At 34.9% G+C, this 144,179-nt stretch overlaps 8 protein-coding genes, 2 non-coding genes and 1 pseudogene across 17 annotated transcripts; 4 read left to right on the plus strand and 7 right to left on the minus strand.

The window, feature by feature from the left end:
• Positions 1 to 21,747: 21,747 nt before the first annotated feature.
• LOC121245070 (transcription factor MYBS1-like) lies at positions 21,748 to 23,525 on the plus strand. The gene is made up of 3 exons (XM_041143349.1): positions 21,748 to 22,513; positions 22,784 to 23,259; positions 23,328 to 23,525. The coding sequence occupies exons 1-2, from the start codon at positions 22,101 to 22,103 to the stop codon at positions 23,256 to 23,258; spliced, it is 888 nt and encodes a 295-aa protein (XP_040999283.1). The 5' UTR covers positions 21,748 to 22,100; the 3' UTR covers position 23,259; positions 23,328 to 23,525.
• Positions 23,526 to 28,362: 4,837 nt separating this feature from the next.
• LOC121245071 lies at positions 28,363 to 28,942 on the minus strand. Its single transcript, XM_041143350.1, has 2 exons — positions 28,704 to 28,942; positions 28,363 to 28,551 (listed from the first exon to the last, which is right to left on the minus strand). Exons 1-2 carry the CDS (start codon positions 28,812 to 28,814, stop codon positions 28,468 to 28,470), a joined length of 195 nt encoding a protein of 64 aa, XP_040999284.1. The 5' UTR covers positions 28,815 to 28,942; the 3' UTR covers positions 28,363 to 28,467.
• A 572-nt stretch (positions 28,943 to 29,514) lies between these two features.
• LOC121245072 (gastric triacylglycerol lipase-like) lies at positions 29,515 to 38,000 on the minus strand. 4 transcript variants are annotated; one of them, XM_041143354.1, is made up of 10 exons: positions 37,634 to 38,000; positions 36,099 to 36,272; positions 33,437 to 33,836; positions 33,026 to 33,309; positions 32,863 to 32,931; positions 32,731 to 32,787; positions 31,105 to 31,157; positions 30,940 to 31,015; positions 30,565 to 30,747; positions 29,515 to 30,387 (listed from the first exon to the last, which is right to left on the minus strand). In XM_041143354.1, the coding sequence occupies exons 1-10, from the start codon at positions 37,675 to 37,677 to the stop codon at positions 29,820 to 29,822; spliced, it is 1,908 nt and encodes a 635-aa protein (XP_040999288.1). In that variant the 5' UTR covers positions 37,678 to 38,000; the 3' UTR covers positions 29,515 to 29,819. The 4 variants fall into 4 exon arrangements, with proteins under 4 accessions (XP_040999288.1, XP_040999286.1, XP_040999285.1 ...); XM_041143352.1 differs by having other exon boundaries at positions 29,515 to 30,747; positions 33,437 to 33,563; positions 33,675 to 33,836; positions 37,634 to 37,989; XM_041143351.1 differs by having other exon boundaries at positions 29,515 to 30,747; positions 37,634 to 37,988.
• A 1,491-nt stretch (positions 38,001 to 39,491) lies between these two features.
• LOC121245073 (carbon catabolite repressor protein 4 homolog 3) lies at positions 39,492 to 46,832 on the minus strand. Of its 2 annotated transcripts, none has more exons than XM_041143356.1 (13): positions 46,381 to 46,830; positions 45,851 to 46,014; positions 45,453 to 45,518; positions 44,966 to 45,018; positions 44,799 to 44,880; positions 44,621 to 44,707; positions 43,876 to 43,968; positions 43,762 to 43,794; positions 43,493 to 43,605; positions 42,621 to 42,732; positions 42,363 to 42,448; positions 42,188 to 42,272; positions 39,492 to 39,947 (listed from the first exon to the last, which is right to left on the minus strand). In XM_041143356.1, exons 1-13 carry the CDS (start codon positions 46,673 to 46,675, stop codon positions 39,819 to 39,821), a joined length of 1,398 nt encoding a protein of 465 aa, XP_040999290.1. In that variant the 5' UTR covers positions 46,676 to 46,830; the 3' UTR covers positions 39,492 to 39,818. The 2 variants fall into 2 exon arrangements, with proteins under 2 accessions (XP_040999290.1, XP_040999291.1); XM_041143357.1 differs by lacking the exon at positions 39,492 to 39,947 and adding an exon at positions 40,175 to 41,384 and having other exon boundaries at positions 42,124 to 42,272; positions 46,381 to 46,832.
• A 3,841-nt stretch (positions 46,833 to 50,673) lies between these two features.
• On the plus strand, positions 50,674 to 54,448 carry LOC121245075 (ATP-dependent Clp protease adapter protein CLPS1, chloroplastic-like). The gene is made up of 3 exons (XM_041143362.1): positions 50,674 to 50,849; positions 51,062 to 51,209; positions 54,006 to 54,448. The coding sequence occupies exons 1-3, from the start codon at positions 50,783 to 50,785 to the stop codon at positions 54,268 to 54,270; spliced, it is 480 nt and encodes a 159-aa protein (XP_040999296.1). The 5' UTR covers positions 50,674 to 50,782; the 3' UTR covers positions 54,271 to 54,448.
• An 800-nt stretch (positions 54,449 to 55,248) lies between these two features.
• On the minus strand, positions 55,249 to 75,142 carry LOC121245074 (actin-related protein 4-like). 4 transcript variants are annotated; one of them, XM_041143361.1, is made up of 21 exons: positions 74,979 to 75,140; positions 74,783 to 74,874; positions 72,862 to 73,035; positions 72,685 to 72,758; positions 71,681 to 71,761; positions 70,522 to 70,582; positions 70,341 to 70,390; positions 68,787 to 68,841; positions 67,203 to 67,280; positions 67,039 to 67,092; positions 66,359 to 66,412; positions 66,186 to 66,246; positions 65,212 to 65,263; positions 65,060 to 65,126; positions 63,863 to 63,925; positions 63,704 to 63,766; positions 60,322 to 60,384; positions 59,531 to 59,595; positions 56,021 to 56,089; positions 55,732 to 55,812; positions 55,249 to 55,423 (listed from the first exon to the last, which is right to left on the minus strand). In XM_041143361.1, the coding sequence occupies exons 1-20, from the start codon at positions 74,989 to 74,991 to the stop codon at positions 55,767 to 55,769; spliced, it is 1,335 nt and encodes a 444-aa protein (XP_040999295.1). In that variant the 5' UTR covers positions 74,992 to 75,140; the 3' UTR covers positions 55,249 to 55,423; positions 55,732 to 55,766. The 4 variants fall into 4 exon arrangements, 3 of the variants coding, with proteins under 3 accessions (XP_040999295.1, XP_040999294.1, XP_040999293.1); XM_041143360.1 differs by having other exon boundaries at positions 55,249 to 55,587; positions 74,979 to 75,139; XM_041143359.1 differs by having other exon boundaries at positions 55,249 to 55,619; positions 74,979 to 75,139.
• Positions 68,957 to 69,084, plus strand: LOC121245152. The gene has a single exon (XR_005936562.1). It is a non-coding gene; the product is annotated as a U6atac minor spliceosomal RNA (small nuclear RNA).
• A 7,224-nt stretch (positions 75,143 to 82,366) lies between the features above and the next one.
• Positions 82,367 to 84,247, plus strand: LOC121245077 (protein ASPARTIC PROTEASE IN GUARD CELL 1-like). Its single transcript, XM_041143363.1, has one exon. The coding sequence runs from the start codon at positions 82,591 to 82,593 to the stop codon at positions 84,085 to 84,087; it is 1,497 nt and encodes a 498-aa protein (XP_040999297.1). The 5' UTR covers positions 82,367 to 82,590; the 3' UTR covers positions 84,088 to 84,247.
• Positions 84,248 to 89,220: 4,973 nt separating this feature from the next.
• On the minus strand, positions 89,221 to 89,292 carry TRNAP-UGG. The gene has a single exon. It is a non-coding gene; the product is annotated as a tRNA-Pro (tRNA).
• A 25,495-nt stretch (positions 89,293 to 114,787) lies between these two features.
• On the minus strand, positions 114,788 to 115,991 carry LOC121245078 (cell number regulator 2-like). The gene is made up of 4 exons (XM_041143364.1): positions 115,809 to 115,991; positions 115,645 to 115,716; positions 115,067 to 115,276; positions 114,788 to 114,938 (listed from the first exon to the last, which is right to left on the minus strand). Exons 1-4 carry the CDS (start codon positions 115,933 to 115,935, stop codon positions 114,862 to 114,864), a joined length of 486 nt encoding a protein of 161 aa, XP_040999298.1. The 5' UTR covers positions 115,936 to 115,991; the 3' UTR covers positions 114,788 to 114,861.
• Positions 115,992 to 122,152: 6,161 nt separating this feature from the next.
• On the minus strand, positions 122,153 to 130,691 carry LOC121245079 (annotated as a pseudogene).
• Positions 130,692 to 144,179: the final 13,488 nt, after the last annotated feature.

Consider the following 144,179-nt stretch of genomic DNA (forward strand, 5'->3'; position numbering starts at 1 on the left):
TTCCATTGAAAGTTCTTTGTCGCCCCTGGTACACACAACCTCTACACCCATCAACCCCTATCTTACTAGTAGGAATACTACAGATTAGTTGTGCTTTTTGCCTTTCAAAATTCGCATTTCTCAAAACTTCATTCTTGCTTCTAGTCTCTTCACCTATTAACTCATTGACTCTTGCTTAAGGACCTAGAGTTGTTATAGTAGATTGAACATAATAGGATGATGGCTTAGGCAGCCATTTGTTTTCCCAAATTTTAATCTTTTTACCATTCTCAACTCTCCATATGAACCATTGTCTCAACAATTGCAGACTACACACTCCTCCAAATTTGAGATGGTGAAGTACTGCCAAAGAGTGTGGATCTTGCAAAAACCTCTAGATTTGTTTAGCCAACATTGCCAAGTTGAAACTTTCTATATCTAGAAATCTCAAACCTCCATTATCCTTTGGACCACCCATCTTACTCCAAAATTTTCATTGAATTCAATCCCACTTTTGGTTATTTTCCCATCAGAATTTAGCCAACATTGTTGAGATATCATTACACAATCTCTTTCGAGATTTTGAAAACACTCATGTTGTAGGCAGGGATAGCTTGCAACACTGCCTTGATAAGGACATCTTTTCCAGCCTTTGATAGGAAGACGTTATTCCAGCTATTGATCTTATTCCAAACTCTATCATTGATACACTTGAAAGTATTATATTTGGATATACCCTCCAAGGCTGGTAGGTCGAAGTATTTTTCATAGCTTCCACAAGTTACAGCTCTCACCTCCTTAATTATCAATTCTCTGGTGCGTGCTCTTGTATTTGAATTGAAGAAAATAAAAATTATTTATCTATTAAGCCAGATGCTTTCTCATACAGAGTGAGGATAGACTACAGTTTAGTCCACTCTGAATGCCTTGCTTTACAAAAAATACACAATCATCTGCAAAAAGCAGATGATTTATTCTAGGACCCTCTTCTAACAACTGCCACACCTTTTATTTCCACTTCCTTTCTGATTGATGGATCAATGAGCTCAATCTTTCTACACACAAGATGAACAAGTAGGGATATAGTGAATCTCCTTGCCTTAACCCTCTAGTTCGGTAGATTTGCTCTCATGGTTTTCCATTAACCAACATAGAGTAACTGACTGTGCAAACACATAAGCCACTCTTATGTTGTCAGGTATTAACCGACTAAGAATAAACGCATTTTGAGTGCTGGAGATGATGGCTAAAAGGACCTTCTTTATCCTGTTGGCTAAAACCTTTGATATTATCTTATACAAAATATTACAAATGCTTATTGGTCTAAAATCATTTACTAACAAAGACATTACGAATCAAAGCAAGTAAGTCAAATTCAGAGATGGAAACATAATCTCATTATTTAAAAAATCAAGGGCAACATTGTAAACCTCTTCTCCCACTATGCTCCAGTGATGCTAGTAGAAGCTTACACCAAATCTATCAGAACCTGGGGACTTTAGAGGAGACATGATTGAGAGTTTCTTCTATTTCTTCACTGGTGAATTCTTGTCCAAAGTTCTGCATTCATTACCCTTGTAACTCTAGCCTCCACATAATGCAAACATGTTATATCTTCTAGTGAAGGAGAAGATGAAGTAAAGATCTCCTTAAAATGTTTCTTGAATGCACTATCAATCTTTATTGTCTCTCTCAGTGTTCTATTTTGGGAATCTCTTATTTGTTTAATGAAGCTTTTCCTTCTTCTCCGATTAGTATATGCATGAAAGAATTTTATGTTTTTATCCTCTTGCTGATACTAATGTCTCTTAGCTCCCTACCTCCACTTTAAATCTTCTTATTCTAACATTAAGCATAGTTCCTTTTGAATTCTCTTTGCTTCTTCAATTTTATCAGGCACCTCCACCTTTTGCATTTGTTTCAACAGTTTAGTTTTCTCCTTGATTTCCATATCTCTCTTCCTAAAAACCAATTTACTCCATTTACTCAATGCAGCACCACAGAACCTTAGCCTATCTTGCACCCTTAACAAGGGTTCTTTGCTTAAAGTAGTCTTCTTCCACTCTACACCAATCATCATTCCATAGTCTTCCTCAAGTGCCCAACTGACTTCGTACTTAAGGTTATTCTTTCGAAAACCTAATCTTGCTTTCCCCTTGTTGAAATGTATAATAAGAGGTTTGTGGTAAGAGCTTTTGCCAACCAACCCTTCCACCCAGACTTCTCTATGCACCTCAAACCATCTTTGGGTTAGCAACAACCCTATCTAGACTCTCTTTAGTGAAATCTTCATCACTATGTTTGTTATATTATGTGAACATGTCCTCAATCCACCCAAGTCATATAAATTGTTTCTTTCTAAAGCCAACCAGAAGTTTTCCATCAATACTTCACTTCTTGCTCTCCCCCTTGTTTTTCTTTTTGGGTTAAAATCTCATTGAAGTCCCTTATCACACACTAGTCTTTATTTTCTAGAGGCCTGAGTGAGACCGACAAATCTCATGCATCCTTCCTTTTGCTAGCTTCTAGATGTTCATAAAATCTAGTTAGCATCCATTTTAGTCCATCTTTCTCATCAATCACCCAAGCATTAATATGCCTCTGTGAATAGTTGGCAATATCAATGTTCGTCTCCTGTCTCCAAAGTAAAATCAAACATCCAGTTCTTCCTATTGGATCCACTATAAAACACCATTCAAACCCCATATTATTCTTCAAATAGATTGCCCTACCAACCTTTAACTTAGGGCTGATTTGGTTACATAAAACTAAATTATCTTATCTCATCTTATCTTTCATAATCATTACAACTTTTTTAAATTTTCACACAAAATATAATAAACAATTCAACATTTTCAAATCTCAAAACAAAAATAATATTAAAAAATAATATTATATCAATATTTTATTCAACTTTCAATATTTCATCTCATCTGAATTGCATAACCAAACTAGGCCTTAGTCTCCATCAAGAAAACTAAGTTGGGTTTCTTTTCCTTCACTATCAACCAAAGGTCTTCAGCTGTCTAAGAGTTTCCAAGCCCCTGATAATTACAGCTTAAGATTTTCATTGTGTTTGGTGGGGCTGCCTAGCAGCCTCTGCCAACACATTTGCAATTTTTGCAATTCTCACATCTTTTCCAAGTATAAACTTCTTGGACATTGTCAGTTGTGATTCTATAATATCCTCATCAATTAAAACCATTTTCTTTGCATTACTACTACTTAAAGGGTCAGATCTCATACATTTTTCTCTTGCCCTTCTCTTCCAGTTGCCTCTTGCCTAATCCTTTCTTGTCAGTAGCTGCTTATGGGAGCCTTGAACTCCATCCCTGACCACCTCGACTTGCTCTGCTAAAACATCTTGGCTTTCCTTATTAATTGTCAGCCCATCTACTAGCGACCTTATGTTCGTGAGCCCTTTAAAAACCTGGCCTGGCCAGCTATTTTTACCAAAAGTTAGATTAGTCATTTTTTCTTTACTTATTACGCAATCACCCCTAATCCTCTCCCCTAAATCCATCTGTAAATTATTTGTTAATTTAACCAACTCTTTATTTTGAAATCCTCCCTCCAATACCTCCTTAATCTTCATTTTTTCTCTTCTACTCTCTCTTCTCCTCCAAAATTTTCTCATTTTTCCTTACTCTTTCAAAAATAGTGTTCTGGTTCATTGCTCATCGCCACCGTTAAACTCAAGCCGGAATTGTGAAAACCCCTTCCTTTCCCCCCCCCCCCCTTTTCTACTACACTGAAGTCGTTTTTGGCTTGTTTGTATAGTTTGTAGAATATCGACGTCTCACGTAGAGCTTTGCTCGAAGCCACGATCCAAATTGATTTGCAAACTAGATTGTCGTGTCTCTCTGCTTATCCTTTTGCTAACAATCTTGGGTATCATGTAAGATCCATACACAATTGAAGCATAATCTGGGTAATTTTTCGTATTTCAGTGAAACCCATACTCTGGTGCCATTTACATTGATTGTTCGACCTTTAGCAATTGGCAATATTAAATCAATCTCTATTTTAACGAGGAGAAAATTCCCCCACCCCACTTCATCATCTTCCATATGCACCTCTACTACTTCACCAATTGTATGTCCCATCTGCTCCCTACTATCTTGGTGCATGCATACTAGAGGCAAATTATGGAATTGTACCCATAACGAGTCATGGTCAAATCTCGTCTTTCTTGCATGTACCCATCGAACGGTTTAATGATAAATAAGCTATTATCAAATAGTCATGACCTACCTTCCTCTACTCTGTGTTTATCCATGTGTTGCAAAGGTAATAATAAACACATTTAGCCCGACCTCCTAGAAAGTAGCCGATATGCTCAACCTCCACAATTTTGCCATTGTGCATGATATGATCTATTTGCCAATTGAGAGTTCTATGCACACCTTACCACCCAAGCATCTTTCTTCTTTCTTCTACACATCGTCCATTACCCCTCCCTCTAACTCTATCATTAAGTTCTCTTCTTCTGTTAACCTCTATTGACCATATAGTTCTTCTATACCATCCATGTCTTGCTCTTGTTACCCTCGCCTAAGTAGTGACATGAAACCCTCTTACTCTAATTGGAGACTCTAAAGAGATACACACACATCTCTTTTATTCTCTTCGGAGATAAAATAGAGAAAAGACTCTTATAAACATTTTTAAATTGTTGAAGGGACCAAGAAAATGTCTTATTATTACTTAAAGGAAAAATTTAATTGTAAACGATTCTACGCACTAATATGCGCACCCATTCAATATGATTGGTCAGAAAGTAAATTTTATTGAAAACAGTGCTAATTTAAATTTAGAATATGAAGGCAACAATATTAATACGCAGATTGGTACGCAAATTTACTTGTACATAGTAAAACTCTTACTTAAAAGAGCAAGGGAAACTGGAGAGATCTGAAATTATGTTTGCAAAAGTATGGGAGGACATACAATAATATTTATCCTTTTTTGAAAAACAAAATAAATTCGAAGGTTGAAGAATATATTCTATTATTTTTTTGAAAAGTACAAGGAAAAAGTGATTTGAAAAGTATAAAAAATAAAGTAAATATGTGTTTGTATCTCTTTATTAATATTTTGTATATTTTATTTGTTATTTATTTCATAAATGAGTATCTAAATATCATATCAACACCCAACTTAACATCGTGAACATTCAACCGAATTATTGGACTCTCGCCACGTAAGAAAAGTGCATCAACAAATATCTTTTTTAAAAAATAAAAAAGTCAAGAATATATCCAATTATTTTTGGGTCTTGCTACCGGTACCAATAAATGGTAATATTTTTTTTTTACATATTTTTTAAACATTTTTAAACATATTTTCCATTTTTTTTTAAATTACAAGGAAAAGGGGATTTAACAAAAAGAAAAATGCTAATTGAATCTATAAAAGTGACTGATAAAAGTGATCAATTGACTTTTTATTTTATTTTACTTAATGGTTAAGAAAGTGAATATTAATAAATTAATATTTTTTTTATATTTTTTAAAAATATTTAAAGATATAGAAAAAATTATTAAAAAATAGAAAAAAAAAGTACATTTCCTCGGTTCTATTCTTCAATTGAATTATCGGTTCTAGTAACACTTTAGAAAAATGGTGGGAGTGAGACAAATCTGAAAAGGAACTTGCTAGGTATAAACAGTTTGGCTCACCAAACTGCATACCAATACTTACATTACTTTTTTATTAAAAAAATAAAAAAATAGAGAAAAATAAAATCTTCTGTCTTATAAAAATTATTTTTATCTTTAATTTATATTATTTTATTAAACGGATAACTTACAATATATACAATTTAGTGTTCAATATTATCTGCAAATAGACTTTTCCATCTAAAATTGTGGCTGCAAAAGTATGGGAGGGAGGCGGCATTGCTCTTTATCAATTATTTAATTTTCCTCGGAGAAAGGGAATCATCATAAGAATATGCGTTACTGTTGACTCTTCCCTTGTTGTTGTTGTAATCTTAAACAATAATACTACACTTACTAATACTAATGGTTTCTATCGCTTGTTTTTATTGCTGTGATTTTTTTATTTTTTTTGTTTTTTTTACTTAATGATTAAGTAAGTACTTTCTAATAATATTATAATTTTTTTTTATTTTTTAAAAATATTTAAATATGTAAAAAGAATACATTTAAAAAAAATATAAAAAAAAAAACTCAAAACTACTAACGGTAACTCACAGCAGTAGCTGGGAGCGGTGGCCGTAGTGCCTCTCGAACAGAAATAATCCTGATTCCTTCTACGCACGCACAGGCTTTCTTTAAGAGTGGCACGAACAGAAATAATCAGAAATAATCCAGATTTCTGTTCATGTCGCTTATTGGAAACCTGCAAAATCTATTTTTGTAATATATTATTATTACTTACTGCATGTAGTTGATTGGAGATTCCGAAGCAGTCTGTGTGTTGCCACGTCTGTGGTTTTGGACTCATTTTCTTATTATTATTATTTTTTTTTAAATTAGGACTTTATAAATCGTTGACAGTAAGGTATACCAATCAGCAATTGATCACATGACACTGACATATATCAACTTTAATAAAGAAATCATTTCTATATTTGAGTTTGTGAAAGTTGGTATGCAAGTTTGAAAAGTTGTATGAATAAGATTTTTGTTATGAATTGTTGTTTCATTTTTTATTTAAATGATATTGGATTGAAGATGAAAAATTTTTTATTTAAATGATTTGTTGATAGATCCCATGCCTAAAATGAGTTGAAGCCTAGGAAAACTCATTTTAATTAGTGATTGTTAATTCAATTTTCTCGTCTGTCAAAGTCTCCCTCTCTTCAGCCGGTAGATGCCTGGCAAAAGAGATGAAATCAAAACATGGCCGACAGAAGACAACTTTGATGCTTAAGTTAGAGATGAGTTAAAAATAAGTTTGAGGCCGGCAGAAAATTATATCATCTTACCCGACAGAAAATGAGTTTGATGCTTAAGTTAGAGATGAGTTACCATTTGCCTTTAATATTTTTGCATCTGTCAATCTGAATTTGTATTATGGACTTCTCACTTAATTTAATGAACGTCAGGTGTCACTTTTAATCATGGAGAAATGATATTTGCACTCGCTTGAACTACTTGTTTTATACTCTAGCTCGACTGACAAATCTTGCCTTTGAAACTCAGTCCTCCCATTGGACGCCTCCCAACAATGATATTTCCTACGAGGAATTTGAGTTCAACTTAAGTAGTTATTCCGAGATTTTTCCATGCAAATAAGTTTTTTCTATGAAGGTTGATTACATGCAATGAGCCTTATATAAAGTAAAAATATATGCACAAAATAGCCATAACTATTAGACAAAAATTATAAAACTTCACAGCAAATAAAATAAGATATATCAAAAAAATTACATATATTTTAACATGATTGTAAAAAAATTACATACAAATTGTAACATGATTGTGTCGTGTTGGGCCAATGGATTATTCCTAACAGACATCATTAATTAATGACAACTAATTGATATTACCAAACTATATTGTCTTGGCTTCAATAATTTGGTGGTTGATGAACAGATATTACAAAACTTTATATTAAATAAAATATAATTATAAAATTATAAAAACAAATACATGTTTGCAAATCCCATTAACCAAAGGGTATAGCTACAAATACATGTTTAATTAGTGATCATTAGTTTGTAAATTTATTTTTATGTAATTATTTTGTGATTAAAATATTTTTTGAATTAGTTATAGATAAAAAAAAATACATGTTAAAAATTTGAATTTTATGCAAATTGTAACATGCGTGATTGTCTCGTGTTGGGCCAATTAATAGATCATTAATCCTAACAGACATAATTAATGAATGTCTTGTCTTTTCAATACAAAACTTTCATATTAAATAAAATATAAAAACTATACAAACAAATTCATGTTTACAAGTCCCAATAAAAAAGTCAGCATAATGTAAAAAAAAAAATAATAATAATAACTTTATGTCAAATATAACATGTTTGTGCGTATTGCATGCATGGGTGCATGGGCCATTAATAATATTATTATAATTTCCAATCACGACTTCATCATTCATGCATTCACATGATAAGGGCATGCATGCAGCCAAGAGAATCAAGGCAAGATCATATATATGATCTCAAATTTAATTATATGATTTAACCAAATTATAATATTAACAAATTCATTCTTAAATATCAGTATTTAATTTAAGGCACGACGTTGATGGAATGATCATTTTTAGATTTGAATGATAAATAAAAACTTTAAATTAATATATATAGTACGTACTCTGGTTGTTGGGGGAAAAATTATAAAAATCTACAGTAAATAAATAGATGTTTACAAATACCGATATAAACAAGTAATTAAGGATAATTAATGAAAGAGAAACAAGATTAATTATTATTATTATTATTATTTTATAAATTGTAACGTGCATGGTTGCATGCAATTGGCTGGCAACCGCATGCAAGCTGCTTAACAAGCTGACACGACATATCTCAAATTTAATACGATTAAAAAATAAATAAATTATCAATATTATTATAATGATTCCTTTAAAATATCGATATTCAAGATACGACATAACATTAATACTGTTATAGCTATATTATTTTATATAAACTGTAACATGGTCTAGATCGTGGACCGATTTAATGATAAATAAAAACTTTGATGTTACTTTATAATAATTTGGTTATTGCTAGAACGATCGAGGTCAAGAGTACTGGGGATGAGAGTTCCTAATTAATCAGGCCCCATGCAAAGTTATGAAAACTCAGTTTTTGGCAAATTCGAGATAAATCAATTTGATAAAAATAATAATAATTAATGAGAAAAGAAAAACTATAAAACATTAAAAAACAAATATTTGAATTTGTATTTTTTTAAAAAAATAAAGGATAATTAATCTAATATTAAAACCAACTGCTTTGTGTACGTATATATTTTTCCCAAAAGATTGACATTATTGTCTAGGATGTTACCATATATGTCAAATGTTCTATATATTTTCAGTACTCCGGATCGAGTATCCTATGCAAACAACATACTCACAAACATTAACCAAGCCGAAGGCATAGACGAACCAAGGGGCCAGGTCCGGCCCGCCCGGTAGGTGGTCGGGGCCGTACCTTGGTCTTAAATCGATGTTTTAATTAATTAGGTCTGAAATTTTTAATTTAACCTAATTAAAACTAGGTTTTGCCAAAACTTAACTCAAATTACTCATTTATTTTTAAGACTTGCACAGTTAATTTAAATAACCAAAAGGAGTATAAGCAACAATTGACAAGGTTTGGTTCATGAATGCATTTTCCTGTCGATGTTTTGGCCCCATCTTATAAAAGACACAAAAGAAACTCAAAGTATCTGTCCTCGTATACAATTGTGTCTGTCTGCTCAAATTTATCACCATTTCCAAATGTGTAGTACTCTATGCTAATCGATCCAAATAGAAAAGTCTAGAAAAAAAAAAAAAAAAAAAAAAAAAAACTTCGAAAAAAGGACCAACTTTCTTCTCTTTTTTTTTTTCTCAGCTCATCATGATCAAATAGAAACATCAAAAGATAAAGTAATAGATATAGATCAGCAGTGTAAATGTAGCAAATTAATGTTCAATCCCAATAAAAGTACAAATATTTCAACATTCCATCAAAGTATCATATGTAGTAAAGTTAATCATTCAAGATATATATAATATTTGGCTCCTTCCAGTTCAACTGTAATAGGATTCTATTTGCCTTTTATGCACACTTAGCAAGAACTAGAAGAGGAAATAACATATGCATGGGACTGTCACTGCCCCCTTTAAAGGGGAAAATTAAAAAAAAAACAAAAAAAAAAAAAAAAAGAAGAAGAAGAAGCCAATCTCTATGAGGCAAATACAGTTAATTATCTCTATATTCTTTGCAGCACCAGAGAGACGCGCTAAGCTTTAAGAGGAAAAGACACGTAGTAGGTAGAATCCATGCTTTCGTTTCTAGAAAGAGAAGCTTCTCCTTCTTGATCTCACAATCACCAGCGCGTGGTCTCCATGCACTACCACATGTGCACGTGAAGAAACTTGGCTGGCAGCAGTCCAGTCCATCCGATGTCGCCCTTCCTACTATGTTTCTGTTTTGCCGATGATATTGAGGAAGGGAATATAGGTCTCTTAAAAAACGTCTCAAGACAACAAACTGCAGTGTACCTCCATCGTCTCCAACAGTGGCTTTAGCTGTGAGAACTGCAAAAAACAACACCCCCCTCTTTGCAGGGTATGGGTGGGGACTTTTTCACTTTTGCATTGTGGTTGTTGTAACGGAGTGTTTGTTGCGAAACCTCATCCCCTCCTCATGTATCTTATTTTCCTTATTTGAATGATATATTTGTTTGCTTAAAAAAAAAAAAAAAAAGGCTTTAAGAGGATAAACGAAGTCTTGGCATGTCTTCCCCACTCAGTGAAGAGCTACTGTTGTGGAGACTTTTAAAAGCATGAATATATGAATATATATATATATATATATATATATATATATATATATGTGTGTGTGTGTATGTGTGTGTGTGTGGGGGGTATTACGAGCATGCATGTGTGACGTAGGATTATATATATGGATGTAACTTTTTGTATATAAATTAAAAGCCGTTAATTGAGACTTTTAGAATGATGAATGCTACGTTGATTTTTTATGGCATTAGAATAATGTTATTTTGGCAGTAATATGTGAATGGAGCGCATGAATACGATGGGGAAATGACATCTGATCTACCATAAGTCAGGCTTTGACGTTATGTGATCAATAACTCATGAAACTTATGTGGCAATTTTCGTGTGCTTATTTTGATAATTGGGAAATGTCAATTTTTGAGAAGTAATAACGTTATATGATGGAGTTGAGTTGATCTCAGTTCAGTCTTATTTAAATGTTGAGTTGAATTGAGATGAGTTGAGTTGAGTTGAGTTGAGTTTTTTATGAATAATAGTGAGTTGAAATAGTGGAATGAGTTTTGTGAGACCCACCTAAAATGAGTTTGGATGTGCTTGAACGTTAAGATTAGTTTAGATGTATAGGAAATTAAAAAAGATTATGGGTTCCAAGTATAAAGAGGTTTTGAGTTAAGTGATCTCAGTTCAATCCAGTCCAAATTCCAAATGGAGCTATCTTAGAAAATGCAAGTCTCGCTCATTTCCTTTGAAAAAAAGTAGAATCGATCAATTAAAAAAGTATCAAATTTACTTTCTTTTTTTTCAATGTACGAGAGTTGCTCAGACTAAAAAGACAAATATCATTTCTCAATAATTTATGAGCTGAACTTAGGTTAAGAGTTGGTACAAAATGAATGGGATAATTTGGGACGTTATAAGTGCAAACTCGTGAGACCCATGTGTACAGGCTGGGTTATACATGGTCTCATGGCAGTGACCTAGGCGTACGGACTTGGCCACACATGGGCCCATGGCCCAGAGGTTGTGCAACACATATAGGCCCATGTGTATTGGCTAGGGTATACTTTCTGGATCATATTTTATTGTGAGGATCATATCTTGGGTAATCTATTGAAATGATTTCTTGAGTAATGTTGTTGTGATAATTTTAAGAGTAATGAAAAGGAGATTGATATACATACATATATATATATATATATATATGGTGGTGCTACATCGGTACTGAAAGGTGTACCGATCAGTGTTATTTTTTTTTTAATAATTTGTGTTTTTTTTTTTTTTAAATACTGATGAGTACTCGTATACTTTAGAAAAATGATTTACACACAATATTTTTCACAAGACTTTCTACAACTATGTTTTAAATTAAGGGTATTTTTGTAAAACATCTTATAAAAATAATATCATTTTATAAAAATATCTTTATTTTATAACATTATTGTGCAATGTGTTGTACAACAATGTACTAAGCATCTTCATTGATATATTTTTATGGGATCATGAGAGGGTTGTATGTGCTTAGAATATGTAATGGTCTATGGATTAAATATTAGATGACTTTGAAATTGAGGAGTTTGAGATTGTACTTGCATCGGTACTATTACAGCAACCTCGTCACACATTGGTTATAGTTTTTGTATTGGGAAATTATATTCTTACCGACGAATATAATCGATAAAAGTCACCGATTTTTATTTTATTTTTTTTTATATATTTTTTTAATTAATTGTTAAGGAAGTATTTTTAAATGAGTTTGTGAATTTTTTTTTTTAAAAAAATGTTTAAAGAGATTTAAAAAATGTTTGAAAAAAATACAAAATAAAAAAGTGCATTGTACTTGCCGGTAGAGTCCACGGGAGTCACTCTCGATGGCTCTAGCAGACCCTTTTGTATTTACTGAACTTCTCACAAAACTCACCCTTCTCTTTCTCTCCTTAACATATGGTGAGCACTCTCAATGGATTAGCCAAAATTAAACTCTCAACAAAACTCTATTGTTGAATGTAAACACCAACACTTGCTTAATATTGCTCGTACTCATAGATTCCAATCCAATTTGCCTCTATCCTTTTGGGATGACCGTGTGTTAACAACAACTTATCTCATTAACAGACTACATTCTCCTCTTTTAGACCATAAAATACTTTATGAACTTATTTTCAACCAAACACATTCTTATACCATTTACATGTGTTTGGAGGTCTTTACTTTGCCTCAACTTTAATTTCTCGCATTCCAAATTTGATTCAAAAACTTGATATTGTGTTTTCATGGTTACTCTTGGGAGAATAAAGGTTATAAACTTCTCGACTTAGACACTCTTACCGTCTTCATTTCTCGTGACTTTCATGAACATATTTTTCCATTTCATTCTTTCTCAGATCATCAATATTTTTCTCCTATTAAATTTTCTAATGTACTTTTACCTCATATTATTATTGATCATGGCCTTAATGAGCCCTCTTCATCTATTACTACACCTGTTGCAATATCTACATAAACACAACTTCATTCTATTGATCTATAACCTTCTAATAACCCGCAACCTCCTACTAAAACCATACGTACATTATGTAGATAATCTTATCCTAAAACATCCTCTAGTTACTTGCATGTCTATAATTGTCATTTAGTCTCTTCTTCTATGCCTATGCTTATATCTATATAGTCTTCTCACATGTATGATCCAGGTAAACATTATGGCATTTCTCATCATCTTTTCTATTCACAATTATCATTCATCCATAAAAACTTTGCTCTAGTTGTTTCTACTCATTTTGAACATATATTTTTCCATCAAGCCATCAAATATCCTCATTGGTGTGAGGCTATGGCGACTGAAATAGTACTCTTGGAGAAAAATAACACTTGAATGTTAATGAATCTGCTTGCTTGTAAGTATGCCATTGGATGTAAATGGGTGTATCGTATCAAGTATAAATCTGATGGGGTCATTAAACTATACAAAGCCTGATTAGTTGCTAAAAGGTACATGTAACAAGATGGCTTAGATTATTTGGAGACTTTTTCGCCAGTTGCCAAAATGGTTACAGTTCGATGTTTACTGCTCCTAGTTACTATTCATGGCTGGTGCTTAATTTAATTAGATGTTAATAATACTTTTCTACATGGGGAGCTTACTGAAGAAGTGTATATGACTTTACTCCTGAATTTGATGCTAAGGGGGAGTCTCGGGTCTGTAGATTAGAAAAATCATTGTATGGCTTAAAGAAAGCCTCCAGACAATGGTTTTCTAAGTACTCTTCATCTCTACTTAAGCATGGTTTCACCCAATCAAAATCTAATTACTCTCTTTTTACTAGACTGAAAGGGGAGTCTTTTATTGTTTTATTAGTATATGTTGATGACATATTAAGTAGAGATGACATGTTAATGATATATTCAATTTCTGCATTTAAAACTATTGCGACATAATGAGTTTTAGCCTAAAGATCTTGGCCCTTCAAATTTTTTTCTTGGACTAGAAGTGGCTTGATCTGCAAAGGGTATTTCCATGTACCAAAGGAAATATGCCTTAGACATCTTAGCTGATACTAATTTTTTGAGTGCCAAGCCCGTGTCATTCCCCATGGAGTAGCACTTAAAACTTAGCAAAACCGAAGACTCTTTACTTTCTAACCCATCTGCCTACAAACGTTTGATAGCCCACCTGCTCTACTTCACACTTAAACGTCCAAATCTTACATTTTCTATATACATGCTCTTAGTCAATATCTAGAAGCACCTCGTGAGCCTCATCTTCATGCAAACCATTGTGTTCTTCAGTATATAAAAGCTATTTCTGGACAGTTTTTTTTTTCCTTGCTACATTTACTCTTCATCTTAAAGCTTTTGTCGATGCTAATTGCGTCTCTCGTCCCGACATTCGCCGATCTGTCATTGGGCTTTGTGTCTTCTTAGGAGACTCTCATTTCCTGGAAATATAAGAAACAAAAAACACTTTCTCATTTATCTGTCAAAGCGGAGTATTGATCAATGACTGTTGTCATTTGTGAGTTCACCTAGATACGCCACTTACTTCAAGATCTCTGCATTCCACATTCTCAAGCAGTTTTACTCTTCTGTGACAATAAAGTTGCACTTTACATTGTCAACAACCAATCTTCCACGAACGTACAAAGCATATTGAAATTGACTGTCATCTTGTTTATGGTTAACTCCACACTAGTCTCGTTCTTACTTTGCATGTTGCTTCTGCTCATCAACTTTCAAATCTTCTTAACAAACCTCTGAGACATGTTTCTTTCTCTGCATTATGTCGCAAGATGGGTCTTATAAACATCTATTCTCCATCTTAAGGGGGAGCATTAACTGTAGAATAATGTATATTGCGTTAACAATAGAGTAATTAGTTAGATAATTATAAACACTTTCCCGCTTTCTGTCCTATGTTCTTTATATATAAAACAGAGCCCCATATAGGGTTGAGCAAAAATCTAAAAATCCGACTGTGAATGTGACTCCGCTCTAACTTCGACAACACGGATTCGGAGCTTTATTTTTTTAAAATTTTTCAGTTGAAGTCAGAAGTGTCACCGCACCGACTCTGACTCTGATCCGATCCAACTCTAGACTTTTTGCTCTGACTCCAATATTGTACATATGTTAAAAAAGTATGTATTTATCTATATATTGATCATATATACTAGTATAATTATATAACTAGAACTTATATAATTAAATTTAATAATATACTAGTATACGTTAATTATTATAAAATAATATACTTATCAATAATAGTTTAATATATGTGAACATCATAGTATTACTATCATACATAATCAAGTACAGAAATAAGTTAGACACTGGCATTTAAATAAGTCTATTATAATAAGTTAGTGACACATAATACTAATTTACTAAAGTATAATAATATGTAATTAGACACTAGAAAATCTAGTATATAATTAAGTTAGAAATAAGTTAGACAATAGTATAATAACATGTAATTAAACATTATAGTATAAGTATCTTATATAAATAAATTAGACACTAGTATAAAATAGCTAATAAGTTAATAATATATAATACTAATTTACTAATTTACTAAAATATAATAACATTTAATTAGATACTAGAAATAAGTATAGTGTAATAAGTTAATAACACATAAATTATAATACTATAGTATACTAATATATAATTAGACTCTAGTGAATTAATATTTATTAATAATCAATACTAACAATTATAAAAAGTCCAAAAAAAAATATTGTTTAAAAATAGGCTAAATATGAAACTAAAAAAAAACCCAACAAAAGCCCAAGTCCAACTCCACTCCGACAAGTCGGAGTTGGAGTCGGAGTTTGGATTTCAACTTTGAAAAAGTCATAGTCGGAGTCAGATTTAGGGGATTCCAACTCCGACTGGGTCGATGCTCACCCCTAATCTCATGTAATCTAAACTTCATTCAATTCAATACAATTTTTTCCCGAACTCTTCTTTCACATAATCCTACTTGTGTGTGTGTGCACGCACACAAAATATAAATTTCTAGATGTATATCAATTAAAACAGATCATTAATATTGAGTATCATTGAGGAGAAGTAGTAATTGTTAACAAGATAATGAAATAAGCAACTGTCAAAGTGTTATATAGTTTTTTTTATCAATTATCTATAATAAAAGTTAATCCGATACTAGTAAAGGTAGCAAAACAAGAAGGGTTAAGTAGGCCGATCAAAACATGGTTTAAGCTGAGATACATATATGCTACCGTTGTAAAATATAGGAGATGTACATAACACTAAATACATCCCTAACACAATAAGGAATATCTCTAGCACGCCACCATCTTAAGAAGAAACCAACTTGTTCATATTCTAAATATATCATAAGAAAGAGTGGATTTTCATTAGAAGGAAATAGTGGGATTTCCTTCTCAATGAGACCCCATCTTCTTGAGTTGATGGAATAATTCCTATGTTTGCATTGATGAAAATATATAGAAGTTTACATGAAAAGTTGATAAATACAACACAAAATATATATTCTATGGTTAGTTACAAACTCCACTCTATACAATCTCTAATGATCTCTATCTACAAGTTCCTGTATTTACTAAGTTGATGAACACTCCTAGATTTTTTCATGTGCCAAGTGTTAAACCAGATCTTATTGTTGTCATTATAAGTCTTGGAGTCTTAGAGATTTGGGCCCTGTTTAGATCTTGAGATGGTCTCAACCCATCTTAACCCATTTCATCACATCATATATCATCTGATCTCAACATACATATACACAACTGAAAAACAAACACTTTTCAATTTCAGATTTTTAACTATTTTATCTAATCATTTCCAAACTTCCAAATTAAACACAAAAATAATTCAATTTTTTCAAATCTTAAAACAAAAATAATATTAAAAAATAATATTCTATAATATTTTAGTTTTATAATTTTTTATCCAATTTTTTCTCTCTCATTTCTCAAAATCTCATAAAACATTTTAAGTCAAACCATTTCTTTATTATTCACATATTATTTCTTATTTCACTACTATTAATAAATTTCTCATCTTATCTCAACATTCAAATAAGGCCTTAGAGTAATGTAGATGCACCGGTGCCTTGGAGACTTGGAGTTTATCCTTAACATGCCCCTTCAAGCTCATAGGAGGTGCAACAACCATGAGCTTGTCTCTAAGAGCAAGGAACCTACCAATAGTAAGGCCCTTGGTGAATATATCTGCATAACTATGCGATATAACTATGATACATGGCATGCCACGTCAAGCAGTCACTTTGAGCGGACAGAGTAGCTTTATTCTTTGTGCAATATTCATGCTTCTCTGCTCCCATCTTATTTCTTTAATCTTCTCATATGTTTCTCTGATAAAGAGGGTTATAACTAGAAAAAAAAATGACAGCAAATGATTAAGGTTTATTAAATTTTATGATGAAAATATTTACGACTAATGATAAATCTCATAGGATGTAATTTAATATCATGTAATATTTCAAACAAAATCATAGTATTTGGATTAAAAACAACACTGAATTTGAGGACAACAATAATGTCTACATTCATAAAAGTACTACATGTTCTTTACACGTTTTTCAGAGGGTACACGTACCAGCTGGATTGTAGTTTGGCCACATCCACTTCTTTTCTATATAATTTCTTTGCAACAATAAAACTTTGACACTTGTTTTTTTACATATTGATTCATTTAATCTGCTCATGAATGGGTATCTATTTTAGGAGTCCACATCCAAAACCTGTTAGATTTTGAACTCTATTTATTAGAAATAATGTTATTACTAATATCACAAATTGACATGACTTTATCTGATTCATTAGATCTACTTTAGAATAAAAATAATTTTACAATTTGATAAATCACATCAAAGCACGTCAATTTATTAAATTACTTTTATGTAATGATTTTATGGTTAGAATATTTCTCTTTTTTTTTTTCATCACTTGCAGATATTGGTGTGTCTAATCAAATCAATTAATTATTTATATTTTTTTATTAACTAATTAATTTCCTCATTTATAACTAATTAGTCAATAATAGTCGGACGTCATTTTGGAAAATTTTGGTGACATTTTGGTCTTCCATGAAATATGCATGCTGATTTTTGTGGCAAATTTCTTTGTCCTTTTACACGTTTTTCTGCTAGAGTTAGCTAAAGAAAAAGATGTAGACCAGAAAAAAGATTGTTCACCAAGATATTCATACCAGGGCTTTCATCCCTGATGAGAGAGAAAATAAAAAGAAAAAAGAAAAAAGATTGTAGGTTTTGAACAGGACCACATCAACATGCAATCTTATCTCTACCATAAATTATTAAAACCTTGCCAAGTGAGACAATTTTTTGCTTAAGGTGACAATTTTTTGTTAGAGTGATGCTTAAGGACAATCCTAGAATGTGTAAGTTACGCGTATTTTATTTAAAAAAAAATGAAATCTATTGTTAAAAAAATAAATTTTTCATGTGAATCTTAGATTTATCTACTTTTTTTAAAGAGAAATGCTAGTATGTCACCTCATTTTGACCGCTCATATATTTAGTTTTTTTAATAGTTAAGGAAGTGATTATTAATGTATTGACATTTTTTTATTTTTTAAAAATACTTAAATATGTTTAAAAAATATTTGAAAAAAAAAGTAAAAAAAAAAAAAGAAAACAAACAAAGTGCAAATTGCACTATGCGGCACACAAAGTGGGCATGCCTAGGTGGCAGAGTAGTAACACTCTTTTTCAAATGAAGTGTGCAATACTTATACATCTTAGAACTGTAAATATCATTTTTTTTAAATGTTAAATCTTTGGATATATATATATATATATATATTATAATGTTAAGAAAAATTATACATATACAACTCTTTTTGCAACAATTTACACAATTATGTTTTAAACGAGTGAATTTTTATAAAAGTAACTTATAAAAGTAATATTATTTTATAGAAATACCCTCAATTTAAATCATGATTATATAAAATAACTCATAAAAGTAATATCATTCATAATTACAACTGGATTCATGATAAAATATTTTATTATCAATATCCAAACCAATAATATATATATAAATTAATATTTTCATAAAATAAAATTACATGCTAACAAAAAAAGTCTAATAGTTTGAGATATTAAGTAGTAAAATACTAATATTAATATTACATCCCAACAATAAAAAAACATAAAACTAAACATTTATAAAATTTGAAAATAAAATTTATTCATATTATACATGTTGATTGCGGATTTCACAAGTTGACTAGCAATTAATCCGTTAATTAATCTTGTCTTATTGAGTCAATCTGTTTTGATTCAAATCTATTTATATAAAATAAACCTGCTTATTTCGTATCGAATTCATGAATCGTATCATATATTGACACCCACATCTTTTTATTTATCACTATTAATATATAGAATTTGTATAGAATTTGAAAAAAAAAATGATTCTTAGAGCTATTTGGTAGTCCTTTCAGCCACTCATGTATCATTTCAATTGCTGTGCTTTTGTATCCACAAACTCTCCACTAAAAGAGCAAATTTCGAAGTATCATTCCAAATATATAGTACCCTCTACTTTATAGTTTCGACATCGACATCATGATTTCTTTTATGAACAGTTTAGTTTTCTTTTTAAGAAGAAAAGAAAGCTAAATGACACTGCCTTTATTTGTGGCATATTTTTTAGTCAAAAACTAGAAAAGGAGAATCGGCCACGTCTTGCATAGAGAAAGAGAGAGAGATCAAAACAAAAGTTGCCATTCCCCTATGTTCCCAAGAGCGCGTTGCAAGCACTAGCATTCCATTCTTAGTAGGGTCGGCCTTGTGGTTTTCAACATCAGACATGTCCTCTCTAAAACATTTTTCTCTTTTTCTTTTTTTATTAATAATGTTACCTATAGTTTTAGGAAGTGTTAAGTATTCTATATATATATATATATATATATATATATATATTTTAAAAAAGTAAGATCTATCATTAAAAAATAATTTTTTTTATGTGAATCCTAAATTTACCTAATTTTTTCAAATAAATCTCCGAGACTTACACATCTTAGAATTATAAATATCATTTTTCTTTTTCATTTTTATCTCTCATCAAGTATGAGGTGGTCTAAGGGTGGAGTACTGCCCAACAAAAGCTCTTAGTACAATTATTATAAAGAGTACTACTAGGATGCCGCCCAGCAGTGACGACTAGTCGTGCTCTTAGGTAAAATTCACATTTTTTTTTTCTTATTCATATTTTTTAAAAATATAAAAACCTACCAATATATTAATAGTCACTTTTTTAATCAGTAAGTAAAAGAAAAAAATGTGAAAAAAATTAAATACATGAACAGTTAAAATGAGATGACAAAATGAGACGGTATGGTAGTATTAAAAAGTCAATAAATTAGAAAAAAAATAGGAAAATGGAATAGGTTAATGTTCAGTCCTGGTTTTCCTTTGTTGGTCAGGTGCCAAAGAACGATTGATTTAGCAGTCCAAAATGTTGTGGACCACTTCGCTTTTCCTATAGCCGATGGGGTTTACGAGGCTAGAAGTTGCGTTTTATAGGTTGCTCTTAAATTAGCATCGAAGAAATCCACTTTCTAATTTGCCAGAGTAAGATAGACATATATGGATAATCATTCAAATCAAAGCTTTGCTGATCATGTCCTCTAAGAACGAAAGATACCAATGCATGAGACTCATGCGTTAATTATGAAAGAGTATGGTTGATTAAGTCTTGAAGATTAGAGGCCGAAGAAGTTAATGAAGTGGAACATCTGGTACTAGGGGGCTTGAAAATGGGTGACACATGAGGCTCATGTGCTATTTTGGGAGGTCCGTGAGACTTACGCGCATATCCTACTAATGAATGGCTTTACTGAAAGTTGGTATGTGGTGCTTGAAGATGTCTGAAAGGAGATAGTCCCGGATTTCTATCATATGAAAAAGAAATTGAAAAGTGAATTTCCATCTTGGGAGGGGAGAGGAGAGGATAGGAGGGAGGAACCACGGCTCCTCCCACTCAAATTCGCACAAAGTGGGGTGGTTGGTATGGGTTGAGAGAGAGAGAGAGAGAGAGGAGTAATCTGGACGTCTTAGATTTGCTCGACATGACTCTTCAAAGCAAATGATTGAAAGAGAAGCTGCAAAACCCATTGAAGATCAGTTCCAAAACTACTTTGAGGCTTTTCTATGATAATAATCATGTTGTGGTGATTGACAAAAGTAAAAATAGAATCTACTACAATGACAGTTCTCTCTATTTTAACTCAAACCTTTTATGGGTATCTAGTACATGTTTGGACGCTATAAGGGTTTTTAAAATTCTCAAAATTTCTTATACTTTCATTAACAAATATCACTCAAATATAAAATATTTTTTAATTTCAAATTTTTAACTTTTTCATTTAATCATTACAACTTTTATAAAATTTAAAACAAAAATTGTAGAATTCTATTACATACAATCACTTTTGCGTATTCTTTGCACATTTCACTGATATGATTAGCCAAAACAGTTATTTTATATTAAAAAAAAAGCTAGGCAACCAATGGCTTTGGTAGTGTTAGCAAAAAGTACGCAAAAGTGACTGCACATAAAATTTTTATTTTCAAAATATGGGACGTAAACAGTATATAATGCTCTTTTTACCAGATGTAAGATTTTGATTATAAAGACCATTAGAATGCATATGTGGTGGTAGGATAATTAGGATGGGTTTTTTTCAAAGGCATTTGCATTGGGGGCGTGACTCAAAATTATAGCATAGAAGAGCGTGGTTAAGAGCACATTTGACAATTGTAGTTTGGAAGATTCTCTGGGCCTCCTCTCTCTGATTTACATACTCCATGATTGCAGATTTATCTCACCTGCAGACGAAAGAGATGGCAGTCACGAGATTTTTATTTTTTATTTTTTTAAATATTTTTTCTTTTAAAGTCTTGTGAGCATCGATATGAATGAACTTGACAAAGAACCCATCCCTTCGATTCCCAAGTGGTCCTCCTAAATTGATAGTTTGATACCCACCTCACTCCTCATCCTACACACACATTCTGTTCGACTTCCTCTTATCCAACGAACCTTCGCTTCCTTTTCTTGCCAAATATTACAAATAATGAATTGAACCCATTTAACTTTTCAACAGTTTTTCAGTCTGAGTTGGAAAAATTGCCAAGCTAAACCATGACAAGTGAAGTAGTTTGGAGCAAAGAAGAAGAGAAAGCTTTTGAAAATGCTATTGCAATGCATTGGGTGGATGAGGACTCCAAAGAGCATTGGGAGACGATTGCTTCAATGGTTCCCAGCAAGAGTATGGAAGAATTGAAGCAACACTACCAAGTGTTAGTGGAAGATGTGCGTGCAATAGAGGCAGGACATATACCACTTCCCAACTACTTAGGAGAGGAAGCATCATCTTCAAACAAAGACTGTCATGGCTCTTCTGGGGCTACGGCTTCGGATAAGAGGTCAAATTGTGGTTATGGAAGTGGGTTTTCAGGATTAGGACATGACTCAACCGGGCATGGAGGGAAGGGAGGGTCGAGGTCGGAACAAGAACGGCGAAAAGGAATTCCATGGACAGAAGAAGAGCATAGGTATTGTTCAAATGACTTTGAATTCATGTTGAGCTCTGCTACTGACTTGTATTTGCAGTGTTAAGCTGCCTCTCCAGTTGGTGATTTTGGAACATGGTGTATTAGCATGAATTATATTAGGCTTAAATCTGTCATATTAGATCCTAGACATATATCTGACTAGAGGAAGTGATTAAAGATGTATAATTTGGGAAATCATATGTGAAATCTGGATAAAGAAGCTGATTATGAATGGAAAACTTTGGAACTGACTTAATTTTGATTCTACAGGCTGTTTTTACTTGGATTAGACAAGTTTGGCAAGGGGGATTGGAGAAGTATTTCAAGAAACTTTGTCATTTCCAGGACTCCCACACAAGTGGCTAGCCATGCTCAAAAGTACTTCATTCGCTTGAACTCCATGAATAGAGATAGAAGAAGATCTAGTATCCATGACATTACAAGTGTGAACAATGGAGATGTCACTTCTCATCAAGCACCAATTACAGGCCAACAGATACACATGAACCTGTCAAGTGTAGCCGCTATAAGACCGCCAGCAAAGCATAGAGCTCCACCGCATATGCCTGGTTTAGGCATGTATGGAATGCCGGTAGGGCATCCGGTTGCTGCTCCACCAGGGCATATGGCATCGGCAGTTGGAACTCCTGTCATGCTTCCTCCCGGACCCCATCCCCATCCCCATCCCCACCCATATGTTGTCCCAGTTGCTTACCCTATGGCACCTCCCCCAATGCACCAATAACATTCCTATCTTCAGTAACCAAAGTTTTTCAAGTTAGCATTCAGAGGAAGTGGTTTGTGCAATGATAACATTCCTATCTTCTGTAACCAAAGTTTTCCAAGTTAGCATTCAGAGGAAGTGGTTTGTGCAATGAAAAATCACATTGCATCAGAAACTCAGTTATGGACAGATCACAGCTCTGTTGTATCTAATTTGGATCATTCCAACTTGTTGGTTGCTTTAAAAGATAACATGTTCTTGCATTGAATGAATAACGTCCATTTTCAACTGAAATGATACACTTTTTTTTTGTGTTTTATATGTATATATTTATATATATTTTCAACAGCTCAATACATGTCAACAGGCAACAACCTTTAATGTATATAATTCACAAGTCTAGCACCTTCATGTATGAAGGAAAAAAAAATATATTGGAATGCAAAGACATTTTTATGTCCAAAACAGACAACTGCAGCCTCATTTCTTTATCATCCATCAACAAGAACAACACTATAGGCAATTAAGTCGCACTTGCATTTAATTCATGGGCAACAGGTATTTTGTCCAGTGGACCGCTACTCTCATAAAGCATAACCGGTCTTGCTGAATTTGTTACTTGCATGTTTCTTTCCTTTATTCTGAACAACCTAACTTTTTTCCACAGACGGAGAGAGAGAGAGAGAGAGAGAGAGAGAGATGTGCGGATATTTAAAATAAGAGATAATGACGTGGCTCAACGTTTGTTCCTATTTTGAAAAGTTTACATGTCATAGAGTGCATTATTAACAAATGGGGGAAGAGAGTAAAGAGGGAAATCTGTACCGAGATTAATGCCACAAGTATACGTACAATACCCTTAAAACAATATGGGCATGCAGTAAAGATATCATCCTGAAACTGGCTGGCATACAAGGAAAAGGGTGCCATGTATATTTGATCTACAAAATCAATCAGCACCCCTTTGATTTTACATGAAGATGCCCCTTTAGTAGATGATACAATAAACGTTTCTGTCCCCATTTCCACCATAATGGTTCCACAGCCCCTCATCTCCTTTTGTTCTGTTTCTCTGCCCTCCAACAACTACTCAGGCTCCACAAGGCGCAGAGAGAGAGGGGGGGAAGGAGAGGAAGTTTTGCCTCCCATCAAGTTTGGACCATGACACTTGGAATGCATTAAGGGAAAGGGACACAGAGATCCTCACTTCTGTTTTTCCAATGTGACAGCAAACTTGAATACTTGAACCCAGAGCAGGCCAGAAAGTTCATCTGAATTTTAAGCACTTCCAGAACGGATTGCACACCAGCTTTGGAAGGTAAAATTGTATCCAAATTGCATCGAGGAATTTCACCCAGCAATACCTTTTTCAAAAGAATGCCAAGTCAGAAATTACATCATATTAAATAAAAGAATTATTATAACAATGATATTGACACTTCAGTAATATAAAAAACCACCTCAAATACTGCAACTATATTACTTCTTTTTTTTTTATCGGTACTGCAACTATATTACTTCTAATCACCTCATACAAATATCAGAACAAGTTTTACTTGATAATAAATATTAAACAGATTCAACCAAAAGCAGATTGGTGGGCATCAAGGAAGTAAAATGTTTGTACTGCTCAAGTGAAGATCTTCCCACTCCTAACAAATTTGTACAATTAAGCTTCATACCGTATAACTTTATTCTAAGTTTCCATTTGGTCCCCGACCATTGAATTTCACAATGTCATCCCAAAACTTTGAAGATTGTTGCAATGTTAAACTTTATGTGGTCTGTGTCACCATGATTATGTTCAAATGCACGAGACCACATGCTCCCACTAAAACAGACATGGCCCTCACATGTTTCCGGCCAAGCTAGTTGCCATTTCCAATCTGAAACACCGACAAGTCATGCACATGTCCATTGTGCTTTATAGGCAGGAATTGCAAGTAGGGTTGGTCTGAAACATGTGAAGCTCGTGCCTATGTTTGATTGGCTCAGATGTTGATAATTTGTCTCCTGTAGTAATAGAAGGTTAACATATGCAGCAATCTCCAAAGTAACAGCTTACATTACTGTAATAAGAAGATTGACAAATAAAAACTAACAGAAGTTGGATGGTGTAAAATGTAGTTAGGCCAGAGAAATAGGTGATACATACAACATGTTGGGGAAAAAATTATATTCACCTTAATCACTGCAGTAGCAGAAGACAATATTGAACGAAGATAATAGCTGCAAACAAATACATTAAAAGTTAACTCAGATGAAATGAAAGGGATGCTAATTATAAAACCAAGAACAATAGTAGCAACAACACCGCCCTCAAGAATAACAAGCATCTTTCTAACATAAAGGGCATTCAACATGTGTGTCCTCTGTAAATAGCCTGCAGGAGTAACCTATATAGACAAAGTTAATTTGCGATGAAAGATCACAAGAAGGCAGAATCCTTTGAATTTGCTTCTAGGAAGTAAATCCTGGGTGCAAGATCCCACCCCTCATAACTGTGTATCAACTAATCTAGAAGAATCCCTAAAACAAAATTGAGCCCAAGATGTCTACGTCTAGTACTCATCCCAAGCCTACTCTTTGACCAGTAGATTGCACCTTAGCAGCATAAACATTATGTCAGAGGTCAGGAGAAATTCTCCTTGAAGCTTCACATTACATGGAAAAATGACAGACAAGCATAACCAAACTTCTCGGTTCTAAGAACGAAAGCTTCTAATGCCTGTTCTATAAAACCATTTAATGAAACCTCATCTCCAAGAACAAGGGATACACAATTGCCGAAGGGCTAAAGCATTCAACAATTTTGGCAGCAAACTACTGCAAAAATATATCGAAAAAAGATAATGGAATGTAAAGGATAGGTTGAGGAATACGGTAATAGATTCTTCGGTAATTATAAATACACTAGTTGTAAACCTCTGTAATGCATATGAACAATTAAATTTATTAAATGAAACATTCTTTATTTGACCAAGTTAGCATGTCTTAACCCATAATAATAAATAGAAAATTTAAAAAAAAATTAAATGTCACCATTTAGATCTTCAAAATTTTCATTGAACTCAATCAAACCTCATGAGTCATGAACTTTGCTCGAGTAAAAACTGACCAACAAAAAACTGAAAAGAGGGATAATATGGATGAAACTGGAGACAAGCATGACTGGTATTAACATAACTACTGTTACCATTCAGAAGAAGGATCATTTCAGAAGTAAAGCACATAAATTTACATGAATACAACCAAAATGTATGTAAAGGCAACAGTGGCTCGATAGTTCAACTAGTTTCATTAGTGAATCAATGAAGTGGTCAAGTTAAACAAATAGCATGCTAAGTAATCCATAGTGGCTCTTTCCCTGCATGAAAATTCTTACTTCATCATAAATATTGTCAATTAAGACAGCCATGCTGCAAATAGGCACAAGTTCGGTCGTAAAACATGCCCACGACAGGCAAGGGACAAAGAGAAAGAAACACCACACAAACACTGTATCCAGAAGTAAATAAATTCAAAGCTGTTGGCACAACTAGCAAATAAATTCAATTTGTACGAATTATTTTTTTTTTAATTTCTGCACAATGTTGGCAAGAAGATTGATAAGAAATAAAGTGTTAATTCACCAGTATTGTATAAAAATGATGATCACAAAAGACAGTTCATCCTAAAAGGTGTGCAACTTCAAGCAGATAAGGATGAACTCTCCTTGCTATGATGGGATTCCATCTTGACGATTCCGGACAATAGGACAAGTTGATCATGAAAAGGGAACAGTCCAACCCTCTCAAATAATTGAAATTCCTAAAATAAATTCATCTTTTTTCACTTCTGAGGGACCCTCTATTGCTCATGCACTTGAATTGCCAAGAAAATACACAGCACAGCTCAACTTCCTCTTCTCAAGAGATAAGCTACTAAACCAGAAGAATTCACATCCGCTTGAATTACATACACAACTCAACTTCCGTTCTCAAGAGATAATCTTCTAATCTACAAGAATTTAATGTTTCAACAATTGTATCAAACTCCCCAGGGAGAAAATCTCAAAGAGAAGCATATTAAGAAAGAATACAGCAAAAATCTCCATCAAACCAAAGATCCTAAAAACTTTTCTACCAAAAGCATGCAAACTATCACTAGGATATAATATCTCCTGATAATCTCCCCCTCTTCATACACTTCTTCTAAAGCATTGCTTTCTCATGAAAAACTTATACAAATGAAGGTTTTGAGGTATTCACTTCTAATTAGAGGACTAGTATGTAAATGGAATCTAGATCGCTTTGGACAAATGGAAACCCTGATAGGAAAAATACCAAAAAGGTGCAAATTAGGCACAAGCCAAGTATATGCGATGTATGCAAAGACCAACGAACATTTCTATTCAAAGAAGAAATCGGTGCCCTAGCACACCCGGAAAAAGCACCACCAGTATTCTAAGGGCATACTCCTTGGTACTGCCATTCTAATGAAAGGGCTAATAACCATGAAGGTATATAAAAAGCAAATGCGTACATAAATTCAACTACAGGTACACAAATTTAAACCCAGTGATCAACCACCAGCTTAATTTTCTTGTCATTCTAGAAACACACTACATATAACGAATAGGCTGGTTAGGCAGCAGGCTGACAGAAAGCTTTATGTTTACAATACAACCTTCTTTTTCCTGTTTTCCTTCGTTTTTGGACAAGTGAGACTGTGTGGAACTAACCCCGCTTCTATTTGATTATTTTCTGATACAATAACAGTAAAGCACATTCTAGAAACACACTGAAGTATCCAAAAAGCTAAATTGAACCATCTAAAACCACTACGTTTGAATTCAGCCCTTAATCCAGAAGAAACTAAGCAAAAGAGAATTGTTCACCTTTTGGTTTACGCTCTGTTGGAATTGCATCAATGCAGCAACATATTTTGATATAGCAAGCCCTCTTGTGCCCCTACTTACAAAAAAAATAAAAATTCAAGAGACAAAACAACACACACAAAGCTGCTCCTTTTGGTCCTCTACAAGAAAAGCCCCAAAAGGAAAACCTCCACTTAAAATGGAACCCAATATAATACTAAGCTAGTTCACTAGTTTTGGTGAGCAAACAAGTTAACAACATAAACATATAAGTCAAAATTTCATTTATTTCGCTTTTCCCGAAAATTCTCTGTAACCTTACACTACCAGGAAAACAAAATTAACAACAAAAATCTCGTTAAGCCTCCAAATTTACAGGGACTCCTCGAGCTCATTCATCTTCTCTCTCTTCTTCAATTCGGCTTCATACTTTTTCAGTCTCTCATTCATTTTCTCCTGCGTTAACAATTAATGAAAATAATTACAAACGTCTTTCATAAAAATGGTAAATTAAGAATTCAAATTTTCTTTTCTATTTTTTATCTGCAACCAAACGGACGGTTCAGAGACTAGTAAAGTTGGGAGCGGGGGATGGAAAGCAAGCTGACCTTGTAGCTAATTTCGACGCGGTGCATGACGTAGAAGCCGAGAACACCACCAAGAATAGTGCCGGTGATGATCCGAACGTAGCCCCATTTCCGAGAAGCAGCCGCCACCATATTTTTTTCTCGCACTTTCTCTAGCTTTCTTTCCTCGATTTTCTTTGGGAAAGATACGGCTTGGATGCTCTAAGCGGCGTCAGAGTCTGAGACTCAGAAGCCTGCCCACCGTTTGTTCGAACTTTGAACCGCCCCCACACATTTGTTTTTTGTTTTTTTTTTTAATTTCTATAAATATATTTTTTTATATTCAAGTATTTAACAAATGAATATTATTCAAATTTAACATTTCATCAAATTTTAGAACAATGATTAGAATTTCATATTTAATAATATGATATATACACCATTTTAAGGTAAAAAATAATGTGATAAATAGAATTTGAAAGAAAAATAATATATACACAACTATTTTATAATTTTTTTATATAAATTTACAAATTTCTTAAAAAATATATTATTTTTTTAGATTCAAAGCCATCAAAGTCATACAAAGTTTCAATTAAACTTAAAAAATAATTAAATTTTATTAAAGACTTGCACAAAAATTGTAAAATATTTATCTACCAAAAAAAAGTGTAAAAAAAAATTCTTCTCATCAGTTACTATTCACCACCCCACACCCTATGAAAAAACACCCTCACTCTATGAAAAAAAAAAAAAAAAAAAAAAAAAAAACCTTATAGGTGTGGAGTATATGAATGAATAGTAACTGATACATAACATTCTTCGAGTATAAAATTGTACATATGCAAAACATTACACAAACCATTCTGCAGTATGAGATAATCACATATGGCACATGCCATTAATTCAGTCATCCTATTACAAAGTAATACAACCTTTTGAGGACAGACCTACCACAAGCAGATCATTTCCCTTGATAAAACTAGTGGGAAAGATGCTAAAACACATACAGACTGATATTACTAAGGTGATCGATATGAATCTACTCAATCATCTACAACTGTAAAGCGCCTCTTACAGATAAACAACATGCAGAAACCTGAATAAATAAGGATGAAATCGTGGGATATAGTGTAGTGTAATCCATGCACTAACTGTTTACTGTCCTTTTTTCTTCAACCTCTCAGCCCTTGGACTAGATGATGACAGTTTTTGAGTATGATCCACGAGCCGTAAGCGCGACATGACATATGCCAGGAGTTCTTCATGGTGGGAGAATGTGAAGTCCAAGTGGGCATACTCAAACTCGTTGTATGATACATTCACACCCGATTCCTTCATTAACTTGTAGTGCTTTCTCACCATTGACGGCCGGATTACCTTGTCCTTCCGCCCGGCAACCAGATTAACTGGAATATCAATGAGCCAATAGTATTCACCCAAGTCCAATGGCTCGGAAGATCCATACACCTCCATGTTGGCAGATGCACTCCCATAATCAAACATCTGGAACTTCCCAGAGTGCTTCATCTGTGCAAGGTGGAGAGCCACATGAAATGAAACTCCTGGCATGTCATTCATATTGTAGTGCGGTAAACCTAACACACCAACCCAATTTGAGCTGTCTCCACCGACAACGTAACTCATTAGGGTTTGAACTAGCCCTCCAACTGCAGGATAGTTATGGAAATCCCTAGCCAACTTGTTGAGTAGCATACGGAAGAATCTGGTTGGTATATAAAAGCTAGTCACAAATGGTGACAAAATGGGGGCCAACACAAGGAAAAGATGTTCCACGATGGTGAAAACGAAATTAGAATCATCATGGAAGCCAGCAGGAGATAATAAAACCAATCTAGATAATCTGTGAGGCTTTTCTTCCACCCGGCGTGTTATAACATACATCAACATAGCAGCTCCTCCCAAGCTATGGCAAACTGCACAAAGTTTGTAAAGCTGATCATCAGTTTCCAGCTCAAGCTCAGGTTGACCAAGCTTCAATTCTGAAGTTTTCACTTGGTGAATTTTCTCTATCATTGCAGGAATATCCTCAGTCCCATGCTCATTGATGGAATATCGCCAGTACCTGCATCGATGCTCACATTTAGGTACAGCATTGATGTATTATAATGACACGACATCACAGAAGAGTTTATGGAAGAAATAGCATTGTCCTATTGTTCCCGTCCACAAGCTTTCTTGGATGCAAATGAATCAAAGGTATAACTCCATTCAAAACAGAAAGGAAAAAAAAACCAATGAACTCATGCAAACTCACTGTCGTGAGGAAATGTTCTTGTCAACATGTTCCCTAGAAACCAGGCCTCGAAGATTCCCAAGGAAAACATCATATCCTGAAGCAAGCAAGCAATAACATATCTGTAGTTCAATATATTGAGAAATTCTGAAAATCATGCATACTTCTAAAGCAAATATAACAAACCTTGATCAAAGGCTGCAAAAGCAGGAGAACCAACAACCCCATTGGACACCCAGCTGGAAAACAAAATAAACTTATTAGAAAGCATAGATAAGCAATACAATTGATTACTAATAATTTAATAATTTTGGAAATAGAAGAAAACAAAAGGAAGTTGTCTGTCACCTAATAGATCAAACTTGTACAACTTAACTTGCATTATCATAAACATACCAACTCCATATATATTATAAAATTTTTCATAAATACTGCTAAGCACAAAGTCAACCTCCTTATAAAGGTTTGACATTTATTTAAAGGAAAGTGGATCCAGAAGACTATGTACAACAAATAGAAATCTTATGTTTTAGGATTTTCAATGTTCTAAGTAAAAATGATACAGTGTAGGAAGTTAAAAGAAAGAAAGAACGGACGATACATCATGCAGAGTGCCAGTGTACAACCTTCAACAAACATTAATGACAGTGCACTGTAATGCCCAAGCCATTAACCAACTAAATATAGCTCTGTAAGTTAGGGGTGGGCGGAGGGGGCCCTGCCATCTGTCCCCCGCCCCACCAGCTGGGTGCCCCCGGCCGTCAGATGCCAAGGTGTGGCTCCCGCCTGCACCTGAGCAGCCACGCAGGGACGGCGGCCCAGGCTTGCCAGCATTAGGCCCCGTCCGCCCACACACACACACACACACACACACACACATATATATATATATATATATATTACCAAAACAACTATTTCTTAGGTGTTTGGCGGAGTACTATATAAAGAGAAAACCCTAGTTTGCTCTCCAAACTCCTTCCTCTCTTCTCTCTCTCTCCCTCCGCCGTTCTCTTCAGTCTACTCTTCTCTTCTTCTTCTCCTCCGCCATTCTCCCCTCTCCTCTTCTTATCCTCCTCCTCCTCTTCTTCTCCACTTTTTCTTCTCGAAGGCTGAATCTTGTGACTGTGAGACAAGGTGTCTCAAACACCCACGGCCCACGGTCCACTGTGTGGTCGTGGTTCTTTGCTCAGACTCACAGCCAAGTGATGGAGATGCCAGAAGGGCTATCCGCAATGCCACTAGGAAGGCTAGGCGTGCCGAGGCGAGGAGGGTGGCTTTGGGGTGCTTGCATGGCGCGGAGGGTGAGGCTGAGTGAGGCTTCCATCACCAAGCCGTGGTTTGGCTAGAGTAGAAAGTTGCGATCTTTTTTTTTTAAGTTTATTTTTTCAATCTGTGTTTGTTATTGTTGGATGATGGATCTATGAGTTTCAGGGTTGCATTAGTTAATTTGTTGTTTTTTTCAGTTGGTTTTGGATTTTTTTTTGTTTTCCGGTTGTTTTTCCAGTTTTGGTTTTGGATTTGTGATTCTGTGGACTTTTCCGCTGTGAGTGGGTGGTGGGCAGGGTGGGGCGGATGGTCGTGGGGGCCACGGGGGGGTGCCAGGGTGGGACAATCCCCTGCCGCCCCCGGGGGGGCGGCTACACCCCTACTGTAAGTCACCCTAATAGACCCTTGGATCAGGTTTGGCAAAGGGTAGAACGACCCATAGACTTCCCACCCCTTTTTCTTCTTTCTACGTGATAGGAAACATGTGTCATATATAAGCAAGGAGTAGACAAAATTTTTGTATCTAAGAAAGAAAAACTAACTCACCCCATAGATGAGTCCATAATTCCATGCTGAAGATAAACTGCTTTCCTTGCATCACGTCTGCAAGATCACACTGCAGGCGTAAGGCACAATATAATTACATAAACTTACAATTTGACAAGAAAAAGTTTATACCGAGGGATTCTTTCCAGAAGAAGAACATATCCATCTGCAGTGACCACATGGATAGCTTCATATGGGTACCTAACACAATGAGAAAAGTACGAAATTTGTAGAAAATATGAGTAACTTGAGAAAGAAACATATCTTGAAAAAAGTTAGCACAGACGGCTCTTACCCAAGCTCCGTTATGACATCTTGACATGTCCGAGCATCTGTATTTAGAGACTGATGAAAAGTATTATTTCGTTCAGTAGGAGCAGGATCATTTTCCCCAAGTGTAGCTGTAGTGAAAGAGGCTTCCAAAACACTTCCATCATTCTCTCTAGTACCCCCATTGTGAGATGAGATCCATCTTGATAGTTTTCTGAAAGCCTCTAATGGGGAAATAATAACATGAGCTGCCTTATGAACAATATCGAAAATGGCTTCTATGTAGATCTCGATTGCTAGATGAAGATCCTGGTTAACATCCAAGATAAAATAAGCCAAAAAGAAATCATAGATCTCAATCTTTCCATAAGAGGATAAAACCAAACAACAAACCACAATTCCAAGAGTGATGACTGATAGCAGACTTTGCACATACCTCTATGACTCCACGTCTCCGGTCAGTGGCACGGTGAACAATGTGGTCCCTGAGGGTTAGCACTTTTTTAATCGAACGTAAATTTGAAGACTGGTGGTTTTCAGAGATGGCAGGGACTTTTAATCCCCTATTATAAAGAAAATGACAAAGATAAACCGGGATTCCCAGGAGCAATTTGGCAGGCAACAGAATCCAAAAGAATATGCATCTGATCCATCCTCTATAATGCCTATCATACTTGGTAAAAGTAGTAGCCCCAGAGGCTCGTGAACTCTGAGAAGATGGTGATGCAGGATATATGTTTAGGTCACTATCTTCTTCAGCAGATGAGTAATCTACACTTGATGTATCAGAATCCACAGAAAGCTCATGAATGAGCTGGTTGAAAGAAGACACTCCACTGTAGCATCAAGAAAAAAGCAGAAATGTTAAAAACTAAAGCAAAGATGCAGGATATGGCGAAAAAAGTCACCACATAAGTTCTTTAGCTGCTATTCTTGGGTGAAAAAAATAAAAGCTGTTTAGACTAGACAAGTTTGTAATCACAAGTGACAAGTGACAAAACATACATCCCAATCAACATGATTACAATCAGTTCATATCCAGAAAGAAAGAAAAAAAAAAAGAAAGAAAGAAAAAAAGAAGAAAGAAGAAAGAGTTTACAACCAGGTTTATGATAAAACATGAACCATCATTTCACAACATGTAAAACCCATTTCAAAATGGCATCCAAAGGGGATAGGAAATCTCATACTGTGTACCATCACCACAGAATTCTTCTATATGATGATTTATTAGATAAAACAAGAGCATTGTAGAAGATACTGAAAGTGCAATAATTGACAAGGATACGTTTGGATGGTAAGAGTATCTCAGATCATCTATGAATAGTAGTGAAATAGTTTATGAATAGTAGTCTACTGTTTGTGAATAGTAGTGTAGTCTGAGATGGTCTCAGCAGCCAAACATAGCCTTAATTGTTTATCAGAATAAACTGAATCTTGTTTGCAAGGTAGAGAAAGTGATTATATCTTTTTTTGTTGATATGTACAGTGATTAAAGATTCTTTTTCGAATGCAGGTCGAGAAAAAACCAAGAAATATATATTTACACCATAATTAGATTCAATCTTCTATCAAAGGAATGTAAGCTATTACAAGACCTGTTTAAAATCTTAAACTCAAAGCAGTGACTCCTAGCATGCATGAGCTTGTTTTGTGAAGATTAATAAAGGAGATAAGCATCCAACTGCACGATAACACCTAACATCTCCATTTTCATATATACATCAAATCCAAGTTCTAGAAAATGGGTGTATTAGCTACCTTGTGATGCAGGGTTGATAAGAAACCTGCCTACAAATGGCTTACCTATTGGGAAAGTGGTTATGGGGATACCAATAAAAAGTGCTTTGTGGAGGGCCATTATACAAACAAAATATGGTGGGCCTCAGGGTGGATGGTGTTCAAACGAGGTTGAGCGAGCCACAAGAGGTGGGGCTTTGGAAGCATATAAGAAGAGGATGGGATAATTTCTCCAAATATACCCGCTTTGGGGTGGGTGACAGCTCCAAAATCAAATTTTGGCTTGATGTGTGGTTTGGTGATATGGCCCTCAAGGAAGTCTATCCAGAGATCCACGGAATTGCATGGATTCAAGAAGGCTCAATTGCAAATCTTGTGAAAATATCTACTTGCACTCCGTTGAGGAATGCCACCTTCATTAGAGCTACACGATTGGGAAATTGATGCATTCATAAAGTTCTACAATCTAGTATACTCTGTGAGGGGGGAGATGCAAATAAGATTTTCTGGAGTCCTTCTAAGAAAGGGAGGTTCTGTTCATTCTATAAGTCTCTCATTATGCAGAAGAGTGTGAATCCATTCCCATGGAAAAAACTTGGAAGACCAGGCTCCCCTTAAAGTGGATTTCTTCGTATGGACAGCTTCCTTAGAGAATATTCTCACCTTAGAAAGCTAAGGAAACTCCGTATCATCGTAACAGATTGGTGTTGTATGTATAAAACGAACAGGGAGTATGTTGATAATTTACTACTTAATCGTGAGATTGCCATGACCCGATAGAATGAATTTTTCGCTAAAGTGGGGTTAGCTTAGTTGATGCCGAGAACAGTGATTGACTTCCCATCAAATTGGAGAGGCCATCATGGTGGTCAAACAGTTCACAACAATCTAGAAGATGGTCCCGATATGCCTATGGTGGTGTCTTCGGAGGGAGAGGAATTAAAAGAATTTTCAAAGACCATTAGCGATCAATGGATGAGCTTAAAATGTTCTTTCTTAACACTTTGCCCCATTGGTCAATTGTAATAGATTTTAATGGTTTGAGCTTTCATGACTTTCTTGTATCACTAAACCATCATGCATAGGTGTTGCTTCTGTATATGTCCAGTATATTATTTCAATAAAATTTCTTATGCACACGCACGCGCGCCCACACACAGTTTCTCAAATTTCTCAACAAGTTCAGTTTCTCAAATTTCTGTTTAAAAACTACATTTCCAAAATAATTTTCTCCATTCTGTATTCTTGGGTAAGCCCCTACTTTACGGTCAACAATGAACAATCTACTTCCCATACAAGTTTTGGATGCAGAATGTCTTCATAAAAAAAAAGTTACCACCAAAATAATTAATACTTACTTTTCCATCCAACGAGGAAATCGAGGACCACGAAAGGTTGGTCTGAGCTCCCAGCCATGGATACCTTCAAGGATAGTAGCCTTTCCTGGTAAAATAGTCAACAAAAGTGCTGACACTCCATTTATCAGCCTCACAATATTGTTCAGAGATTCATAAGTGAATGTCTTCACAGACCTGCACTAAAAAGATAAAAACCAAATGCAAGGGAAATTGCTCATGTCATGACCAAAAATATCTCTAAAAAAGACGCTCTCAAGGGAACTATCCCAAGTCACTGGTAGGCACCTAAAGATGGATAAAAAAAAAGTCCTAACACAGCATGGGAAATTATAAGCCATAGTGGTATCCAAATGATCCATAACAGCTAAAATGAATCAACCAAAAAACAACCACTGTTATCAGCAATACCAAAGAGAGCATATGGAAATTATAGATGCTTTGGCAGAGAGCATAGGCTGGAAGCCTCCTTCATGGGAAAAGCTACAAATTGATTTACGTTTAAAAAAGAAATCAAAATGTGCAGAACGCATGACTACAGGGTGATTAAATAAGGGGCATAGAAAATTTATCTAATCAAACAAGGATGAACAAAGAATGAACGGGCATTTCCAGCTTGCTACAAACACATGAAATTGGCCAAACCATTTATTTGTTTGTTTCCAAACTCCTAAAAGTTTGACCAAGCCTACTCCTGAGTGGATGTCTGAAACGCACATCACAGACTATTCTTTTATATGTTTTCATGACCAAAGAATCATTTTTATACATCACTCTAAAAATGGCTAACAACAATATGTGTAACACTTCCCTCAATCTCAGAAATATATGGCGATACAGTAAGCCTAAGTGACTTCAAACCCATTAAACTACCTAAGATTGGTGCCAGAGTTCAACTTCACAGAACCAAGCAAGTCACAGACGCTTCCTGATTGTTAGTGTAACCACACAAAAAAAAGGCACATTTAAAATGCAATTTTCATCGCTAGCAATGAAAGGCACAAAAAGCAAACAAGCCTATCGTAACGACTCGAAGTTGTACTGAGAAAGTCTCTCATGGATTTGAATGGTGCTGAATTTCGTACTTCCTAGTAACAAAAAGGAGTTAAAAATTAACCCAGATTGATTAATTTAACTAACCCAGTTCGTCTAATCATCAAACCGTTCCATACTTCCATATATACAACAAATCAACCCTTAGTTTTATATGTAAAAAAAACCTTCATAATTATAAATGTCCCCGCCTAGCATATCTAGTTTCACGAATCAATTCAAGATCAATCCATACGCAACACATAAAGCTGCAAAAAAAAAACTCATTTTATAAATAATCCGATGATTAAAATTTCCCAGACTACCATTTCTAGTTTCACGGATGAAATCAAGATTAAAACTTATACAAAACATAAAGCTGATTAGAAAGACCCCCTTTTTACATAATCCCATAGTTCAAATTGCAATAAAAGTACTCATATGCATACTCAAATAACAATAATATTCTGGGAAACAGAAAGAAGAAGAAAAAAAAGGGCGCTGACTCTTTGGTGACGGCGAGGACATTGTCAACGAACCGCTGCAACATCTAATTCGGTGTGTTTGATTGTTCCTATAAAGCCCGCAACAGAAAGGTGAAAAAAAAACAAACAAAATTTCTGGGAGCCGAAGATCGGAAGCGCCGAGATAGAGAGAGATGGCAGGGAAGCGAATGCGTGTAGAGAGGGTCCCCACCGAAAGATATGTTTTGCAGCGACGATTGCTGCCTTACGGAGCACGCAAAACTCGGTTGTTTAAAAGGGAGTAAACGTGGTGGAGTCTGATTAAGGCGGCACTGTATATGTGTCGCTTGGCCAACTCGACATTATGTCCACGTGCAGTTAGCATTCTCCAGATCGTTTGCGATGGCGGACGGTTAGGATGTAAACAACGATAAAGCTTAAGTGAAATCGATAACGATAACACGCAATGCCGAGCAATGCATGGCTGCAGAGTCTCCACTCGTTTTGATCACCTAACCTTTTTCTCTTCTGCTAATTTTTGTAGTTTTTGTGTTCGGCTCCTAAAAAAATATCTTACAATTACAAGATATGAGAAGAGAGAAGAAAGCTCCACAAAAATAACCTTAGGTTCCGTTTGGGTATAAAAATATTTTTAATTTATTTTATTTTATTATTATAATTTTTTTAAATTTTTATATAAAATATAATAAATAATTTAATTTTTCAAATCTTAAAATGATAATAATATTTTATTCAACTGATCTAAAATCATCTCATCTCATCTCATCTCATTTCATCATCTAAACAAAACCCTTAAATATGAAATCAGTTATTGAATTTTCTTGATTTAAAGATCGAAGTCACGGTTTTTCACTTTTGCAATATTGGTATCTGAAAATAAGAAAACTTGCAATTAAATACATTTATCAACCTTCTGATAAATAACTAGCGAAAGGATTACCACGTGGTATACTAATACCTCGTGTCGTGTCAGTCTTTGATTGGTTTACGCATAGCATTATTATGCCACATGACAATCGTTTTATTAGCTTTTTCTAACAGTAGATTAATGTAAGTATCTTGATTGTGAGCTTTTCATATGTCAATGTTGAGAAAGTTGTAAACTGTGATATCGATTTTTGAAAGGAAAATTTTTTACACCACGCTAACATCTTATTATGTAAGATATGATATATTTATTATTTTTAAATAATTTTTTATTAGATAATTATTTATAATTCAATGATGATAAAATGTTGTATAAAATATTGTTATAATATAAATTTTTAATATTATTTTTATTTTGAGATTTGAAAAAATTAAAATTATTTATTATATTTTGTGTGAAAATTTAAAAAAATTATAATAATTATATGAGATGAAATGAGATAAGACGATTTGGTTTTGCGTTACCAAACTAGTCTTTAGAGTGACATAGTGATCCTAAAGCGAGTTATATAAGGTGTCGTTTGAATAATAAATTGAGATGAGATGAGATAATTTTAGATAAGTTAAATAAAATATTGTTAAAATATTATTTTTTGATATTATTATTATTTTAAAATTTAAAAAAATTGAATTGTTTATTATAGTTTATTTAGAAATTTGAAAAAGTTGTAATGACGAGATAAGATGAATTGAGATCACTACTCAATCCAAACGGCCTTTAAATTAAAAGTAATGGGTTCAGAACTTTACATTCATACTCTTGGGGCTATTAAGACAGAATTTTTTATCTGATATAAATCTCTTAGTCCCAAAATTGGTTAAGACTTTATTCTGGACATCCAGTGACAATAACAAATAAAGGTTTGCTTCCATTCCATACCTATGAATTTCTCCAAGAAAAAAAACAATGACAGCCTTTGTAGTATCCTACTTTAAACGCAAACCCACTTTGATATCAGAATCTACACAAATTTATAATAAGATGGAAGAAAAGCAATTTGTACAAGCCTGTCCAATAGTAGGGAAAAAACTGAACTGTATACATGCCCACATTGATGGCATCAAAATCTGTATAAGAGAGAGGGGAGAGAGAGATGGAATACTGTAATGCATTGGTAAACAATCTAAATTATTTTGCCTTTTAATTGCTACTTAAGCTGTAAAATGTTGTGTATAGAAGCTGTCCATGATCTGCAGAGAACGAATCATATATAGGTTTCTTTCTTGGTTGATTGCAGTTGACTTTTAAATGGCACAACATGAGTCCATCACCAACAAATCATTTTGTTCTTTCAGAAGCTGGGGCAGCCATGCCTGAGAATGCTGCTGTGGTAGTCTTGTTGCCTTCTTCTGTTTTTGATGTGAAGGCAAACTCAGAAACCAAGGCCAGGTGATCGCTACCTATATTCTGCACAACGATACATTTTTAATGTCAGACTGGGATAGAAATGTATCTAAGCCTAGATATTTAATCACAACGATAGATACAATCCAAAACCGATTATAAGCGACGTGGAAAACTGTGTTTCAGTATAACAAAATGAGGATTTCTGTGAATAAAATTTTTATAAGAATCCAGTGTCTATGATCCATTTGGATGTTGAGAGTATCTCAGATCATCTGTGAATAGTAGTAAAATAGTTTATGAATAGTAGTGAAATAGTCTGAAAATGTTTGAGAATAGTTGTGTTCCCAAACTTCCCAGCTTTGAAAGACATCGGTGTTATGATACTAAACTTGGGCAAACATACAGCCAAGGTTAATTAAAGAAAAGGACCCTGTGGATTAAAGAACTTGTGAATAAACCCAACCAAATCTGTGATGAAAAAATATTCAGTACTTGCAAAATGATGTCAAAAGTAGAGGATAACTGACTATAAATTTTTCAAAAAGGTTCTTTTCGATCCCAGCTAAACAGGGTGATATTGTGCAGCATCAACCAACTAACAACTTGTTTGCTTACAAAATTGGCATCGACCACAACAGGTTTGAGAAGAACATTGAGACCTGTAACTTCTACCTATAGTTTGGAGGATAGAAATTTGACATAGAAAGGGGTAGAGTTGATGGAGCCCCAAACTGTAAATAAAATAGCCTACAGTTTGTATGGTCTTTTGCATTGATTTATATAGTGTTTACAGAAATCAAAAGTTGGCATTTACAGCTCTGCTTCTAGCTGTATAGAAGCTATACAAGGAAAGACAGCTGCTATCTAACAGAGACAATATTTACGTATAAAAATATAATCATGCATCATTGTAATCTCGTAGAAGTATTTTAGCAATAAATCACAGACTTGTCTCTTCACAAACAAGATGTCCGAAAAGCAACATCCATGCCGAGACTAAAAAGTTATCATTATAAAGGTGTTGGAACTCTCAGCTTTGGGAGCATAGCAAATGTTTCGAATTTTTTTTTTTTTTCAAAAATTTTTTCAACTTCAATCCAAATTATCTTTAAACCCCAAAAAAGTTGTATTGCTCAAAAACCGTTTTCATCTAAACATTTGCCTAGGTTTCCATGAAAAGAAAACAAACAACTTTCACATTTGAAAAGAAAACACAAACACGAGTTTTATCAAAAAAAACTTCTCAAATTCACTTTCCCACTCTCACAAACTACAATACAAAACATATCTTAAAAAATTTATCCAAAAAACTTATTTTTCCTATCCGCTTTCGCAAAATGCAATAAAAAACACACCTCAGAATTCTTTTCAAGAATCCTCAAAATTTTCATTATCCAAACATGCGCATACCCTCTTGATTAATTTCCTAACATGACTCAAAGCTAGACATAAAAGAAACCTCCATAATCCCTGCAATGCAAATGTATATCACCGTATTTAGGGCTGGGCTCCGACTCCGACGGAGTCGGAGTGATCGTTTCCGACCTCCGACTCCGACAAGAGTCGGAGCCAAATTGGAGCTCCGACTCCGACTCCGAATTGGAGTCGGAGTCCGACTCCGATCGGAGGTCGGAGCTCCGACATCCTATCGGAGCTCCGACCTCCTATAGGAGCTCCGACATAAGATCGGAGCTCAACGTGCGCTCGACGTGGAGCTCGAGCGGAACTCTTTCAGAGAGGTTCGCTCGACTTCCGCTCGACATGTCGCTCGAGCGAACCTCTCTGGAAGAGGTTTGCTCGACTTCCGCTCGACATGTCGCTCGAGCAGAACTCTTCCAGAGAGGTTCGCTCGATTTCCGCTCGACATATCGCTCGAGCGAACCTCTCTGTAAGAGGTTTGCTCGACTTCCGCTCGACATGTCGCTCGAGCAGAACTCTTCCAGAGAGGTTCGCTCGACTTCCGCTCGACATGTCGCTCGAGCCAATGTTCAATACAACGTGTGCTCGACTTGCGCTCGACACCTCGCTCGAGCGCAAGTGTACAGTAAAAAAAATTTCGGAGTCGGAATCGGAGCTTCTTGGAGCTCCGACTCCGACTCCGACTCCGAATACATATTCGGAGCTACTCCGAATTCCGACTCAGAATTCCGATGACTCCGACAAAGTCGGAGTCGGAGTCGGAGCGGAAGTCGGACGGAGTCGGAATTTTCGGAATTTTGCACACCCCTAACCGTATTCATTGAATTGCTTTTAAATTTTTATCAAATTGCATCAAATGGCAGAACTCTGAGTGTTCCTACCTTGCACGGGAGACTGCCTGTACTGTGGAGAGAATCAAATGGAATAATATCCAGAACTTTTGTGGGTACAAGGCCATCAGAGTACCTGTATCCATATAAGAAATTTAATATTGACTGTATTATTGGCCACCATTGGAATCATCATCGTAACTTTCAGGAAAAGAAAGTGATTTACCATAAATAGTCAACAGTTCCAAGAAACTTTGAGTGGTAGGATGTAGCCAAAGGTTCACCATTAGATCCCCTCGTTTTTCGAGAACCCTAAAATTATATAGATGAACATACAGGAAAATATATTTTTTTTTTTTTTTTTTATAAGTATACAGGAAAATAGATATAAGTAATTTAACGTAGAAGATAGGATATCAAACAACCAAGCAAGGAAGAAGGGGAAGAACAAAATCTTAACTAGAAATGTTGAGTGTCTAATTACCTTCACTGTAGCATAGGAGCTGGAAAGCTTCAAGGGATGCACAAGTACATGGCACCCAGCATCACCAGTAGCAACTTCTACCTCTTCCTCCGTCCAACAATTTTCAAGTAATCTGAAATTAAGTTTTCAAGTATATGAAGTTCAATGGTCAGCACTAAAAAAATAATATAGATTTGCGATACTCAAAGTAAGAAATAAAAAACAAAGTCAAGATATTCTACTGAACCTAAACCAAAGCATATGCCTCTAGGTGTGATATCAACAACTCCTATCCTTTTTCATCCAGCAGAGAGAGAGAGAGTGATACGATTAGATGAAATCAAGTAGATAGCCCAAAATATAATAGAAAAGAAGCTGGTAGACTAGTACTATAGGAATGGATTTTAACTGATAAAATCACAGCACCTGCAGTTTTAAGATATAGTACTAGATTCTGGCATCTAATTGGATTGAGTCCATATAAATAAGATGAAAATCGCACCGACAAAAGCATTCACAATGCTTTGCTGTGTCAGGAATTTGGAGAGAGAGGCCTCTATACATATATGATTGAGAAACAGAATTTGTGTTTAATTTTTCAAGAGATAAAAAGCCAGAACACTGAAGAAATAAAAAAAAAAAAAAGAACTCTATAACATGGATTACCAGATGCTTTTCATGAGAACTGATCGTAAAGGTACACAAAACCATCTATATAAGGAACCTGGGCCAGGTCCAAGCACAAGTGTGCTGCTGTGGCCAGAGTTCTTAACCAAGACACACACACACACACACACACACACACACACACACACACATATATATATACACATTCTTATTTATTGATCATACAAAAAATAACTTGTGGCAACTACAAAAGAGAAATAGAGTACCCGTTCATTATGATGAATGGACTGCTCACTTCTTTCTTCAACCCCAAAACTTGGGCAGGATGACAACTTCTCTGCCCAGATAAGTTTCTTCTATCATAGAATAAGATATTTAGCTGGAAAATTGAAGCCAGAATAATTTCTTTCAGTACCTTGGCCATGAAAGTTGTATTTTAGTTCATGAATGACCAGAGTCAGTATTAATATGTAGTGAATGGACTTCTATAACAATATAATGTTAATGAGGTTATCAACTTAAAAAGGTGATTCACCTTGGAGGATGAAAGGAACTTGTATATAGCACTCTGTCAACAAGAAGGGGAAGAATTAAACTTTATCAGTGCAAAAAAGTAAACTCAAGGCAAATATACTCTAAAATACCACACCTGAGGAGTGCTATTGAAATCACCAGCAAGGACGAGAGGGGCATCACCCCATTTTGCTGAGAGGATCTGTGCCCTCAACAAGAGAAAGCGTATCTGAAAAGTAAAGTTATTCAATATCAAAGCACATCCACAAATTGATGCCATAGATTGAAAAAACTGTTGAAATTCTTAATTTATAAAAATAAAATGCAAACCAAAGTTTTTTTTCGTTTATATTTTATACACAGAACACTTGCATCAAAAGTTATTCAATAAATTAATAATTATCCAAAAATTCATTAAAGGTCCATAGTGAATGAAACAGTGACAACAAGAAGTATTATTTGTACATGGGCTTGTTGAAAGAAAAATTGCATTAAACTGCATCCATCGAAAAAAGAGAGGAGGAGGGCCTGCCGGCTGGGGTTCAGAGTGGAGGGCAAAGATAACCAAAGCACTCATCACCAAGAATGTTGATAATTACCCTCTTTTATATCATTCTTCTTCTGTTTTTGCTCCCCTATGAACAAATTTTAATTTTGCTGGTAATAAAGATTCTGTACTACATGTCACAATTATTTTGACACAGTTATTGCCCAATCAATTGTGCAAAAATGCTATGAGATACATAAGATACTTCACATCTGACAAAGATCATTGCTAGAGGATTAGAAGTAAATATGTTACAATCATGAATAATAATATAAGACGTTAAGGTACTCAAAAAAAAAAAAATAATATAAGACGTCAAGGTAAATTCACTTACTTGACCTAATTTAACATCCCCACGGCTTGGGTTATAAAGGACATGGATGTTACCAACCAGTAGTCTTCTGGATTCATCTTTTCGCATCTTCCTGTATCGGCACGAAGTCAGCCTTCAAAGCAATAAAATATTTGTCATAATACCACTAAAAACTCAGTAGATGCATATGAATGGGTACCTCAAAAACAGAAAGCTGAGCAACATTATCACGAAGACCAAACTCCTTGAATTCAATACTCTGTCCCTCTAATAACCGGAACCTAATAGAAATGAATTAAAATTATTCATATATCTCAACAAACCAGTCTCAGAAACATAATGCAAAATTGAACATAAATTTCTTACTCATCAGCTTTCCAAAACATAGCACAGCCATCAGCAGCATCTCCAGTGCGTCTCTACAAATGCAAACAACTTAGGAATTTTTAAGTTCAATTTGAAGAAAGCTGTAATTTAATACAATTACTTGACACACATACAGCTCCATTTGCACGGGTTGCCAGGTTCCAGACTTCATTTATCAAGTGAAATACCACCATATGATGGCCTATTAATCAGATGAAGCATACCACAAATTGGCTCACTTTCATAACATTAGCTTCCCACAGATGTCAAATTTTATCAAACATTTCTTAACATCGAAAATTTTTCTATTTTTTTTTGTTAGAAAAAAATTTAAAATCATTTGGTTTAAGAAGATTTTCACTAAACAGCATATCAAGCATGAATTTTCAAATCATAACTGACTGGAACTGTATGAAGGTCAAGTAAAATTCCATGTGTCTGAAAATACTAACTTCATAGATAAAATTAGCTCAAAGTTGAAAATTACCTTATATGACCCAGCATATCCTGCTTTCACCAATATGTCTGATAGTTCATAATACCTGTCAACTTCCTAACAAGATCGCCAATGCCCAATGTAAGTTCTGCCACAAACTCATTGAAAGTTTTAAATAATTTTTGTTTTTATAATGGCAACAAATCCCAAAGACCGTCCAAACACAACATGTCTTTTACTCAGTTAAATCTATGACCCGTATAATGCGCCCACATCCCACAAATCAAGAACATCATTGTCTTTTCACTAATGGGACGTGGCCTCTGCAAATTATTTGCACCCAAGGTTGGAAACCTTAAACCTGGGGAAGCAAAGCTCCCAGAACCAAGGCCCTTACCGCTTCCTAGGGGTTATCTTAAATAAATGAATAGACAACAAATGAACCTTACTTGCAAACAGATTATATCAGGATTCCATCCCATGAGTTCTTTGCAAATGACCTTCTTACGGCGCTCCCAGTTCATGTAAAAAGGAGGAACATTTGAGTATAGATCTCTGTGTTTCGAAGCATTTCTGTCCCCCAATATGTTATACGACACAATTGTAAGTCTGTCTGGCACATACAAAACCCACAAACCACAAGAACTTTATGCATTGCTCAATCAATGTGCTAGAGATATACGGTGTTATTCAAACTCTTCAACAAGAGCCAGTATAAGTCATACGAATTACATGCGAGAAAACAGTAGAGTTCTCTATGGAGAAAAATTAATCAAGAAACTCAAATACTAGTGCGCCATTTGAGTGCTGAGAAAATGCTAAACTATAATCTTTGAGAATAAAACGTCCTTTTTCTTCATTTTCTTTTCATCCCGTTTTCTCGGCAACCAAGCCAAAAGTGCATGAAAACCATATGTCATCAACATATATGCAGGCCACATGAAGAAGAATATTCCAGGGAGACCTTTATTACATATACCTGGAGACGCAAGTGGTTGATCAGCTTCGACCCAGTCACGAACATCATCCACATCCTGATCCAATGGTCTACGACTGATGGGAGTACTGCACCATCGACGGCTGTATGAATGAGAATTAGACAAGGAAGACGACGACAATGGAGAAGACTCTGCGGAACCAGAGGTGCAGCAAGAGATGGTGGGCTTGAGGAATGAGAAGAAAAGAGGGTGGCGCTTCGGCGAGGCCGAGTTCAGGACAGTCATGGCCGCTACGGGGGGGCGCGCGCGGAGCCAAGCGGAGACTTCGAAGCCCATTCTCGAGGTGTCTTTTTGGCAGAGTTCAGCGCCACAGTTTGTGGAGATGAGGATTCTATCCAAACAGAGCACAGCACAGGTTCACCACGCTCTGACCGCTTGGTTTATATCAAGCCAAGTCGAGCAAATCAACGTATACGGTGCAAGCTGTTCGGTCGGAGTGGGAAAACTTTAAAAAAATAAATGACATATAAATAATTTTAGAGTATTTATTATCAATTCCTCTCAATTCATCTCAACTTATTATTATAATTTTTTTTAAATTTCAATACAAAATATAATAAATAATTCAACTTTTTTAAATTCTAAAATAATAATAATATTAAAAAATAATATTTTAACAATATTTTATTATCTCAATTCAATTTATTTCAATATCTAAACGTAACCTAAGACTTCGTTTGAAAAATAAATCCATCTCATCTCATCATTATAATTTTTTTAAATCTCAATATAAAATATAATAAATAATTTAACTTTTTCAAATCTTAAAATAATAATAATAATAATAATAAATAATATTTTAATAATATTTTATCATCTCAACTCAGCTCAATTTAATATCCAAACACTTGATCAGTTTCGGCGAAGACCCAAACGGAGAATTCCTTGAAAAATAGTAGGTGCTGCTTTCGCTAAATGTAGAGCCTTTGGAATCTCTACTTTCTTTCCTTGTAACGTAAGTTTCTTCGGTACCCAAAATCTGCAAAACAATCTCGTTTGTTCCTTTCTTCTCCGCCACACCTTTTCCTCCTTCCATGGAAAGAGTTTTCTCTGCTCGGCACTGTTCCAAGTTCTAATATTTTTATTCCCGGAATTCCAGTCCCTAAGCTTCTTTCTTTCAATTTTCCCGAAGATAAAGGCAATTTTCCTTTCCCCGAATACAACAAAACAAAAAAGGGGGAAAAATGTCTCAAATCCAGGACTACTAGAAGTTAGAGGAAGCATAATGGTCTAGATGGCTTGGGTAGCTGAAAAGAGGAGCAAACTTGTTTATGGAGTCAACAGCTTCACGTGCCCCCTAAGATAACCAACATCGAGACGAGGTGACAAATATCCATGCGTTCCACCCAGCCCATGTACGATCACCCCTATTTCACCACACAAAAACAGAGCAAGCACCTCCACCGCGTAAGGCTCCTTCGCAAGCTGTCCAACCACCATGAGGGTTGCATCGTTCAGCCACTGCTACCATTGCCTCGAGCCGCTGCTACAACCATGTAAACCAAGACTCCCTTGTCGCCCCAGCTACTGCCAATGTTCCTCCGTGTCGCACGATGTAAGTTTCTCTCTCGCTCACGTTAGTTTCTCTTCTCCCAACGTCAAACTCTCTCTCTCTCTCTCTCTCTCTCTCTCCTCTAAAGCCCCTCCCTAACTCTCGTCCTCTCCGTCTAGTTCACGTAACTCTCTCTCTACCCATGTTTCTCTCCCTCTCTCTCTGCGCATTATTTTTCACCTCGTCTCGATGTTGTCCAGGACTCCCAACGCAGTGTCATGTAACTTATAATATAAAAGAACAGAATGAAAGAAAATGTGGGCTGAGTTTGGCGCCCGGAAAACGGGTCAGTGATGTCCCCTTTTTTTTTTTAAATGACCAGGTTGCGGATAACCGGGTCATAGAACCAGATCTATAATTGGATTCGGATTTTTCTCATCTGCCTGATATAGTTCGGGCGGGTAACCACCCAGTTGTACAGGATTTTTGAGTTCCAAACTAGACTGAAAAAAAAAACCGATCCGGTTGCACACTCCTAATTTTTTTATACTTTTTTAAGGTGAGATTTTTTTTATTTACAAAGTCTTGCGTAAAACTTGTCTATTTAAAATTTATACAAATCATTTCTCTCTTTATATTATTAGAACTTCATTTTTTGGAATTTAGATATGTTAGAGTTTCTAACCGATTTTTAAAATTTAAATAAGAGAGATAGATATATAAAATGGATCTTACAATATTTATGATTGACTAAATAGATTTATGAGAGAACATTATAATCTCAATAAATATTAAGACCTATTTTGAATGTTGATGTATCTTTTTACTCTAAATACTAAAGTTTGAACACAAACCCTTTAGACATATAAGTCGCCTTCCATCTAATGAGCTGGTATTACTTTTTATGTGTATAGATCCCACAGCCCCTACATAAGACAAGTTTTATTGTAGTATAAGCATTGTTTTATCTTCACTAATCCAAGAGCAACAAAATAATACAATTATATCCAAAATTAAAGAAATTAAAGAAGAGCCTTTTATGCAAGAAAAAAATTCTACTTAGCAGTCAAACATCGCAAATCTGCTTTTATTTTTTATCTTTTTATTGTTTTTTCTCTTAACATATGTGTAGTGTAAGGCTGCTGAATAGAATAACTCGTCATAGAGCATTGGCTAAAGATTATGTATTTTTCTTTATAAAAGGAAAAAATCTTAATTTTACCGACATGTTAACTATTTTAGTTAACTTAGTTCAAACGCATACCATATTGAATTAGTATTTCATTATTTTCCATATCAGTAGTTGTACTTTTAAAATTCAATATTCATATGTTTTGTTTTATGTAACGACCATTTTTATCTAACTATCATTTATATCTAACCTTTTTATTTTATTTGATCTAATGGTCTTTTTTTTTTTTTTTTTTTTTTTTTATCTAACTTACAAATCACCATTTTCTTAAAATAACCATGAATAATTACATTTCATGTCTCTATTTTCATTTGGACCTCACATGACTAAGCAAATGCAGGACGGTTTTTAGTCAATTTCAGTTAAAATTGAGCTACCTATGTTTTAGGAGTCAAGTTCAATAGAACTTGTTGCTACAATCCATGAATGATCATTAATCCACATTTCTTTTTAGAGACAAAAAACTTCCTTGCACTATTGGGGATGGAAGAGGTTGTTATGGGTCTCTTGAGCATATGAGTAGTGATCAAATTCAAGAAAGTATTATTTGCATGATAAATGTTTCAGTCATAAAAAAATCTCATATAAGTAAACCTATAAATTAATGTGACTTATATTGTAAAACTATTTTTTTATTATAAAATAAATCTAATACATCATATGAAATTATATTAATTTATAAATTTATTTTTATGAAATTTTTTTGTAACTGTAACACTTCTATGTGTGCATATACACAAGGAACACATGAGAATTTCGTAGATACTACGAAAATAAAAGAAAAAACAGTTTTATTCTAAAGAGGTTCATAAGTTGTAAATGTTTTGCAAAAAACTTCCTAAATTTTCATTTTATCAATTTACACATTAAACTCGATCACCATTATTAATAAACTCTTTTTTTCCACATTTTGTTAATTAACAACAAGTCTTTACATTCCTAAAAAAAGGAAAAAAAAAAAAAAAAACAAGAAGTCTTTACATCATGTCATAACCAATGAGCACATGACACTTGACTAGTCACACTGTATGAAGAATATTTACAAATAAATAGAAGGTTTAAATATCAAATTGTTTATTTTTATTTTAAAAAATACTTTAGATACAAATGGATTATATAAAAATAAATTCATAAACTTGTGTGATTTAATGTAATATATCAGATTATAAATATATTTTTATTGTAAAATAAATCTAACAGATTTTATGAAATTACAGCAATTTATAAGTTTATTTTATATAATTTCTTTATGTATGTTACAATTCTCTTTTATTTTTAATTACTCTTAACTTCCCATGATTTTAAAATTAATAATTTGGGATGATTGTAAATTGATAAATTATAATTATAATTATAATTAATAATTAAATGGTATATTTTGAAGGAAAAAAAAAACTGAAAAAAATCTCTAAAATGGGGCCCAAAGTGGAATATGTGTGTAGAATGATTCTTTTGAATTGATTACAAAATTTCAAGGGCAGAAATAGAATCAAAACAGATCCACCCCTGATTAGGTGACGTGTCAACAAACTAGCTTCTTAAATTAAAGTGGTGTGCTTTCACGCGCGCACACAGTCCGCTCTCTTCCCCCCACCGAAATATTTCCTTAAAATTTATAATTTTTCAGAATGCTAAAATAGTAGGAGGTAGTGGTGGAAAGTGAGAGAGCGAGAGAGAGAGAGAGAGAGAGCGAGCGGCCATGGAAACTGCGATATGCGGTCGAGTTCCTCTTTCACCTAGCCATGTCTTTAACCCTACCAAACTCGGTACCTCTCTCTACCTCGCTTGTTCTTCTTTTTTTTTGGCTTCAGTTTTTATTTGTAAATGAAGAATTATTCGTAATTTCATCGTCGTAGCTCTGTCAAATCCTCCTGCTAAAATTTTCAAGACCGTTTATAATTTGGGTTCATTTCTACTATGTAAAGATTTTAAATTTTCTTCCATTTTTGTTAAAAGAATCGTATCGGATTAATTGCAGGGGACAAGTATTCCAGTTATAAGCAATGCCCGAACCGGACCATTTTGATGACAGTATCGGCCGCTGGGCCTGGGAAAGGTGGCGGGTTATTGGAGAAGCCTACCATTGAGAAGACGACGCCTGGCCGTGAATCCGAGTTCGACTTGAGGTATAGCCCACCCACACACACAGTGACTTGCCATTATTCTCATACCGAGCTTGCCTTGAATAGAGCATCTTTGTCAAGTCCCAAATGATTAATAGTCGGGAACTTTGTTAACTCACAAATTACTCAGAAAGGTTTAACTAGTAGGAAAGGGAGTAGTTTTAATTATCCAATTAATACTCTTTTACACAACTCTATCACACCTGGTGTGAAACGCCGTCTTAATAATTTGGGGCAACAAAATGGAATTTCGATTGAAACAAGGTAAAACAAGGTAAAGAAGAGATGCCATGGTAAATACCATTATTCCTAAAAGTTTAAGTTTATAGGAAATGGTGAACGTTTAATTCGTACTTTTAAGGGCAAAGCGCCAAGGCCAAAGTGCTTTTACAAAAGCATACGTTAAGCATGCTGTTTGACGCGTTTTTTAGTGAGCTACAATCGTTTTTTTTAGAAGAGTGACCTTAATGTGTTAAAAGTGCCATTTTTGTTGTTTTTTTTTTTTTTAAAAAAAAAATTATATTGTAACAGTTTTAACTATTACTGTTTGTCTGTAATATTAATTTAGATGAAGTAGATGAGAACAATGAGCTTATTAAGACAATGATGGCTGCCCTATGCTTAATGATGGGTATGATTATTTACTTTAGGATTGCACTGTATTACTTATGAAAACAAATATTGCTTATGTTAGCATAGAAGTCAATATTAATGATTCTTTTACTTTTTTGGTCATTGCCTTTTGGATATATCTTGATTACATTCTCTTGATATGGCTATGAATATCATGGATATGTTCTAAAGCACAAGAGAATTATATCAATTGCTAGGTTCAAATTTTATGTAATTGCTTGATCACTTGATTGTCATGTTGCATGATATTCACTAATTGAGTTTATAGGTTAAACATATTACTATCTTGCTTTCTTTATTGTATTTTATGAACAAATTTGTTATTATACATATATATATATATTTATATTCTTTTTTTAAAAATATGTGCTTTGCTTCAATCAAGGGCTTTGTGCTTAAGTGCGCCTGACTTTCACCAACAGTGATGCCTAATTACTTGCAATCTTTTGGAATCTCTCACTCTTTCCAGCTTTGACATGTAACCAACATTTCAATAGAAAAGAATAACCATAAAAAACCAATAGAAATCTGTAAGTTAGAGGTGAGCAATGTGCTTTTTTGAGCCTTCCAAAATCCAACATATATGTCGTTTGGACACTTGTCCTGCAGTTCAGAACAATGCCCTGAACCGTTGATCTATGAATACAACATTTAATTCTCCATCTATACAATTCTTGCAGAGTCTTGGAATGGTTGGATTCCAAGGCAGTTTCAGAATGTGGTCGGAAAGAGTAATGTGTTATTTTGTCTTTAACTTGCATCGTCATTTCCTTGTTATCTGTAAGATCTGAACATTAAGTTCAGTGTATTCTTACAGATGCCTTCGTGTATCAGCACAGGCTATGGTCGGATTTCTTGTCCGGATCGTGTAGGGATGAAAATTTGAAGATAGATATGTACTACAAAACATCTTGGATAGGGTTTAAATGACACTCTGCTATTTAGGTTTAAACTATTGGAGGAATCTATGGCGTTTCAGTTTCTGCATTATTATAGATTCGACAACCAGTGGTTTTGTATTCATTGATTTGTCAGAGTTGAAGAGTGAAGTTCTTTAATCAACAAGGCATATCTATGATCAAGTTAAATACCAAATAGGGGCCATCTTATTACTGTGCCTCACTGAAAACATTTTGATTTGTGATATTTTGTTGATGTTATTGCCTGGGAACTTGAATCGAGCGCCCGAGTATTTGCCAGGCATGGCTGTGTTTTTCAACTTTTTGCTTTATTATTTTATTGTTTCACATTTTTTTATTTTGGACTATTTAAAATTATTTCTCTATTTTTATTTATTTTTATTTTTTAAAAATGATTTTAGTTTGTACATGAATTGAAGGTTTGAAATTTTTATTAGTTTTTAGCCATGTGTCCACATGTGGCATGCTACGCCAGACTTTCGTTGAATGTTTTAATTGAAGTATGATGGAGGGGAAAAAAATCCGAGCGAAATGATAAAACTGAAAACTTGACGAGCGAAAAGATAGTACTGCAAAATCCAAGAGTGTTTTTGTACTTGACCCTTCAAAATAAAAGAAAAAGGGTAAGCGCTTTCTTATTTTTTGCATCACATTTTGGTACCTCGATCAAATTCATCTTTTGTCCTGCTATGTTAATGTAATAATTCTCCAAGTCAATCTCTTCTGTACATTCCACAGTTAGACATCTTATATATACATTTTTTAAAAGTTTATTAGTTATTACAATGCATGTACTAGATGAATTGGATATACTCAAACCAATACAAAATCGAGTTAATTTGGTTTTCAAAACTGATGCAAAGCCGAACTGAACTAGTTTTTTTGGTTTGTCAATACATTGCTAACGTGTACATCTTGATTTTGGTTGTCTTGTTGTCTTTCTATTTATGCATCCATGAACTAATTTCATGACTTCTCCACTGTGTCTGCCTATCTTCTCTTAATTGAATGCTATTTTTCTTGTGAGCTCAACTTCTGCCAGTTGCTCTGTGTTCTTCCTTGTATTGCTGTAGGCCAAGAGCATACCATCAATTTAGGTACAGGAATAGAAAGAAGGGAACATTCTTTTTTTATTTGTTCTTTTTTGGTCGGGCCTTCCAGGTTGTTGATTAAAGATATATATCGATAATCCCTTTCTTTAAATCATAAGAGGGGATTCAATTACGTTAATTGCTTTGAATTTCAGAAAATCGAGGAAAATGGCGCCACCTTACCGCGTTTTGCTGCACAATGACAACTACAACAAGCGGGAGTATGTTGTCCAAGTTCTAATGAAGGTCATCCCGGGAATGACCCTTGACAATGCAGTTAACATCATGCAAGAGGCACATCATAATGGCCTGGCGGTGGTAATCATATGCGCACAGGCTGATGCTGAAGAACATTGCATGCAACTGAGAGGTAATGGCCTTTTGAGTTCAATTGAGCCTGCCAGTGGTGGGTGTGAATAGCGGCATATCATCACAAAAATGCATGCCTGAGGCAACGCCTATAATTTGTTTCTAGTGTTAGAATTCTGTTCATATGTACATAAACCCCAAAAGTCCATATTAAGATGAACCTTTATTATCATGTTTGCCGAGTTATAAGACGTATCTACTGCTATACATCAGTGCTGGTTCAAATGGATTTTTATCTTCTGTTTGTGGTTGTCAGTTAGGGATTTGGCTCTGGTCCTGGAACTGAACCACTCACCTGTCCCTTGCACTTGTCATGAAACACATCTATCCCATCTAATTGTTGGAACTGGACCCAAGGCAAACCCATCAATTAATCTGTATTGTATTGAAATTTGAATGGTATTGCTTCAGATACTTCAAATTTTGGAGAATATTATAGCATACGTGAAGACCGAATTCTCAATTTATTTTACTTTCTCTATTTTCTAAATGAAATGATATTAAATTCACCAGGCTGGGTTCCAGAAATTAGAGTTGGACTTGTTTCTAGGCTGTACTCTGAGAAGGGTCCAAATCCAGCTACATTCCGCCTTCCTACGATGGGAGCGAAGTTGAAGATCATTAAGGAACAAAAAAAACATCAAATCCACCACGAAAACAAGGGTTCTATTAATTTAGGAGTGGCAATTTGTGTTTGTGGATTGTGTTCATATCATGTTAAAACATTAGTATTAAATTATATAAATCAACCCAAACAGATCCATTTTTAACTAAACGTCCTAAAATCTTAACACGACGCATAACAAGTGACACAACACAATCTGCTTAATCTGTTTAATAATTAATTCGAAACTGAGTTGAGAGAGATCAGAGAGTGGGAATAAGAAGGGAATGAAGCCAACAGAAACTTTTGCTTTCTAGTTCTTCGCAAGGGCATAGGCTGATATTTGATAATTTACCCAAAAACAGCCACCTTTTCGAGCTGAAGGAACCCGATTACTACAATAATAACCTTGCGCTCGAAAGATATAAAGCCATACAAGTTGAGCTAATATAGTTTTCAAGATCAATTCAAATCCAAACCAAATAATTTAGTTTGCAGACACCACCTAATACAAAGTGATAGGGATTGGAAGGGAACAAGAGAGACCATGAGATTTGAAAGCATCTTTGTAGTGTCTGCAACTATTATCTGATATAGCAACTGTGCATTTGAACGATATGCAAAGTATTTCGTTAAATCGGAATGAATGAATGGGCATATAACAGCCGCAAACAGTAAGCCATGGAAAACGATAATAGAGCAAGACATATTAGACACAGGCTTTGAAGCTTTTACAGGCCCGACAAAAGTGAAGTGTGATGAATCTAGCAAGGATAAAGGATCAAGAAGTTGATACCTAAGCATAAGATATGAAATATAGCAAATCAATGGCTTGAAAGAGTAAAGATATACAATATTAAGAATGATGCAATGGAATCATCTACCCAACGATGGAGAGGGAAACAAACCTCTGATACTGCCCATTGTCGAGAAAGATGGCTTCTCAAGGGCATTTTCTTTGAATATAAGATGCCCCATGCTCTTCATACCTGTGGATTGCACACGGAAGAAAAAGAAATGAACTAATCCATAAAATTTAAAATATTTTATTCCTGTTCAACACTGATTTTTGCAAGCACGACTACAATTTTTCTTTCCAATAAAAAGGTAAAACAAAACAGAAGGGTTAAGATGTTCCTTTAAACTCTCCTATGCTTAAATACACTGTTCTAAGTGTAATCTTGAGGTGAAACTTACTCAGACTTGGAGAACCACATCTGCTGGAATGAACCGAGAGAAGCTAATATACTCCCTCCAATCCAAACACTGCAAGAATACTCATCACCTAAGTTAGACAAAGCACCAGTACATGAATGTTGTATACAAACAAGAGAACAATTGAAGAAAGAAGACAAAGTGTATGGATCTTTAAAATTCCCAATTGTGCAATATTATATATATTGTATTATATTTATTAATCTATAGGTAGAGTATGTCTTGTGTGACTTGGGTATACAGAGTCATCAAGCAATTAAATTACTTGACATGACCGGCTTTTAAACTTATACAATTGGTCATTTACCGCAGGAATGGATGACACAGCTCAGCAGGACCAAAACTTTTGTTTTGAGAATTATATATGTTAGATGGTCAAAACTTCAAAGGCTGACTTCATCTGGGGCTTGACGTAGATGAAAGTAACATTAAGTGAATAATTGATAGTGATTAATTGAGGTTGAAAGGTAATGGATTCAACCTTACCACTGTATGTAGGTTGCCCTAGTCACAATGTACCTTGTAAAACAAGTTCAAACATTTCTATATGGATTGGAGATCACAAACACAGGGTGAATCACTCAAGAAACACAAATAGTCCTCATGGAAGAATCAAAGTTAATAAATTTATCTGACAAAGCATCAGACATGTTGAGTAGATATTGTAATATATGATATTGTAAGTCATTTCAGTTCTTGATTACAAAAAGCTCACAGTAAGAAGCGTCTATTTTTCACTTCTAACAAGTGTGATTGACCAAGTTCTGGACCATCTTCTGGAATCTTAACTGTCAACATTGACTGCTCATCAGTTTTGGCCAATTGAGTGGGACACTGGGATGTACTTTAATCCCTCATATGCTACACACTATTCATTTCGATATGATGAAGCTTTTCAATCAATAAAAGCTATGGGGAAATGGTGAACAAACAATTACTAGGAATTTAAACTGCAAGCGAAGTTACAGTCGTTGAATTCATTATATCTTACATTCTGCCCATATTATAAGCTATGTTAGCCAGAGATAGATTAGACCCTCTTCCACGTATGCTCACAAAGCTATACTATCTTTCCTGCTGCAACTTAACCCCATTTTCACCAGCCCACAAGAAAGGGTGTGATGATGTCTTTCTCTTTTCCCCTTTTCATCAAAGGGTTACTTTTTTATATAGGTAAGCAATCATTTTATTCATGAAGGCAAGGCATGGCCCAAGTACAAGGGTCATATGCAAGAGAACACCTAGCTAGGAGTATAAACCGTAAATGTCCATTAAAATCTATTGCATAAACCCAAAGAAAAAAAAAAGTGTTAAAAAAGGAGTTTCAAACTTCATTCGTAGTCCTCAGATGATTCTCAAATGGAACCATCTTCCATATTGCTGCAACTTGAATTACCATATAGACCTCACCAAGATGCAATCAGATCCACTACGCTTCTTGGCATGACCCAAGCTTAGTCATTTCAGATAGCTCAAACAATCCAACAGTGAAGTAATAGATCATCTACATTTTCCCCGTTCTTTTATATATACAACACCAATCCACCACAATGATCTAACATTTGCTAAGGTTATCCATGGTAAGGATTTTCATTAAAGAAACTGTCTGGATAAAAAATGCTGTTTTAAGGGTGCCTTAAGTCTTCCAAATATTTCTAATTTACTTGAAAAAAAAAAAAAAAAAAAGTCTTCCAAATATTTCTCCAAGGGATTGTTTCTCTTATTGGATGAAAACCTAATAGAATGAGCAGATAGTACTTCCCTTTCTTAGAAGGGCTTCAAAGGGCCTTTTCTCCACCGCTGATTCTTGGTCTAGAAGTGTGCAATATATTCATTTTTTTAAAGTAAATAAATGTACAATAGATTACCAAATTTGTTGTTAATAACATCAGTTTCCCAGACTTGGGCTGCACTGAGAAAGTTCACATTCCATTGCAAGGAACCGCTAAAAAATTTCGTAAGGTTAGCTACTGAGACTTTTTACTCCTGTGCAACTTCGTACACTTCTGGAAACGCTTTTTTGAGTACTCTTATCACCAAAATATAGGTCATGTCAAAGTTTTATCTTCAATCCATCACCCATCTCAAGATGAGAAGACCCCCCATCCACTTTTAATGTTTTTCCACAAACCCGCCCTATGCGGTCCATGTACCTCGTTAGTGCCCCATTCACCTGAGACTCCACCGAACTTGGCATCTACTACATCCTTCCATGAAGCACCCCTTTTATTTTTATACCGCCACAACCATTTTCCTAATAGGGCCCTATTGAACAGTGTCATTTTTCTTGATTCTCAAACCACTGCTCGAGATTGAGGAGCTTACTTTAGCCCGATTTACTAGGTGAAATTTGAATTCTGCACCTACTCCACCCCATAAGAAGTCACACTGTAGCTTCTCTATCCAATTCGCCACACTTGTAGGAAGGGAAAACAGGGACAAGAAATATGTACGCAAATTAGAAAGAGTGCTTTGGATCAAGGTGATCCACCCACCTTTTGAAATTACATTTTCGTCCAACTAACCAATCTCGCTCCATTTTCTCAATCACCTTTCATCAAAGGGTCACACGAGCCAGTGAGTAATATTACAAGGAAAACACTATAGACACAAAGGGATCCCACACAATGACGTGGCACACTCACAGTGTGCCCATTTCTTTTTTTTTTTTCATTGTTTTTTTTTCTCCTCCCGTGCGAGCCCCCTCCCCTCCTCCCCCTTTCCCTCTCTGTCTCCGCCCCTCTCCACCCTTCGCGTCGCCGCCATGGTGGTCGGGGACCACCTCAGGGCCGGCAGAATCCTCCGGCGGTCCAAGCGGCACCGTCCAGCGAGGGGATGGGAGCTCCCGTGCACGGCAAGCTACGACAGAGAGGGAAAGGGGGAGGAGGGGAGGGGACTCGCGCCGCTTGGACCGCCGGCCCTGAGGTGGTCCCCGACCACTATGGCGGCCACGGAGAGGGCGGAGACAAAGGGAGGAAGGGGGGGGGGGGCGGGGGAGACACGGAAGGGAGGGGAAAAAAAAAAAAAGAAAGAAAGAAAGTGGGGAGACGTGGCACACTGTGAGTGTGTCACATCAGTGTGTGGGATCCCTTTATGTCTATAGCAGCCGTCATATTACAATGATGTTTACTGAGTCTTTGTTTTATTAGTACATTAATGATGCTTACCCAGGCATCAATATGATATGATGATTATAGTCCAAGAATTTTTTATTTTAATATTCAAAAAGAAAAGTATAATATATATTTTATTTCCTTTATTCATTAGGCGATGACAACACTTTTGATAGAAAAACCAAAATGGGAAATGCTACCTAGACCAAATCTGAATAGGAAAAACCTCTTATCCAACATCATTAATGAAGGTAAACAGGCCCTATGAAATCATTCTTGTGCACTTGCATGGGCACACAGTGCATATCTATGAATATACACCCAAAACATGGAGAGAGAGAGAGAGAGAGAGAGAGAGAGAGAGAGAGTACCATCTTACCTGAATCTCCTTTCTGTTGCATTTCCACTCGCCAATACTTTAACTCTAGCAGCTTGAGGAGACTCCTACACATGCAGGATGCTTTCTCAAAAAAGCAAAATATCCAAACCTTATGCTATGTTTGGTTCGAGAAATTTTTAAAAAATCCATCTTTATTCTCCAAAAAGAATTTTCAGCTCTTGAAATTTTTGCCATCTAATCATTTGTCTTGGGTTTTGAGACAAAAAAACACAAACCAAAACAAGTTTGAAAAAATCCCATCCAAAACATTTCCCAAATTTTATTTTTTATTCAAACAACTTTTCAGTCTACATCTAAAAAATTTTAATTGAAACAACTTGTCATTTATTGCTACCCACTTTTAAAACCCAAATACAAAATACATCTCAAAATTCTTTCAAGAATTTCAAAAATTTAGAGTTTTCACTCTCCAAGCATGCCCTAAAATTCTTCATGACTTTCCTCAAGTGTGGTGTGAGTGATAGTGTGAGAGGAGAACGGGAGGGGATCCACAAAATTAAAACTCCAGGGAAGATTGCAGATGATAAGTTGAACGAAGTACTAAAACCCAAACAATAAGGTCACCGATGTTATTTCAAGTTATTTAGCTGCAGGAACTCTAAGATGGTCATTTGATACTTAAAGCCTACTGCAAGATTGAACCAATTTATGAAATTAAAAAACAAATACCAACCAGGGAGGGAGTTCATCAAGAGTACAGGGGGAAGGGGAAATAAGAAAAAAAGAAAAGAAAAGAAGGCTGTAGGTGATGATTCAGGAAAACAATATACTTCTAGCAAGTCTTTCTCAAGTCGTTCCTTCAACTGTTGTACTGATGCCGTGCCACCAGCAAGCTGTAAAAAAGAGAGACAGCCAAATTAATCGGAAATGCTCCAAGTTACTAGAACCAAAGAAAGTTAAGTTAATTCTATCATTTTGTCTGTGTACGTGTGTCTGATCAGGCAACTTGCATGAAGAAATCAGAAGAGTCCCATGGCAAATATTTTTTATTGATATAACAATTCAATAATCTTATTAAGTTACCAGTTACCAGGAAGTCTGCATACATGATACGGTGGAAAATTATGGTACTTTTATCAAATTTGCTAACAGAAGCTGGTCATTGCTTCTAGATTCAGATTTAATTGCAAATGAAGTTTTGGACCTTGATCACGTCAACTGAAAATTCTTTTTTTTTATCAGTAAATAAGAAATTTAATTGATAATAGGCGAAGCCAAGTACACGGGACGTATACAAGAGCCACACCTAGGCATGATTGTCTAGAGATACAAGAAAATCATGTACATTCATGCCATTAAAGTCTATTACAATTGACCAATGGAATAAAGTGTGCAGAAAAAAAATTTTAAGCTCATCCATTGTTCGTTCACGATCCTCAAAGCTGCAATTTGAGATCTACCCCGGATGCCTTGACAACTAGCCAAAAAGTCAACAACCCTTCTTGGCATTACCCAAATGAGCCCCACTCTCACAAAGATATTGTTCCATAAACTCATGGCTACATCACAACGCAATAATAGGTGATCCATAGACTCGCCACTTTTCTTACACATGTAACACTAATCCAATACAATAAAGCGGCGTTTCTTTAGATTATCTAAGGTGAGAATATTCCCTAACGAAGCTGTCCATACAAAAAAAGTTGTCCTATGTGAAAATTCTTTTTTTTTTTTTTATAATTAATAAGAATTTTATTATCACGAATAGGCATAGCCCAAGTACACAAGAAGTATACAAAGGAAATACCTACCACACTCTAGAAAACATGAAAACTAAAACAGAAATAGATTCAGTACATTCTCATTATTCCTTACAAAGATCTTAGCCCACAAACTCAAAGTAGAAAAGAAAAAGTTTCGAAGATCTTCAAAAGAGCACTCCCTGTCCTACTTGAAAATTCTTACTTTATTTACTGGTAAGTGGCTTTGGGGAGAAATGGTGTGCTTGGATAGCATATTATATCTGTACAGTTCACTTTTCTATCTTGGTGAATGGTTCACCGGTGGGTTTCTTCGATTCCTCCCGTGGTTTAAGATAGGGGGAACTGCTCTCTACATTACTTTTTATAATCATCATGTAACTCTCAATAAAATGATTTTGGGCCTTGTGGAAGGTGTTTTTCTGAGTTTCTCCATGGTTTCTCGATGGGGAAAGGTGATTACGACTCTATTGATACTTCTCATCTACTTTCTGCTAACGATATTCTCATCTTCTATGGAGCAAATTTCGGGCATATCCAATCATTGAAGGCTCTCCTTTGTTTTGAAGTTGTCTCGGGTTTGAGAGTTAATCTCTCAAAGTCTGAATTGGTGCCGGTGGGGGTTGTCCCTGATACGGTGAATCTAGCCTCTCTCTAGGGATGCAAGGTAATCTGCATTATCCATGAAGTATCTTGGCTTACCACTGGCGCTTCCTTTAAATCAAATAGGATTTGGAATGTTGTGGTTGAAAAGGTGAAGCGCTGATTGGCTTCTTGGAAGAGGTTGTACTTGTCTAAAGGTGGTAGGTTCACTTTGATTAAAAGTGCTCTTTCTAACCTACCCACCTATTTGTTCCTGCTCCCCACAAAGGTTGCCAACCGTATTGAGAAGTTACAACGAGACTTCTTGTAGAGTGGGTCGGAGGAAGAATTCAAAGTTGGTCAATTGTTTGTACACCAATTTCTGGGGGTGGATTGGGGATCCGTAACTTGATGAAGTTCAATCAAGCTCTGTTGGGTAAATGGTTATGGGGGTACCAACACGAAAGGGGGTCCTTTGGGAAGTCTGTTATAGATTTGAAGTTTGGGGAGGATGGTACTCGAATGGGGTACGCAGTCCATATGGGGTGAGTTCGAGGAAATACATTAGAAAAGGATGAGAGATCTTTCGAAGACATGCACATTTTGTGGTGGGCAACGATTCTCGTGTCAGATTTTGTACGACAAATGGTGTGGTGAACAAAGCCTCAAAGACACCTTCCTTACCATTTTTTAGCTCGCATGAGTGAAGGATGCAACGATAGCTGACCTCTTGGTCTTTTCTAGTGCCTCCCCTCAATGGAATGTAGTATTTCATTAGGGTAACCCAAGATTGGAAGTTGGAGGCTATCACAAAGTTCTATGCGTTACTGTATTCTGTAAGCATGACTGAGGGTACCATAGATAAGATGAACTAGAGCCCCTCCAAGAAAGGTAGATTCACACTCAGATTGTTCCACCACGTTTTAACAAGCCCAAGAATGACCACCTTCCCATGGCAGACAAAAGCTCCTCTAAAAGCAACGTTTTTTGTTTGGACAGCATCCTTGGGCAAGATTCTTTCCATAGATAATCTGAGGAAACATTGGGTAATGGTGTTGGACTGGTGTTGCATGTGTAAGAAGAATGGTGAATCAACAAATCGTTTGCTTATACATTGCAAGGTGGTCAGGACCATGTGGGATGACTTGCAGGAATTGGATTATCATGGGTCATGCCTCTTAGACTGGTACATTTTCTAGCAAGTTGGAGAGGCCTCTGAGGTAATCCACAAGTGGCATAAATATGGAGAATGGCTCCTATATGTCTGAGTTGGTGTATTTGGCGGGAGAGAAATGATAGAAACTTTGAGGATCATGAGAGAACAATGGATGAGGTTAAAGTTTTTTTTTTTTTTTATGACGGGGGAACTACCCCATGGCAAAGCCCTTAGGACTCACTCATGGAACCTAAACCCCCGGGGAGACTAGCACATCAACCCACCACCATGGCCTCCCACATAAATCGCAGTTTGATCCTAGGGGGAATCGAACATATGACATGGGGCTCATGCACACAAGTTCACTCTTACCACTTGGGCTACCCACGTGTGGGTTAATTTCTTATGGGCGGGGGGGCTATTGATTTGAATGGGCTAAATGTCCATGTTTCTACTTTCGGTTTAAACCCTAGTTAGGTACTTCTCGTGTATACTTCTTGTGTACTTGGGCTTTGCCTCCTTTATGAATAAAACTTCTTGATAGCCTATCAAAAAAACTTAAAATGGGTTACACTCTAAGTTTTCATTACTTAGTTGCACTTTATAATTTTAAGAAAACATGAAAAGAAAAGGATATAAGAATATAAGAATTTAACGAGTGAGAAATATATCCTAAATAAAACCTTGAAAAATAACAAGAGACATTGACTTTACCAGTATACTACTAAATAACTCTCTTCGAATGTCGACGTCACACTTATTAATGCTCTCTATGACCTGAATGCATTAAAAAGGATTTAGTAAACCATGAGCAACTAAATAAACAATTAAAGAGTAAAGAAATGCATGTTTGTATTAATAAAAGGAGCTTACCATTTGTGGCAACCCTCGAACAGAATGAATAGTCTCAGCATAATTCTCCATACCAGGAATTGTCTAAGATTTACATCAATAACAAAATTTAATGTGTGAATGCATACCAAAAGTATTGAAGGGAATATTGATTTACCAAGTAAACTAAATAAGCACATAAGACCATTGAGATCTACATATCAGTTCACTACTTAGCATATGTCTATTAACAATCTCACTAATATTTGAGAATTAGATATTAATTACACATGTAATGTTCAAGAAATGAGCAGTGATCTAAGTGGTCATGAAATGAAAGTTAAGAGAGGTTAGCAGGTACAAAAGAATGGTATGGGGAGAGGGTTCATCAACCAAATGTGTTTACTTTGTCAAAAAAAAAAAATACAAAAAACTAAGTTCAGATTAATTTCTAATGGAAAGGAGTTAAAAAATGTCATATCTACAAACCGAGGAAGATTATATGCATACTTGGAATAAATTAAAATGCAGAAGAAACTGTTGTAATAAAGAAAACTTCTCATCAATTAGATGGTGTTTACAAGTGAGCTATAGACAACTGTCCTCACAGAAATAAAAGCTGTGACTCCAGTACCATTTGTAAGAAATGAAAGCACAAAACCTGGCACCCCAGGTAAAGAAAGCATACAACAAGCAAGCCTCACGGGACAAAAGCCAGACTACCCCAAACAGTGTTTAAAATTTCCTGATGTGAATGGCAACATCTCCATTGCTGTAACCCATAAAGATGGAAGTTTACAAAATAACTAACCCCTTTCGCCACCTTTGTTGAACATTTTCAGGATCACAACAATTAGACCAACCCAGAACTTTGAACTGCATCCACATGCAGACAAAGCCATGTATTTTTCTGACTAGTATTTCACCACATGACTTATCTTTCAGATTCTTATCAATATAAAAGAAACCAAAACAAGTTACAATAAGGAAGCTCACATAACAGAGAATCGTTTGGATTTTTACAGGTAGAAGCCAATTAGCCAATAAACAAGTAAAATGACTATCTCAAACCCATAAAATCATAGCATACAAGACAAGGTTCATTTTTAAAGACAAATATTAAAACTCTCAACTGAAAGGAAAAATGGAATACAATAGAACTAAAAGATACACCAAAATTTCAATTTTATGTGCAAAATATATAAAAACTTGATATTTGTACATTTGCAGGCCACTCACCTGAACCAGTGATGGATTAAATAGAACATCAGGAATCTTGAATCTGTCAGCTCCAATTTCAATTGTCCTGTGTTATAGAACCATGAGATTACAAGATGGAAAACAACACACCATGTAATCTGATTGCTGTAACGAAAATATACAGGACTTACTGGCCGTCGGGAAGCTCATATGGCGTCATTGGGATGTTCGAATAAGCACTTTCTGTACCAAGGATCCCATATCAGACTGCTTGGTATGATCAATGCTTTTCAAGCCTTAAAGATAAAGCATTTCAAAAAACAATGGAGATTTGGTCTGATTAGCACTAACAAGATTGTCAACGTTCAATCATTAAAGAACATGGCCAATTGAATATCGTCTATCACTGATGTGAAATATTGATTAATGGCTTCTTAGGTTACTATGTTTTCCAAGATGATATGTAACTAAGTTGGGAAAGAATTAAGTTATCTCAATAGTTCTTAAATTTGGTTCATGGCCCTCATACCCTAGAATGCAATTGTAGCATACAAGTGTGCCACAAAAGGAGCCTTTTAGCCTAGGAACATAAATTCATCTTCTCAAAAGCCCATGATTCAAGGTATCAAATTACATTTTTCTCAAACATATGTGCTAGACATGGCACTTGAGTACATTTATTCAAACAATGACCAAACTGGTTGAATTCATGTCAGCCACATCAGATCCAGCCTGTATCCACAAATGTTTGAGACCTCTCATCATCCAATGGCGCACAATTGAGACGTCTATCCTATTTAGATAGTGCTTTCCTAGAACACTACCTGTTTAGAATATGATATGTCTATCACCTAACATTCCAACCCCAAACTATAGAAAAATATGAGGTACTGGACCTATGGCAACCTTTTAAAGCATTGAGAAAAACGTGAAAAATGCAGTTGCAGATTTTTAAGAAATGCTACGAGAAACACTGATCAAGCAAAAATAAATAAATGCTACATGAAACATTAATATGCACTACAAGCAAGAAGATATGTCAACCAATAAGATAAGCATTCATAGACATGCATATTTTATAAAAAAAAAATATGAAAAAAGAATAGATGGACAACAAAACAGAGTTTAAAAGCAGTTGATCATGTACAAATGGAGGAACACAAACCATCATACGGAGTATCTGGGGCACGGCAAACGCATTCCTTAATATCACTAGCAATTACCCTCTGCAATAAGAAAATAATCCAAAAAACCCAAAAAAAATAAAAGTGATACTCCAAGCAAATAGAATATAAATTATACAACACCTCAATAAAAACCCGTGACCAATTACAGAACCTGGGAGTAGAAACTGTAGCTTTCTGTTGTATTTGGAACATCAAGGTCTACTATCTGTGAGATTCAGGAAAGTTAAAAATGTCCAAAGAATGACATCAATTAATAAAGATAACAGTTGCTCCTGATGAAAACATAGAAAAAGGCACATAACTTAGTCTCAAACAGAGAAGTATATCAATACTTTTGTAATAAAATGACTAGTACGATAAGAACAATAGTCAAGGCATGGAATGATGCAGCTCTCTCAGATAATTCAGCTATAGTCCCAGCAACCATTAACAGTTTTGTATTTCAAAGGCCTTGGATTACAACAGCGTATCAGATTATTCAAATGGGAACCAGGTAATATTCTTGGGTCAAAGTGAACCACATTTCAGTGCTGATCTCCCCATTTAGACCAAGTAAATATGGTGTTAAAGAAACCATAAATTCGTAGTAATTAAGTCTTACGTTTCTGTCCAAAAAAGGGTCTTACATTGGCCTTCTCTAATAAAGCTTGCAAGCAACCTGAACATGGAGATATTACGATGTTGTGGTTCCATGCATAGCAAGAAATCAAGACAGGAGAGATGAGGGAAGACATGAGATTGAATTATGACACTTGTCAACTCCATACCACAAACAAGAGAACTGAATGAATTATGTCGACAAAAGAAACTACTAGTCAAATTATTTAATACCTGAAACTCTCCTGGCCGTATTTCCTTTCTCTTGAAAGAATATCTGGGTTTTATCTGCAAAAGAATAAAATGAAAACATTTGGAGAATAAAAAGAAAGGAAAAGCCAAGCAATTTCAAACAATCAGATCATCTTTCAAGATAAAAACTAATTATAGCCACTTACCGTGATACCTTTGCTTCCCAAACTTTTCATTAAGCAATCACTAAGAAATTCTCCCCCAATAGGAGAAGATACAACAGCCTATGGTAGCAAAGACAATAAACAAGGAAAAAGATTCTGTTACAAGCTAAGTAAAGCTTTATTAAAATTTAACATGGTAAGACAGGTGAATATTAATTTCATCAACCAATTTCAAGTTGTCCCTTTGTAGGGGTTGGGGGGGTGCTTATAGACATATAACGTGGACGTACTTTTCTAGAAGATAAGCTTATATAATCATGGAGTAACATTATTGTGTGGAAATACAGAATATGTATTCAAAAGATGGATGTCAAAACTTATCTACCAACAGGCCATGTTGCTTTATTGTATAAATCAATATAGCTGTACCTTTTTAATAGGTATATAGTGTCTTTGTAACAGATACAAGATCCACAAATACATATGTATGCGCAAAAAAATAAAAAAAAAATTATCAAGTATGAACACAAAATGATACCAAACTCCTTTCATAGGACAACCATACTGACATATACTCATGACTCATTGAAGAGCGCATGTATACATACATGACCTACGCACACGTGCATATGGACAGATTATTCTTGCAAATAGATAAGACGATAATTTATTGACAAGTGATTGCAAATATCATGCCCAAATAAAGATATAAAGGAACACAACAAAAGGGAAGGAAAAATTCAATTACAAACTTACGGGCGCACTTACCCACATATTGAACTAATGGACAAAAGTTTCATTTACTAAAAATGGACAGATATTAGATCCTCTCAAAACCCAGGACATATATGAAGTTGCCGCCATCCTCTAAGGGTAAATTTGGATGAAAGACCATGAAAGTCAAGGATATTTCTTAAGTAAGAAACGGTTTCATTCCCAAACATACAATATCTACAAATGTTAAAACTCCTCAAAGATTTTTCACTACCCAAAACTCAAAAAATCATATTAAAAATAAATTTATAAAAAACAAATAAATAAATAAAAATCAGATGCAATGCCACCGCCCCCAGGGTGGCCACCCTAGCGGCCACCACCACTAGCAACCCAGATTGGGATACCATTGTGGCTAAAATACTCCGGCCAACATGGCAGCCCAATCTGGACTGCCTCGTGGTGGCTAGAGTTTTCTGGCTGCCATGGGCAGTGGTGGCCAGAATGTTCTAGCCACCACGATGGCCCAATCTAGGCCGACTATGGTGGCCAGTCATGAGTTTGATAGCAAGCTTTTAAAAATTAAAAAAAAAAAAAAAAAGTTTTAAGTTATCTATTATATAATCTCTTAAGACATCTCTTAAAAATTCTCACATTCAAACATAATTTTATAATGGGGCCCACAACTTTTTAAAACTCTATAAAACCATCATTTTAAAAAGTTTTCACACTATTCACAGACACTCTTACACTATTCATGAAACCATCTCACATCCATGCAAGCCCTAAGAGTTTCATGCGCAGAAATTGGATAAAAACTAAGTTTGGTTGGCTGCATGGTTAAACTATGTATACTCAAAATAAAATTTTGTAAGAAGCCATTCTTGCACTTGACTGAAAATTGAGGAATACCTTCTGAAGAACATAACCATCATGCACTGGGGCAACCGTAGTTGATCCTCCACCACTGAATCAGTCAGTAATTATAAAAAGTATTATAAATTAGTTTTTCTTCAAGCATAGATCAAGAAATGTCAAAAAAAGGACAAATCAATTATCAAATCTCTTCACAAATTGTGCTGGTGTTCGTAGAAAGGAGAGATGGTTGGCATCTCCCCTGACAGGGACGGGAACAGCCTTCGGGCTTACCTGTTAGCACACATCCAGTTAAGGCTACCCACTTCAGTGGATCTTCTAACCCATTTTTTGTGTGAGGTGACGAGAGAGTTGTGGAATGGGATATTTAGTAGGGTCGATGTTGCGTGGGTTATGTGGGCAAAGGTGGTTGACTTGCTTGCTTGTTGGAAGGGTCTACAAGGTTGTTCCCAGGTAGCAACAGCTTGGAAGATGATCCTGCTGTGCATTATGTGGTGTATTTGGATGGAAAAGAATGCACGATGCTTTGAAGATAGGGAGCGAACAATGGAGGAGCTTCAGAATTTTTTTCTGCACACTTTACTCTTATGGTTTCCAGCCATTGTTCTTAATGGGAATAGTGTACAGGAATTCTTAGCTCTAATTTAGCCTTTTAAGAATGTATTTAGGTGTTTTCTGTGTACATAGGTCATGCCTATCTTCATTCATATTAATGAAAATTACTTTTTACTGATCAAAAAAAAAATTGTGTTGAAACCTTTTCCAGAACTTTTAAAATTCAGGGTTCAAACTTTCAATACCTCAGCAATAACAAGCATATTGCACATGAAACCAAACTACAGAAACGAATGGATGATCTCCCAATTAATAGGAATCGAAATATGCCAGTAGACATATTAACAATAATATAAATTCCCTTAAAGAGGTATTATATGTAAACCACCTTTAGGAACTTAAAACATCAAGCACTTATCAAAGAGAAAAAATAAAATTCAAAACATCATTCGAAAGTGTACTTATGATTATGGTAGGTACAGCAAGCATGTCAATAGATATGTGATCACAGAATATTTTAGCTCCTTAGTTTATGTTACAGCCTAGCCAACTACCCATTATCATCCACCATGGCTTACAGCATGGTGTGAGCACATTGCCGTCAAATATTCAATACCCCTAACCTTTTAAGCTCATATATGTGTTAAAATATCTATCTTTTCATTGGTTTCTTCTTCAGCTTTGTGATATTTTTTAGGTGCCTAACCATGTAACCCAACATAGGAAAGCAAATTCAAACATTTTCCATTTGACCCATAAAACTTAACAAAACAGTGAAAAGAAAAACTAACTTTGGGAATTCAAGAGAAAAGGTCCATGTTCACTTCAGAACCTCACGATAAGCCCCAAGCAACTCTCAAATTCAATAGTCTTACTCCATACCAAGAAACATTGCAAAATAATTGCAGAAATGTAATTCAGATATGATATACAAAGTGGCTTCAACTAAAGGGGATGGACAAAACTCTTGCATGTAGGTAGAAAAGATATGCCATGGAAACCAGTACTGGTACTCAATAGCTACATATGTCCTACCTGTCAACAACTAATGAGGTAGCACGTCCTGATGCGAAAGATGTGAGAACCTGGCATCAACGAGGACTTCAATCAATCACCATACTGACATGTCTCGATAATAGGTGGGAGAGAGCATATCAATATCTATAATTAAAGTGCTACAAGTTGAAGGGAGATCACAAATCCATAAGGGGCATACAGCATTCTTGGCCAAAAACAATGCAGGAACCTTGTACTTTTCAAACATAAGCTCTGTCGTCCTGTCAGATACATGACAATCAAGCCCGTTTACTAAACGTAAGGTAATATGCTAAAGAATAATATACAAATACTTAATAAATATTAGTTGTCACTAAAAGAATAAACCTTTCTTGATTAGGTTGGATACAATTATACTTATCAAAAAAGGTTGGATACAATTATTCAGCATCAAAAAATATATGAGAGATTTCAGTAAATAGGCAATGGTTGAAGGAGAAAACGAAGGAATATAGCTTTATGGGGAGAAGCTTTAGTTTCTACGAATTTTGTACAGAAATAGGATTCTGTTCTCGAAAAACACAACTGCAATGCACTTATGTGTAACCTTAAAGTGCTGTAATGATCATATCCTCTTTCTATGAGATCAATATCATTTTTCTGGATAAAAAAAGATGAAACAATACTAATCCCCCATATTAACATCATCACCTCCACAAAACTTATGGTCTTTTTGTTTAAATCTTCAGAAAAAGCTTCTGACGAAAGATTGTCTAACGCTGCAACTACGACTCTTTTATAGCTCCTTAATCAATTGAAAATAACCCACCTGAGGCACAGAGTGCAAAGGTGAGCTTTTAAAGGGCTTTGTCCAAGCTTATTCATAATGAAGTCAGTACATGGTGGCTGCTGTCATTCCAGACAAGTACACAAGCACTTTATTCGAAGACTCTACTAGAAAGCTACAACTAGATTTCATGAGTTGACCAGTAGACAGATACATTGACTGTTCTCTCACAATTAACAGCTTCAGAGATTAATTGTAGCAAAGCTACAAACAGGGAAGAACCAAGACAGGTGTCCTGGGCCACAACCAAGGAAAGCAGAAGTTGCTGATAAGTAGTAAGTCCTAAGCTTTTTCTGCCCCATTAAGTTTCAGCTTTGACGCAAGATAGTTTTTGGGTGAACTCCCATAGGGGTAGAAAAAGAGAGAGAGAGAGAGAGAGAGAGAGAGGGCTTCAGAGTTGACTGTTCTTAAAGGCATAGTATTATCATTATATTAGAACAGACCCTGTTTTTACAAAAACTAAATCAGTATATTATGTGGATTTTATCTCAAAAAAATATTTTTTATTTTATCTCAAAACCATATCAATCACCTTTCTCTTTGTTGTTGGGTATTAGAAGATGGTTCTGCAAGTAGCATTGGATGCTCTTTAGGATCAATCAACAGGCATTCCCTACAAGAAAAAACCAGTTATGACATACAGTAACACAATTTCAAAGAAAGGAAACTCAAAACATTATAGGATGGAAAGGAAGTACAAATTTCTGCACTGAAAAATTATATTTTTTTCTTTGGGAATGTTAAATAACTGACACCACTGATGGGTCCTGAACTCATAATCAGACCCCCGCCTAATGCACACAAGGAGGTGAAGTGCCTTTTGGAGCAAGATCACATGGGCTTGAGCTGATAAATGATAAGGAAATAAAAACAACAAAAGCCTTTAAATAGTACAAAATATTGGACAATTTCCAAGCAGTACAGATGGCATGGTCTCAAATATGACATTCAATGAGATTTTTTTTATTGGCACCAGGTGTCGAGAAACAACGTCCCAACTAATCTTGGGGGTGCACAGGCCCTTGGCAATGAATTTTCCGCCAGTGCACATCGGGTAATTAAAGGGAAAAATCTCTTAATTCGATGGCCCCTAGAGATTGTTCGCACCCTGAACCTCTGACCTGGGGGGGGGGGGGGGGGCATACCCTCAAGCCCAAGGCCTTTACCACTTGAGTCAACCCCTAGGGGTTACATTCAATGAGAAAATACATGGATAAGTTATACTTGTGAAAACATCTAGATATTAAACCCAGAAAAAATATGGTTTTAATATGCTAGCAAACATATTTGTGTGTGTGTCTGTGAGAGAGAGAGAGAGAGAGAGAGAGAGAGTTTTGGGAATTGGAAGAGAGATTACATAAAATATCTTTACCATATCTCCAAACTAGGATATATTATGTGTTCATCATTATTATCTACTGTTACAGTATTTGTATGATTCATAAGTTAAGCTATCTCTATGTCGTGAGCATATCACTTGACACAGAACTATGATCACCAAAGGACAAGTAGCCAGCCATGATCCTCAGTAATTACCTAAAAGCATGATCCCATATGCTGTCAACTATATCCCAGTCAACAACAACTCCATCCTTTATGGGTGACAACACCTAATAGATAGCAGAACAGAGGGTCAAAACCTCAAGACATGAAAAAATCGTGAGATATTCATCAAAATCCCCATACAAAACAGATAACAACTAAAAGACTTACCTCCATATTATCCCGGCGAAAACGTAAGGCTTGTGATCCGACATACAATTTGCGTTTTCCCTTGGTTTTGTCAGAATCAACGGTTCTGGCAGTGTTTTTAGAATCTACAGATCCAGAGTTATTTTCAGTTTTTTCAAGGTCGTCAACTTCCATTTGATCAATTGCTCCGGCAACCTTAACAAGCATAGACATATATCAACATAAAGTTGAACAAATATAGAACATAGAATAAAGAAAAAATAAACTACTATTTACAAATATTATGAATATATTGTGCAGCTAGCCACAATAGAATAGAATCAGCAGTGAAATCATATTGAAGAAATTCCTGTAAAAATGTCAATAACTGTGACAGTGTAAAGTAACCATGCCATCAAAGACACCAGGCGTGCCAACAGGCACAGCAAATAAGCAATAATTTCCATGCATCACAAAAATATACATCCTGTCCCTACAACTAACAGCAAAACTACACAACCCAAAATCCACTTCATACGCGATATATACATCATTAACTAAGCTAAGAAATTTTTTTTTTTTATAAGTAAGAAAACTATATTGCTCAAAGAATAGGCCTAGCCCAGTATATACAATAGGAAGCCCTGGCTAAGAGGACGCTAGAGAGACAAGAAAATCATGAAGGGCCATGCCATTAAAATCAACAACAATGGCCCAGATACAAAGCGTGCTATAAAATAATGCTAACAATTCCTCTAACGTTCTCTCATTGTCTTCAAACGTCCGCGCATTACGTTCTTGCCACAAGCACCACATGATACACATTGGAATCATCCTCCAAACTGCTTTGATCTGATTCATTCCTCCAATGTTTGGCCAGCTGGCTAGCGTTGCCACCACATTCTCCAGCATCACCCAAGCCATCTCTACTATGCTCAATACCTCATGCCATAAAGCCCTTGCAATCTCACAATGCAATAGGAGATGATCTACCGACTCTCCCCCTCCCCTGCACATACAACACCAATCTACTATGATAACCCTCCGCTTCCTCAAATTATCCCTAGTAAGTATCTTGCCCAATGCTACTGTCCACACAAAGAAAGCAGCTTTGGGAGGCGCCTTGTGCTTCCAAAGCCGTCTCCACGGAAACTGAGTATTAGGTTCTTGGGTGAGAGCCTAATAATATGAACGGACCGAAAAAACACTTCTCCGAGAGGGTAACCACCCCAAACCGTCTGCTTGTTGATTACTTGGCTTCACAGAATACAAGAGGCTGTAAAAATCAACAAAACTGTCCATTTCCCAGTCTTGTGCTGCCCTATTAAAGCTGATATCCCAATGAACTTGACTACCCACCATCCCAATGAACTAAGATAAGAAATTCGGTCACTGTTTCCTTTGTTGTTGATCAATTCAAGGTATAGAACTCGAGAGGCTGAAACCCACCTCAAGCCTCCCTACCATTATTTGTGAGATATATATTACAAGAATCACTATATTTCCACAGCTGTCTAAATGACATCAAAAATGAAAATTTTCCATAATATTTCAACTTTGGGCGCCAGTATTATCCTATTCCATTTGCTTTCAACTAAACTACACACAGAAAAGTATCCGATACCATGTATATCAGTAAACCACAACTCCTTTTAATAGCTGAACCATTAACAGTTCCCCACTTCAATTTCCTAACCCATATAGACAAATTCTAAAGAACTCAGCCCAGCCAAATCCAACGATACGTAATTACATGTCATTTCAGAATGTTCTGTGAAAAAAAACAGCAAAATACAGCTCCAGAAGAAGCATGCATACTACAATGCCATCAATTAGAGAGGCACCGAAATTGTGAGCGCTGAGAGCCAAGACTAACTACGCAGAAGGCTCGGAAAGATGCACGTTGCGAATGAGTGATTGAAGTTTGTCACTCAAACTTTGACCGGGAGGCAGAAACACTTACCGAAGGAAACACAGCTTTGGGCGCATCTTCGCCGGCGTAACCGGCTTTGCAGGTGTGCGAACCTAGGTCTATCACTATAGCCGATACCTCATCTGTAGAAATTACAAAATTGAAATTCAAAAAAAAAAGGAGAGAGTACGGTGGTGGGAAAATTCAAACAAAAAGTGAAAACAAAAACTAAAATTCAAGCACTCACCGCCTCCATACATAGCTGCCGAATTGACAGAGTGATATTTCAGGTTTGGTCTGGAGCTGGGTTAGGGTTTTAGAAGACCGTCGAACCGCGGGAGAGATGAAACTCAAAAAGCATTTATGGAGTTATGACCCGTAAAGGTGGATCTACTCCGACTCCGACTCGTTGTGTTCGGGTTTTATCCATCACCCGTTCACCCGTTTAACCTTACGAATATAGACCCATTTTCAACTCAACCACTTGCCAGACTTATTTTCTGGATTGGTAATCATCCGTATAAATTTTAAATAGGACTCTTTATAAATTTAAAGAGGACTCTTTAACGATGTGATTGGTTGTTGAATCTAATTCAATTCATCTCGATTTATCTTAAATAATTATTTATATTTTAAATTTTTTTTTAAAAAAAATTAAATTCATTTCAATCTACTTTATACATTTCAAATAAAAATTTTAAACTCATCTTAATCTCAAAAAATTAAAAACATCTCAAAGATACTCACAAAATATTACTATTTAAAACTTAACTCATCTTAATATTCAAACATAACTTCATAACAAAAATTTTATAAAATTAAATTCATAAATTGAAGTAGTTTTATATGTTACATTAGAATATAAAATTATTTTTATTATAAAATAAATTTAAAATTTTTATATGAAACCATATTAATTTATAAATTTATTTTTATAAGATAACACTTCTCAATTTTAAATATACAAACTTCTTTTAGGTGATCTGTAAAAAAATGAATTTTATCATAAAAAATAAAACCACTCTTTTTTGATAGAGTATATTTTTTTTTATAAAAGGTTTGCAAGAAGCTTACCACATTACTCTTCTCAATTATTTGCAAATAAAAAATTCTATACAGTCATTACGTATTTTTTACGTATTTTATTAACATGATTGGTTACATCATATTTTTTAATATAAAATAACTAATATATTAATCACATCAATAGAGTATATAAAGAGTACGTAAAAATAATTGTATGTAATATGAGTAATTCTATATACAATCGTAAAGTGTATAAATACCGTGTAATCGTTTTGAAAAAGAGTATGATTTATTATTAAAAAATTAATTTTTTTCATATAACTCTCATATTTTATTCATTTTTTTTAAAACGATTACACGACAGTCACACTAGAAAAAAAAAAAAAAACTACTCATCCGCCGGTTCAAATTTCATACACCACACACGTGCCGTGGCCAATCCGGTCCAAATCCATTCTGTTGAGTACAAAATAGGGTGTGCTGATTCCATACTTGAGGATCAACTTTTTCACTTTTTGAAAAACACAATTTATAAAGAGAAATTATATTTATAATTTCTAAATAAAGAATGCATGTATAAGTCTTTTATTAAATAAAAAAAAATATTATTTTGATAAAAATATTATTATAATTTTAAAAAAATTTAAAGATAAAATTAACTAGACTTATATTATAGTCCCCATTTGTAAAACTAATAACGAGTTAACGATTAAGAACCTCTCTACAATAACCTTAGTTTTTTTATAATATTATCTCTATATTTATAATGAAAATAATTTTAATATTTAAAAGATTAAAGATAATTAATAATTATGCCATTAATATTAAATATGTTATTTGAATTCTTATAAATTTTGGAAGTCTTATTGAAATTATATGAATCCTGTATTTCAGAATTAAAATCTGAAAGAAGTTTCGTATACAGAACGACTATTAAAAATAAAAGATTTTTTTCCCAAAATTTTTGCATAAATGCTTATAAAATATTATTTATGAGCAACAAATAAATGAATTAGACGTATTATCTTATTGATTAATAAATATGTATCTCAAAATTCAAGATTTACATAAAAAAAAAAAAAAGTAATTTTGTAATAGTAGATCCCAGTCTTTCTTAAAAGAATTACGCGATGTTTACCACTTTATAATTATATATAGAATTACTCTTTAAACAAATCTCACAATTCTTAAAATTAAAAATTTCTCATCTTAATTACTAGCATTAATGCTCCAAAACATATTGAGCCGCCCCTACATCTTAAACAAGGCAATAAAGCAATAACGATATATTAAATTTCAAAATGCACAAATCTTGCGCATATTTTTTATAAAAAGGAAAAAAAAAAGTATACATCACCATAAAAAATGTGAAAAATTATTTTTTATAGGATTCATTTATTTTATTAGAAAAATTTTACTTATCATCTTCACACACCATATACTATATATAATTTTCTATTTTTTTTATTTTTTTCTCTTATCAAATATGTGGTGTATGGATTATGAGTAAAAAAACTCAATTAGTTTAGAAAAAATAAAATAAAAATAAATAAAAATAAGTATAGTGTGTGGTGTGCGATGTGTAGAGACGATGAATAACAAAACTCTTTTACAAAAAACTTACGCAAAACTTGTACATCTGAGACTTATCTCTAACATTGCTCTGACAATAAAATTTAGCTTTTCTTCTCGCAATAAGATCGAGCCGCAAATGTTAAAATGTCTTTAATTATGCACAAAATGGACCGCTGGCTCTCTTTATGCGAAGAAATGAATATGTATTGAGAAATACGTATTATGTACGAAAATCAGCAGCATTTGCAACTTCGTTAATATTGTATATTTATTTATAACATTATGGATTGGTAGGCCAATGTACATAGTCTGTACGACACAACACTTTAATGTATGCATGCATGACTCCAATTCTCTCACAAAACTTATTGATCACGTTATTTATGAGCATAGCAGCGTTTTTAATGCCGTTTGAATAATTAATTGAGATAAACATTAAAAATTGAATAAAATATTATTATAATATTATTTTTTAATATTATTATTATTTTAAAATTTAAAAAAGTTGAATTATTTATTATATTTTATATAAAAATTTAAGAAAATTATAATAATAAGATAAATGAAATACTTTTAGTACTATTCAAGCAAGTCTTCATTTGGTTACTAAACCTATCTCAATTCATTCTTACAATTTTTTTAAATTCTAATATAAAATATAATAAATAAATCAATTTTTTTATATTTTAAAATAATAATAATAATATTAAAAAGTAATATTTTAATAATATTTTATCATTTTAACTTAGTTCAATATCTAAACGTAGCGTTCTTCGTTTGGTTACTAAATATATCTCAATTCATCATTATAACTTTTTTAAATTCTAATATAAAATATAATAAATAATTTAACTTTTTCAAATCTCAAAATAATAATAATATTAAAAAAATAATATTTTAATAATATTTTATCATCTTAACTTAGTTCAATATCCAAACGTAATCTTAATTTCCTGTTACTCATCATCCATCCATTCATTCATGCATGCATGCAAAAATCTGTTGACAGATAAGGATACATATGATGACATGAAAGCGTTGATCTCATTGCGTTGCATCAATGGCCATGATGTGCCTAACATAGTGGCATAGGTGTGGCAATAAAACTTTTATTTTTTATATTTGATATTTACTACAACTAGAGAAAAACAAATTTCTCCATTTTCCAATTGAATTCTAGGATTTAGAGTGAGAAATAAATAGACACGTATGGGTCTTGTAAAGTATATTTTTTTTATAGCATTTAATGCTAATAAACGTGTAATATTCAACTTATGTATTTATATCTCTCACATGGTTCTAGAGTTTATAAAAACTCAAAAAGATTAAAATAAGAAAAACGATTTGACAAGTTCAGAGCATATAATCCCCATGCAGGCCATTTGAAGAAGGGGGAAAAAAAAAAAAGTTGGCCCACTTAAAAAAAATGATATATCTAATCAGTTGTTTATTCTTTTTTAAAAAATAAAAAAATAATAATTTATGAATAGTATTAAAAAAATACTAAAATATTGATAAAATATTTAATAATAATTAAATAATAATAATAAAATATTAAATAGTAATAAATAACAGATCACTCCATTACCCAAACATAGCCTTAATTTTTTTTATTTAGTGGTTAAAAAAATATTAAATAAAAAAATGACTATAAGTGAAATTGCATATTTTTTTAAAAATATTTAAATATGTTTAAAAAATGCTTAAAAGAAAAAGAAAAAAGATGCAATTGTACTCGTGATAATTTTGATGGAAAAAAATTATGGAGCTGAGTCGCAGCACTCTTAAGTATATATAATCCGGTGACTAAGTTGGAAATTTCCATTTGTGGGGTTAGGAGATTAGGGTATGTTTTATTCTTGGAAAATGCATGATTGCCTATAAAAATGTACCACTCAAAGTTATTGGTAGTCTATTTGTGTGTGTGTGTTTTTTTTAATACCATTAGTGCTTAGTACATTTGTGTATTTTTTTAATATTTGTGTATTTTTTTAATATTTTAAAAAATACAAATACACTAATTACGATAACTTTGAGCAGTACACTTTGGATGACAAATAATAATATATCAAGATTCAATAAAATCAATATGGTCATTTCTAGTTATCAGAATATATATATATATATATATATATATATAAACCCAATCCTTGGCTTTTTTTACTCCCAAATATGAACAATCTTTTTTTTTTTTAATACCTTTAGTGCTTAGTGCATTTGTGAATTTTTTAAACATTTAAAAAAAAATACAAATGTACTAATTACAATAACTTTGAACGGTACACTTTGGATGACAGAAGAGCAGCGCCCTTTCTTTGTAACCAAGATACAGATAATAATATATCAAGATTCAATAAAACCAATATGGTCCTTTCTAATTATTAAAAACCCAGTCCTTGGCTTTTTTTACTCCCAAATATGCACAATCTTTTCATTTTTGTGTAAGGCTTTTCTTGCTCCCATATATGCACAATCTTTTCATTTTTTGTATAGAGCTTCAGAAGCTCAGCTTATCTCCTCTTTATGTTTATAATTTTGTTCACAATTTATTGATCAGTTCTACTCATCACCCTTTATGCAATTGCCACCACCTCCTCTCGCCGCCATCATGTGCCACCGTATACATCATTATAGGTAATCTCTCTCACCCAAATACTCATTTTTCTCGTATATTTATCTCTCTTCCTACTCATGAATATTTTTACTATTTCTAGGCTTTTAGCACAAATTTGATGGATTAATTAATGTTTAATCTGGGTTTTATTATGAGTTTCTATTGTTAGCTAGCTAGTAGTTTCATTGTGGTGATATTAATGAGTCAAAATGTAACCAACAACCATATATATCACCATCAACCAAAAAAAAAAGTAGTTTCATTTTGATAGATCAGTGATGTTTTTGAAATATTAATAGATTGAATAGATCATAGAAGTAGAAAAGGAAACCTAACAAGCAACTCCATTCAGCAAATAATTAATTAAAAGGTAGCAATATAATTTATTAATTACTATATATATATACACACTTTAAAAAATTAAAAGAGAAAATAAAAAAAATTACACTACTCTTTATGGCATTGGAAGTTTTGGGACCATCACCTTTCATCCTCCCCTTATCTTCTCATTTAATACAATCCTTGTGAACCCACCTTCCTGTCTATGATATATAAATGTGAGGTCTGAAAATAGTAGACAAGACTTGTGCTGTGCGCGCGTGACAGTGTAATATATATATAATATGTCTCAAATTAATAAAGCCGAGTGTTATCTTTTCTTATCCTATAAAAAAAAAATTAAAATTGTGAATATTAAAAATCAAATCTTGCCACATAAGAGCACTGGCATTCGCTTACCCAAATGTCAGTGAATCTTTAAAATTTTAAAAAATATAGATGAAATGGTCTGTATTAGAATAATCAAATAGTGATAACTCTAAATTTGAACTATAGTATTTTTAAGTATATTTTCATATTTAGAGATGAACTGTTCATCTTCAAAATGATATTTTATTTTAAAATATATTTTATTCCAAAATATCAGACCAGATGTTTTGTTCCAAAAGTGACATTAATACGTTCTACTATTATTATTTTTTTTTTTTTTACATCACATTTCTGGTTTTTTTGTTTTTTACTTCATATTTCTGGTCCTACAATCTACTCCTCATTCTAGGTGCCCACGTGAATTCATGATTCTGGCTTTTGGCCACATGAATTACAGGTAGCAATTAAGTTGAGGAAAAAATTAGTTAGAAAATAATAATTTAAATAGAAAATAAATAAATAATTAATATATAATCAATGTAGTTGTAAAATATAAAAAAATAAAAATATTATTACTGATTAATCTAACGTGGAGTTATGGCTTGAATGATTTTGACTTTATGTAAAATATGTATTTTAACTAAATTTTAAAGATGATTTTGATGAATTAATGTCAATACTCTAACTAGTGTGGATTATGTGTTCTCCGCATCGAATTGCAAGCTGAATGAGTCATATTAAAATCTAGAAAGTGCTAGTTCTAAACGAAGATTATATAAAAATAAATTTATAAATTGACATAATTTGATATAAAATATTAGATCTATTATATAATAAAGAGTTTTATAATTTCACATCTCGTATGAAATCACGTACATTTGTAAGTTAAACTTTTGAAAAATTCTGTATAGATTCATAGAAGACTGATATATATAATAAAAAGAAATATTACTTTTCATCTAAAATGCCATCATTCTTAGTAATGTGATATCTTGGAGCACTCTCATTGGATTAGTTAAAAGCTAAATTCAATAAGAATTTAACTATTGAACCATAAAATGTATCACATTAGAAGAGTTGGAATATAGCTATAGTAACTTTTAAAGTAATTTCCAAATTTGAAAGACACTGTTTATTCATCAAATTTATTTTATATCATTTGTTTCTCTCTCCTGAGATTTTCATCAATGTCTTTAGTTTCTATTTTTAACCCATAATTTAATTAGAATATGATTATTAATTAATATATAATATTATAAATAGTAAAATATGATCAAATAAATAATTTCATAATTAAAAAAATATATATTTTTGAAATTATTAATTACTCATGAATAAATGGATAATCCAATATAGATATTTAATGTGAATAGTCAAAGTCAAATTCATCTTTTATTATTTTATTGTCATATAATAAAAAAATAGCTATTTTAATGTGGAGACTTATGTGAATGGAATTGCTAAAAATTAAATTCATCTTATATTTATAAAAAATGTATTTTAATTTAACTAATTCAATGAGAATGTTTTTATATTTTAACTGATTTTTTATATTAATCATTTAAATAACATTCACTTAAATATTAATTTTCTTTTGGTCAATGTTTTATTTGAATTCCAATAAAATATAAAAAAAAAACTCATAAAAACGTTTTTACAAAAAAACTCAACTGATAGGAAATCAGGCCTTCCATGCACGTACGTCCAGTACTCATGCCAGCATCCCGCTCGGACAATATTATCAGCTAGCGTTCACTTACTGTGACATTTTCACTTGAGGGTTCGCAACTTCGCATGCAAACCCCTTTTCTCCTCAACTTACTTTAATGCTGTCTTCCATTATCTGCCATTGTCTTTATCTACCTCCCAACAGCAATGCTGACGTGATACAGAGACCTCTCCATTTCTTTCTGAATCTATATATAATATCGTATAAAAAAACCCAAATCCGTCACTGATCTTCTCCCTGAGCTGTCTGCTTTGCGACAAATCAGATATGGCTTCTAGTAACAAGCTTTTCTTCTTCAGCTTCTTCTTCGCCATTTTCGTCGCCCTAGCTGTTTCTTTACTTCCCTTGGCTCTCTCCCGTGGCTTAACGGAGGAAGCTACACACGCATTCCTCGACGTGTCGGCCTCGCTCGAACAAGCCCAAGCAGTCCTCAGCTTCGACCCTGAAACGGTTCAACCCTTTGGCCAACATGATGACGAGATGCAGCAACAAACCCTCGCTAACTCCTCGTCTTTCTCGGTTCAGCTTCACCCACGAGACTTTCTCCTCAAGACCTCATATAAAGACTACAAAAGCCTCGTTTTATCTCGACTCGAGCGCGACTCGGCCCGAGTCAAATCGCTCACCACCAAGCTCCAGGTGTCCCTCGACGGCGTGAGTGAGTCGGATCTTGAACCCATGAAGACGGAGCTTCGCCCTGAGGACCTGTCCACTCCGATCGTGTCCGGGACGAGCCAGGGTAGCGGCGAGTACTTCTCGCGCGTGGGTGTGGGAAGCCCGCCCAAGCTCTTCTACATGGTCCTCGACACCGGTAGCGACATCAACTGGCTCCAATGCCAGCCCTGTTCGGACTGCTACCAGCAATCCGACCCGGTATTCAACCCAGGCTCATCTTCCTCCTACAAAACCCTCTCCTGCACCTCCCAGCAATGCGGGTCCCTCGAGAACCCAGGGTGTAGCACTGGTAAGTGTCAATATCAGGTTTCCTACGGCGACGGATCGTACACGGTCGGTGACTTCGTAACGGAGACGGTGTCGTTCGGAAACACCGGGGCGGTAAACGGCATCGCTCTGGGTTGCGGCCACGAAAACGAGGGTTTGTTCGTTGGGGCGGCCGGATTACTGGGGCTGGGTGCTGGCAAACTTTCGCTTCTCTCTCAGATCAAAGCGTCTTCATTCTCTTACTGCCTTGTGGACCGTCACTCGGGCAGGTCCTCGACGCTCGAGTTCAACTCAGCTCCACCCTCAGACTCGGTCACGACCCCTCTACTCCGAAACGAGAAAGTCGGTACGTTCTACTACATCGGACTCACCGGACTAAGCGTTGGAGGCCAGCCCGTCTCGATCCCGTCCTCCGCGTTCCAATTGGACGCATCAGGAAACGGCGGGATCATCATCGACTCCGGGACCGCCATAACTCGTCTGCAGACGGAGGCCTACAACTCGCTCCGCGACGCGTTCGTGAAGCTGACTCGGCACTTACCGTCCACAAGCGGCGTGTCTCTGTTCGACACCTGTTACGATCTTTCTTCCATGACATCCGTGAGAGTACCAACGGTGGCATTCCGGCTGTCGGACGGAAAGTCGCTGCAGCTACCGGCGAAGAATTATCTGATCCCGGTCGACTCGTCCGGAACCTTCTGTTTCGCCTTCGCTGCTACGGGGTCGTCTTTGTCAATCATCGGGAATGTGCAGCAGCAGGGGACACGGGTCAGTTTCGATTTGGCAAAATCGCGGGTCGGGTTCTCGTCCAATAAATGTTAGTGGGTATTGTTTTTTTTTTAAAATCCAGTAATTTACCTTTTTATCCCTAGAAAATGAGATGTTGAACTGGTATTTATTAGACTGTAATATTATGTACCAAAAAGTGGGTAGTGGCTGAAAGTGGGTCCATCTAAATAAATTACAAAGTAAATTATGCTGACTCAGCTGGTGTGGCTCATAATTATTCAGAAATTTACTTTTATTACATTTTTGAGACTTTCAGATCAGTGGTACTTATAGAAATTTAGGCACGGTTTAGATATAGAAATGAGATAATTTTATATAAAAATTAAAAATTAAATAAAATATTATTAAAATATTATTATTATTTTGAGATTTAAAAAAATTAAATTATTTATTATATTTTATGTAAAAATTTAAAAAAATTATAATAATAAGATAAAATAATATGAAACTGTTATCTAAACGGGATCTTAGTGTATTTTGATTGAGCTATTTTTCTTTTCCTAAAATGGAGTTGAGAAATTATATTTTATTTTTTAATTATTTGGATTGAATTTTTATTCACAATTATGATGTAAACTTTAGAATTTTACACTGTATTCAAAGTCAAAGCTGGTCTTCTTGTACTTAAGAGTTTTACTATATATATATAAGTTGATGTGTCAATACATTACTTATAGTTGAACCCATTATAATTTTAAAAAAATTAAATTATCAATTATTTTTTAATATAGCTGATGTGGAAAATTTATACATTTTGGTTGTATAAAAAATAAGGTTTTTTTTTTATATTTAATTTTGTATATTTAAATGTGCAATGAGATTATTATTTTGGTTTTAACTTGGTTAGGGAAATCTAGTAGTAAAAATGTTATTTTTTATTTTAAATTTTTATCATTTTAGTCATTCTGATTCATCTGTTATTTGAGTGGTCAATATAAAAGTATTTAACTTGTGACAAGCACCAATATTATGTACCTTTTGTTAATATATTATCCTTAAAGTATTACCTATCAAATGGTAGAAGAATATTTGTAAATATAAAAAATAAATAACTATTTTAAGACATTTAGGATTAATATTTATGGAAAAATGTTAGTAAAGTTTTTCAAATTTATCAGTTATGCATTTTAATTTTTTAATTTTTTTAATTTTTTGTTTAATGGTTAAAGAAGTGATTATTAATAAAATTATATGTATATTTTTATTTTTTTTCTTAATAATTAAGAATATTAAAACACTATTTTTAAAAAAATAAAAATAAAAAATAACAAAAGCGTACGTTACAGTAACTGCGGGCGGCCCGCTGCCACTATCCATATTTATGACTTGACAGTCAGACATACGTTGCAAATGGTCTGCATGTGTGAGGCGTGGCTTTGAGGGATGTCGTTTTGTGCATTATTCGTGATCGGAGGTGTTTGTTTGTTCTTTTCACTTTTATATCTAGAATATTTAGCTGTGGTTTGTATTCAGAAGTCATTTCAAGTCATCTCAATTCATTTCACTACTATTTATTATTATTTATTAACTTTAACTCATAAATTTTATTACTATTCACAATTCATTTCAACTCATTTTCGAATCCAAACCACACCTACTCTTTAATAAAAGATAATGAGTGAAAACTTCAATTCATTCATTTAAGTGTAATTTTGTAAATATTTTTCTAACATTTTTTGAATATTTTTATAATTTCATTTCTAAATATTATTTAAATATAAAAAATCTTTTTTATTTCAAAATTGAAAATTTTTATATAATCATTACCTACATAGAAATTAATATAACCTTTACAAACTCCAAAACAAAAAAAATAATTTTAAAAAATTATATTAAAACAACTTTTTAACTTTATCTATCCATTTTTACAAACTTCAATACAATATTTATTTTAAACAAATTTTTCTCTCACATTTTTCAAAACTTAAAGAGTCGTTTGGATTAAGAAACACTTTCAATCTATCTCATCTCATAATTATAACTTTTTCAAATTCACATACAAAATATAATAAATAATTCAATTTTTTCAAATCTCAAAACAATAATAATATTAAAAAATAATATTCTAACAATATTTTATTCAATTTATCTAAAATCATCTCATCTTATCTCATCTCACTATCCAAACGACACCTTAATCTCAAACAAATTCATAAGATTCTCAAATATTTCCAAACATTGTTTGTCCAAGTCTTGCTTTTTCAACTAAAAAACAATTATTCATGAAGTACTTGTTCTAAACTATACCAAGATTTATAACAATATTTTATATTTAAAACTAATTTTCTTTGTCCTATCTTTGTGACCGTTCTCCGATGTTAGTTTTTGAAACAGTAGTACTAGCAAGTATGTGAAAAGAAAAACCAGAGACAGAACATCGATCATGGTATAACGTAGATGAAGGCACATAGAATGTGGAATAATAGTAGTTTTGAAATGCTTAAAAAAATAGTAAAATACCATTTTCCTGCCAAAACTTGAACCCTCTCAACATGAACAAGTCCTTAACCATGCATATGGTGCATGTGCTTCTCCACAAACCCTACATTGTATGTTGGCCGGTAGTACTGAATAATAGATTCCCTTTGTTTCTTTTGCCAAATAAACAAATATTATTCTCAAATTAGAAGGTAACAGGAGGAGCCAATCAAGAAGTACTTGACCTGATTAACTGCATGTTTGGGGATTACGGTGGAAAATAAAACTTATAGTCTTAGGGTTGATAGCTTATAACTTAAGTAATAAATTCTACTGTTAAAAAGTTATATATTGTTTGGTAACCATCTGTTTAAAGCACTTTTAAACATTTTATATTTGTTTGGACACATTAAAAAAATGATTTCTGAGATAGAAATGACGATTATTTGATTTTTTTTTTTTTAAATTATGACCATATTTTTGAAAGTTTGAAAATTGTAATTATCTAAAATTTGTATGAATATTTTCGCTTATTGATTTTTTTTTTTAAATTTGAATTACGTTCCGCATTATTCGAAAAAACACATTTGAGGAAAAATATCAAAATGTTGTTTTTCCTTAAATATATTTTTTAGTTTATTTGAGATTAAAAAGTACTTTAATATGTAACATCCAAACAACCTAATTTTTCTATGAAAGAGCTTTTAAGATTGCTTAAACAATTTTTAAGACTCATAACATAACCTTAAACAGACTCAGTTTTTCTTTCAAAAAATATTTTCATACATTGTAAGAAGCATTTATGGATCTATTTTTTGAAAACCCTTGTTTTTTCGCAATAATATATTTTCTTTTATCTTATAAAATGATCTCTCTTGAGTATCAAGATGATGATAGATTAGGACTTCTTAAGTTATTGTATATTTGAAATTGAAACCTTGAATGAGAAAGACAAATACATAAAATAAGCTATAGATCAATATTTTTGGGGGGCTGCTAGAGCCATCTAGGATTCTAGAATCCTCATCGACAAGGCAAAAGTTTTTTTTCACACATTTTTTAAAATTCCTTCAATATTTAAAAATAAATAAAAATCAGAAACTCATTAAAAAATAATTCCATAATCCAGAATCAAAAAAAAAAAAAAAATAGTAAGGATTGTTGGTGAAAGTGGCATTTTCCATATTTATATATTGAGAATTTGATGTCGTTCAAGAGAATCACATCGATCTTGTTTAGATTTAGAAAATGTTTTATCTTAACTCATCTCATCATTACAACTTTTTCAAATTTTTACACAAAATATAATAAATAATTCAACTTTTTCAAATCCCAAAACAATAATAATATTAAAAAATAATATTCTGACAATATTTTTTTCAACTTTAAACTTTAAACTTTCATCTAAAACCATCTTATCTCATCTTTGAATCCAAACCAGCCATATTATAAGATCCATACTTCACGTGTCTTTCTATCACTACTCTAGATCTTATACTCCGAATAGAAGCTTTAAGGAATGTGAAATCTTGAAATTCTCTCTCTTCCCGCTACTTAATTGTTTGGTTATAGCTTTCATTACATGAATGGTAGTCAATAGTTTCTTTTATATTGGAACTAGCTCTAAGAGAATAAATAATGTGACCATGGACTTGATTTAGATGCAATTATAAATATATTTTGATTAAAGTCTTGAGGGCGTCAAATGGGAGATAGAAAGATATATTAAGTGGATCATACAACATTTATTGCTCGGGAGATGTTTTTTTCAACATGTTCCTTGTATGTCATGGCGAGTATTAGATATAACATATAACTGGGTCCATTCTAATTGGAATTGAATCAAATTCAAAACCTGCAACCAAAACTTTTCATATTCTATGTATGATATAGATATAGATGTTATGATCAACAAGATCATGATTAGGATGTTCTTAGAGGTCCTTATCTCAAGAGGAATCAAACTATTTCACAATGTCTTTTCAGTTAGCATTTTAGGATGACTTTTTCTTAAAGTTAAGTTGGGGGTTGAAATAGAGAATAGAGAGCATATAGGATAATTAGGTGGGTTTGGATAGACAATACAGATGAGATAAGATGAAATATTTTGTTAAAAGTTGAATAAAATATTGATAGAATATAATTTTTTAGTATTATTTTTATTTTAAAATTTGAAAAAGTTAAATTGTTTATTATATTTTTGTATAAAAATTTAAAAAAGTTATAATGATGAAATGAGACGAGCTAAGATCTTTTGTATATCCAAACCCGGAAAGAACAGTCTTTGCATTTGAACAATTTCCCCTTTTTCCTTTGTAGTTCATGACAAAATAGTTGGTGCTGAAATGTGTGCTTTGTGTTTCATTTTCAGTGGGACCAGTCAAATTGTGGAAAAAGCCAAACCCAACCCATCAGCATTGTGTCCTTAGACAACAATTATACAAAGTGAATTGAACATGATCGTCCTTTAGCAAACAATTAGTACCAAGTTGTATGGACTTTTGCTGTCTCCGTGAATGTCTTTTTGACCATTTCCAAATGTGAAATACTCAGTTATAGTGCTCACTATCTTCATTTAGAAGAAATTACACATTGACTTGAAGAATAAAAAAACATAGATTTACAAATTTCAGCTGGAAACTCACTTCTTTAATTAGTTGGGACATGAGAGTTAGGCCTATGCACAACATATATTTTGCATAAATTATTAGCCAACAAAAAAACTGCAACTTGCAAAAATCAAAGAAGGGGGCATTCCGAGAATCGAACTCGGGACCTCTCGCACCCAAAGCGAGAATCATACCACTAGACCAAATGCCCTCCCTGACTCCATAAGATTGAATAAATATCATACTTCAACAAAGAACCCCTCCTTGGGAAGGCGACTTCATTGATAGTAAAAGTAAGTTTTTCCTTGTTGCAACTTTGGACTTAGGTTCACATTTGAGTCGTTTATGGTGAAATAAAAAAAAATGTTATCTTTTCTCATGCACTCTTTGCATTTGGTTGGATATCACGCACTTTACTAATCATGATTAAGGTCTTTTTTGTTTTTACAGATGAGATAAATTGATATAAAAGTTAAAAGTTGAATAAAATATTGTTAGAATATATATTTTTTAATATTATTTTTATTTTAAGATTTGAAAAAATTAAACTTAAATTTAACCTATCCAATCTCGAGCTGCTTATGAAATAGTCTTTTTATTTACGGCCTTGTTCCTGATTTACTCCCCCACCTATGAGGTTATCTTGAACAGCAATTTGCACTGCATGCATCTTAATGCAGAAGTGTCATCAAGTTTTCCCCTCGCTGGGAAATAGACATATCATCAATGCAAACACCACCAAAGTCACAAATTAGAACCAAAATCTACTCTACGACAGACAATTACAGTCTCCTCCAGAATTTTATTCCAAGTTTTTTTATTTGTGTTGATAAAGATCTCCACCTATTTCAAAAATTTGCATATTCTAAAGCGGAAAATGCTACATAACTATTTTGCCTCCTCAGTTTGACTGTTCGTGTAGTTTAATTTTTTTTTAAATTTTTTTCTTAATAATTAATAAAGTGACTACTAGTAAATGTGTATTTTTTAAAAAAAATATTAAGAGAATGCCTGCAGCTTCTCTTGTCTAGACCTAACCTGTCTGATTCCTTGTAGATATAGTATTACATTAATAATTATGCCCAGTCAGAGAAGCCACTGCAATTGCCTCTTCTACCCTTTTTATTAGCAAAAAAGGTGGAAGACCAACATTGCCTTTTAAGGGAACCCTTTAATTCAACACCAAACCAACAGGAGAAAGCACACAATGAATCATTGGTGACAAGGCATGAATTCAAGAATCAAGACCATTAAAGGCTACACAACCACATCTTCGAATTGCCTTGGAAAGCATAGAGACAATGATTTTACCCATAAGCTCCTTGAAAATAATCTCTACTGTATTCTTGTAACAATTCGGCAGCACTTGGTTTTATTAAAAAACAAAAACATGGAAGAAAAAAGAAAAACATGAAGAAGAAAGGAAGAAAGAAGATGGTCCTGTACGCAGAAGATCATATTGGAGAAAGCCGTATCCTCCCTCTTCGGTGATTACAGTGTGCAAACCCAGATCCAATGTTCTCATTTGGGTGGTTTCTCAATTCGATGGTTTCTCTGCTTCTCTGTCAGTGCTCTTCGTTTCTATTCCAGATCCTGAAGGTCGAACCACCTCCAACCAAAGCGTTAGATCCTTCTTTCCCAACCCAAATATGAAGTTCAGCTGCTTTAATCAATTACGAATTGCATGCTTTAAAGTATGGGTTTCAGATCTCATAGAATGCCCATTTGGAGAGTTTTACGTTCACCACGTGAAAAAATGATTTAAAAGGGGTGTATCTCAACATCAATTTCTGATTTAAAAGAATGGAACTATGATTCACTTGTAGAGTTGTTTGTTGTTCTTGAAGTGTTTGGATAAATGATTTGGAGATTCCTATGTTTATAGTTTAATGGCATATTGAAAATTTGGTAATGCTTGAACTGAGTTATTAAACATAGTTTCATGTCATAAATGATGGGGGAGTAGATTGGGGAGGAGATGGAGCTCGAAGGAGAAGGGTGCAAACGAATTGGGATGGGGGAATCTCTGTGTTCATGAAACGCACCGTTTGGGGAAACAATGAAACGAACCGTTTCATTTTAGGCTATCTCTCCCCGCGTTCCACAAATTCCTCTCCCGCCCATCCATTGAAACACCGCGTTTCATTTTTGAGTCGGCATGCTAGCTTGAGTTCGTCTGCGACTCGTCCGCAAAATGGATTGAATCTAGACTTTTTCATCCGAGAAATCATAAAAGCTATGACCATAAAATGTGAATTCCAGGTTTGGAGGCCATGCTGAAACATGAAATCCAACTGAAAAAAGAAAGAAAGAAAGAAAGAAAGAAAGAAAGAAAGAAAGAAAGAAAAACGTTAATTTTATTGAAGAATCAGAATCAGATGCTATCTATACATGAATTTCTCCACTGTAGTTCGATGAGAAAACATTTTACATCTCTTCACGTTCTTGTTTAGTAAACATGTTTTTCTACACTATAGGTCGATGAGAAACATTCAAGTAAAATTTACCAAACTTACTGACAAAAACAAATTAGATAAGAGAGTTTAGAAAAAATTCTATGAGAAATCACTAAATGTGTCGTCATTAACGGAAGATACTATTAAAATGAATAAATAAGTGTTTTTTCATTGAATAAATAAGTGATTTCTCATTGAATAAATAGGTTATAATTAGGGGTATAAATTTAAACCGGAAAACTTGAAAACTGGCTTAGATTGGTTGGTCCGATTTTGAATTGGTACAATCCGAGACCGGTTCTTGTATTATGAAAACCGATTGGATCAGGTCTAGTTTTGGTGCCGTAGTTTTCAGGACCGGACCTTATCGGTTGAGAAATATATATATATATATATATAAATTAATTTTATATATTATACAAAATATTTTTTATATATAAGTTTCATATATAATATATATAATTATATATCATATATGAAATAATTTCATATTATAATTTACAACATAAAATGGTAATCTTAAATATGAACATTTATAATTTGCTTGATCATATATTATTAATATAAAAAATATATATTATAATATTAATTATATTTTATGGCCTAATAAATTCTCAACATAATATATAGTATTAATATATATTTATATATTATAAGAGTTATATCATAATATAGTTAAATTAATGAAAAATTTAAATTAAAAAAGTGATTTTCAATGACCAATTTATATTTTAAAAAAACCTAAAAATCGGACCTGACCGGAAACCGGTAAAACTGGAAGTACCGGTTTAAGAGGGTAACCGGTGCGTAATTGGTTGTGGAAAATGCAAAACCGGTTTATACCAGTTCGGTCCTAAATTTCATCCAAAACCGGATCAGATCGGACCGGACCGGTTACACCCCTAGTTATAATGGATCCAATTTGTAAAGGATCTGTTTCACACTACCAGCCACTTAAACGACCTGTAAAGAACAACCCGATAGCAATGGTTCCCTAGGCTAGACTCCAATGTTTAAGTTAGAGAAGTAGTCTTAATGTAATATCTTAATAGCACTTAGAAGAGTATTTGTTACATTTGTGTATCATTTATAGAGATGCACAAGAGCATGCCCAGGAAGTAGATAAACATTCGTTCCATGTATTCATCTCTAACTATCCCTTAACCAGGGATGATGAGATAACTGCTCTGATATATAAGAGTTATCAATCTCAGGATAACTGCCTTTATCTTAGGGTGTTATCACCTTAGGAATGATGTGGCTCGACTAGTTGACATCGTGCTCTTGTGGGCCTTTGGACCATGGGCCCTGTAGGTCAACATGGCAAGTTGGGCCTGCTTATGGGCTTGGTATCCAAAGGACCCAAATATCCCATCCACAATTATTAAGCTATTTTTTGTTGATGTTTTATGAGATTCTTGAATTTGTTAGTGCTTTATGAGAAGAGAACTACTACTATGCCAGCCTAGTTTACTGCTCAATTTGTCCTATTGACTAGTTTATTAAATATATATGTGTATATATATACATTAAAAAAAATGGCGCTTGAAAATACAAAAAGAAGAATTCTGAAATCCTAGGTTTCCTCTACCCCTTTCATGTTTGTGTTTTTATTTATTTTTACTTGTTTTTAATAAACCACATAGTACCACCATGTGAGGCTGCGTCAATGGAGCAAAGTGAGCGGTATAACAGTGAAGGCATAATAGTATTTCTCTTATTAAGGGTGTAACCAGTCCGGTAGGTCCGATTTTGGACAAAATTTAGGACCGAATCGGTATGTACCGGTTTTGCATTTTTCAAAACCAATTACGCACCAGTTACCCTCCTAAACTGATATATTTGATTTTACTGTCAGTCCGGTCCGATTTTCCCTTTTTTACTAAAAAAAATCCATATACACAAACTATCAAACACACACACACACAAACATATAAATTCAAATGTTTAGTTATTTTCGAAAGTTTCAAATGTTCCAGTACACTGACACACACACACACACACACACACACACACATATAAACAAACACACACAGACACACAAAGACACATAAAAACACATATAAATTCAAAAAAGTTAATTCATATACACAAACACAGACTTCTAGCCATTGGCAACTTACGGACTCAAGTTCACGCATATGGAAAGGGTGGGGGGGGGATTACAGAAGCTTCCCATCAACAATAAACTGCACTTTCAAGTAATTTCACAATCACAATCACAAAATCCTAATAACACAAACACAATCACAAAACCCTAGTGATTCATATAACTTGAATTAATTTTAAATGACTTAAATAAGTGAAATGAAAAAAAAATAATAATGGAGAAAAATTACCGTGAGGAATCGAAGACAGAGAGACATGAGGTGAGGCCATAAGTCCGTGAGGGGAGGTTCAACGACGACAATGATGCCGTGAGCTCACGGTATGTGCGACGACCGGTGAGGGGAGGTAGAGAGATGGAGAGTGAGGTAGAGAGACAGACGAGAGGGCAGAGGAGAGGCAGAGACTAGAGAGGCGGAGACGAGAGACGAGAAACGAGATGAGGCTGAGAGAGGAGCTCGTGAGAGAGTGAGGTTGAGAGTCTGAGAGTGAGAGACAGGGGCCCGGCTTTAGGGTTTATTCGAGAAATGAGAATCGAGAAAGGGGAGGAAACGTCGTTGTTTCCCTTTTTTTTTTTAATCAATGTGGTTCTTTTTTTTTAAATGATAATTAAATTTTTTTTGATGGTTTGAAAATTATAATTTATATATATTTTTAATACATTTAATAGACTATAGTGATTTAATTATAGTGATTAGTATTAGTATAACTATATTAGTACAAGTCTAACTATAGTCTATATTAGACTATTAATATTAGTTATAAACTTATATATTAGTATGGTTATATAATATATTAGACTATATAATAGTATTAATATTATACTATTAGTATAGTTATATATTAGTGTTAGTTATAAACTTATAGTGATTTAGTATAACTATATTAGTATAAATATAACTATAGTCTATAGTTATATATTAGTATTAGCTATAAATTTATAGTGATTTAGTATAACTATATTAGTATTAGTTATAAACTTATAGTGATTTAGTATAACTGTATTAGTATAAGTATAACTATAGTCTATATTATATATTAGTATTAGTTATAAATTTATAGTAATTTAGTATAACTGTATTAGTATAAATATAACTATAGTCTATAGTTATATATTAGTATTAGTTATAAACTTATAGTGATTTAGTATAACTTTTTTGGTATAGGTATAACTATAGTCTATATTATATATTAGTATTAGTTATAAACTTATAGTGATTTACTATAACTATATTAGTATATTAGACTTTATAATAGTATTAATATTATACTATTAGTATAGTTATACCATGAGTACCAGTTATAAACTTATAGTGATTGTATAGCTATATAATATATTAGACTATATAATAGTATTAATATTATACTATTAGTATAGTTATATATTAGTATTAGTTATAAACTTATATATTAGTATAACTATATAATATATTAGACTATATATAATATAATTTAATATATATTTTTATGTTTAAAGCATATGATCAATTAAATTTTCATCTCTAAGATTAATCTTTTATTTTATAAATTATATAACATTATCTTATATATAAGATCAAACAAATTACAAATGTTCATATTTAAAATTAACATTTTATGTTATAATTTATAAATTATAATATCAAATTATTTCATATATAAAATATAATTATATATATTATATATACAACTTTCACATATAATTATATATTATATATAAGACTTATATATAAAAAATATTTTGTATAATATTAATTTTGTATAAAATTTATATATAAAATATTTATATATATATATATATTTCCCCAACTGGTCCTGTCCGGTTCGGGAAATCGTAAAACTGGAACCGGACTAGTTCCAGTCGGTTTTCCTAATACACGAACTGGTCCCGGACCGGATCGGTTCAAAATTGAAAAAATGGATCTGGTCCGGACGAGTTTTCTAATTTTCCAGTGTAAATTTATACCCCTATCTCTAATAAGAATTAGCTTATGCTAAATAAGATTCCCAAACAAAGTTAGATTATGTTGATTATATGTGTTTAGTGAAATAATAATATCATATACTTTGGTTAGAGATAATGGGGTAGCTCTATTTGGGGCTGCTATATTTTTCTCTTGTAAAATAAAATACAGCCAATATGGGCCTGCTTTTATATTCTTTCTTCTCTTGTATTTTGGATTGATGAAGTTTGGGCAACACTGTTTTTGAACTAATGAACATATCACACGCAGGGTAAAGACGGGGGAAGAGGATCATGGGCCAGGAGTTGGTCTAGCAGCCATTGGTCCTAATTTGTCTTCTTTGGCTCAGCCCATATCGATTTGTCTGTTGGGGGCTTGTGGTCTATTAGTTATCTTACTTATATTTTAGCTTATTGTGGGCCCATTATTAGTCTATTTGATATCTTTTTCTTAATGGTTGTACAATTCACGGTTACAAATATCTTTTCTCTTTCTATTATTGGAGTCTCTCATTGGTTGTCATTAAGAGTGCTCGGTGGGTATCTTCCTACCCGTATATGTGGGGACCAATTTACATGAATGTTATCTTTGGGAAAATTAATACAAAAATTCTATTATCACTCTCCATCTCTTTCTTCTACATTCTTCTCGAAGAGCTCACCCTCGAACTGAGGTAGCAACTTATAGGATCCATTCATCTCGGGGGTTTGTTATATGAGAAAATGGGAAAACATCGAAAACGTCTATATAAAACAAAAAGTTTGTTATATGAGAGATATAAAACAATTAGAGACAAGCATATTATATTTCTAATGAAAACTAACGGTAGAGTTTCTAAACTGTAAATCAGATTTTCAGTTATATTATTCATATTTTGTCACCTCAGTATACAACTTAATGAGATAAAATGAATTAAAGAGTAGTAAAAAAAAATCTCTCTAGGTGACAATGAAAAAATTTAAGAGCTTCGAACGCTTGGTCGCACTCGTTGTCCCATGCCTTCGCTTTCCGCAAGACTTTGAAGAAAGGTAGACATTTGTCTGTTGCTTTCGAGACAAATCTGTTGAGGGCGGCTATTTGCTCAGCTAGCCTTTGTACTTCATTTATATTCTGAGGTGAGGCCATGCTGAGGATGGCCTCCACCTTCTTAGGGTTGGCCTCGATACCCAGCTTAGATACCATGAATCCTAGGAAAACATAAGCGCATTTTACCGGATTCAGCTTCATCTGGTACCGCTGTAGTGTCGCAAAGGCCTCCCTCAAGTAGTCCAAGTGTTGTTCTATGGTCCTACTTTTGACTAACATGTCGTCCATATAGACCTCTATGTTTCTTCCTATCTGATATTTGAACATATAGTTGACCAACCGCTAGTAGGTGGCCCTCGCATTCTTAAGCCCTAAGGGCATCGCCGTATAGTAATACAAGTCTCGATCGATGATGAACAAATTTTTCTCTTTGTCTTTAGGGTTCATGCGGATTTGGTTATACCCAGAGTAGACATCCATGAAACTGAGCATGCAATGAACCGTTGTTAAGTCGACAAGGAGGTCGATGTGGGGAAGCGAGAAGCTATCCTTTGGGCAAACTTTGTTGAGGTCAGTAAAGTCAATGCTAATTCTCCATTTGCCACTCGGCTTCTTCACGAGCACTACATTAGACAACCACTCCGGATAGTGAGCTTTTCGAATGAATCCTGCACCCAGCAATCATTCGACCTCCTCGACTATGGTAACATTTTTTTCTACACTGACGCTTTGACGCTTTTGCCTCACTCCTTTAGCCTTGGGTCTACACTCAAAATGTGTTGTAGGATTTCAGGCGCTATCCCAGGCATATCTTCATGGCTTCATGTGAACATGTTTTGGTGTTTAGCAAGAAGTTGTTGTGTGGCATTTCGAGTTTCAAACGTCATTTCGCTGCTGATTGTCACCTTAGCTTTTGGTCGTTCCGGGTAGAGAGTAACAAGCTCCAATGGTCCGATCGGTTCAGCCCTCCAGAGTTCCTGCTCATCTCGAACTTTGCCAATGACCTCAGGGTGATCTGGGGCTGGTAGTAAAACACTGGTATCCTCCGTCGGATGCATTCCTCCTCCCATTTTGACCCTCTCACTCTCTCATACTTGGCTCTCTGTTTGGTTTACTTCCATGTCTCCGGTAGCTTTGGAAAGTTCCTAAGTTTTCTGGAACGGGCTATCTCAGGCACACGAAATACATTCAAGTTCTATCAGAATCCCACATACGATGCCATTGTTAACGTCGTATTTCGCACACTTTTGGGCCAAGCTCTGACAATTCAGGTCTTCAATAACGGGCCTACAAAAGATGGAGAAGAGTGTGACGTGGAGAGGGCAGCCTGGGGGCTGGGTAACCTCTAATGCCAAAGTTAGTAAATATTCTTAGAAATTTGTAAATAAGTAAATGAATCTAGAGATTAGAGAGTTTTTTGGTACTTGGGGCTGGCTATATATACCGTGGTCTGGGGGAGGGTGCAAATAGTCTTCTTTTCCACAAAGTTTGTGCCTTATTTTCTAGATTTGCCGTCAGACGTTCTTTAATGTAGCGTGGTTCTGCGTTGCCTCCATAAATGTGGCGTGTAACTTAGCAGCAGTGCCATCAATACGACGTGGTTCTCTAGCCCCGTGTCTGATCTATACGAGCCATAGATGATCTGATGCCGATGGAATGAGGCACTTCCGTGTTTCCCGTTATGCTTCGTGCAAGTCCCTAGGTTCTTAAGTTGGATGTAGAGTGTCAGGCTGATATGTCTTGTCGACTATTTAGCGCTCCTTTTTGGTAGACGTTCTGTTCCCTACAAGGATATGAGAGCCCTCGGGTCGGGTTCTGGGCCAGAGCCCATCAGGCCTTAAGCAGCGAGGAAAATCCCCTTACAACAATATTTGGATTGAAGGAAGTGATAGTGATGATATGTCTGATCCCATGGAGCCAATAGATATCCTTAATCTAATTAGGGTCCCCTCCTCCCGATAGGGGAAGGAATCACCCAATGCCACAATATAATATAGGCCTCCACGGAGATCAATATATTATACAAATTTTGACTAGACATCCCAATAATTGTAAGGAGATGTTCCGCATGGAGGTAACCACATTCCGCGCATTATACGCATTATTACATACCAATCACTTGTTGCGTGATTGTAGGAGATTAGTGATGGTGGATGAATCTTTGGCTATGTTTTGCGTGCTTGTGGGCCACGCACATGCCCAGCGCATTGTTGAGGACAAGTTTCATCAACATTCATCACGAACAATTAATAAACATGTGAGAAGGGTGATGGAAGCACTATGTGAGCTTAGAGACATTTGATTGTACCAACACATAGAGACAGCGTGCACCCCTATATCTCAAGCAACCACCAAAATTTTCGTTGGTTTCGGGTAAGAAATCGAATTCAAACTTATTAAGTCCAAAATAAAATTGGACTTATCTTCATCTAAGGTAGTTGTTTATTGACAATTTTATTTCTGACTTGATAGGGATACATTGGTACGATGGATGACACCATGATGGAGGCGATCGTACCAGTTGAGGTACGTGAGGCATATTGAAATGGTTGAGGCGAATTACCCAAAATGTACAGTGTGTATAGTTGATTTGGATATGAAGTTTACATTTGTATATACTGGATAAGAGGGATCAGCGCATGACGCTCGTGTCTTCCACCATGCGTGCAGTGATTCATCTGCCCATTTTCCATGGCTGCCCGAGGGTAAACATCTTATGTTTTTTTCCTTTTCCAACATTTACCCTTGGAAGTGATTTGTTTTTTCCTTTATAAATATTTAATTGTGTGCTTTGGATTTAAATGGATCTCTCAGGTCAATTTTATCTTGTGGATCTTGCTTTCCGATGCACTAAGGGATTTTTGCCCCCTATCCAAGAGAACGATACCACATGAGCGATCGTCATTCGTCACAACCAGCATCGATTCCGGGGGTATAAAAATGATTTTAATTACCACCATTCAACAGTTCGTAATATCATATAACATACTTTTTGTGTCTTAAAAGAACGATTTAAAATTTGAAGTTAATGCCTGCATATTCTGTTGGGAGGCAATGACTCATTATTATAGCTTGTTGTGCGCAACATAACTTCATTAGAATGGTGACTCCTGATGACTGGCTATTTCAGAGTTGCAGCAGGGTGCAACTCCTTGTTATTGATCGTGAGGTTGCTGATGGGGCATCCTCATCTCGTAATGTGTACATGACGACTAAAGGAAGCTAAGCTATGACTGCAATAAGAGATGAGATTGTCATTTCTATATGGGAAGCTAGGGGTGGCCATTGATGGTATAATTAAAAACTCAACATATTTGTAAAAAAGAAGTTTTTGTTGTAATGGTGTAGTTTGTTATTTTTCCTATATGTATTTCATACATCCCCTTGTTATTAATATTGCTACGATTGGTGCTTTCAATTGCACGATATTTCATGACACTACTTGATTTTGGAATGACAAATATATTAAATGCACGTTATAATCTCAATAACGTGTGTAATCAAAAGCAAAGTTATATAGAATACTAATGAGAAATGGTAGATCCATTGTGATTTTAGACTGAATTCTTTGTGATTTTAATGAGTTTGTGAATTTAATTACTTTTTTTTTCTTTTTACAAATGTTTAAAAGGGTTTGCAAAATATTTGTTGAAAAGAAAAGAAAATTGCACTTACTTGGTGCAAGTAGGTGAAATATGCGTGGGATGCTTGGATATGCCTATGAAATAGAAGGAAGGAATAGAAAAGAAATGGTTTGGTCTGAACCACTCTTTTAAATACCTTACCGTACCGGTCGGTATGGCTGGTATATGCCGTACCGACCACTGGTCCGGTATAGGTATTGCCTATATTTCGTACCTACCGATATTTTTACTTATACCGGCCTGTATTTCGGCTCGTACCGGCCGACATTATGGCCTTAAATTTTTTTTTTTCATTTTTTCAAATTTCAAGTTATTTTTTGACCCACAATTTAGAATAGGTTATTTATAATTTATATATATGTATTTATATATAATTTATTTATATATAAACTATTATTTTTTAATATAATTTATATATATAATTTATTCATATATCGATTATCTCGAAATAATACTGATATTAAAATATTTCGTTCCACTATCTTGACTAGTACAACATCCAATATGGCATTCAAAACTTTGGTGTGAACGCCCCTGTATGGATGCAAATTCGACAGCACTATCACATGGGGTTTTCATTAAAATATTATCCATTTCAACGAGACAATGCTTCATGGCTCTTGCTAGGTCCCAATCTATCAAATACTATAAAAAAGCAAAAAAATATTTTCATTTTATCTCTATAAGCAAATACATATATTTTTAAAATTAATCTCATTTCATCTTAACTTTACATATCTCAGTATTGTTTATACGTATCTAAAAAATCTCATATCATCTATGATGACACAAGTGGAGCGGAAGACAGACGCGAACGATTGCGTTGGAAGCCTGGATTTGGGACTAAAAAATGCAGACATGTTTGACAAATTGACATTTCCATCACTAAAAAGGAAACCGAAAATGGACACCAAAAAAACCCAGACCGACAAAAAGGACACCAAAAAAACCCAAACCGACAAAACCGTTTCACTTCCTCGCACGAAAGCCTGAACGGGAGGGGAGAGTCGGAGACTGCATCTAAAATAATTCTATTATTATTATTATTGTTATTGACTGCATCTAAAATAATTCTAGTTTTGCTACAGGTACCCGCCGTGGGGTACCATTCGCGGAATCGGCTGACGAGTCACGTCAGCCGATATTAATAAAAAAAAAAAAAATCGATTTCAGACAGAGACCCACCTTTCATTTTATTAGCTCTTCTTGTTCCCTATTACCCTTTTTCTCTTTCATTCTCTGTCTTTGATGGTTCTGAGAGATAGCCGTGAAGTTCATGGAGTATAGGAACAACAATAGCAGCAGCAGCGATTTTCGGGCGAAAATGGAAGAGAACGCTATGCAGGAAGCGGCGTCTGGGCTCGAGAGCGTCGAAAAGCTAATCAGATTGCTTTCCCAGCAGAGTCAGCAGCAACAGCAATACCAATCATCGTCTTCCTCTAGTTCAAAACCTTCGTTGGAAATGGAGATGGACTGCAAGGCCGTGGCGGACGTCGCCGTTTCGAAGTTCAAGAAGGTTATTACTCTTTTGGGTCGGGCCAGGACCGGCCACGCTCGCTTCAGAAGAGCCCCTTTAAAGCCAAGAAAAAGAGAAGCCTTCGGCTTCTGCACCCAACAAAGTTTACTAAGCCACCTCCATCGAGCAGATCCCACCTCTTCCTCACCACAACCTCAATAATCAATACTAGTATAGCGATTCTTTGACGCCTAAAAAGATCAGTGCGATCAAACAAAACGACGGAAAGAGATTTAGCAGGTCCCTGTCTTCATCGTGTGCAAGAAGAAACATTTTGCGCTCTAAGAAAAGTAAAGCAGGTCCCCGTCTTCGTCGTTCTTCATCGTCTTCGTGTTATCTTCCATCGCTATCTGACCAACGTGCATCAAGTGAGTGCCGTCTGTTTTATGCATTTTTTTTTTTATATTTTTCTTGATCTTTGGCACCCCATAGAAGGAATCAAAGCTTTTTTGGTTGATTTTCAGGTCCTAGTGGGAGCTTTATTGCCCTAACTTTTGTTTGTTTAATTATCAAAACAGAAAAGGCATTGTTACTGTCGTGTATTGGAACTCCTGGTCAATGTTTGGGTTTATCATAGTGCCAGGAAGATGGTTTACATAGATCCACGCGTTGGTTCACTAGAGGAGCAGCACCCAGTTGAACAATGAAAGGGATTCATGTGGGTCGTACCCATGGCCTGAGCAATTTTTTTTTCTTGATTTTTCTTCATCGTGTTCCTGCTGTCTTCCATGGCCTGAGCGATTTTTTTTTTTTTTTTTTTTTTTCTGTTTTATGCATCTAAGCTTTTTTGTTGTGGGTATGCTCTGTTTTAGTCCCTTCGTCTTTCGTCTGGCAGCACGGCCGTGGGGCAGGTTGTTTGAGCATAAGCTTCTGCCGTCTGGCAGCACGTCCTTCGTCTTTCTTCTTTCGTCTTTGAGCAGAAACATGGTTACAAGCAGAAGCCACTTGGAAAATAGAAAGCATATCATCTAAACCGCTCATCTCTACTTTAGCAACACTCAACTCTTAAAATGGTCACTAAACTCATTTTTCGTAGCTTGCAAACTGGAAAACGCCCTTGCAGATTGAGGAAAAGCATAATTCTTTCTAACAGCATCGAGGTTGTTCATAACAAAAATGGCAGTTCGAGTTTTTCTCGGTTTTACTAGCCTTCTGGGCAACTCCCACTGGCACCCCATGTAAATAATTCAAAACGTGCGTTTAACTTATGATACACACCGTTTAAATAATGATGATTTGGCACCCGGGTACGCGGCGTGTTCCCCGTCCCGGGTGCAAGTAGAGTTTTTCTTATAAATTATTTTGCCTTCGTTCGCGAACCTAACATTGAGCAAAGCATTAACCCAGACCGACAAAACTCTGGTCCTTCTAATTTGATCGTCGTTCTCGAGTACTATTTAACAAGCTATTTTTCTCCCTCTGAGCAAGTGCCCATGACACGAGAAAAGAAAGTGCAACCCCTCAGGAATAATCCCAGCAGCTCCAGCCTCCATATTAGCGATCCCCAAAAATGACCATAATACATGGCTTCCCAGAGTTTTTTTTTCACTGGATTTACACGCAACCACTCCTAACTTTTCAGAGATTAATTCACCCCCAACAGCCGCAGCGACCTCCTCCAGCCGTTGACATAGAAGCCGCTGCAACAGTTGCTGATCAGCCAGTACTTGGTCTGGAAGTAGGAAACCCTAATATGGATTGGGCTTCCATCTTAGTGTCCTTTTGCTTATCTTCTGCAATTGGGGTAGCTCTCTCATCCCCCCAACTTCAGTACCCCAACTACAACCACTCTCCCACCTCCCACTTCTTCTCTTTCACAATCTCATTATGCTTTGCTTCCTTCTTTGTCAGACACTTCATCAATTCCAAGTTCCTGGTTTTAGACAGAGTTCTCTATGGAGTTGGCATCTTCTTTGCAGTTATGGCTTTTTTAATAGCCATTACCATCCACTTTCCCTTGTACCTCAAACCTTACGACCTTGCTCGTCTATGCACTTTCCTTCCTGGTTATTTTCATCTCCAAGTTCGTCCACTGACGGCTCGATTTAGCTATTAAGAATATTTTAAAATATTTGTGGGGTGTTTTTTATATAACGGAGAGCGGTGAATAGTTACTGATGAGAATAATTTTTTATAATAAAATAATACGTAAAATAGTTTGAGTTAAAATATTTTATTATATTTTAAAAAATGAGAAAAAAATTGAATAAAAATATTATAAAATTAAAAATTAACTTGAAATTTGTTTGAAAATAATTTCTTAATATTATTTTTATTTTAAATTTTGAAAATTTTGTATTTTTTGTAATTTGTTTGTAAGTTAGAAAAATTGTAATAATTAGATAAAAAAATTAAAAATTTTAAATTAAAAATTGTTCTGTATTTGAGTAATATTTAAAAAAGAAGTATTTGAGAGCATGTGAGAACAATTGTATATATATTAGCTAAAGCCTAAACTACCATATTTTTCTAACTTTGTCGATAGTTTGCCTTGGTCTCCATCATTTAAATATTTCTTGTATGGGTAAGTAAGCAGCCTTAATATATGTATTTCATCTACATGTGATATTGATCAATATTCATCCTGGCTAGATATATGGGAATGATCTAAACTAATAAGATCGATTTATTGGATAAATAATATTCCTTATTTTGAGATGTCTACTTGGATAGAAAGGGTTAAACTAATTTCATTTGAATTTTGCGTTTAGGTAACGAGGTATTTTCAGGTATTCTGTGAATAGTAATAAAAAAATAATGATATAATATTAAAAAATAGTGAATAGTAATGAAAAGTATGTGAAAAATAATAAAATATTTTAAAAATCCCCTGAAATATTTTCAATATCCAAAGTATATCACGAGGGCTTCAATAGAAAGTAAACTCGTCATCTTTCTACTGACCTGCACTAAATTACACGCATTAAAACCAGCCAAAATTGTAATCTAGTTGGATTATGCCCCGCACCAAATCTAGCATGGCTCGCGCCAAATGTGGTCAGTACCCAAGTGCTAGATTTGTACTTATCCATATCTGGCGCTGGAAAATTTTTATAAGCTATCGCTAAACTTTTTCCAATTGAATTCTAAATATTTTAGGAGAACATTGTATAATAGTTAATGTGTTAAATAATATTAGGAATATCAGAAACGGATTTGCGATTAAATTAAAAAGAGTAGATATATAATTCCTGGCTTGTTCAATATTCTAGCTTTTATAATATAATGACCCATAAAACAACTCCTGATATTCACAAAAATAACGGTAATATTGTATGAATATTTAGAGATAAAGAGTGAGTTATTAACAATTCAATAAGCGCAGGGAACATATGCTAGTATATAAACATGAGCATTTTCATAGAGTTCAGAATGTAGAAACAAAATATTTCGATTTCAAAATGCAAATCTCAAAAAAATACATATTATCAGAAAATCAGAGCGACATTTCAAATATTTCATATTTAGAAACCAGTTTTTTATATTCAAAGACTCATTTGGAACAATATGACTGAACATTTTCATCTTATCATATCATATCAGAGCATCATATCAGAACAGAAGCTATGTTTAATCCCTGTGGTAGGGTTGTGCATTCTGCGAAAAGCCAAGCAAAACATAAATCACCATGTTATCAAAGCGATTGCACTCAAAGCAGAGACCACTATTGTATCCTGTGGTAGGACCAGAGGGTATCCCATGACAGACCAGAGGTCACTATTATATCTTGTGACAAGGTCAGATGTTACTATTATATCCCGTGATAGGGTCAGAGGTCACTATTATATCCTGTGACAAGGGCACATATCAGAGCAAAACAGAATCAGAATCAGAGTCAGAACAGAATCAGAATGTCATGCCAAAGGTTTTTCAGATGCCACATCATATCAAACTAGAGTACTGAAATTCAGATCATTTCACATTTTCTAAAACGGATTCATAACGTCTTCACATCACATGCAAAATTTACCAAATTTTCAAATTTGCTCATTTTTTTTCAGTTCAATAACAGAATGTAAAAAATAAGCTCATGTCTACACCAGTCATGCCAGAAAAATACCTTATTCTTATATAGAATTTCATGAGTAATGCAGGACAAATAATTGAGGTCGTTTCAAATTTATTTTCATAACAAAACATACATATTTTTCAAAATTGATCTCAGGTCATTTTATTTTATACAAAGTCTAGTATAGTAATCCCGCTTACCTAGACTTCTTAGTTTTTAGAAATTTTCTCAAAAAAATATTGAGTCAACTATAAATCGTCACCTATAAAATAATCACGTAATTCGTAAATTTCCAATCAATCACAAATTTAAACCATTTAAGCCTGAGCTTCTAAAATATCTATTTTAATTTGTCAATACCTAAAAAATCCCCATAACCTTATATTCTCCCTTAATTCATTCTCTAAATTTCCTTTATATCAATCAACACTAAAGATAAGTATTGGTAAAAATTTTGTTAAATAAAAAAAATAGCTTTAATCATATTTAAAATGTTCAAAATAAAATTACAAGCATACTATAAAAATAATTTGCTACCAATAGTACAATTTAAAAATTCTATTTATTTTATGTACAATTTCTTATACTTCCCACAAAGGCCACGTAAAAACAGATTTAATATAAACATAATTCCAAATTGAAACCATCTAATAATAAGGGCAATATTGTAATTTCATATCAAAATAATATGTAAAACTAAATTTACGGTAGCCTCTGTAACACTTAGTTATAAGAAAAACGTTTTCATGTATTACGTAGTGCAACAATTGGCGAGGCAGTGGCGTGGTATACTCATTGAGAAGGGTGGAGTTGCGTGCGTTGCGGCGAAGAAGGATCTTGTCCCAACGGTCTCGTACTGAGGGAAAAAGAGACGAGTGAGAGAGAGAGAGACATATGAGAGCACCGTGAGGGAGATAAAGAGCTCCTTATCAAGAGAGTTATGTGCGGCGACGACTTGGGTGACTATCGACGGCGGCACGACGAGAGTGAGTGGTGGCTAGGGTGGCTGAAATGCTGGAAAGTGTGTTCCCTTTGCACCGTGGAGGAGATGTCCGAAAGGGTTGGTAGTGCAAAACTGTTGTGCTTGGAGGAGCAACCAATTGCTCTATTTTTCGAACCCAAAACAAAAAAGTTTCGGTTCACTATGCAGGTAGTTGTTTTTGGCACTTTGGTGGTGTTGCAGTGGCAAAGAAAATTGACAGCATCAACGGGGTGGCTTCAGTACTCTAAGTGCTGCAGAATCGTCGTTGGTGACTGGTACGTGTGCTGCCAGCTTGGGGTGTGTAACAATTCGGGTGACTCGCTGGGCGTGCATGGAGGCTAGTGTTTCGTGCAATGGCTGGCGGCAACAACAAGCCTTGGGTAGTTTCTCTCTGAAGAGAAATACATGTGCGTAAATATATAAATATATATATTAATAGGTTAGGTGTTTGGAAAACCCCAGAGGAGAAAAATGAGAGGTAGAACGTGCATGGTGTGGGTTCCTCACAGCTTGGCTTTTCGGGCCCATAAGAAAATATTTGGGCCACAACTTGGATATTGCAAAACATAAATTGGGCCGAACAAAATATACCTAGCTTATCTGTCATTTATCTCATGGGTCGAGTATTTTTTATAAATACAAATAGGCCTCGCCTCACATTCCAAACTAGTTTAATTAATTCCATAACTTGGTCGGACTCAATACCAACTAAAATAAAATTCACTTGGTCCATGCGATATTAATTGCATTTAACCCAACTACCAAACTCAAGACAAGTCCATATTCCATCATAATAAACTTTTAGGCCTGAAGCCTCATCCTAAATTCACTCGTTAAAAACCAAGTGGGCCTTTCATCCATAAAAAAAAAAAAAAAAAAATATCGCTTGCAAGCTTCGTATTGGGCCTGGTGTTACAGCTATGATCTCTTGTAAATTAATAATCCAGATGATCGTAATTTGTTCATGACCGTGTCGAAGATCAGTACTTAATTCATTCCCAAGATCACTAGATACATCCATCTGGATTATTAAATCCCACGAGATAACTCATGAAACGATGACATTGCTTATATACGGTCGACGTAGACTCTAAGCGCATGCATTCAAAACTAAAGGCAAAAGGCAATTATGAGTAATCTAATCAACATGTATCTACTACCTATATATTAAGTCCCTTTCGAAACCATTAATACCAAAAATGACTATTACACGTCGCCGTTTACAAGAGTTTTTCCACTGGATTTACACACAATCGCTTCTACTTTCTCAGATATTTCAGCCCCGACCACCGCTGCCACCCGCACCACCTATTGACACAGAAGCACCGGCAGAAGCACCGGAAAAAGCAGGCGCAGCAGTTCAAACAGTATTTGGTCAGGAAATAGGGAACGAGATCAACATGGATTGGGTAATAGTGGCCTTTTGCTTATCTTCTGCAATTGGGGTAGCTCTCTTATCCCCCCAACTTCACCCCAAATTAATACAACTACCCTCCCACCTTCCACCTCTTCTCTTTCACAATCTCATTATGCTTTGCTTCCTTCTTTGTTTGGCACTTCATCAATTCTAAGTTCCTGGTTATAGCTAGTCCGAGTGCTATATGGAGTTGGTATTTTCTTTGCAGTTTATACGGCTTTTTTCTTAAGTAGCCATTACCATCCACTTTCCTCTGTACCTCAAACTTATGACCTGCATGGCCTGTCTATGCCCTTTCCTTCCTCGTTATTTTTGTCTCCAAGTTCGTCCACTAGTAATACAGCTAGCTAGATTAATACACTTTGTTTTAATGGTGCCTCTACGTTCTTAGAGCTTCCTAGCTAGAGAACTCATATAGAACAACGTGACAAAATACAGAGACATGAGATAGATCAAACCTCGTCCCGGAGCGATTATATTGTGCGAAAGATACTTGTTTTGAGTGTTTCTTTGGCCTTGCCCTTTTTATGTATCACTTGATGGCTTGATTTGTGTACTGTTTATGAACGCACAGAATATTTATTTTGGCCCTATAGTTCCGGTGCTTGATTCTCATCTTTTCGATTGAGGTGATTGCCATCTTAGATTCGTCATGACGCGTATTTGGTTTAAGATTCATCATGTTCATGATTATATACATATATGTATATATATATATGTATGTATGTCTTTCTTTGTACAAAATATAATGCATCTCTTGGTGATCTCTCTCCAACCGAGAATTTCCGAAGAAAGAAGCCTTAAAACGGCCTGCATAGAAAACTGATGGATAAAGAAAGAGTGCTGACGCTACATACACTAATTATTTAAACCGGTCTCCCTCTCAGTGTTTTTTAAAGGTTAGTTATCTACATTAAAGATGGATAAACAATACTCGAGAAGTCCCCCGCTTCTCTCTCTAAACCCTCTCCCTTCTCGCTAAACTCCCCCAAATTTCAGAATTGGCTCGAGGGGATGGGTGCTTAGGCTCCTTCCCTCCTCCTCTCTGTTTTCTTTTTGTGTAGTATTTAGGTTTTGTTTTTTTATTATTTTTTTCAGACCAAATAAAGGGAGAATCGCCAATCGTGAATTTTCGGCACCCAATAGGCAACACGTGCCCCACCAGGAGGTTGCCCAGCCACCGATCTACATAACCACCAAATGCAGACCCAACCGGAGTGGAGCGTAGCCCGCACGCGGGGAACGAAAAATCTGGAGCTCGTTGACGTGTGGCCCTCACGTGCCACCAAGGAGCTCTCCGCCATTGCAACCCTCGGCTGCTCCCGAACTGGTGACTCTGGATCTCCCAAGATCGACCGACGATTTTTCCTCCTGCAGCCTTTTTGTGCACTGGTTTTTCCTTTTTACAGTGTTTTCAGAATGTAGTTTATTTTATGTCCTGTCTTTATCTTGAAGAAAACAAAAAACCCAAAAACGTTGTGCCTTTGGACTTAGGTTCGAAGGGTGTTGTCCCCCCTCCGCTTAGGCATTGATGATGGGCTTGGTTTCTCCATACTCTGATTAGTTGGGTATGGAGTTTTGTTACTTGGTTATTGAAAATTTTGTCGTGGACAGAGTTGTGCTATCTCTTAGATTTCGGTCTTTAGAGATTTACCGTCTGGACTAGACCATGTCAGTCACGAAAGTGTACGGGGAAACTACTAACATTTGTAATTGGTTTGTTGTTTAAGTCAACTTTGTATGTCCTCCTTTAATGAATGAAATGAGATCCGTTGTTATAAAAAAAAAAAAATTATCTACATTTAAAAAACTAAATTCTCATATATATCATGTTTTATTCTGCTTTTTATTTTCAAAACAATTAAAAAAAACCAATTCCTTTTGCAATTAGATTGTCATGGCTCTTGAAAAAGGGAAAAAAAGAAGAGGATTGTACTGTAAACAAAGATTGCAGGAAGATGGAGGAAATATTATCTAATATACGTACTAACAACTTTACAAGGTACAATATTATATATACTGAGTGGTAGTCTTATTTTATCAGTGTTTTTATTTTTTTCTAATTTGAATCTCAAATTTTAGATTATAAAATTTTCAATATTTTTTAATATATAGTTGACACATCAATATGCATGTATAGTTATGTAAGTAAAATTATAAATATAGATAGTATTTTTGTATGGCACTACATAAAGACGAACGATGAAAAAATATCGAATATTATGAAACTCGAGGACAAAAGATTAGGTATGCAAATATTGATTATTGAACTGACTTTGCCCGCCACGTCAGGTTTGCAACTTTTAAAGAATATAGATTTTGAAAGTAGAGTTTTATTACAAATTAGTCATTGTCCACATCACACATCATACCTCATATTTATAGCTTTTCATAGAGTACTTGTGGCGATATTTTTTATAGGGTGTATGTATTTTTTTATAGGGTGCGAGATGTGAGATATTAGTAAATAATGACTGATGAGAAGAATTTTTTTAAAAATTAGACGCAAAAATATGAATCAAACCGACTAGTTTTTTTTTAATAATAATTTATTCATAATTTTATCGAAATTTGAGGTGGTTACATTCAACTAATTTCGCATGTCAGCTGTTGAAGACCAATATTGCAAGGTACGTTACAAATAGAAAAATTAAGAAGAAATTATTAACATCTTTCATTATGGTATCCTAACGATTTCCAGCTAGATTCCCATAAATTTAAGATTCCTAAAGATCGGTCCACAGATTCTGCCGTTAAAACCAGTTCAGACTAACAATGATATTATTACGTACATGATTATCTTGATATTAGTCCAGTACTACGTACTTGTTCAGAATTTATTTTTTATTGATTAATTCAATGACTGCGATATCTCGAATTCTCTGTATTTAAACAATTCAATATCAATTAATGAAATCAGTTAAGTTTTCCATCCATCTATTGCTTTGTTGAATTAAGATATTAAATGGAAGAACATAACATCTTTCTTTTCTTTGGATATATTTGTTTCATTGGAACATAGAAAAACTGATTAGTGGAAGAAATAGAAAGATCAGATCCTCAAATTCTTGCTCAAATTTAAGGGTCTAATTGAGAGAGAAATAAACCTATATATAAAGCATGCTAACAACATTTATTGTTTATATAAATGTTCAAGGAGTTTTACTATTATGCCTCTGATCACGGCCATTATTGGGAGCCTAGCTCGAGTAAGAACATACAGATGATATTTTCTGAACCTCAGCACTTCATTTGTATGTTCAATCATCATGAACTCATGTAGTGATCGTATTCACACATATCAGCCAGCAAATTAACATTTTCAAGCATTATCAACACTGGCTGAACAAACTATGAGAGGGGATCTTATCATCTTTTGCTTATTAGGTTTTGATTTGATATTGGGAATGGACTGGTTATCCAAACATTAATAAGCCAGTGTATATTGTCGAAAGAAGGAGATTGTGCTCAATTCCCTGGCCTGATAATGGTAGAATTCGTTACGTAGGAGGATCTGTAAAGGCTGTTCCTTCATTAATCTCAGCTTTGCAAGTTAGGAGTCGCGCGCATTTCTGACGGTGCAGTAGCTTATTTGGCCTTGGTAGTTGAGGAGTCCAGAAGCAGTCAGCTCAATCATTTTCTCCTACAAGAATTACAAAAAGTAGGCAAATTATTAGAGTAAAGATTTACCAATCGCCTTTTAGCCTAATGGCATGTGTCCCTGAAGGCCTTGGCTTCAACCCATGTGCATGGATGTGCAATTAGGGCTACGCGTCTCACCCTTTTTTTTTTTTTTAAAGTATATATTCAAATATTCTATTGTTATCTCTTCTTAAAAAAATAGTATAGGGGCGTACATATTGAGGCATCAAATCTGAACGAGAATAAATATATCATGAATTACACCATTAAGAAATTAACCCTAATAATAAAGATCATGATGATTGTCTTCTAACACTGCACGAAGTTAGGAATTTATTTACCTAAGTTAAAGTATTTATTTACGCATTCAATAATATATATATATATATATATACACACACATATAGATCAATAGTTATTAATTGGCACTACAAGAAAATCGATTTTTCCAGACTTTTACTTTCGCCGCAATAGGTGCCTAAAATCGCCGCATAGAATTATTCCCAGCGATTTATATATCCTGCACATCCGTTGCATTTGTTTGTTCACTTCTGTTATATATAATATATATATATATATATATATATATATATATATATATATATTAAGAGGAAACCAAGTTTGTAGGTTTGGATAGTGAGATTTTGGTTTTAGATGAAAGTTTAAAATATTACTTTTTAATATTATTATTGTTTTGAGATTTGAAAAAGTTGATTGTTTATTATATTTTATGTGAGACTTTGAAAAAGTTGTAATGATGAAATGAGATGAGAATTTTGTGTCTCATCCCACTTTTCAAGCATATATCTATGATACCCCCATTAGTCTTCATCTTGCTGATCGTATTGATTATATAAGTCATTAAGACATGCATCTTCCACGTTCAAGTGCTGATCATATAAAAATTAGTGATCTCATTAGTTGAAAATAATTACACGGATTGAATCAAGATTGACTTCCAACTAGAATCTAGTTTAATATATACGAATCAAATTCTAGAAGACTACACAAATTGCTAAGTCGAAGAAAATCACAATTAACTTGCAACTTCTTTAGTAATATGACTACTAAATAGCAAATTAAGATTACGTTTAGATGTTGAGGTGATTTTGGATGATCTATGAATAATAGTAAAATAAAAGTGAATAGTTTGTGAATAATAGTGAAGTAGTTGAGACTACTAATTCACTTACCAAACACAGCCTAATTAGTTATCATTTAATTTGAAGCAGTTGATTGATCGATCCATTGTAAAAATAATCGACCATTAGGCTATACGAAAGTAGGTGATATAATATAGTCTTAAGAATTGGGTCTCAGAGGAGGGATAGATTGGAAAAGTAGTACTAGTAGTTGATGGAAAACATGATAATCAAATATACGTGATTTATTTTTTGTTTTGCAGTTTACGCGCACTGTACTGTTCACGTATTGCATTAATAATTTGAGAAATGCTAGATACAATTATGGGTTGTGCAAGCCCATGCACTCATTTTGAAAAAGTGTGGAGTCTACTACTAAAAAATTAATGTTTTCATGGGGAACCCATATTTATTTAATTTTTTCAAAAGGAGTGCGTAGTCATGGTTGTGCATTCTATAATTACAAATATCAGTTCTGTAATAAAATTTACACACATATATAAAATGAATTACTAAATTATAATTAACAAAAATGAATTCGCAATTCTATAAACACGATCATGATTCATGGTGTAGGCAAAAGAGTACTTGCTCAAGTACCAATACTTGACCTAAATGGTTTCATTAAGAACATAAACTAAAAAAATAGAGTATCTTGCCAATAGTAATAGACTCCAACCGAGTGGAGGAGAGGACGGGGAGGAGGTGAGTTGGATAACCCACTACTACAGGAAAAAGGGTCTTGCTTGATGTCGAACAACAGCTTAGGGAATATAAAAAATTGCACTTTTTGAACTGGAATTGGCAGAAGAGCGAGTCATGCACGCCGATGAGTGGGTTTTGCTTCCATGGTCGCCAAATCGGTGGAGCAGCTTTGCTGTTAGTGGTGATTTTCAGTGGAAGAGACAGTTGTGTAGCAAAGTTTTGGGTTTTGCTTAATATGCGGGTAGAGAGAACATGAAGAAGAAGAAGTTGGGGAAGAAGGTCATGAACTCGGGATTTGGGAGTCTACGGGAGCAAAGCGACAGGGAGGGGGGCAAATGTGATTTTTGTGCATTTTGGCACCCTTGTCATTAAAAAATGCAATTCCAACGAAATTGTCTGTCGCTACAAGTTTTATGCCTTTTTAGCCATTTTTTTCCACTACAATTTGGAATAAAATCGTTGCAAAAGGTATTTCCAAAAAGTTTCGGTTTGGAGGCCACATCAACAAACAAATCGCCGAGATTACTACCTTATTGCGGCAATTTTATTTCTGACAAACAAGAAATCGCCGCAATAGCCGTTATTTTTTGTAGTGATAATATAACTACCCTGTCAATTTGGCCTTATGCATGTAGGAATTAATTAATTAAGTCGGGGGCAAGCGCGTAGGAATATTATCATAGATTTATTATATATAATGTGTGATAAAAATGTGGAGCACAAAGTTTGTGTTTTGGTTAGACCGACCGAAGAGGCCAGAAAGGTGAGCCCTTAATATATAATTAATAGTTATTTTTTTCATAAATAACTTGCTATAAATATCAGTTTTTCTTGCAGATACTCGTTACATTGAAATCCATATCTGTATTATAAAAAAAAAAGAGAGGTAAAAAGTCAATTTTAATACCATACATTGCCATTGAAAACACTTATTTTTTATTCATTATATTTTTTGAGCCATTTATTGTCAAGTCAAGGCCGTGCAGTAGCAGCGTACCATTGACTTTTCATTTAATATGAAGCATACAAATTAATATGCAAAAACCACACACAAGGATCGAGCTTTTAGACACGACCAAGAAATAAAGAGAAAATGATGAAAGAAAATCAAGCAGCTGATGATCATGACGAGCTTATGAACATGACAAATGGAGATAACTGCGCGACATGCATGTGAAAGCGCGCCTAATATTTAACGAGTCATGCCAGGCGCAACAAATGGAGGCGTCGTGGTGGCACCATTCATTCTCTCAGCATTAGCCATCCAACCTTCAACACACATGCAATTACCATAAAAAACAGGGGGAAAAAAAACCCAATTAAAATCTGAGAAAAAACAGAGATTTCAGTTTCTTTGTCGAGAAAGTTGATAAAGCTAGCTGTATAATATATAGTACCTATGGCAGGGTCGAAGCCACCATTTTTAAGCTCGCGGTACTCTTGACAAAGAGCGCAATGAGTGCACCAAAAATGCACACAGCAATCAGCACAGGGATCTTCTTGCAACGAATACGCGGCTCTCAGTTTTGTTCTGTATGTGCATGTGTATAAACATGCACACCCGATATAGGCAAGTGCCGCATAGATTAAGCCCGCGCAGGCACAACCTGCACGTACAAGTTCTTCACATATCAGAGAACAAACTAATAGAAACATGTAATTATTCAACAAGATGGGAACTTTCAACTCAAGAACTATATTATATATATATAGTTATGTAGTTGATATATATAGATCAGTTATTTTTCAATTGATCCAATGCCAAAAGATAGAGATACAACATTAAATGCTTATCATGTTGAATTTACACTGACCAAAAATTAGACACAGTACGTGTAATATGTGATGTTAAATTAAGGAACTACGTGATCATTTGTTTTCTCTCAGAAATTGAATTACATAATTCGATCAGATAATTAGAAAATATCTGTATTCCAGTATATATATATATAGAAAGATTATCAATAGGATTTACTTGTTTGTCCCCTATCCACAATCTCAGCAATGCGGCCGAAGGTGATGCAGGGACAGCAGCAGGTAACACAGCCTTAATCAAAATGGAAGGAATTGATCATTAGTTTTCTTAATTGAAACAAAAGAAAATAAGGATGTATATTAATTAGAAGAAGAAGGCCTTACAATTGGAGGGATCATCAAAGCAATCACAAAGCCCGGTCGACCATTGCACCACATGAGGTCGAGCAGCGTATGGTTGAGGTGGTAATGCTTGAGGAGCTGATTTCGGGTCTGCATTATTGGGATACATTTTAGCACTCTGCTAATATCACCAGGAGGAAGAATATCTGATCCGGATCTTCAATTGAGAACCAACAAGAGTAGTACATATATAATCAATGGTGGATTGAGTGATACGTTCATGCCTTGACTTTTGTGAGAAGTTGGCGTATGATTATTATCTATTTTGGTTTAATTTATTTATTTATAATTTTTTAGATGGCTTGTTATTCACTTATCAAGTTTCTAAAGTAGTACTCTTATAAATTGACTATTCCAAAAATGCAAGGCTGGAATATCCGGTGTTTCTTTTTAATAATGAGCTCAAGAACTTGACCCTGAGTTGGCCTCATGATCAATAAGCTTGCAGCTTTGAAACTTGACTTTGAGTTTTGTTTAATTGTATGTTGAACTCATAAACCGTTTGATCATGATCTGCATGCATGCCCTATTCAATTTGTTCGAGTTTGATTTGATTATCAAATAAGCTTTAGTTTCAAAACTATTAGGGTGGAATTTGGAATCCCATATTATTCATTCAATAATAGCTAACTGAAAGCCTTTATCATGTAATGCATTTTCTGATCAAGACAAACATGTCAATGTAGGTTGACATTGATCGACTTTGTCAGAGGCCGCTAGTTTGAGATTAGTACTGGTTATGGATGTATATATACATAAATATATATAATTAAGAGAAATGATATAATTTCCAATAGTAGAGTATACAAATGTTGCGCGCATTCTCTTTGAAAAAAGTAGATAAATCTTAGAATAACACGAAAAAATTATTTTTTTAAATATTGTTAATTTTTTTTTTCTAAAATGAGTACACGAAACTTGTACATGAACCTAAGACTGTAACTAGCATTAATAATTAAACATTGACTGCTGCAGAATGCAAGGCTGGATACTACCTGCTTTTGTTCTTCCTTTTGTGCATGTCTGACTGCGGATGTTTGGCATAGGTTCATTCATGATCATCCTAGTAACATGGCAGATTCTCCTTTTGAGGAGCTGATTAAGGGAAGATAAACATTTATGATCAAATATCTTAACATGTTTATATATATGTATATATATTATGAATTTCCTGGCCGGTTTCTTTTACCTTACAATTTAAGATTGGGAAACTCTGATTCAAATTACAACTACAAGTGGATGTTGAAACGTACAGATCGAAGTACTAATTGCTTATGTTAGTCAATAATGGGTTCCATGAAGCATTTGGCGGGAAGATCAGGATCTAATTAATTTACAACCAAAACCTTGAACTTGCTTTATACAAAATAATATTTGTCAATGGTTTCCATTAATAATGCATGTTTAATTAGCCTCTAGAGAATGTTGAAAATCTGATCAATACATGCTTGCATGATAGGCTGTACATATATAGGAATAATATTAGTCAATAATGAAAAGATAATAATTTAGTCAACCCATATATAATTCCTGGCGTATGGTATGTTAAGGAATAGAATTAATTTTGTCATGTCAACTAAGCCTAATTAAATTCCTCTTTCCCTTCTGTTTTGTTTTGTTTATGGTGCAACTGTTGAATTGCTAACATAATTGCATCAACTACCTTGCATATTACTCATGAATTAAAAACAAAAAACGCAACAACAGAAAGTACAAAATTGCATGCATCGACTACCTTGCATGCATCTTATTCATATATATATATGAATCAAAAACAAAAACAGGCAACAAAAGAAATTGTGCTTAATTGCATAAACAACATAAAGTACACGGACATGATTAATGCTTTAAAATTCATGTGTTTATCTTTTCTCGAATGGTATCAAGTGTTTGTTTATAAAATTGTATAGGATCTTGATGCCTTAACAGTACAGTAGTACCCTTTGGGACTTCTTATAAGCTATGACATGCATAATTCATATTTCTTATAAATTGCATGTTTGTTAGAAATGAGAAATTGTATTCATAATTAGTCAATGTGGAGGATACTGTTGTGAAAACGATGACAAAAAAGTAAAAGCAAATTCACATATGAATCAATTGCACATGACGACACAAAGGTTTACATCATTCGGCAATGTGTAGGTACTCTATACTAGGATATTGGATGGTATGTTGTTCACACCGGCTTGTAAATGGAATGACTCTTTAAAAGTTTATATTTTTTCACTACAAGAAATATGGCTTTTTGCATCCATATTTTGAGACAAAATTTATCCGTTCGAACGCCTTGAGAACCTCATCAATGTTTTGAGACGAAATTTAAATTTCGTCCCAAATAAGTACTTTTAAGGATGAAATTTAAATTTCATCCCTAATAAATTCTGTCTCTAAAAATGAAATTTGTTGTAGTGTGTTATGCAAGTATTGTCTGCTCGTTTTGAGAAAGAGTGGGGTTCAACATTAAAAAAATTAATCTTCATATGAGTCCCATATTTATTCACTTTTTTAAAAGGAGTGGGTGGTGCTTCCACACTGCAAATATAATGGTAGTATTCGATGCTTTTAGTTAGATTTACAACAATGGAGAAGAAAACATCATTTTCTTCAAACATTAACAAGTAATTTTGTAATGCTCCGTTCTCGGAGGTCTGGAGAGTTAGTTCTTGTTATCTAAAGTCATTTCTCATAACACAATTATAAATACTCCTAAGATTCCATAAAATATAAATTCACTCATTCAAAACCAAATAGGTGTTCCTCCACAAGGACACCAAAGAAATACCTCAACATAATAAACTAAAGTCTCCATAAAAATTCAAAATATCCACGTCTCAGATACTCAAATCAACATAAAAGAATGTATCTACTGAATACAACTCTCCAATAATTACTTGTATCCTATGACACTTATTCCTCTACAATCATCTACTCTTGTTCTTGTTCGCTACTCTTGATTTTTGGCTGAACCATCAAAATTATCTGAAAATATTGTGGAAATAAGGGGTGAGTTATCAACAACTTAGTAAGCAGATGATATATACTAGTATGTAAATATGAATATTTACAGAGTTTAGAATACTGAATAAAACGTTTTTAGCTTCAGAATTTAGAATCATAACATGTTATCAAAAATATTAGAACAAAAGTTTAGAAATATTCTTATTCAAAAGTATCATTTGGCATATCATAACTGAGCATTATCATCTTCATATCAGAACATAATATCATAATCGATGTCATGTTTAACCCCCGTAGTAGGGTTGTGCCTCTACGGATAACCTAGTAAAACATAAATCACTCTGTCACCAAATGGTGTGCACTCAAATAGAGACCACTACTATAACTCGTGGCGGGGCCGTTTACCACTATTATCACTCGTGGCAGGGCCGTAACGGAACAGAACAAAAGTTTCTCAGATACCACATCATATCAGAAAGTCTTGCTAAAAATTTCTCAGATACCACATCATATCAAAACAGAGTACTGAACAAATTCATATCATCTTCACAATATAAAAAACAGATTCAGATCTCATATTCATTTTTTTTACACAATTTAGAAAGAGAATGCCAAAAATAAGCTCATGTATACAACAATCATGACAAAAAGAAATAATTTATACAAAGTTTTATGAGTAATACAGAATACATGACTGAGATTGTTTTCACATTTCTTTTCAAAACATATTATGCACATTTTTCATAAAATCAACCTCAGTCCATTCATTTTATGCAAAGTCTAGCATATGAAACCCTCTTACCTAGATTTCTTAACTTTTTTGAATTTTTTCACAGTAGTGTCGAACGAATATTAATCGTCACCTATAAAATAGACACATAACTTACTTAAATCTCTAGTTAAACACGTATTTGATATTTAAGCCTGAAATATTAAAATAATCTATTTTTTCTAACAATCTAAAATTCTTGTAACCCTTAAAATACCATCACTTCCCAAATTCATAAATATCCACTTAATTTCTCCGTCTAATACTTTAAACTCTAAATGATTTTTTGTAAAACCAATTGCATGGCTAACAATTTACTGAATCAACACTAAGCTCATGTGAAAAGACCCCTCTAGCTTAATATTTACTTTACATAATTATAACAAAATCTATTACAGTAAACATCAAAACTTTATTTAATAAAAGAGACTTAATCATATCTAAAGCGTTCAAAATAAAATTAAACACTTAATACCGAAATTCATTTATATAAATTCTGATACTAAATAATATAATAATAGGTAATATGATTTAAATCCCTAACTATATTCTATAATAATATTTATACTTAAACCAAAGCTTTCACAGAGTAAATTAAAAACCGAGCCCAAGGTATAACCAGCCTACTTACAAGGGTATTTTGGGCATTGTCCATAAATATGTATGGGTTCTTTGGGAAGGTTGGAATTTAGAAGGCATGACTCATTGACACCCAAACCAAACTGTGTAATATAGAAGAGTCTATACTCACCGAGATGGTAGGACATACCCGATAGGTAGTGCTGGGCGGAGGTCGAAGGTGGTCAACGTGGCGACTTAGCATTGAGAGAAAGAGAGAAAATGATGAGAGAGAGAAAGAGAGAGAGAGCTACCTTGAGGGAAAGAGGAATGGAGATCAAAGACAGTGGGGGAAGGTTATGGTATGGGCTTACTGAGAGGAGAACGACGTATTTGGAGTGGCATGAAGTTCTAGGCGATGCTTTCTGTGCAAGTGGCGACGACCTGGAGGTGGCTGGTGATGTGGGGTGGCTGGTTTGTGGCTCATGGTGGAAAAATATTTTCTCTGTTTTGGTGTGGTGCAAACAGAGAATGGGGTTGTGCAATAGCTGGTGGTTGAGGAGATTAAAAGAGAATGGGGTATGGCTGGCATTTGTGAAGTGGCTCTTGGTGGTTAGTTTCTTGCCTTGCGATCTGTGTGCTCGGTCTCTCACGTGGTGCTACCCGTGGTGGTGATCATCCTCTACTAACCATGGGTGGTACATTGCAAAACTACATTGTAGGCGCGAAGAATGGTGCAGCTGTGGCTGTGTTGAACGTGGGACTGAGTCGTGGGTTGGTTTATTTTCTCTTGGCCTGTCCAAGTGCTGCGATGGAGGGTTTTGGGTCACGACAAAGTGGGACTGATGCATGGCTTGTAGAGGTGCAACAAGATAGGGATTGTGCAGCAGTTAGCGGCAACAATAAGCCTTGGACAGTTTCTATATGCATAAGAGAAATACATGTGCATACATATATATATGTCAGGTGATTGGAAAACCCTAGAGGAGAAAAAAAAGGAGGGAAACGTGCATGGGAGACGTGCATGGGTATGAAAACGTGCGTAGTGTGGAAACTAGTCCATGGGATTTCACGGGCTTGGGTTTTGGGCCCATTTCAAAGTGTTTGGGCTTACATCTTGGGTAACATATGAATTAAGAAATGGGGGCAAGGCTGGGCCAGTTAGAGCGGTTCAAAAATCTTTTCCGCTTGTCCGAATTTTTTCACGGATCGAGAATTTAATCAATACTAACAGGCCTTGACTCGACTTCTAAAATAAACCAACTCGTCCCATAAATAACAAATATTAATAGACCTCGACTCAATTCTAAAAGAAATAATTTGTCCCATACATTTTTCGGCAATTTTCCACTTATCCGTTAAAACATTTGAATCTAGTTATCAAGTCCAATAAAACTCTTATAATCAACCATAGAAATTTCTAGGCTCATAGTCTTTCCAATATTCCTCGTTAAAACTTAAAAGAGCTTTTCATACGTATTAATCTAGAAGAAAAAAAAAAATTATAGAAATTGGGCTTGCTTCTCAGCCTGAGTTTACAAATTCTTCCATTATTCAATTAATCGTACTAGCTAACTTTAATTGAAAGTAATCTGCAAAGGTGCTCGACACGGACTTTCTCAACAAGTTATAAGCATTACCATGGCTAGAAGAGCTAGGGATACCTAGCTATTTTCTTGTACTTTTCTCATATATACTTGAACGAAGAAATGATGTTTTTCGTCTCATATGTTATCATCTTCAATTATACATACTAGATACGAGAAAGTATATGCTAAATAGTTAGCCGGTCCATAAAATTGCTTAAAATGTATGATCATTTAACGCAAAGTTAGATTATAAAAATAAAAATAAAAATTTAAAAGGCGAGATCGATACACTTTGCACTTCGACTACTCACCAGGGTGGGTCAGGTCGGGCCTAAACACAAGCCGGTTTGGTCGGGTTGTAGCCCTACTGACAATTAATATGAATATAAAATAAATGATATAAGTGATGATGATCGTCCACTTCATTTAAAACTAAATAATATAAAAGCAACTACCAAGCAGTGCTACCCTTGTACGTACATTTACTACTCCATCAACATGATTGTACATGAGAACAAGATTAATAATTGCACAGACTAAAGTACGTTGCATATATACATAATTGAACATGGACCGATCAAGAAAGAAAGTATTGATAGCAAACGACTTCATTCAGACACGCATGCATATCCTTTCTTCCTTCTCTATCTTTCTTTATTATATATTCACTTTTCCAACCTTATCTCATCTTTATATAACAAGTACTACTACCCCACACGTACGCTGGGAAAACTTAGAAAATACCACTTTTAAGCTTTGGAGACATTGCTGGTGTCCGTAAACATATCTTCACACTTCACAGTATCAGAATCAAGACTTGGGTAGGTCATCCCTGTATTATTTGTAGTCAACCAGGTTCCACTATCCGATTCCGACACGTGAGTACTGCTGAAAATGTTATTGTATCGGCGAGTTTCAGTGGTATCAGAAACATGGAATGATAATACCTCCGTATAGGTTTCCTTGCCGTCGGGATTGATTTTCTCCTTCGCGGCATCTGCTTCCTTCTGTCGTTGCAATGCAAAGCTAAGTTTATCCATAACATCGTTCATGGTGGGCCGTTGGCTCCCCTGATCACGCACGCAACTCTCTGCGATCCACGTACACCTTGAAACACTCCGGAGCTATCTTGCCCATCAGATTCGGATCTATGATCTCACCCATAGTCCCCTTCTCAATGCATTTCCGGGCCCAGTTGGCCAAATTCCATTGCTCCTCCTCCTCCAGTTTTGGATTCAGTGCTTTTCGGGCACATAATACCTCAAAGAGCACTACGCCAAATGATTACACGTCTGATTTTTCCGTCAGTTGTTGACGCCTGGCATAATCTGGATCCAAATACCCGAACGTGCCCTTTACCATGGTACTAACCGCCTTGTCATCTTGACCTTCTTTGGACAACCCGAAATCAGAAACCTTGGCCACACAATTCTCGTCCAATAAAATGTTGGTCGTCTTCACGTCACGGTGGATGATTGGGTGCTTCACTCCCGTGTGCAGGTAGTTCAGACCACATGCTGCTCCGATGCAAATTTCGAGCCTTTGTATCCACGGGAGGGAATCCTTGTCCGTGTCGTAGAGGTGTTCTCTTAGTGTCCCATTGGACATGTAGTCGTAGACAAGGATCATCTCCCTCTCGTCATTGGAGTATCCTGTTATGAGGTGGCTTGAATTCTGATTGAACAGTGCAAGTGTCGTAGGTTCGCTCGAGCGGAGGTTCACTCAGGTCGAGCGAATTCAGACAGAGAGCTTCGCTCGACATTCGCTCGACATTCAGCTCGAGCGAATTTAGACAGAGAGCTTCGCTCAAGTATCGCTCGACATTCAGCTCGAGCAATATCCAAGTCAGAGAGCTTCGCTCGACACTCGCTCGACACCCAGCTCGAGCGAGTTCAGGCAGAGAGCTTCGCTCGACTCTCGCACAACTGTTGGCTTGAGCGAAGTGCAGAATATCTACGTTCACTCGACACTCGCTCGACGTTCGCTCGAGCCAATGTTCACAAAAGTGAATTCTCACTTTTCCTATAAATATCAAACGGCGCCCACTTCTTTGTTTACTTCTTCAGAATTCATTTGGATTGTTTTTGAGTGTTTTCTTGAGAGAGAAGTCTAGAGTGAGTTTGAGAGATAACTTCCTTGTGAAGTTTTGTTGTATTGATTTGTACTCCATCTCTGTTGATAGTGAAATCTTCGATACCGACCCCACCAGTGGACGTAGCTCATTTTGAGTCGAACCACTTAATTCTTGGTGTTATTTCTGTGTGATTGTCATCAATTTCTTTTGTTTAGTTCCGCTACTATACTTCGTGTTAGTCTTAGCTACACTTATTCCCAACAAATTGGTATCAGAGCTTGGCTCAGGATCTGGAGGGATGGCTATGGCTAAGTTCGAAGTGGAGAAATTTGACGGTCAGAACAGTTTCAGTCTATGACGCATTAAGATGAAGGCTTTACTGCGATAACAGGGCTTGTCAAAAGTATTAGAAGTCTCGGTATCTGAAGATTCTCCAGTTCCTTCGAAAGAAGAAGAAGAAAAGGTACACAGTACTATTCTTTTGTCACTATCTGATGGAGTTTTAAGAGAGGTTGCTGATGAGGAGACTGCAACTGGTCTCTGGTCGGCACTTGAGAATCTGTACATGAAGAGATCTCTCACTAACCGGTTGTATTTGAAACAACGGTTATACACTCTCAAAATGAAGGAAGGTACTCTTATTTCTGAACACCTAGATGAATTTAATAAAATCATTATGGATATGAGGAACATAGATATTAAGCTTGAAGAAGAAGATCAAGCGTTAATTATTTTATGTTCATTACCCACATCTTTTGAGAACTTTGTAAATTCCATGTTGTATGGTAGAAATACAATTTCCTTGGTAGATGTAAAGTTTGCTTTGAATTCTAAGGAGTTGAGGAATAAATTGAGTGTGAAGAACACTAATGAACAAGCTAGTGGCTTGTTTGTTAAAGGGTCCTCAAGCAGGGGTATCGAATGACAGGGGTTCAGAGAAGAATAAGGAGAAATCCAGGGGCAGTTCACAAACAACGTTTAGTAAGAAAAACGTCAAATGTCATTACTGCCATAAGTTTGGTCACTACAAGAACGAGTGTCCAAAATTGAAAAACAGGGAGGACGGCACTAGTTCATCTAATGTCGTTAGTGTTGCTGATGATAGGTCCAACGACCTAGATCTTGTTCTAGCAATAAGCGACTCCAATAGTCGCTTTAGTGACAAGTGGGTCTTGGACTCAGCTTGCACTTTCCATATGTGTCCCAAGAGGGACTGGTTCACTAACTATGAATCGGTCAACGGAGGTTCTGTTTTGTTAGGGAATGATATGGGTTGCAAAATTGCTGGAATTGGTTCAGTCAGAATCAAGATGTTTGATGGAATTGTCCGGACATTGTCAAATGTTCGACACATTTCAGATTTGAAAAAGAATCTTATTTCTTTGGGTACTCTTGATTCTCTGGACTACAAGTACACTGGTGAAGGTGGAGCTATCAGAGTCAGTAAGGGCTCTATGGTTGTGATGAAAGGAGATAAGACAAATGGTCTTTATTTCCTTCAGGGCTCTACAGTGACAGGTGCAGCTGCAGTGACAGGTGCAGCTGCAGTGTCAGTCTCAGATGATCCAGATACAGATATCACTCGTTTGTGGCATATGCGTTTGGGTCATATGAGTGAAAAGGGAATGTCAATTCTGAGTAAGCAGGGTTTGTTATGTAATCAGAAGATAGGGAAACTGGATTTCTGTGAGCACTGTGTGTTTGGCAAACAATGCAGGGTTCAGTTCTCTACAGGGGTTCACAGAACCAAAAGTTCTGTGGACTACATTCATTCTGATCTTTGGGGCCCATCTTTCGTCCCGTCAAAAGGTGGAGCTCAATATTTGCTTACGTTCATTGGTGATTTCTCTCAGAAGGTTTGGGTCTACTTTTTGAAGCAGAAGAGTGATGTATTTGTCAACTTCAAACAGTGGAAAGCTTTGATTGAAAATCAGACGGGCAAGAAAATCAAGCGACTTCGCACTGACAATGGTATGGAGTTCTGCGGAGGTGAGTTTGATGAATTCTGCAGAAATGAGGGTATTGCCAGACATCGTACAGTTAGACATACTCCACAGCAAAATGGGGTAGCTGAACGGATGAACAGGACCCTTTTGGAGAGAGCTTGCAGCATGCTTTCTAATGCAGGCTTGGCTAAGGATTTCTGGGCCGAAGTAATCAACACGGCCTGTTACTTGGTCAATCGCTCTCCAGCCACAGCGATTGGTTTGAAGACTCCGAATGAGGTATGGTCTGATACTCCTGCTGATTATTCAAATTTGAAAATTTTTGGTTGTCCTGCATATTTCCATGTTAATGATGGAAAACTTGAGCCAAGGGCAAAGAAGGGCATATTCATTGGGTATGCCAGTGGGGTGAAGGGATTCAGGTTGTGGTGTACTGATCCTAAATCACCCAAGTTTGTAATCAGTAGGGATGTCACTTTTGATGAAAAGTCCATGCTTAGTCCGAGGAAGGAGAATTCTGAGTCTACAGGACAAGAACAGGATGTTAGAAAGCATGTGGAGTTTCAGGTGGAAGCATCACAAGGGTTGCCCAACGGCGCCCAAGATCATGCTATTGAAGATGAGCATGATTCTGATTCAAGTAGCGGCGCACAAGGTGAGCAAGACTACAGTATAGCGACTGGTAGACAGAGGAGGCAGATTAGACCACCTCAGAGGTATGCTCATGCAGATATGGTTATGTATGCTCTTACTACGGCAGAGAATATTGTTGGTCAGGAACCTTCCAGTTATTCAGAAGCTGTCAAGAGCGTAGAATCTGCACAGTGGTGCGCAGCTATGACTGAAGAGATTGAGTCTCTTCACAAAAACCAAACATGGGATTTGGTTCTGTTGCCAAAGAAGGTAAAGACTGTTGGCTGCAAATGGGTTTTCAAAAGAAAAGAGGGAATCCAGGGTGATACAGATGCAAGGTACAAGGCACGCTTAGTTTGGCTTCAGTCAGAGAGAAGGCATCGACTTCACTGAAGTCTTCTCTCCAGTGGTGAAACACAGTTCGATCAGATTACTACTAGCTTTAGTAGCATTGTATGACTTAGAGCTACAGCAACTTGATGTTAAAACAGCGTTCTTACATGGTGAACTTGAAGAGACCATTTACATGCATCAGCCAGAGGGATTCATTGTTGAAAACAAGGAAGATCATGTGTGCTGATTGAAGAAGTCTTTATATGGTTTGAAGCAGTCGCCAAGGCAATGGTATAAGCGGTTTGATTCCTTTATGATTGATCATGGTTATTTGAGAAGTAACTATGATAGTTATGTTTATCACAAGGAATTATCTGATAAGTCTTTCATTTATTTGCTATTATATGTTGATGATATGCTTATTGCTGCTAGAAGCATATCTGACATAGGTTTGTTAAAGACCCAACTCAGAAATGAGTTTGAAATGAAAGACTTAGGTGCTGCGAAGAAGATTTTGGGAATGGAAATCTTCAGAGATAGAAAAGCTGGAAAGTTGTACTTGTCCCAGGGAAAGTACATTGAGAAAGTGCTTCAGAGATTTGGGATGTTTGATTCCAAACCAGTAAGTACACCACTTGCTACACACTTTAAACTTTCAGCTTGCCTATCTCCTCAGACAACTAAAGAGGAACAGTTCATGGCTAGTGTTCCTTATTCAAGTGCAGTTGGCAGCATCATGTATGCAATGGTTTGCACCCGCCCAGACATTTCACAGGCAGTGAGCATAGTTAGCAGGTATATGGCTAACCCAGGTAAGACTCATTGGCAGGCTGTGAAATGGATACTCAGGTATCTGAGGGGAACCCTGAACTTTGGGTTAATATTTGATAGAGATGTCGATCTCAGTTCCAAAGTTACTGGTTTTGTTGATTTAGATTATGCTGGAGACTTAGATAAAAGAAGATCATTGACAGGTTATGTTTTCACTCTGTGTGGGTCAGCTATCAGTTGGAAAGCAACACTGCAATCCACTGTTGCTTTATCAACTACCGAGGCAGAGTACATGGCAGCAGCAGAGGCTATTAAGGAGGCCATTTGGTTGAAAGGCTTGGTCAATGATTTGGGTTTACAACAAGATGGGATCTCAGTATTCTGTGACAGTCAGAGTGCAATACATTTGACCAAAAATCAAATGTATCATGAAAGAACGAAGCACATTGATGTCAGGTACCATTTTCTCAGAGAAATTGTTATAGAGGGTGCTATATAGATTCTGAAGATTGCTACTACAGAGAATCCAGCAGATATGATGACTAAGCCAGTTGCAGTATACAAGTTCAAACTTTGTTTGGACTTGATTGGTGTTCGCATTTTGTTATTCCCGTAAGGGATTTGGTGGTGGGGATTGGTTTTGTGGTCGGAGGTTTTTTGTGTTTTGGCAGAGTTCAAGCCAAGGTGGAGATTTGTTATGAGGTGGCTTGAATTCTGATTGAACAGTGCAAGTGTCATAGGTTCGCTCGAGCGGAGGTTCACTCAGCTCGAGCGAATTCAGACAGAGAGCTTCGCTCGATATTCAGCTCGAGCGAATTTAGACAGAGAGCTTCGCTCAAGTATCGCTCGACATTCAGCTCGAGCAATATCCAAGTCAGAGAGCTTCGCTCGACACTCGCTCGACACCCAGCTCGAGCGAGTTCAGGCAGAGAGCTTTGCTCGACTCTCGCACAACTGTTGGCTTGAGCAAAGTGCAGAATATCTACGTTCGCTCGACACTCGCTCAACGTTCGCTCGAGCCAATGTTCACAAAAGTGAATTCTCACTTTTCCTATAAATATCAAACGGCGCCCACTTCTTTGTTTACTTCTTCAGAATTCATTTGGGTTGTTTTTGAGTGTTTTCTTGAGAGAGAAGTCTAGAGTGAGTTTGAGAGATAACTTCCTTGTGAAGTTTTGTTGTATTGATTTGTACTCCATCTCTGTTGATAGTGAAATCTTCGATACCGACCCCACCAGTGGACGTAGGCTCATTTTGAGTCGAACCACTTAATTCTTGGTGTTATTTCTGTGTGATTGTCATCAATTTCTTTTGTTTAGTTCCGCTACTATACTTCGTGTTAGTCTTAGCTACACTTATTCCCAACATATCCAATGAGAGAGACGAGGTGGACATGGCGAAGCTGGGAGAGCATCTCAATCTCCCTCCAAAACTCTTGGGCCCCTTGCTTTGACTCTGGGTTCAAACGCTTGATCGCCACGGTCATGGTGCCATCGTCAACGAAACCCTTATATACCTTCCCAAAGCCACCGACGCCAATAACTAATCCTTCGTCGAAATTGTGGGTTGCTATTTTGATTTCTTCAAGTGAGAATTGGCGGCATAGCTCTTCGGGTAGTGATGAGGCTTTTGTCCTCGTTGACTTTCCTTTGTTTTGGCCAGACCAGAACCAGCACTTCAATACTGGATAGTAAGAACCATAACGCTTAGATGTCCGCAGTTTCCAAACAAACACGCAACACGCTAGAGTGAGCAAGACCAAGAATAAGCCTACACCGGTTCCAATGGCAATGAATCTTGTTTTCCTTGAGTTGGATGTCGAAGCAGGTTGCTGAGCCGGAGGTGGAGAGGGCAGCAAAGTATTGGGTGGATTGGGTACGGCTAGGTTGTTATTGCTGTCGCTCAGTTTGAACACTTCTACCCCATTTAAAATGGCATCGTAGATTGCATTGGTAGCTTTCCCACGGTGTAGAGCAATAAAGAGTGTACTCTTATAATCCTCAACTCCTATATTTTGGATCATCACTACATAATCCTGAAACACAGGCGTATCCCTTCCTCCGCTTCACATAATTACATCAGCATTACCTTCAGCTGTCTTGTTGTCTATATAGATAATGAACGGCCTTTCACCGGGCATCGTTATACTGGGCTCGATTTCGCAGAAATGAAACCTGACCAGATAATTGAACCCCGGATCTACGGGTAAACCCCATGTCAAATTAGAATGCAAGTTCCAAGTTATGTTTGGACCCATTGTGATTGCAGACCGATAAACGTCATCGGGGGCAGTGTAATTTGGTATACCTGAGTATTTGAGCTTCAAATTTGGCTCACGGGGTTCACGCCTCCTCCACTCAACAAGTAATTATGGCTGTCTGGTGACCATTCTCTAAACATGCCAGTGTCTTCCGTCGGCGATATCGACGTGCTCCCGATATTGAGTCGAAGAATCATCTCGAGTGCTCTGTTGTTGTCTATAGAGAACGGAACATTATTTTGGCCAACGTAAGGTGGGCTTGGTTTTTCTGGATCGCTATAGTAGAGGTATGTTGGCATGGAGACAATCTCAATTCCATTAACGAAAGCAAAGAATCTGCTAGAAGCAGTACTTGGCGTTGGAATGAATGTTAAATTCAATTTTTGATCATCTTCAACGTTGATGCAGAACTCTTTAGAAAGACGTTTTGAGCCCCCCAAGTAATTAGCAAGAATGGAAGCACTGAAGTTTCTAAGTAAGGTGAATTTACTGTTTGCTTCGACGGTAAAAAAGGCCAGAGATTCGTCAAAACCATTGTATGAATCTGCGTAAAAGTACAAACGAACAAATTTAGGACCGGAGGTACTGACACGAAATACGTAAGTGAATTGGGAATAGGATAAACGGGCAGTCATATTGTAAGGGACAGTTTCGACAAATGAGTCTTCGTTTTGGGCTGTTGAGGTAATAGATTTCTGGTTACGTTCTTCTATGGGAGCGAATTTGGAGGGCACCATGTCTCCAATCCATGTTCGGTTATACATATCTGTTGAGTTGCCAGCAGAGCCGCAATTGAGGGCAATATTATCAACGGCAATGTAACGAGGAACAGTAGAATTAGCGACTGAAATATGACGGTGATCAAGGAAGATCAGCACTATGAAGACGAGCAGAATAGGTTTCAGTATTGAGATGTTCCCCATGGGAGCGAGAAATGATCATCCCCATCTGGGCTATCTGCTTTATATTCTCACAGCTAGCATTGTTGAATTATTCATGTACGTACCAGCTTCGCCCAATTCGCTTTTGGTAAAAGTAGCATGAGCGACTTGAAACTAGCGGTCCTCCATTAAATTATTTGTAATATGAAAAAGCAAACAAAAGACATATAAATTTAAAAAATATTATTATTTTATTCAAAAGTTAGTATCAAATTAGTAAGTAATTAATTTTGAAATGATTTTGTGCTTATATTATTTTATTTAATTAGTTAAGTACGTATTTCTTCCCACGTATATATATATATATATAATATCAGATACAAATTAATATCGTGATAATTAAATACCTTTTGAAGTAATATCACAAGTACGTAATATTATAAACAGGAGACAAAATATAAAGTACTACCCCACACACTAACGTCATTCCGGCTTACGTACGGGTTCACCGGCCAGCAACTCCTATTCCAACTCCTCCAGCTCGAGTAGGCATTTCTCGAGGCGAACGATAACGATATATTATCTTTTTTTATTAGGGGGTGGAGGGTTCGAACCGAGATTTTTTATTTGGATAATCGAGTTATATGTTATTAGGTAATTGGCAATTTCATTCTATATTAATATTAATAGAGAAATGATTGTTACAGTCGTGAGTGTACAAATATCGTGTAAACATTTTGAAAAAAATAAATAAATACGTAATCCACGTAAAAAGAAAATTAATTTTTTAATAGTGAATCTTACTCTTTTTCAAAACGACTGTATGATACTTACGCACTCTACGATTGTATATAGTATTACTCATATTAACATCTAAACAAGCACAATATTAGATTTTAAACTTCTTAAAATCTTGGTCACTCATTAGGATATATGCAAATATTCTATTAATGTCTAGTGGTCGGCGTGAGCTTCAAGTTGCGTTTAGATATTGACGTGATTTTAGATTATTTAAGTTTATATGTAAATAGTAATATTTTATAGATCGTATCGAGATTTGTTTGTATGTAAATAAATTAAAATATATATTTAAATATATGAAATAGGTAAAAATAAATTTAATATTTTTATAAAAAATTAAATTTTTTTTTTATTAATAATTAATTTAAAAAAGATAATAAGTCTCGCAGTCTTATCTCTGCTCGACCAACGAAACAAAGCGAACAGGTCTGCACTGGTCTTTATCTCTGCTCGACCAACCAAACATAGCAAAAGCAGGTCTGCACTGGTCTTTATCTCTGTTCGACCAACCAAACATAGCAGGTCTTCACGTGATCCATGCCACTCATGATCACATCCTACACTAGTATTTTTTGCTTGACCAGTCTTCGAATATTGTCTTTATTTTTCTCAATAATTGAGCTCTTTTGCCCTCTCCTTGAATTATTGATGTTAGATATTTCCATTAAAGCAAGAATTAGTGATATTGTTCAATATTAAAAGGTAATCCGTTAGTGGTTAAATCAACTTTAATCTTTATATAAAGTGGAACGGGTTTCTTCACTCCCCATCTAATTAATTCGTTACCTTTACTTTTTCTAAAGCTGCAATGACTTATATGAATTTATTATTCGTCATTTTACATATTATATATTATATATTTTTCTCTAGTTATTAGTTTTTTTATTTCCGTTAAACTAATTGAGTTATTCTACTCATTATTCCTATACCATAAATTTATTAATGAAAAAAAAAATAAAAAGATAAAAAATTAGGTGTAGTGTATAGTATAGAAATGATGAGTATAAGTTTTCAAATCTAAATCCATAAAAATTAAAAAAAAAAAAAAATCCTATTTACAACTTTGTTTTAAATTGAGAACATGTTTATAAAATAAAATTGCAAGGAATCGTATTATTTTATAATCGCTATAAAGATATATCTTTATAAAAATATAAAGATATAATAAATAAATTGAGGACGCAATAATAAAGATATAATGGTTATAAAATAAAGATACCTTACAATTTTATTTTATAAAAAATACGCTCCATTTAAAATAGAATTAGGAAAAAAAAACTATAAAATATATGGTAATTTCCGGTTTACAAACATTTTCAAAAGAATTCAATTATTTTTAAATTAAAGCAAACATCTTTAAATCTCAAATTTCTTATTTCAACTTTTATACTTTCCATCCAACCATTTCCCAATCATTATCAACACGCAAAAATCAATAAAATTTTTTAAAAACTATAAAACCAAAATACTCTTAAAAAATTACATTAAAATAATTGTCAGTCTTAACTTTTACATATTCACTTTCACAATATATAACACTTATTTTAAAGAAAAAGTTTATTCTTAAGCCAGTGTGTAGATCACATAAGATAAAATGACTATATGGTATAATTTGATTTGAAAATAAATTTTAAATTTTAAATTTTATAAATCAAATCTTATCATATAAATGATGTAGATGATATGTTCTATACACCAGCTTAAAAATATAATAATTTTATTTTAAAAAAAATATATTATTCAAGTTGGGTTTGTTCAAGCTCATTCTGTTGGGTAATGAAGTTTAAACATGGGCTCTGTTTTAATTTGTTTAGGATGCGTTTGGTCCCTGAGCTCAGCTGAGTTCAGTCTAACACTAAGCTGAATCTAACATTCAAATACTCAACTCTCAAATTACTAAACTCATCTCAACTCAAGACATTTTTACATATGAGACCTACAATATTTTTTAACTTAAAACATCTTTATACATGAAACTCACAATCTTTTTTAATTTCCTATAAAAAATACTAAACTCATTTTAATATTCAAACATATTTTAAACTAAGTTTAGATGGATCCCACATAACTTCTTCTACTACTTAACTTATTACTATTTATAAAGTACTCAATTTAATGAACTTAACTTAACATTCAAACACAACATTTAATAAACGAACTTGAGTCTCGATCAAACATTCAAATGAAACGAACTCAAAATTGTTGACAAGCCGTCGGTTTATGAGGTCTAGTCCAGCTACCTTAGGGCCTGCCATAGACCGGGTTTAGAATGGTCTTAGTTCTAGGCCCATCTTGAGAATCGGATGGAAAGACGATTGAAGTATCTTTGCTATGGGTCCGGCCCAAAGTAACAGTTCTGATTAGTGATGACAATAGTTTTGTAACATCACGCATAACAAATATACGTGATTTTAGATGGATTAAAGGAAATCAAAGATTTTTTTTTTTTTTGGTTGACTTTTCAGTTCTTGAAAAGATCGAACTGAACCAAATGACATCCAATTCAGAAAAGCTATATATTATTATTAAGTGGAAAATCTTGGTCAATTTATTTTAACATTTTCTTGTATAATATATTTTGTGAATATATGCCACTGAAAATATCAACCATATTTTCATTTTTGGGCATAGATTGATATCTATGCACTTAATTTAATATAGAGTTGTAAAGAAATTATAAATTAATTGTAAGTTAATAAAATAATTCAGCTTTTGTCTTTGTTTCCATGGTGGAAAGAATCTAATATATATATTGAAGTAGTACTACATATTTTGGACTATCTATCAATTCATTAATTTGGCTCAAAGGACGAGACACGATGGAAATATTATGTCATCAAATATATCTAATATGTAATGAAAAATGATAGGATTACTACTCTCTTACTACTTATTTACTAATTATTTTATATTTGATTTTTTTTAATTTTTTATTTTACTTAATGGTTAAGGAAGTGACTATTAATAAAATTATATATAGATATTTTTAATTTTTTCTTAATAGTTAAGGATGTTAAAAAAATACTTAAAAAAAAATGATAAAAAGATAAAAAATTTGAAATGAACTCTGAGTAGTAAATGGGTATACCCATATATAATATGGCATAGAGTCAATGCGGTAAAGTTTTCGTAAACTTTTTTACAAATGTTCACTTACCACGTTCGAACCTGGTTTGTATATTAATGTTCCATACTATAATAAATTATATATTATATATTAATGATCAATACTATACTAAATTATGAGAGAGCCCTTCGGTATAAGCAGTTATAAAATACTCCGGCAATCAAGGGGACAGTTATTTTCGTGAAGGGTCTTCTTCTTATCTTTGAATGAGAAGGAAGTTGTTTTCTTTCACTTCTTGGTGAAAGATTGAGTTTGCTACGGGCAAGTTCTTTGGTTGTTTTTTCTTTTTGGTCTGTCATCCTTAGTTCTAAAGCTTGGAATTTTTTGGACTGATGGCGGAAGAAATTACTAAGTTATGGGACAAACTATGCCTCACAAAATCGGAAAAGAGTGAGCTTTTGATTGTGGGGATGATATGCAGTCTACATTTGAATGTGGGAAATGTTGTTTAATTGGGAAGATAATGGTTGAAAAACGTATCGACTATGATGCTTTGAAAAATACCATGTTAAATCTCTGGGTTCGGGGGTCCTTGGTTGGTGTTTGGAAATTTTAATGAAATCCTCTATCAATCTGAAAAATTAGGGGGCAGTTTGAGAAATGAGAGGCAATTAAGGTTGTTTCGTGCTGTGCTGGAACAAGGAGGGCTTCGTGACCTTGGGTATTTTGGAGTCCCTTTCACTTGGTGTAATAAAAGAGAAGGGGATGGGGTTATTAGTGAGAGGTTGGACATGTTTTTGGGAAACTTGGCTTGGTGTGAGTGTTTTCCTAATCTACGAGTTCAGCATGGTTTAGCAGCCTATTCAGACCATATCCCTTTATGGTTAGATACTAATGGAGGAATTCTAAGGAGGAGCGGGGTAAGACCATTTAGATTTGAGACAATGTGGGTGGATGAGGGCGAGTGCTCTCATATTGTGGAGAAGGCTTGAAGTCAAGGGGATGGGGTTAATTATTTGAGGCAGATTATGAGTAGTATTTTTCAATGTTCCACAGATATGGATAGATGGAATAAGCGTTCATTTGGTAATGTTCAAAAGGAATTGGCTGCTGCACAAATGAGGTTGGGAGATCTCTAAGTCTCTAATCCTACTTATCAACATAGTTCTTCTCATAATTGGCTCGGGAGGATGTCCAAAAGTGGCTCGAGAGAGATGAGATTATATGGAAACAAAGGTCGAGGGTTTTGTGGCTTACAGAAGGAGATAGTAATTCTTGGTTTTTTCATAGTAAAGCTACTGCTAGAAGAATAAAAAACAGAATATTTCAGTTGCAAGATGAGTGTGGTACATGGAGGAAAGGGGTTCAGATGGATAATTTGATTGCAGATTATTTTCAGCATTTATTTTTAGTAAGAGATCAGGTGACATGGAAGATATTTTGTCAGGGGTGGAGATTAAGGTTAGTAAGCGGATGAATGAGGAGTTGATTAGGCCTTATGTGGCAGAGGAAATGGAAGAAGCTTTCAAGCAAATGCATCCTTTTAAGGCTCTGGGACCGAATGGTATGTCTCCTATTTTTTATCAGAAATATTGGGGAGTGATTGATAAATCAGTTACTGTTTTTGTCTTAAATACATTTAATTATGGTGATTTTCCTAGGGATATGAATCATACTTTTATCACTTTAATTTCTAAGAAAGATGATCCTTCAAAAGTGGTTGGTTTCAGACTGATTAGTCTTTGCAATGTATTGTATAAGATTCTATCTAAATGCATTGCAAATAGACTAAAAAGAATTTTGCATTTAGTGATTTTAGAAACTCAATGTGCTTTTGTTCCTGGTAGACAGATCACTGATTATGTTTTAGTTGCTTATGAGCTATTACATTATCTTCATTCTAAGAGAGTGGGAAAGAAGGGTTTTATGTCTCTTAAGCTTGACATGAGTAAAACTTATGATCGAGTTGAGTGGGTGTTTTTGGAAAAGATGATGATTACACTTGGTTTTTCTCAAAAGCTGGTTGATCTTATCATGAAGTGTCTCTACAGTGTCATTTTCAATTCTTGTTAATGGGTGTCCAAAGGGACCAGTTGTTCCTACGAGAGGTCTCAAGCAAGGAGATCGTTTGTCTCCTTACTTGTTTTTGTTATGCACGGAAAGCTTGATTAATTTGCTAAGAAGGAATTCTGGTAAGGGTTTAGTGGAGGGTGCTAAAATTTGTAGAGGAGCTCCAAGAGTGAATCATTTATTATTTGTAGACGATAGTGTGATTTTTTGCGAAGCTGATGTCTTTACAAATGTGAAGATCCAGTCCCTTTTGGCAAAGTATGAGAAAGCTTCTAGTCAGTGTATTAACAAGGAGAAACCTCTATGCTTTACAGTAGGAATGTTGAGGAGAATTTAAGGGCTGATATTATGTGTATGTGGGGTGGGAGCAATGTACAGCAGTATGAGCGATATTTGGGGCTCCCTCCTATAGTTGGTAGATCAAAACAGAAGGCTTTTTCAGGAATTAAGTAGAGATTATGGCAAAAGCTCCAAGTGTGGAAAGGTACTATGTTATCACAAGGGCGAAGAGAGGTTCCCTAATAGTTGTGGCAATGTCTATCCCGACAAATGCCATGAGCTATTTTTTATTTCCACAAAGCTTGTGTCATGAGATGGAGATGATGATGACTCATTTTTTGTGGGGGAATCAATCTCAAGGTAAGAAGATTCATTGGGTAAGGTGAGAGAAGTTATGTGATTCTAAGTTTAGAGGTGGAATGGCTTCAAAAAACTTAGTGATTTTAATCTAGCTCTTCTTGCTAAACAGGGTTGGAGATTGTTAACAAATGAGGATTCTCTCCTCCATGGGATGTTTAAAGCCCGATATTTTCCAAATAGCTCTTTGTTTGATGCTAAAGTTGGTTTTAATTAATCCTATGTATGGAAAGGGACTTTTAGTTCCCTCAGTTTGTTGAAATCTAGTTGTATGTGGAGAGTGGGTAAAGGGGAGTCTGTAAGGGTTTTCATGACCCTTGGATTCCAAGGGTTCAAAGGGAAGGTATCTAGGAAGCTATGATGAATGGCTCTGATTCTAATCTAAGAGTCAATGCTTTGTTGGATGCTGATATTGGGTGATGGAATGTGGATGCATTGCGAGCTCTCTTCAATCCAATGATAGTTAGTCAGATTCAGAAGTTGCAAGTGTCAGTATCTCAGAATGATTCTTGGTTCTGGATTTCTGAAAAGAGTAGTATTTATTCAGTTAGAAGTGGTTCTAAACTACTACAGGTTGCAAAATCTCAGATTGAAGGTGAGGGATCTAGAGCACATTAGTTTTCTTCATTCTAGAAATGTTTTTGGCAACTGAAAATTCCTCAAAAGATGAAGGTTTTTGGTTGGACGGCGTGTAATGAGTATTTACTAATTTTTCGTAAGGAAAGGGGTTGAAGTAGAAGATTGTTGTGTTTTCTATAAAAGTAGGAATGAGGATGTTGCTCATGCTTTATTCTATTATTCAACTAACAAAAATATATGCTTATAGTATGTGCCTTTGATTTTGATTTTGATTCTGAATTAGCCATGGCAATTCAGAATAGTATGTCCTTCTATGAATTAGCTGTGGCAATCAAGGAAAGGGGGGGGGGGGGGTTGAGGAAATTCTTGTTAAATTTATTGCTATGGCTTGGGGACTGTGGTATAGGTGAAATCAATTTATTTATGAGAATATTATCCTTAGTGTTACCCATGTGATTAATGGTGTGATATCCATGCAGATAGATTTTTTTTTTTTTGTTTTTTTTAAGTGCAGATCTTTTATTGCCATAGCAAGGTGGTACAGAAGGTGTTAAGCCTGTCTCCTCCACCTACAGGTTACCTTAAGATGAATGTAGATGGAGCAAATATTTTGAGATGTAGCAAGCTGGTGTTGGGGTGTTCTTAGGGATTGTGAAGGGAATTTAATTGCTACATGTAGTAAAATTGAATGTGAGGTTTCCTCTCCAAAGTTTATAGAAGCAACTATAGTGGTAAGGGGTTTATAGATTTGTGTTGTATTCCAAAGTTGATGGTGGAAACTGATTGTCTTGTTCTTGTTAACATATTGAATTCCTCTGCTGATATTTTAATAGATTTTGCCTTCATCATTGAGGATATTAGAAGGTTATTGCAGGGCTTTCAAGTGGTGCAATTTTTGCATGTTAGTAGACAAGGAAATAGTGTGGCTCATCTGTTGGCGAGAAATGCTTGTAATTTTTCAGATATGGTGTTATGGTCTGATTGTCTTTCTTTTGTATCTCAAGTTGTATGGCTTGATAAGCAATTTCTTGTAAGGACTTGATTATTAATGAAATGTGGTCAATTTATAAAAAAAAAAAAAAATACCATGTTGAAGGTTTGGAAAATTGATGCTACTATTAACATTGTGGAAGTGGGCAATAATACTTTCATTTTTGAATTTGTGTCTGAAGGCGAATTATTTCATATTTGGGATGGCCAATCCTGGTTATTTGATCAATATCTAATATGTTTGAAGTGGTTTGATGGGATTACTCCACCTAAAGATATCCTATTTTCTATACTCATATTTGGGTACAATTGCACAATCTTCCATTTGGATGTATGAATTCTATTATTGGGTCAAAATTGGGTAAGTCCATAGGCAATGTAATGCATGTGGAATCTGACTCAAAGGGTCATGGATGGGGCAAATTTATCTGTGTTCTTGTTGAATTGAAACTACAGAAACCTTTAATAAGGGGGAAGATGTTGCTGTTGGATGGGAAAACTATTTTTGTCTCTTTTAAGTATGAAAGATGCCCAAGTTCTGTTTCCAAATGTGGAAGAATTACACATGCTTGGGTGGTTTGTCCAAGCAAGGGAATGTCAATGTTTGAAGGATCACCATCTTTTCAATAGTATGGCTCTTGGCTGAGGGCCTCTAGTGGTTTCCAATGTGTTGAAATTGATAGATTTGTGTGTGATGGGCACCAACATAGACTTAGTCTTAAAGATCATTTGCAAGTTCCAGATGAGTCAATTACAATATCAAGAGCTAAGAAGATCAAGCAAGCAATGTAAGGATTTGTGCAATCCACTTGGGATGAAGCTAGCAAGAGCCTAACAAACAAGATGGGCTTTAAAGAAGAAGAATCAATTTTGATCTACTTGATACAAGCTATGGAAGACATGACTTAGAGTTATTATTTGGGCCTATTGTTATTGAAGGCTTTCAATTTGTTTAAATCATTTAAAGGATTTATTTTATTAGTTTAGAATAATTGGGCATGAGGATGCTTGGCCCACATATATTTTATATTTTATGAACTAGGGTTTCAAGAGAAGTTTTAAGGGTAGTTTAGGGATTGTTATAATTTTCAGCTAGGGTTTCTTTTGGGAAGGCTTTGGATTTCGCCCAAGGGTATTTTGGGAACAAGGGGGTCTTATTTTGGCCTAGGGTTTATTTTGTTTAGGGGAAGGGATACATTTGTTACTGTAGCCACGACAATGTTCATGAGTTTTTAGAAATTTGATGAATTTATTTATTGTGAGTTGAGTTTATCTCCTCTTATTCTTGAATGAACTTTTGAACTTATCAAAGGCAAATTACAACCTTTGTAGTGTTCTTCCTTATAATTTAGGTTCTTGAGACATGTTCTTCAACGGGTCTAGATTTTCATAAAATTTAGGTTCTTGAAACGAGTTTCTCAACGAGTCTAAATTTTCCATTGGCTTGATTTTGGCTTTCCTAAGTGAATTTTCCAATTGATTGTGGGTTCAAAAGATTCCATTCCCACGGGTTCATATAATTTGGTGTTCAGAGACAAGTTTTCAATCAGGTCTAATTCTATCTTTTAATTCTTACATCTTTAAATTTAATTCTAGGGCTTCATTATTCTAGGGTTGCAAAAAAAAAAAAAAAAAAAAAAGTAGGTTGCCAAAATTCTTAGGGTTTTTGGTTTGGCTGAAACTTTGCATCACCTAGGGTTTCAAAATCCTAGGGTTTCTTGCATCTCTAAGTTTGTCAATTGCTTGGAGTGTCGTTCCATTGATTCTCCTCTACTTCATTGTTAATTTTTGTGTGTTTGAATTCAATTGCTTGATTTTCACAATTGAATATTGCTGTTTGTGATTGAATTAGAGAAAAGAAATGAAAAGAAATGAAAAGAAAATTAAAAAAAAAAAAAAGAAAAAAGAAAAAAGAAAATGTAGCATATTCAAAGGTTGCTACATAGTTACAACAAAAAAGAAAAAAAAGACATTTGTTGATTGAGCTTTATTATCAAAGGGGCTGAATACATCTTTATAGTTGGTATCTTACTTTTTAATTACTCTTTTCCTCGTATAAATTCATTGAGTTTCGTATCATTTTATTCCTTGCTTGTTTCTTGAATCTATTGCTGATTGGAATAATACAAGGTTGTATTGTCTTAATTTAGTTCAACTAGTTCTTAAAGAACTTAAGGGGAAAACTATTGAGGTAAAAGGCAAGAGAGTGTGAGACTATTATTGGAAAAAAGACAATTAAGAGTGAAACACGAGTGAAGTGCCATTATTCGAGTGTAAACACGTAAGGGAGTGTGTGAGGTTTTCCACTAATATTCTTTTTGTGCAGCACATTACGATATCTTTTAGGAGTGACTCATCACCAAAGGGGATGGCAGATAACTCATCATTTGTGTTGCAAGCCATGCAACAACAGTTTGAGCAGTTGAATTTGGTGTTGGGTGAAGTGAGAGATAGGATGGATAATCAAAAAGCGGTAATTAGAAATCTACAGGGCATGAGAGATAGGAGACGACGTGAGTCTAGTGTTGAAAATGGGTATGAGAATGAAGAATATAGTGATGATGAGGAAAACGTAACATCAAAAGTTGGGATGGGTGGAATGGAAAGACATAGAGGAGTTAGGCTTGAAAAAGGACTTAGGGGGAACCCAAGGGGTCAGGATGGAGTAGATAGGAAGCTTGGGAGCATCAAAATGAAAATAACATATTTCCAAGGTAGAACTGACCTTGAAACTTATTTAGAGTGGGAGAAAAGGATAGAGTTGATCTTTGATTGTCATAATTATTCAGAGGAGAAGAAAGTGAAGTTGGCGGTAGTTGAGTTCACTGATTATGTTATTATTTGGTTGGATCAATTAGTGATCAATAGGAGGAGGAATTATGAGAGGTCTATAGAGACATGGGGAGAGTTAAAAGCTCTCATGAGGTGGAGATTTGTATCTAGCCATTACTATAGAGACCTTTACCAAAAATTACAAAATCTTATACAGGGGTCTAGGAGTGTGGAGGATTACCATAAGGAGATGGAGGTGGTGATGATTCGGGCTAATGTAGAGGAGGACTGGGAGGCCACTATGGTTAGATTTGTGAGTGGTTTGAATAGGAAAATAGCCAATATAGTTGAATTGCAGCATTATGTGGAGATAGAGGACATGGTGTACATGGCTATGAAGGTAGAGAGGCAGTTAAAAAAAAAAAGGCCAACAAGGTATACTTTGGTTTCTAGCACTCCTTAGAAACCAAAGTGGGATAAGAATGGTCAAACTGTAGTAAAGAGAAAGACCGAACCACCTAAGGGAAAAGATGAGGGAACTAGCAAGAACAAAGCCAAGGTAGAAATCCAACCTTCAAGGAATAGAGATATTAAATGTTTCAAGTGTTTGGGTTCAGGGGACATCGCTTCTCAATGTCCAAACAAGCGGGTGATGATTATGCGTGATAATGGGGAGGTGATGTCTGAGAGTGAGGATGATAGTGATGAGATGCTTGAGTCGGTTGATGCTAGTGATGATGATGGAGTGGAATACACCGTGACAGGTGAGTCTCTTGTTACATGTGTGCTCTCAATACACATATTAAGATGGATGATGCAGAGCAATAAAGGGAGAATATTTTCCATACTAGATACCATGTCAACAACAAGGTATGTAGTATGGTTATTGAAGGGAGGTTAAAGTGGATAGACAAGTGTTAGTTGCTTTCTCAATTGGGAAGTATTAGGATAAGGTGCTTTGTGATGCTGTGTCTATGCATGCTGGCCATATTTTGTTGAGGAGGTCATGGCAGTATGATAGGAGGGTGACCTATGATGGGTTCAGGAATATGTACAACTTTGTAAATGAGGGCCAAACAATCAAGCTTGCTCCTTTAACTCCAAGACGGGTCCATGAAGACCAACTGAAACTGAAAAGTGAGGTTGCTCAAAAAAGAAAGAGTGAAAATGAGAGTGATAAAAAAGAAAGGGTGGAAGTGAGAGTGATAAAAAAAGAAAGAGCAAAAAATAGATTGAGCAAAAAAGAAAGAGTGAAAGAGAAAATAGAGAGGTGGCTGAGAGTAAATAAAAAAGAGCCACGAGAGAAAAAAAGAAAGAGAGCTTGCGAAGAGAAAAGGAAAGACAAAAGTGATTTTCTATGCAAAATAGATTAAGGTTAATAGGGTTTTCTTAGCAGATCGCACTATGATTTTTCATGTCTATAAAGAGTCTTATCTTAATCTTGATGAAACTAATCAGTCTCTTCCTAGTTTGGCTGTTTCTTCGTTGTAGGAGTTTGATGATGTATTTCTAGAGGAGATGCCAAATGAGTTGCCATTCATTAGAGGCATTGAGTATTATATTGATTTTGTACTCGGAGCTGCTATTCCAAACTGACCAGCCTATAGGGATTTCAAATTGATTTTATGGGTATTCATTTGATAGGATCTTTTCAGACAAGTTTCGATAAACAACTGAATGCTGCTGATATGGTTAGCGAGAATATTTATGGATACAGCAGAGGGGTTGATGTTGATTCTCCTAGCCGACAAGAGGTTGTTGTTCCACTAATGGAATCTCATGAGAGTGATGCTAACCGCTCTCCTATGAATCTGAAAGGAAAGTCTGTTGCAGTGGAAAATGGTCCAATGGATTTTCCTTTTCTCTTGTCTGGTGAGAGTAAAATGGAAATGAGAGCAAAAATGGCTGAATCTGACTATGTTTCAATAGATTCTTTACTGAAGTGGAAAAGGAAGTTAAGGGGTAATACATGGTGTTCTACTACTACATCCAAAATGTTGGTTGAGAAAATAAAGTGGAAGCTATATGTGGGTGCTTCTCTGATTGGTGATGAAATATCTAAACCATCAAGAAGGACTCGTTCCCTGGGTCCGGCTCTGAATTTATTGGCACAGGCTGAGTCCCAACCCTGCTGGGAGTCATGAGGCTTTTAAGTTGGAACTTCTGAGGACTTGGCAACTCTCAGATAGTTCATGACCTTAACCATATCGACAAGGATAAAACGCCTAGTATTATATGTCTAATGGAAACAAAGTTGCATAAAAGTAAGTTTGATAAATTGAAAGGGTTATTTGGTTATCAATGCTACTTTAGTATTGATGGTATTGGCAGAGGTGGTGGATTGGCACTGTTGTGGAGAGAAGATGTTCAATTGGTCATTCATTTTTATTCTCAGGCACATTAAGTCCAGGATTACAAATGGGGTTGGTCATTCAAATTGGATGCTGACATGTTTCTATGGGCATCTTGAAGTGGCTAGAAGACATGAAGGCTACTGCATTTTGAAGCATTTGGTAAGTTTAGACCTTGTGCAGTGGTTGTGTTTAGATGATTTTAATGAATTACTTTTCCATAAGGAGAAAGCTGGTGGAGTCAGAAGATGTGACAAGCAAATGGAGGCTTTCAGGAATGTATTACAAACATGTCAGCTATGTGACTTATGT

This window comes from Juglans microcarpa x Juglans regia, chromosome 8S (genome assembly GCF_004785595.1).
Source record: "Juglans microcarpa x Juglans regia isolate MS1-56 chromosome 8S, Jm3101_v1.0, whole genome shotgun sequence".
Classification (NCBI taxonomy): domain Eukaryota; kingdom Viridiplantae; phylum Streptophyta; class Magnoliopsida; order Fagales; family Juglandaceae; genus Juglans; species Juglans microcarpa x Juglans regia.

Bases quoted from the DNA above. Each gene is read 5' to 3' on its own strand.
- LOC121245071 (XM_041143350.1), bottom strand. From the start codon at position 28,814: ATGGTGGCGGCTGCTTCTCGGAAATGGGGCTACGTTCGGATCATCACC. The intron at 28,552-28,703 runs GTCAGCTTGCTT...TTGTTAACGCAG, and splicing joins GCGTCGAAATTAGCTACAAG to GAGAAAATGAATGAGAGACT.
- LOC121245072 (XM_041143351.1), bottom strand. From the start codon at position 37,677: ATGTTGCAGCGGTTCGTTGACAATGTCCTCGCCGTCACCAAAGA. The intron at 36,273-37,633 runs GTCAGCGCCCTT...TTTTTAGTGCAG, and splicing joins GTCCTCGCCGTCACCAAAGA to GTCTGTGAAGACATTCACTT. The intron at 33,837-36,098 runs GTAAGTATTAAT...TTGATGCTACAG, and splicing joins TTTCCTCGTTGGATGGAAAA to TGGAGTGTCTTCTTTCAACC.
- LOC121245070 (XM_041143349.1), top strand. From the start codon at position 22,101: ATGACAAGTGAAGTAGTTTGGAGCAAAGAAGAAGAGAAAGCTTTTGAA. The intron at 22,514-22,783 runs GTATTGTTCAAA...TTGATTCTACAG, and splicing joins TGGACAGAAGAAGAGCATAG to GCTGTTTTTACTTGGATTAG.
- LOC121245073 (XM_041143356.1), bottom strand. From the start codon at position 46,675: ATGGGCTTCGAAGTCTCCGCTTGGCTCCGCGCGCGCCCCCCCGTAGCG. The intron at 45,019-45,452 runs GTAATTTTCAAC...TTGCATTTGTAG, and splicing joins GATATGCTGGGTCATATAAG to AGACGCACTGGAGATGCTGC. The intron at 42,733-43,492 runs GTACTCTATTTC...ACTTAATTTCAG, and splicing joins CCATTCATCATAATGAACGG to ATTACTTGAAAATTGTTGGA.
- LOC121245077 (XM_041143363.1), top strand. From the start codon at position 82,591: ATGGCTTCTAGTAACAAGCTTTTCTTCTTCAGCTTCTTCTTCGCCATT.
- LOC121245075 (XM_041143362.1), top strand. From the start codon at position 50,783: ATGGAAACTGCGATATGCGGTCGAGTTCCTCTTTCACCTAGCCATGTC. The intron at 50,850-51,061 runs GTACCTCTCTCT...GATTAATTGCAG, and splicing joins CTTTAACCCTACCAAACTCG to GGGACAAGTATTCCAGTTAT. The intron at 51,210-54,005 runs GTATAGCCCACC...TTTGAATTTCAG, and splicing joins GAATCCGAGTTCGACTTGAG to AAAATCGAGGAAAATGGCGC.
- LOC121245078 (XM_041143364.1), bottom strand. From the start codon at position 115,935: ATGTATCCCAATAATGCAGACCCGAAATCAGCTCCTCAAGCATTACCA. The intron at 115,717-115,808 runs GTAAGGCCTTCT...ATTTTGATTAAG, and splicing joins CTTTGATGATCCCTCCAATT to GCTGTGTTACCTGCTGCTGT. The intron at 114,939-115,066 runs GTACTATATATT...TGTGTGTTGAAG, and splicing joins TGGCTTCGACCCTGCCATAG to GTTGGATGGCTAATGCTGAG.
- LOC121245074 (XM_041143361.1), bottom strand. The intron at 67,281-68,786 runs GTATTCCTCAAT...TTGCTACCATAG, and splicing joins ATGGTTATGTTCTTCAGAAG to GCTGTTGTATCTTCTCCTAT. The intron at 65,264-66,185 runs GTTTGTGTTCCT...TCCTTGGTACAG, and splicing joins CCCAGATACTCCGTATGATG to AAAGTGCTTATTCGAACATC.